Source organism: Triturus cristatus, chromosome 7, assembly GCF_964204655.1.
Source record: "Triturus cristatus chromosome 7, aTriCri1.1, whole genome shotgun sequence".
Lineage (NCBI taxonomy): Eukaryota > Metazoa > Chordata > Amphibia > Caudata > Salamandridae > Triturus > Triturus cristatus.
In genome coordinates this window covers 1,819,900,010-1,820,044,188 of record NC_140590.1, presented here as the reverse complement: position 1 = coordinate 1,820,044,188, position 144,179 = coordinate 1,819,900,010, and the positions used below count along the sequence as shown (strand labels likewise).

The following is a 144,179-nucleotide window of genomic DNA, read 5'->3' as shown; positions in this document are numbered from 1 at the left end:
ACCGGGTCAGGCGCTCACAGTCCCTTCAGTAGGCCGCAAAGAGGCCGCAACACACAGCAGCCAGGCGCCGCCAGCGCCGCCTCAATCGAATCGCCGTCCGATCCCCCACTGACCTCTGTGTAGAAGGCGAGTCCACCTCTGCTCTTCCTCGCGGCTGGTCGCCTCGCGGCGAGGGTCGCAGCCCAAGCCTCCCCAGGCACGCAGGTGGGCGGGCGGCGGGACACGGGGCCCCCACTCCAAGAAGCACTTCAGGTGGCTCCGCTTTCTCGATCGCTCCGTGGGGCCGTCCCGACCCCACCGCGGCCAGACCAGCGCTCCGCCTCCGCTCCGGTGCGAGTCAGCCGAGGGCCAGGCGAATCTCGTTTCAATCCGCTCCGGGGACCGGCCCGTCCCAGCAGAGCTCCACCGCACGCAAGGTGACGCAGCCACGCCTCTCGCCTACCACGCCTCGGGAACGCGAGGCCCAGCCATCCGCCAGCACCTCCGCCTCACAGCTCCGGAACGGGGGGCCCAGGGAGTCGAGAGTCCAGACCCGGGACGCCAAGGCCTCCGGACCCAGCGACAGCCGTCCAGAGGTCAGTTTCGCCTGAAGGGTAGTCGGATAAATACAGGATTATAGGCCGGTGTGGAGGAGCTCCGGGCTCAGGCGGCCATGTTCGTCGTGAGCCAAGCTCCGCCCCACCACCATGTCCCTCTTTTATGTTCATTTTTCAATACTTTATGAGTGACTAGTTTGTGTGCACTAATTTCACAGTAAGCCAAAACACATTGTGGGATTAAACACTGTTGTGGACTTGGGATTGTCGTGGAGTCGATTGTTCACTGAGAGCGCATGGTATTGTGACTGTTGTGTACTTTTTTGTATATATATAGCTAATTGTTGACTAGAATATTTAGTAAATCTGAAGCCATAGAAGTAGTCATTGAATGGGTGTATATTTAGTACTTTTTGGAATTCAAAAACATTGGCATTAACAGGTTTGGAAAGCTGCACCCCTCTCCGTTTTCCAGGCATATCACTGGCAATCAAACACCCAAAGGGTGATGTAATGAATGCTTGCAAATAGTCTGATCACTAGCAAATGCTCAGGGTAGCAGTCCAACCCATAGCCCAGTGAGCCACTCTAGAAGGAGGCCCGCCTAATGCAAATCAGCACCGACATTGTTCCTCATGGAAACAGGCCATCCCAAACTGTGGTCATGTCACCCATTCACAATGTAGCGTACTGCTGTATCAATAAGTAAAGTTGAGAGTCGCACCTCCTGAATCTGACTGACTAAGCTATGCACCTGTTGTTAGCATTTATTTTGATAAATCAGAAATTAGTAATAATGTTGTCCAATAAGATTTGCACTTGGTTGGGTCTTTCCTGTTTAAACAAATTGAAATAAAGGTTTGTGTTCATGAAAAAGAAGAATCTTCCAAAGAAATTGAGCAATTTCTTTCGTTTAGATATTTCAGCAGGGTTGCAATCAGGATTTGGGGCTTTATGAAAGGGTACATGAGAAATTATCTTCTAAATCCAATCTATTGTAACATCGACATTCACACTGAAGTTGTTGTTAAGTTATGAAGATACATAAATGTGTCATTAATTATATTCCGCAATATCATTATAGAGACTAGTATGGTATTGCATAAGTGTAGAAAGAATTTCTTGATGGCTATGAAATAGTTTGCTTTTTATCATATTGATCGTGTTAATAATATTGGAAACTTTGAGTTGCCCACACATGGAAGCAAGATGTTTCCCCAACTCTTCTCCTATGTCAAAAACGTTCTCTTTGTAAAGATATTTTTTTGGTTCCTCTGGTGACATGAGTTGACTTAAATCTTCCTTGAGTTGCAATGATTTGAGATTGGCGGCTTGTGCTTTGGAACACATGTCTGTTGCCAGTTGTTGCGAATTTAGCATAGTTAGTTGTTTGAGGCTTTCTCCAGGCTCAGTATGATTGAACAATGTTTTATGCATAAGCTTTCAGGCTGTCCTGCACAATACCAGGTGTTGCTGTAGCTAAGCTCAATTTGTGATATTCGATTGTTTGTACTCAGAGAATGATTTAAATATTCTTCCTGGTCAGCACATAATGTGGAAAAAACAATTAATAGTGTCTCTTCGGTTTTTAGGTTGCATCCAAATCCTAAATGTTGCATAGTTTTCAGCATATACATGGAGAGTGTTAATTGTACTCTGTGGTATCTCGCAGCATCGGAGAGCTAGCCTCTCTTTTGTCCACATTTCCCTCCCCTCTCTACTTTGTCTGGTTCCTGAGCAGAATTCTGTGTGATATGCCTGGCTCTGTCAAACAACGGTTCCTACGAGCTGTGACTGAGGCGTTTTATATCTCCAGCTTCTAATAAACATCTTCATGTTTAATTCTCATTCCTGCTTGGATGTCTTCAGATGTTACACTGTTGACAGTGCTCGGGATACGATCCTGCAGTGTCTCAACCTAACAAAGGTTAAAGAAACTGTCTCAACACACTGGTAAACAAAATTTCACATTCCTTTATTGAAATGAAGAATGTACCGTGAGTACTTCCCATGGGGAATTAAAGACGATATTATTGGAATGCGTTTGTTGCTGGTTTAGCATTTCACCTGCCTTGTGGAGCTGCATGAGTAAAATTTAACCCTCGCTCCCATGTGACTTTTAAATTCCCAGCTTGTCTCCGGGCTTTGTAAACCAAATGCTGTATTTGTTCTACTTAGACTCATCGGAACGTAAGTTGCCTAAATATTACTGCAAAACATGTGAATCCCTGCTGAACGCTTCGGCCTCAGCGTCGTCACTTGGTTTGTTCTCAGCAGTTCCTGACAGCCCTATGACAGCTCTGGCATCCCAGGAGGATCCGACCATTTTGTTTCACCTCGCACCAACTTTAAATGTTCCATTACCTCTTCCCTACCACGCCACATTCTACGATCAGTGCCCAAGTTAGGAAGTTTCTTGCCTGTCTCGGCTGACAGGCAAGATCAGCATCGCAAATCACTCTAGCCCCTCGCACTGATGCTTCTTTACGGGAGGCAAATTGTTTGCGAAGCTGACAGGCACACTGCAGATCTATTGAAGCCGTACAAGCCAAAGAGTTTTAAGCTCCTTTTAATTTGCATCATAAGAGTCGTGTTAGCATAACAAATGGGGAGCAGCTTGGAACAAGCATTTGCTAATTTGAGACCAAATTAGGTGCCAGAAGCTGGAAATGGAAGGACAGTTAAAAAGCATATGTTTTAAATCAGCTAGTAAACAAGGACAGGACCAACAAGCAGAGGAAGAGTCTGGAAAAATAGAGGCTAACTTTGCAGGAGTAAATAAAATACGTTTATAGATAAAGTACAAGGTTTGAGAAGTGTTAGCAGCTCTGGATGTCTTGTGAATCTTTAACCAAAGTTTATCCCAAAGGGGAATAGGCCAATTTTCATCCAAATCCTTCTCCCAAGCCAATTCAGCCTTCCCCTTGCTCCTAATAGAGGAGAAGCATAAGCATCTATATAAGGAAGAGGCCGTTGTTGAAGATTAGAGTAAAGGTAAGATAGTGGAACATTTGGAAGGAGGAGAAGAATAAGACGGTAAAGAATGACGATATTGAGAAAGAGAGGAACACAATAAACCATATTTAGCTTTACAGGAGGATGGTAAAGAAAATTTGGATTGTAAATCTAAAAAAGAAATAGGAATGCCATTAATCAATAATTGGGAAATCCAGAGCAATCCTTTATATCTCCACGACTTCCAATAAAAGGTGCGGTTGTCAATACGTAGTAAATTATTATGCCAAATGGGCTGCTGATCTAGTGAGGACGAAGAAGGATAAAAAGAAGGAAGAAGAGGAGCAAGGATTTTATGGGTATGAGAGATGACTGGAGAACAAAAAAGAGAGATGTGGTTCGAGAAGGCAAGAGATTCTTTGAATTCAAAAGGAGATAGAAAATGTTTTTCTATATTCAACCAAATAGGAGGATGAATCAATTGGTTATAAGAGAGCCAGTGAGAGGATTGCTTTAAAGAGAAAGCATGATGATATGATTTAAAGTCAGAAAATTTAAGGTCTCCCGAAGATTTATCTGCTTTTAGCGCCGATAGAGCAATTCGTGAGGGTTTATTTTTCCAATGAAATTTGATCAAAAGAGAGTCAATTTTCTTAAAATAAAATAAAGGAATGTGAACCGGAATCATAGAAAGGAGGTAAAGAATCAAAGAAGCAAGCATCATCTTGATGGAATCTAATCGTCCCCACCAAGAAAGAAAAAGTGGATGCCAGCGGTCAATAGAATCAGATAAAGTTTTAATCATATTATCAAAGTTTATTTTTGATATTTCAGGAATGTTAGAAGAAAACCACAAACCTAGATATTTAATCTTAGAGGTCTGCCAGGAAAATCCTGTTTGTATGAAATCTTGTTTAAGACAGAAGACATTTAAAGGTAATACTTTGCATTTATCTGAATTAAGACGATAACCAGATAATTGAGAGAAAGTGTCTACTTGAGATAAAAAGGAAGGAATGCATAAACTGATAGTTTGACATGGGAGCTATCAAGCTGAAAGCCAGTGATTTTTTCATCTAATCTAATTTTGGTTAGAAAGGGTTCTAAAGCTATTATGAACAAAAGAGGGGAAAGAGGGCAGCCTTGATGCACTCCTCTAGAGAGTGGAAAGTAATCTGAAATCTTGCCATTCACAAAAATAGACGCCTTAGGACCTGAGTATAAAATAGAGATAAGAGAAATTAATTTAGGAGGAAATCCTATCCATTTTAATGCCTGAAACATAAAGTCCCAACCTATTCTGTCAAAAGCCTTTTCTGCGTCCAATGCTATAGCAGCAATGGGATAACCAAGAGAGGAAGCCTTGCTGAGGATATTAAAAAATACTCTGGAATTATCAGAAGATAAACGACCTTTTACAAAACCTGATTGTTCCGGGCCTATAAGAGTGGGTAACACAGGATCTATGCGAAGCGCAAGAATTTTTGCAAAAATCTTATAGTCCAAATTAACTAAGGAAATTGGCCTGTAATTTTTACAGAGATAAGGATCTTTATTCTCTTTAGGAATTAAACATATCATGGCTTCCTGAAAGGTTCCAGACGAAGACCTGCTAGAGATAAAGGCATTGTAAAGGGATAAAAGGTGCGGGAGTAAAAGATTTGCAAAGTGAGCGTAAAATTCGATGGTAAAACCATCAGGGCCTGGAGCTTTCCCTCTTTTCAATATCAGAATCGTGCGAGTGATTTCAGATAAAGTGACATCTGCCTCTAAGGAAGAAAAGTCGATATCATGAGGTGAAGGAGTTTCAATGGATTGAAAATAAATAGACAGATCAGTATGGCTTGGTTGGTGTTCAGGGGTATATAATTTTTTATAAAAATAAACAAATTCATTCAAAATATCATTATCTTTAAAGAAAGATAAACCCGCATCATTCCGAATAGATTCTATTTTGGTCCGTTCACGTCTAATTTTCAAGTAATTTGCCAACAATTTCCCCATCTTATTTTGGCCTCCATAGTATCGTGCGCTGCTTTTTAAAAGATAAGAGGAAGCGGCTGCCGTGGATATTTTGTTAAAAGTCAGTTTTGCTTCAATGAGGATTTTAATGCGGATTCGGAATTCGAGTGATAATAAGTATATTCAAGTTTTTTTATGTTTTCAAGTAATTGGGAGTTTTTATGTTCAAAAGCTTTTTTCTTCTGCGAAACAAAATTAATAATAAAACCTCTAGCGACAGCTTTAAAAGAGTCCCAAATCATTACCTGAGAAAAATCCAAGGTAGAATTAAAAGAAAAGAATTCAGAAGCAAAAGAGGTGAATTGGCTTGTGAAATTAGGATCTGATAATAATACGTTATTAAAACGCCATCTTCCTGTATGAGGGGTGGGAGGAAGTAATTCAAAGTCAACCAGAACTGGAGCATGATCTGATATTAAAATAGAGACAATTTCAGAGTGGGAAACTTGTTGAGTTAAAGATTTACTAAAGAAAAGATAGCCTATACGAGATTGTGAATGATGTGGAGGAGAGTAGAAGCTATATTCGCGAATATCAGGATTGCAAAGCCTCCATATATCAACTAAGGATTTATGATGGATGGAGGAAGTAAACTGTAAGTGCATCTTTGTTTTGGAAAATTTAACAGAGGAATGTCTGTCTAATATGGGATCAAGAACTTGATTACAATCCCCGCCCAAAATAATATAATCCTCATCAAACAAAAGAAGTTTGTCAGAGACATGCAACCAAAAGGTATTATCGACATGTACAGGTGCATATACATTAAACAAAGTTAAAGGTATTTGGTTTATAAGAAGTTTAACAATTACCCAACGACCTTCTAAATCAGTCTCTTGATGTACAACAGTATTCTGGTATTTCTTGTGACATAAGATGGAGACTCCATTTTTCTTACCTAAAGCAGGGGAGGTATAGACATTACCTACCCAGCCACGTTTCAATTTACAAGCCTCGCTGTCCGATAAATGTGTTTCCTGAATTAATGCAATATCAGCATTCAATCTAGCTAAATGCGTTATTACCCGTATTCTTTTAATAGGATTATTTACTCCTTTAACATTCCAAGATACAACTCTAAAAATAAACCATCAAATAGAACATGAACAGTTGATGTAAACACAAAAGAAAAATTAGAAATTTCATAGCAGAGGAGATTGGAAGTGATGAAAATAGGATTAAGAAAGAAACTCAGGAGAGGATAGAAGAAGAAAAAATTGAGCATAAGGAGATTGAAGTAAAGTGTATCCAAGTAGGATGAGGAAAAAAGAGAATGGATAAAAACTATGAAAAGTAGTTGAGAGAAGGAAGAACACAAAACAAAAAAACAATACAAATTCAACACCTGACCATAGAAAAAAGTGTCAAAAAGACATACCACAAAAAAAAACCAATGAGACTGGGGATGGTGGAACCACATGAGGAATGCAGCACCCCAGACCGAGGGCTTCATCAGGACGCAGCAAGAGGGGAACAGCCTCCAGGCATACGTAACGAGAATATACAGCAAAGGAGCACAAAATTGCATCTAAAGGGAAACAAAAAAAAAAAAAGAAAGAACCATTAACCACATCACTCACAATAGAGTAAAATACAGTAGGTAGGATAGGGTAACAAATTTCATGACATAAAAGACGCGCATATTCACAAAATAATTATGCTCGAGGGATGTCCATAGAATCATCTCTACAAGAGTTCAGAAATTGTTGAAGCATTGCCGGATCTTCATAAGTCGTTGTATTATTGTTATAAGTCACTTTAAAGAGGCAAGGGTGGAATAAGCCATAGCGAGCATTCAAGGAGCGAAGAGCAGGCCTCATATCCAGGAACTTCTTCCGACGGTCAGCAGTAACTTTGGCATAGTCTTGTGCAAAGAAAAGATTAGAGCCATTCCAAGTAGTCTTTCCTTTCTGTTTGGCAGCTTGAAGACCCTTCAGTAGATCTGTATACTCTAGAAAGTATAAGATAACTCCTCTAGGTTTTGTTGAAGAAGAAGCAGCATTGGGAGAACGAAACATTGGACCTAAACGATGAGCTTGTTGAATGTTCAGAATTAGAGAACTTGGAAGACCAAGAAGTGTGGACAAAAAAGATTGAAAAAAAGATATAGAATTCGATCCCTCAAGGCCTTCCGCAAGTCCGTAAATGCGTAGGTTATTACGTCTATAACGATTTTCTAAATTTTCGACCTGTTGCTTAAGAGTTTGAATTTCCCTATTTAGACCAGGAACTTGTTCAGTAGCTATTTGAAATGATGTCACTTTTCTCTCCAGATCCTCAACTCTTTGATCAGTGTGCGACCAGTTATCTTCTAGATTTTGAATTCGAGAATTTGTTTCTGCCATATAGGGTTTGAGCGAGCGAATTTCCTCAAGTAAAAGTTCCATAGAAATAGAAGAGGGAGTATTAGTAGGAGATGGAGGATTTGTCTTCACTCGTTTTCCTGGCGTAGAAGTAGAAGTAGAGGATATTTTAGGAGAAGTTTTTGAGTTTGAGCGAGAAGTATGAGGAGAGGAAGTTTTAGCGGCAGAGGAGTCATTTGTTGTTTCTTCCATATTGTCTTGTAATACACTGAAAGGGTTAATATCTTCCACAGGTGTTGTGGTTACATTAATGTGCTGAGGAGCATTACGAGTGAGACGTGATGTCGCCATTAAAATATTTTGAGATGAGGAAAATTAGTACAACAAGTTCCAAAATACTAAAATGGCTGTGAAATGCAGAATTATAGTTCCTGGAAGTATAGGTCAAAGCTTCAGAGAGAGAGAACTGTCTCAAATTATCCTATATTACAAGGCAAGGATTAGCTGATAAGAACCAGAATCAGAGCTAAAAATAGAAAGCCATTTCTTTGCTATTCGGGCTCTGTAAAGGCAAAAAGTCCAAAAATAATCTTCCTCCAGTTAAACAATAGCTCATAAAACGTAATGGCGTCAGCAATTGTCAGCAATTGGAAGGCTGGGGTTATTTATCTTGCAGTGTGTGAGCAGAGATTGGCAATGCTTCTATGAGGTAGTATCATTACCCAAAATGGCGGCTGCTGCTACAGCTGTGAGAAGTAAAGAGGTTAATACCCTCGAGGAAATGAAAAATTCCTGTCACCTCAGTCACCCATATGAACAAATCCTGTCTTAAATGCTGTATGAGAGAAGCAGCGCTCCTCTCAAGGACTAAAACGCGAGGTAGACGAGGAAATGAGAGCACAGGGATCGTGGAAATACAAAATGGCGGTCGCGCTCCTTGCGCGAGTCGTGGGCATCGAAAATCGGGGAAAAGCAGCCTGCTCCGCTCACCTCGCCCGCCCACAGCATCAATTCCAACGGAACAGGCTTTCCGCTATGCCCAGACGCATTTTCGGCGGCTGGATGACGGCGCAAATTGCCTGGAGGCTCTCGTTTCAGCTACGCTCCGACGGAGCTTCTCGGGATGGCGGCCATCTTCACCGGCGCCTAGCCACGCCCCCCGGAACAAGCATTTGCAATGCAACAGGTCTCGCATTTGTAAAAGTTGGAGCTTTTGGCGTCAAAAATGACAATGTTATTTACTTTTGTCTGTTTATTTGCTTTGAGAGATTATATTTCGATAGCGCTATTGCCATTTGGATGACGTTGTGGCGTTGGAGAGCCTGGAAATAGCTTATAAGGGAGGGGAGAACAGTGATATGTTGCCGCTAAGAAAAACAAAAAAAAGTAACAAAATCCTTGAAAAAGCAAACACTTATAGGTAATGCAAGATTGGGTAAAGCATGTGACATGTAAACAAACAGCTCTTCACAAGGAACCAATTGAGCTCCTTAGATCGTTTCGGAGAAAAAAATAATGAGTCAAGCAATCAGGGCACCTTGTCTTCACGGCTGACATGCTGGTTGCAGAAGTGGGCTAGCTTTAAGGGAAATAAAAGGATTTTCAAACAGTCCAGTCACTCTGAAAGGCTAAAAGAACTAAGGAAGAGCCCACTCACAGCCTTGTTGAAGCGCAGAAGACCCACGTGAGCGAAGGAGGAGGTTGGGCAGAGCAGCGAATGCTTTGGGATGATGAATGAGGAAGCGTTGCTGCTTGATTAAGGGAAAGACTTTGTTTGTGCTCAGAGGGTAGGGGAGGGCTCCTAATCCAAAGCGGGGTGGGGGGCGTAAAAACCACTTCAAGGAAAACGCCGTGCCTTGCAAACCAAAAGAAAGACTGCACTGGCTTACAGAAAGTTTATTCACACACGCTACTTTTGAAAAAGGAAAAATGCCTACACACACTGTTGTTTTAAAATAGAAATGCCATTGGATACATGAAGCGTGGCGTCCTTGATGAGACCCCGGGAGCAAGAGAGGTAGGAAGACGGGTAGAGCAGTGAACAGAAGCAGGAGGAGGAATGAGGAACCGTTGCCACCTGTTTAAGGAAAAGGCTGTGATTGTGTGCTCATAATGCAAAGCGGGAGGGGGAGCAAAAAACAGCTTCAAGGAAAACATTGCGCTGTGCAAAACAAAAAAAAGGCAGCACCGCTTCAGAAAAGAGCAGAGACAGATATGATGGCAACAGCAGGGGCATATATGGGGCCACAGAGGGAGGAAACAAAAGCGAGGTATGGTGGCACATCAACAGAGAAGCAGATATGGGAGCACGACAGAAGAGAGACATTGGGGAACAAAGGAGAGGCAGGTATGAGGGCAACAGAGGAAAGGCTGCTACGGGGGACAAGAGGAAGGGTCAATAAGGGGGTAAAAGCATGGAGGCATGAGAGAAGTAGGCATGAGAACAGTAGAGGAAAAGCAGATCTAGGGGTAAAGGGTGCGCTTGCGGTACCCACGGTAAAGTTCTTATTTTTTGTATTGAAATTGTGTGGCCAGTGACGCTGTGTTGGGCCGCTGTGATCCGTTCCTCAATGGATTGTCCCGACATTGTGGCACAGATATCCTGGGAATCTGCGCCGCTTGGTCCAAGTAGCCTGGCGCAGGGAGGTTCTGCAGCATTACGGTGATAGTTAGTTCCCAACACAGGAAACGACCTAGCGACAACGCCTGCATCACATAAACGGTACATACCCACTGGACGTCGTGCATGCGCCTTGCCCCTTCTCTCAGCAGTGTTCCGGTCTATTACATACGCTTATGTGATTGGGCCAGGAGCTTAGCTTTTGGTGGATTGCCGTTGGTTTAGCTGGCAGCTGGAGAGCGCAAGAAAAGAAACAATAGAGAGGAACGGAGAAACTAGAACATCAGTTGCATGCAAGGCACTGAATGGCTCTGTTGAGCGTTGCCAGCGCCCACGCATGGTGCGCTTGAAGTACAACAGTATCATACTCACATTTCGAAGAACCAGTAGAACCCAACAGGAGCTGATAGAAAAACGCATATTTATCGGCTTTACGCCATGCAGACGAATGAGCCCCCAAAGCGGTTGCTTAATTAAACAAGCAGGATTAACTTGAATATGTATGATTAACAGCGCACACAGTGCTCATTATTGTATGCAAATAAGCATGCGCACTATTTTAAAAAATAACAATTACGCTGTGTAAGCGTAAGAAGACTGTAGTTAAGCGGTGCTGCTTCCGGTACTAATGGAAGTTACGTATCGGATCAAGAGCCGATACTAAGCCCGCTAACCAAAAAGATGCAAAAGTTAACCAATAGCAAGCAGTGAGAAATGAGCCAGCAATGGGCAGAGTTTCAACAAATATAGTGATTACTTCATGCCTCGTAGAGGAGGCGCATGCGCTGCCTATGCAAGACCTAAAAACACAAACTCGCTCACTCTGATGGGATCTGTAGGAGGAGTGGTGCGTTCACAGCTCATTTTAGGAGCGATTCAAATTTGACTTAATGTGTTTCCAGAGCAGGACGTGTCAGTTCATTCACTAGGTATCAGACCATCTGACCAGCGCTTTTGTCTATTTACATTTCGTCAAGTCAGGATCCATAGAACTGGAAAGCGGATAGAAAGAGAAATATATGAGAGATAAGTTTCCTAGGAAGGGCTATGTGAATTAGTTTCTAGACAACACCATCGGGAGGGCTACATTAACTATCCATAGTGACTGCCTTCAATTGTTTTTATAATCAGCCTTCATTTATTTCCATTATCTGTTCTCTCCCCTAAATTCTCATCTGCATTTGAAACAATTGACTTTATTGTCTTTGTTTTTTTCCCCTTTCCTCTATGAACTCCTAATTTGTATTAGGTTTAGAGTACATGCATAGGAACTTGTTTTAGATGATGAAGGGAGCTGTGCGCAAAAAGGAAAACAAGCATTTTAAAGAGTAACTTGATTTAAGGAGGAATTTCAGGTGGGGAATTTACTAGAAATTAAGAGGTGCAGTGGAGATTTCTAATATGCAAAACGTAACACCACCACAATTCGCTATGTCAACTCCAGGTGATCTGTCTTTGAAGTGGAAAAAGGTATTTCAAAACTATGCTATTGTATGTGGACCTAGCCTGGGGTTGGAAAGGAAGGTAGCTTTATTACAGCATTATGTGGGTGCGGAAGGGCAGGTGGTACTGGGACACTTACCAGAATTAGAATCCAACTAAGCTAGAGGGCTACATGATTATGAAGTTAGTTTGAAGAAACTGCATAATAACTTCTTACCTAAGATCAGCACCATTATTGAATGCTATCTTTTTTGCAAACAAGGTGGAAGAATTCATGCCAGACTTGAGAAAACTAACTGCTAGTTGCAATTTTGGGGGTGCGTGTGAGGAGAAGGGAAAACTGGAGTGAGTAAGATTACGGAAGAAATAAGTGAAGTCATGGTGCTCACAGGAGTAAAAAAAGACATAAAAGAAAATACGGGTGCAGGAGGTTTTAAAGGCCATTGCTATATTTGTGGTGAGGCAGAGTAGCTTGCCAACAGCAAAGAATGTCCAGCATTGAGAGCAGCTTGTAATAGGCGCGGGAAGAGAGGCCATTTCAGAGTATGTTGCAAGAGTGGAATGATTCACCGTATTAATGGGAATTACACCAGATATAACAAGAATGACACGCACACCACTTGTGATGAAATTGTTTTTAAGTTTTATGGATGGGTGTTGGAGAACCCAAGAGATGCCATTGATATTGAGGAACAGAATGTTGAAGCTATATTTGACTTGCGCTCCAAAATCACCATAATTTAAAAAAAGATATTTGACATGAAGTTTGGAAAAAGGCGAAAATTAGATAAAATGGATGTCAAACCTGGAGGTTATGGGGGACAACCCATACCCATGTCGGGTTACTTTTGGGGAATGGTCCCTAGAAGGGCAGGTACACTGTCACAACAGTTTATGTTTCTCTCAAGGGGGACAACATATTAGGATGGCCAGCACAAAAGGATCTACGAATTTAGCTCAACCCCAACACAGATCCTCAGATTTCAGAGTGTAGGTAAAACCCTAACCACTATTGAGAAAGAGTTTGCAGAAGTATTCACTGATGAGCTTGGATGCTTAAAGCGCTATGAGCACCGAATAATCTAAAAGAAAACCCGGCTTCTGTAGCAGCAAAGTAAGCAACTTACCTTAATCGTACAGGACGCAGTGCAAAAAGAACTAGAAAAACTTTGAAGCATAGATGTCATTGAACCGGTTGAAGCCACAGACTGGTTGGCTCCTATTGTTGCAGCTAAAAAGGGTGATGGAACAATTTGCTTGTGCATAGATCTTAGAGCATTCAATAAAGAGGTGGTGGTAGACAGGCATCCCTTGCCTAACAGAACCAACATGATGAGTATGGTGGCGGGTGCAAGAGATTTTTTAACTTTAGATCTAGCAGTTGCGTATTATCAAGTCAAGCTTCACCCAGATTTCCAGGATCTGACAGTGTTTATCACACCCATGGGGGCATATCGGCTTAAACGCATGCAGTTTGGACTTGTCTCCGTGGCTGCGGTATTCCAGAGGGTCATGCAAACATGCTGCAAGGAATAGCAGATGTGCTTTGCTACCAAGACGATGTTTTAATACTTGGTGAAGATCATCTCCAACACTATCTAAGGCTTAGACAGGTTTTGCAGCGATTCCATAGAGCAGGGTCTCACAGTGAAGGGTGAAATGGGCAGGTTAGGTTGTTCAGAAATAGAGTTCATAGGACATTGGATCACAGCGGATGGTATCTTGCCCAAGACTGGACTTCAGAACATCATAGTGAGCATGACACCACCTTCAAACAAGGATATACTTGCATACTACAGCAAATTTGTTGACAATCTTGCCAGGTGAACAATTCACATTTGCTCCTTACTAAAAAATGGAGTACCATTAATGTGGTCCGAAGACTGTCAAAAGGAATTGGATGATGCAAAATCAGCATTAGCAAAGGCACCCAATCTTAAGGCCTTCATACCAGGGAGAAATACTGTGATAACCACGGATGCTAGCTCAAAAGGCTTAGGCGCAGCTCTCACACAAGAGGGAGAAAGGGGTGCATAGACCATTGCTTTCACATCTCGCTCATTGGGTCAGGCAGAAATTAACTACTCGGTGATAGAGAAGAAGGCATTGGCTGCACACTGGGCAACTAACAAGTTCAGGACTTTTGTGTGGGGGATAAAATTCAGGTGAAGACAGATTTTAAACCACTTGTTGATATCTGCACTAAGAAATGGCTTGATTCCATACCTAGTAGGGTTAGGAGGTGGGTTGTAAGCCTGTAGGAGTATATGTTTGGGGTGGAGTACATGCCGGGAGTAAGAAACTATACAGTAGGTGGCCTTTCACGTATTGTGGGGGAGCCAAGGGAAGAAGAAAGTACTAGCAACTCACAGGTGAAAGTGGAGACAGAATTACCAGATGAGAGTGTCTGTGCCATAACACAGGGAGTAATTGAGGAAGCACAGTAGAAGGAAGAATTGAATAATGATTCTTTATTACAGAGAGTTTGTAGAAAGACACAGGAGGGGTGGGCAAGCCAAGAAACACACAAGGACATCCTCAATCCATTTTGGATGGTACGAGATGAATTGTCAGTAGCAGATGGTATCTTTTCCGTGGCACAAAACTTATCTCGCCGAAGGTCAAAAGAGACAGGTTTAATCAACTTGGCCCATGAGGGACATCTTGGGATCACAAAGACCAGAGACTATGCTTGGACTTTTGGTGGCCCAAGATAGACTTGGACATTGAGAGGATGATACAAGAGTGCATAGTTTGCTCTGCTAGTGACAAAACTCTCAAACTGCACACACTGCCCATGCACTGCAGACTGCCACTAAAGGGACCTTGGCTAGATATCACCTTAGATATTGGGTGCCCTCTAGCAGGAGAAAAGTAGTTGCCCTACCTAATTGTATTGGTTGATCTTTTCTCACGTTGGCCAGAACTAAAGTTTGTGTCTGACATCAGCACCAAAACTATAGTTGATTTCATGCTGGAGGTGTTTCTTAGAGAGAGGTTGCCCAACTCTATAAAGAATGTTGATGGAGTACAGTTACGCTCTCAAGAAATGAAGGAGTCCTTATGTTGAAGAACCAGAACCTTTTGAGCCTGGCGGCGCAGGGTACGCCTTAATCTCCTGGGTTCTCCTGCTCAGCTACACAGAGACACGGGACACTCTGTTAGGCATTAGAAGATTGGATTTATTAGCTGCAGCTAGTACAGTTATCCCAGAAGTACACAAGGTAGGTTCTTAGGAGACTGCCACTTCACTCCGTGGCGCACAATCTTTTATACCATATAGGTAACATATACATTAACCAAATACACACCCAGAATATATAAGAAAGAGCCAATAAGAAAAGTTGGAAAACAGGACAGAACCAATGGAAAAGGTTTGAAAACAAAGTGTCAGATGACTCGAAGAAACCTCTCCTTCAACCGTATTTGTCACCCCTCCCTCAAACTAATTCATTAACAGATTCGTAACTAACTTGCAGGTGGCGAGATACGTTTGTGTGTGTTGGAGGACAGTTGTGAAACGAGAGAATGCTAGCAGAGGACAGTGAAGGCCAGACGATAAGATAAAGTCAGAAAAGAATAGTGTGAACCAACAGATAGTTGAGACGGGGATTAGAAAAACAAGACAAGGATTAGTGTACTGGGCCAGTCCTAACACCAGCTTTGTAAATAGAGGCAGAAGGGTTATTTCGATACGAAGCTGCAGAAAAATCAGAATAGACTTTGTTCGCCGTGCTGCCTGAGTGATGGCAACACAAAATGGCGGTGGAGCACAAAATGGCGGGTCGATACGATCACGCTCAAAAATCGAAGTTCCTCAGACCCTCATTTTGCCAGAACTCAGGCAAGATAGACTCATGTTAATCTGAGTCAACGTCGATGGCCATGAGGTCATCGAGCTGTTGCTGTAACGTCATTCTTATGTTCTCTGTTCTTGGTGATTTGGGTTTATGGATGCACATAGTAGCACAAAGGTCACAGATGGCGGGACCACAGTGCATACAAAGGCAACAAGAGAAAATAATGGTCAAAATTATTCCAAGGAATGTCAATGCTTTCCAACCCCATTTGGACAGTAGTCCCCAAAACCACTCCGAAAAGGACCAATCTCCTTCGTCCTTATGAATCGACTCAGAGATTATATGCAACTTGGAGATAGCTTGGTATACTGTCGGAGCGTCATTAGGTATGAAAATACAGCAACTTGACCCGATCAATTTGCACACTCCACCACGATCTGCAAGAAGAAAATCTAAGGCAACTCGATTTTGTAAGGTCTGTAGTTCTGCCGTGATATTACTTAAGGCTCCTACAGTGATGTCTATTGTGGTCTCTACGACACGGACCAGTTGCCTTATATTTCTGCTGTTGGCCATTAGACGCCAAAAAGGAAGAAATCCTTTGAGGAAATCTCCTCCCTCTTGTCCTGCTGTGTCTTTTGAATCAATAATCCCTCTGCCATATCTGTTCCGATGATAGTTTGCAGAAGTGGTGTATGTAGGGGGAAGAAGGAAAGCTATATAGCAGGTACCAGAAAAACCCGTTGGTAACCACGTGTAAGCCCTATTGTGGCAGATAAAATACGTGCCTTGAGATGGCACTAGAGGAGGCGAGTTCTGAGAGGAATAAACGTATGTGTGGGAACAGTTATTTCTTTGTATGGTGTCAGAAGACCGATCATTTATTTGCAGACAGAAATTTCCCTGATGAGGAATAGTCCAAATTGGTGGAGATTTTCTTTGTTTGATCTTATCATTTAATCTAGTGACATAATGGGTGACATCCAGTTTGTATATGCTTTCTTTTCATCAATGGAAATTTTACTATTTTCCATGATTTTAGCCATAGCTACCATTCCCTTTATTAAGGAGCTATGACTAAAATCTGGACCACCAATATATGAATTAACGGATCGTTTGAATTTGCTTTGGTAGGCATTGGAGAAAATGACAAAATAAGCCCAAGCAGAACCCTCATAAGAAAACGGGAGTACTAAATATGGCATTCCTTTTTCTGTGGTATGTGGCATAAGTCCACACACCCAACAGTCAGTCGTATTGACCACTAACTGGTGTTGATGTAATAATTGGACAAAGGAATTGTTATAATATTCAGTTCTTCTAATGAGTTCATGTTGAGGAAGGGTATGAAATAGATGTGGAGAGACAGTAGAAGAAGACGAAGAGGAAGAAGGAGAGACAACTTTTTGCAGCAGAGCATAAATAATCCAACCTATAAACGCCAAAACAATACACAATATTATAATAACACATAAGGTTATATTAAAACGACTGTACATTAATTTACAGGATTCTTTCTTCATTTCATCCTTTCTCTCTCTTTTGCCTAGTGTAGTTTCCATCTTTCTAATGGATGCTCACGGCAATCTTCCTCGATCACTCAATTATGATTATCTGCCGTCCTATGACACTGCAAGTCCTGCAGGCCTATTGCCACTACTCAGGTCACAATCAAGACTTCTACCGTGACCCTGCAACCGGGACAGAATACTACATAAGAGAGAAAAAAAATCTTAAGTGTTCTTTGGTCTAGGTCTCAAATTATAATGTTCTTTATTTGGTACAGTCTGGTCTCGGAACAATGTTCGTGGATTTGTCGTATCCAAGCGACGATGCTGTGTTATCGCTTCCTGCAGAATGTCATTGTCCTCTTTCTCAGACAGTGTCCCATTCAGGCGTGCATCACTAAAGGGCACGAATCGTGGAACCTTCTCACTCTCAGAGTCACCAATGCCCCTACGCACCCATTAATCGTAAGGTAAAGGCAAAGGCACTTTCTTGCAATGCACGCCGTGAATCCAATTTTTCTTTCCTTCGACTTTGACTGCTGTTCTCGTTGTCAAAAGCACCAAACGAGTCTCCCTCCACCTGGGCTCCAAATTTCTCGTCCTTTGGAAATTCTTGGTGCAGACCCAGTCACCTGGTGGGATGGAATGACCTGGATCTGTGGAAGCCTCCGGTAAAGCACTCTGAACCTGTTGATGGAGAACACGCAATTTAGTCATAAGATCATGCAAGTAGTCAATCAACATTGGATATGGCAAGTCTGAGTATTTCTTAGGGCGAGGGACTCCCCATACATTAGTCGGGCGTCCAAAAACCACTTCGTAAGGGTTAAGTCCCAAACGAGTGTGTACTGCAGTTCTGGTGGACAGAAGGGCCAATGGTAAAGCATCGGGCCAATTGAGTCCTGTACTAGCCTGAACTTTTGCTAGTTTTAACTTTAGTGTACCGTTGTAACATTCTACTAAACCCGCTGACTGTGGATGATTTGCCGCATGGAACTTTTGCTTGATACCAAGACCCGCACAAACTTTTTGCATGACTTGGCCCACAAATTCGCTCCCATTGTCACTCCAGACAATGCGCGGCAAACCAAACCTGGGGAAAAATTCTTTTAGCAAAGCTTTAGCTGTGGATAAGGCTGTGTTGTCTTTTAGAGGGTATGCTTCTATCCATCTTGAAAAGGCGCATACTACCACCAGAACGTATTTAAGGTTGTTGCATCGCTCCGTATGAATATAATCGATCTGCAACACCTCAAATGGATATGTTGGAGGAGCAAAGTGACCCGCTGGAGTTGGGGTTCCCTTTCCCGGATTGTACATTAAACAAACAATACAATGTTTCACTACATTTTCTGCACATTTTGGGATTCCTTCATTTTGCCACACTGGAGCCAGAAGTTTGCATATACCTTTTGCACTTAAGTGGGCTGGACCATGCGCCATAGTAACCACTGGGAGTACATAGGCATCTGGTAACAGCCAACGTTGGTGTTCAGATAATTCCACCCAACAACCCATCTCATCTAACATTCCCGTACTTTCTTTCCACCTACTTAATTCCTTCTCTGTAGCCTCTTTCTGAATCGATTTTACACTTTCTACTGTATTCTCATACATTCTTCTCTCTCTGACCCAATTCGCAGGACCCGCCACATACATTCGACTTGTAACATCTCTCGCTGTCTTTTTTGCTGCTTCATCTGCAAATGCATTTCCTCGGCCAACATCGTCTGTAATCTTTTTGTGTGCACTACACTTCACAATCGCTATTTGGGTGGGTAAGGCAAGTGATTCAAGAAGATCAGTCACTAACTGACCATGTTTTATTTTAGTGCCATGTGAAGTGAGGAATCCCCTTTCCTTCCAAAGACGCCCAAAGTTGAACGCTGCACCAAAGGCATATTGACTGTCGGTGTACACGTTCACTCTTTTCCCTTTTGACAATATACATGCTCTAGTTAAAGCTATCAGTTCTGCTGCTTGAGCTGAATTGTGTCTGATACGTGCTGTTTCCACAACTGTATGTAAAGTAGTTACAGCATAGGCTGAAACTGTATCTCCATTAGGCATTTTAAAGCAAGAACCATCTACCCATAGAGTTCCATCCGGATTCTCTAGCGGTGTGACTTTCAAGTAAATTCTTCCTTTTGTCTCTTCCTCAGTACGGAAGAAACAATCATGTTGCTCCTCAACACTTTTCTCATCTGGAAGGGGCAACAGAGTAGCTGGATTTAGGGTATTACATCGTTTGATGTGTACGTGACTAGACAAAAGCGTCAGCTCGTATCCAGTTAGACGACCCCTCGTAAGATGCTGCGTTTTCGTTCTGTTTAGTAAGGTATCCACTGCATGTGGTACCATGACAATGAGAGTGTTATCCAACACCACTCCAGCAGACTGTCGAATAGAAATTGCTGCTGCTGCTGTTGCTTTGAGACAACTAGGCAGTGCTTTAGCTACTGGGTCTAACGTAGCCGAAAAATAGGCACATGGCCGCTGTTTGTCTCCAAATTGCTGTGTTAAAACTGACAACGCACAACCCTCTCTCTCATGAACATAGAGCGTGAAAGGCTTACTGTAATCAGGAGTACCCAATACAGGAGCAGAACACAGAGCAGTACGTAAGTCAGTAAAACTCCTTTGGCACTCGTCAGTCCAAGGAAGGGGCTGAGGTGTATCTTTCAAAGTGAGTGCCAACAGAGGCTTGGCCAACAGAGAGAAGTTAGGGATCCACTGCCTACAGTAGGAAGTAATACCCAGAAAGGCACGTACATCCCTTTGTGTGGATGGCACAGACATTTGCGTAATCGCCTGAATTCGTTCTGGTGTTAATCGTCGTCCCTCCTTTGATAGGAGATGTCCCAAGTAGGTAACCTCTCGACGGACATATTGTAGTTTGGAAGGTGAAACCTTATGATTCAGATTAAACAAATGGTGTAACAATGCAACTGTGACATTTTTGCAAATATCTTCTGAATCAGCAGCAATCAACAAGTCATCCATGTATTGTATAAGAGCAGCACCAGACGGCAAATGAAAAGTATCAAGATGACATTTTAAAGCTTGGCTGTAAATGGAGGGACTTTCACAATAGCCCTGAGGTGCGCGCTTAAACCGGAAGCTTCGGCCTCCAAGAGAGAAGCCAAAAATGTCCCTACTCTCTTCTGCAATAGGAATACTAAAGAAGGCATTCTTTAGATCGATAACAGAAAACCAAGTCGCTGTGGAAGGTATCATCGTCAACAAAGAAGTGATATCTGGAACATCAGGAAATTGTGGTACAACAATTTTGTTTACTTCCCGAAGATCAATTACGAAACGATATACAGGTGGCTGAGAAGGATCAGTGCGTTTAAGAACAGGAAGAATAGGACTGTTGCATATGTTACCTCTCGTTTCCTCAACCACACCCTTCTGAATCAAATCATGAATGATTTCCAAAAGTGCTTTTTCACCTTCCATAGAAATTCTATACTGCGGAATACGCGGCATTTCAAGACAGCCCACATCATTCGGACCCGTGGCCCAAAGCGTTGCCGGAAGAGAAAGCAATTCAGGTGGAAACTGATCTTTGGACAAATACATTGGAGAAATCAGTTTCTGTCCTAAAGTAAGATGTACACCAGAAAGAGAACAATATATCGTAGCATGCATTCTTTTCAATAGGTCCAAACCCAACAGATTCTCACCGCAACCATTCGTCAAAAGTAGTGGAGCTTCCAAATCATAAGGGCCAATTGAAATAGGCAAAGGGCAAGAAACCGGATTACGAACAGGGGCGCCAGAAAACCCTACAGAAACATTCGTTAAGCCAGACAAAGGTGCCCCAGGGAGTTTAGAATGAATAATAGAACTTCTCATCGCCCCAGTGTCTAGAAGAAATGCCTCTAAAACACCCATTGTACTGACGTTAACATAAGGACCACTCTGATCTACTGGAACCGACACAACTCCCTTACTTTGTCCATGGCTGTCCTAGTTGGCATGAAGACTTTCATTCTCGCTTCCAATAAAATGGTCTTCATTGTAGTACTGTGTAGACCTAACATTTTGCTGATCAAAGTAGTTCATGGAATTGTGAGAAGGAAGGGCACGCTGTTCTTGAGTCAACACACCTCGACCTCTACCTCTGTTTGCTGACTGGAGGCCAGCACGACCTCGTGGAGCAGATAATGCTCCATTGCGCTGCAATAAAACCGGACAACTATTCTTAAAATGACCTTCTTCTCTACAATAGGCACATTGATTAGGTCCCAACAAAGGTCGCGGAATGTATGGCTCAAGTTTTTGATACAACCTCTGAAACTGCGGAGGCTGTTGAAACTGAAGCTGAGCATTACGAGGAGGATAAGCTTGTTGCAAGAGAACCTTCGTTTTTAATTCTTTCGTCTTTTTCTCTTGCTTTTCTTTTTCTTTTTTATCTCTGTTTTCATAATATTGTGCAGTAGCCAATATCTGGGCAGAAGAAGAGACAGCCCATGAACTTTCAGAATCTTTCAATTTGTGTGACAGCTCAGGAAGCAAATTAAATACGATTTTGTCCACAAATAATCGTTGTCCACTCTCTGTAGCCATATCTTGACCACTGTGATCAATAAATGTCTCCTCGAAACAAGTGAAGAAATCAGAGACACTTTCATCCTTCTTTTGTTTGCATGCCGCTAGTTTATCCCAATTAACTCTTCATGCAGGCATCATCGTTTTCATCAATGTAATAATCCTACCAGGGAGTTCTGAAATCAAAGCATCAGGCTTTGCACCACCCACTTGGTCTCTATCTGTAGCAGTTATAACATCCCAATTAGCACCTAATTCCTGTGCGTGATTCTCCTTACGAATCTTAGCCCATATTGTCTGTGGGACTACATTTCCCATTAACATTTCGATATCAGCTAAATTCATCATGCATGCGTCAACTGTCTGTGATAATTCTCTATAATAACCCGCAGGGTTTTTACGAGGATCCGGTAGAGTCTGTTTAAGGGCCAAAACTTCAGATCTCTTCCAGGGGACATGTACCCATATACGCTGAAAATGAGCGGGAATGGCTGGATTATTACCTACTGCTGCAACCTCTTCCTTCCATACTGGAGGAACCTCTCTCATGGGATAATTATTCAGTGTCAGTTTAACCGACGGATCAGAATCAAGGGAAGTCTGAGAGGTTAATAAGTTTCTAAAGGAAATAAGTGTCAATACAGCATTTTCAACTTTAGGACCCACTATAAGTCCTTTATCAAAGTCAGCCTGAACATCTAACAGACCCTGAGGAACCAAATTTAAATTCACATCCTCCCATTCTTTAATGAGAGTATCACACATTATATCGAAAACATATCTTTGTGTGGGTGCATTCCATTGTGAGAAGGTAGGCATGATATCAAGTACACTGTATTGGGGACCCTTTTTGATCCATCTACGTGCAAGAGATTCCAACCTCTCTCGTTCTTCCGAATCTGGGAACTGACTACGAGACTGTCTTCGAGCAAAAGCCGGAGACACATTTAAAGCTTCAAAGAAAGGAGATAGAATACCAGTGACAGTGTCCGTAAGTCGCTTACGCATGGACGGAGAATTGGACATGAGAATAGGAGACAAAGTATTAGGCGAGCTAACAGAAGGAGAACCAATAATTGCAGGAGGTGCAGAGGGCAAAGGAGATCGAAGATCAGGAGATGAGGGTAAAGAAGTCGAAATTAATGGTAAAACTGGCAGAGGCGGTAATACTGGAGGAGGCAAATGCGGAAGAGCCGGAACAGGCGGAGGTACCACTGGCGGCTGAACAGGCTGTAACAATTGGGGTGCATTGGCACTTTGTGCATAGGGCGGAGGCAATCTCAATAAGTGAGACATTAGGGGATCTTCTTCTATATCTTTCTCGTTTTCGGAAGTGAAAACAGGCAACACCGGATAACATTTATCTATCGCCATACGATGCTGTCTCTCTGAAATTTCAGTCGCATTATCAATTTCATCATCCTTAAGTTGTTGGGCAGCCTGTATAATTGTCATACCCTTTGCTTTTCTATCTCGTTTTGCTTGCTTATTTTCTTTCTGTTTGGCTTCCTTACGCCAAAGGCGGAAAGAGTCAAACATTGCCGGCCAGGCATTTCTTTTGAATAGAACTGCTTCTAAATTATCTAGCACATCAGGCTCAAAGCTACCATTTTCTGGCCATTTTAGAACACCATCTTTCTTTGTGTATCGGGTCCATGCCTTGTTAAAGGCAATGGGGCCAATACCATGTTTCGAATAGAGCTCATATGTGGAAGTTGTAACCGAAGGAATCGGACAAGAGTCCTCAAGCCGGGAACCCCTATTACAACCAAAGCAACAAAATTTTCCAAACTTAGTCAGACCAGGCATCTCATGATTTCACCAGACTGTTCACAAACTTCAAGGGGGTAAAACTCAGTTTACGCAGCAAAAATGCACTTACCCCTCGGCTTCGGCTATTGAAATAGTCGAATCTAAGAACCAAGAGGAAACAACTAAGAAACAATATTGTGGGAGCGACCCACCAAATACTTAACTAAGGACGTCTTCTCACGCCAACAGAGGCCCGTCTATCGTCTCGCCTTACCATACATCACCAAAGGAAGGGCCAAGGCAGGGCGGCAGCCAGGGCAGCGGTCGTCAGTAGCTATCAGGAAGGAGTAACCGCGCTGCAAAAGACCTTCGGACCACTTTCGACATACAGGGGTCGCTTGACGTGACTCGCGAATCCTCTGGAATTTTCTTGCGGGGTTCCTCACGACCTTCAGGCAGAACCGGTACCACTGAAGCCGCCCCACATGGGCGCCAGTTGAAGAACCAGAACCTTTTGGCCCTGGCGGCGTAGGGTACGCCTTAATCTCCTGGGTTCTGCCACTAAAGGGACCTTGGCTAGATATCACCTTAGATATTGGGTGCCCTCTAGCAGGAGAAAAGCAGTTGCCCTACCTAATTGTATTGGTTGATCTTTTCTCACGTTGGCCAGAACTAAAGTTTGTGTCGGACATCAGCACCAAAACTATAGTTGATTTCATGCTGGAGGTGTTTCTTAGAGAGAGGTTGCCCAACTCTATACAGAAAGATGATGGAGTACAGTTACGCTCTCAAGAAATGAAGGAGTCCTTATGTTGAAGAACCAGAACCTTTTGAGCCTGGCGGCGCAGGGTACGCCTTAATCTCCTGGGTTCTCCTGCTCAGCTACACAGAGACACGGGACACTCTGTTAGGCATTAGAAGATTGGATTTATTAGCTGCAGCTAGTACAGTTATCCCAGAAGTACACAAGGTAGGTTCTTAGGAGACTGCCACTTCACTCCGTGGCGCACAATCTTTTATACCATATAGGTAACATATACATTAACCAAATACACACCCAGAATATATAAGAAAGAGCCAATAAGAAAAGTTGGAAAACAGGACAGAACCAATGGAAAAGGTTTGAAAACAAAGTGTCAGATGACTCGAAGAAACCTCTCCTCCAACCGTGTTTGTCACCCCTCCCTCAAACTAATTCATTAACAGATTCGTAACTAACTTGCAGGTGGCGAGATACGTTTGTGTGTGTTGGAGGACAGTTGTGAAACGAGAGAATGCTAGCAGAGGACAGTGAAGGCCAGACGATAAGATAAAGTCAGAAAAGAATAGTGTGAACCAACAGATAGTTGAGACGGGGATTAGAAAAACCAGACAGGGATCAGTGTACTCGGCCAGTCCTAACACCAGCTTTGCAAATAGAGGCAGAAGGGTTATTTCGATACGAAGCTGCAGAAAAAGCAGAATAGACTTTGTTCGCCGTGCTGCCTGAGTGATGGCAACACAAAATGGCGGTGGAGCACAAAATGGCGGGTCGATACGATCACAATCAAAAATCGAAGTTCCTCAATGTTGGAATGGTATCAGACACAGATAAAGTGCATTATATCATCCCAAAATTAATGGGATTGTGGAGAGGTTGAATAGGACCTCCAAGGAGGGAATTCAGTTGGCCAGAGTCAATGGTTTGTGTTGGAGAGAGGAAGTCATGAAACAGCTCGAGGCATATCGGCTCACACTGCACCAAACCACTAATGTCACACCGTTTGAACTCATTAAATCTAGGAAGTTAAACTCAAGGCTTGTACCAGGTTGGATGAAGTGGCATAAGGGGTGGTTGGATCTTACTAAGGTCGAACGACATGGAAAAAAGGAACAGAGGGTCCAAGCACAAAGGAAAACGTGTTATGACAAAAAACAGGGGGTCAAAGACATTTGATTTGAAATGGGGGACCCGGTTAAGGTCAAGACACCCACGGGCAGAGCGATGTGGTCAGGTTTCAAAGAACCCATGAGAATTGTGAATCTATTCAGAAATGCGTTGAAAACTCATGATGGCAGCATTTGGAACGTGGGAAGAGCAGCAAAATATTCTGATCCAAAAGTAGAGGGGGCTGTTCCTGAGGAGGAGGTAATAGTTACCAACTACTGAGACAGTCAGGGCCCCTATTAGGCCTAGGGGAAGGAGAATATGCCATCCATTTTTTCTCAAAGATTACATTGTGGACACATTTTGAATTTTTTCTAACTGTGTATTTATTCATATTTGTTCTCTGTTTTTACAATCTCTTTGCAGGTTCTGCGTTCTGTTTATTGTATGATTATCACCTAATTTTACCCTTTATGCTTCCTTTTCCCCCTCAAGCGCTTTTATTGTAAATGAGGGGGATGTGTGGTACCTCTGGCATGGGGGAACTAGCTTCTCCTTCATTCACTTTTCCCTTCCCTCTCTACTTTGTTTGGTTCCTCTCTCCTGCTTGCCTGGAGGCTTGTGCTTCCTTTGGAATATTGAGTGAGCAGTATTCTATGTGAAGTGGCTGAGTCTGTCAAACGAAGATTCCTACGAGCTGTGACTGAGGCATTTTATATCTCCAGTTTCTATAAACGTCTTCATGTTTAATTCTTGTTCCTGCTTCGATTTCTTCAGATGTTACATACTCCTATCACGGATCGATGTATTCATTAGAATCAAATTGTTTGCAAATATTTGATATGAGGTGTGGAATAGAATGTGTGTGTTTTTGTAATCTGATTTTAATATTTACATAGTACTTTTCTTTGCTGGCAGTACATATCATTAACCGGGGCAAAAGTGAGGCGCTTCCCATGTTCAGATTTATTACACCTGCATCCGTTATGCATCATAACTTTAAATGGAAGCAGGAGAAGCCTAATACTTGAATGTTGTAATAAATAGAGCCCTAGAATGAAAGACTGAGGATGGCCTGAGCCCACAACTGTTTGTGATGACAATAAATTATTATGCACGTTGGTCCCAACAATATCTGTGATCATTGAACAGGGTGCAGTTTATTAAGGCTTCATGGTGCTATGATTTAATAAAGACCTGGACATATTACTGCTGACAGTACCAGTGCTCTGTGACAGTGACCATGGTAGCAAATCCTTTATCTAGAAGAAACAAGGGGCCATATGTAAATACTTCTAATCTTTTACAGATAGATGCTCAGGAGGGAGGAGTCTACTACCTTTGGAATCCCAGTAGCAGACACTTACACCTCTCACTTATAGCATATTTGCTCCCCCAATCCAAGGAAATCCCAATGTGGTTGTCTCTGGAGAAGACAGCAATCAATGGCCTAAGAGGTCTTGCCTTACTGCCTGCCTCTAATGTACCATCCGTGCTATCCAGTAACCCAGTATTTCAAAAGCAATGTGGGTGTGAAAATCTGTCCATAAATCCTGATGATAGATCCTAATCTTCACACACATGTTCCTATCTGGCTCAATGCAGCCATTTACATAGGAATTTTACTATCTCCTGGGAATCTGGGGCCAATGCAGATCTCCACACACAAGATTATCTGAAGAACCAATGGGGAAATAAGACTGTTTCATTTACTGCAAAGTGGAATTGACTTGAGTAGATTCCAACAATGGCAACATATGCGACTCATACACTGCCTTTGGAGAAGACATGGAACTTCCTGATTCCCTGACACAGGATTTTCTGAGGAGATGGGGACAACACATAGTAAATAGATACTTCTCTAATTAAATAAGGAAGTATCTACATTGCACATGACAAGGAGTTCTTGATAATACATTTTACACAAAAGACTTGTCATAAAATCATGGAACCACATAACACATGCATCATTGAAGCTCACTTTTAACTCAGTCACTATAAAATACTTCCAAATTGACACTACTGGGCACCACTGAAGTTACACACAGCCTTATAAACGAGTTACTTTCTTCGTCAGAGATGTGCACACCCAAAAGTGACCAGCTACACACTCTGTTATCTGGTTCCACAATAGGAAACATGCTGATTAGATTCACTGAGTGTTCTCTGAAACCATCTAACAGATTACAGCATATCTCTCATGCTGGACACCTCCTTACGTCATCTTGGGTGGCTGCCAACATGTGCACACTGAGGCAGCGGCACTTCCTGACAAACCAACACACTGGAAAATGTTAACTGAAAAGAGCAGGATGGCAACCGGTTAGCAGATCATCAACACACTTTGGGTTCAGATGACATGTCCTAAACATGAACAGCACTGTTGGTCCTGACAATCGAGAATACCATACAAAGCAATGGCACTTTCCCTTTTTCACTCCTTTAGCTACAACCTCTGCCCCACACTTCAGCAGACTGAGAATCGCTGAATGCCATGGGTGCTTCGGGTAGTGAATCTTTTAAAAATATATTGCTAGTTATAGATGACATTATTACAGTAAACCGTGGTTGAGGGCATAGTGTGAGGTGTATGCTTGCAAGGGACGTGGGGAATATTTCCAAACCCACTCTTAGTGATGTTCCTGTGGCGATCTGTGCTTTGCCTTATTTACTTAACGTTGCCTTGTAACTAAGGCCCCCTTTCACACTGTATTCAGCATAAAAGATGAGGGCAATGGTTGTTGTGGTGGGCGTTCCACCGCAACACCCATTGATTTTGAGGCTGCCCCATATTTACAAGGGCAGCATTAGTAGGAGGCAGCGCCAAAATTAGGACCAGGAAAAACCTGGTCTTAAATAGGCGAAACAAGGAGAAATGCTTTATTTCTCATTGTTTTTGCTGTGTCCAAGTGTGCTCCGTTGCTCAGCACACATAGAAACAGCCACTGGCCATTTATTGTTTATGTGCAGGAGGGTCACCCTTCCTGCACATAAACAATCTTGGATACATTAAGCAGCACACATAAAAGTTAAAAAACACAATTTAAAGATTGTTTATATGCAGGAAAGGACACCTTCCTGCACATAAACAATCGTCCCCTCAACTCAGATACCCTTGCACTATGGTGCAAGGGTGCCTGCATTGGCGCTAGGCAGCTAAATTTTGCACCAACGTAGGGGGAAATACAGGGCTGCACCATATTGTTGTAAGTATGGTGCAGCCCTGCGTTTCAGAATTGGCGGAGCGTGGCGTTAAGACAAGGAGGCTAACGCAGTGCTCCGCCACTTCGTTGTACATATGCCCCATGGTGAATGAATACAGGGCACGTGCAGGGTGAGTGGAAGGGAATAGGGGTAGGGTGCTCAGCTTGTGAGTGTAGGGTGAAAAGTGAGTCATTGTAGAATGAGCGTAGTGTCTTTATAAGTGTAGGATGAGAGCTGTACCCTTGTGAAAGCAGAGTAAGTCATGTTTTCGTAAGTACAGCCTGCAGCACAATACAGCCAGACCTAATCGCATTACCAATGCTTGTTTTTATATTTTAGGGCCTTTTTGTTATCTTACGTGGTAAGCAGGAGGGGAGGCTGATGACGACACCAGGACAAGTTTGTAAGGACGCAAGACACAGAAGCTGGAGCGTTCCATGTCCCTTAATTATTAGAAGGTTTCCTTCACGTAGATTTTAACCTATAGAGAGTGAGATTCCCCATATTAATTAGCTATGTAGGAATTTTGAAGGGGTTCCATGTGTCATACATGTGTCAAGCCCCGCTCCCATCCCGCAAACCGTAAAAAACTGTGGCAAAGCCAAAAACGTCTCAGAGCCATACCTGTTGACTTTGTCAATGCTTGTTTATTGAGAGTTACTTCAGCACGACTGGCCCTACTGTGTCGCCTAGAACAAGAGTTAATTGATGCAGTAGATGTTAGTGTTTGCTGGGGATGCAAAACAAAAAATGTCAGCTGGAGACATTTGCCTGGGGGAAGGAAATGTTTCCTTTCCATTTCCGCTCCACAAGGTTTGTCTGCCTTTGGCTAACCTGGGATTTGACGACCAATGTCACCTGACTCTGTCCTGAGAAATAAACAGCCTTTCTCCCAGGAGCCTAAACATAAAACAAAAGCACTGACGCAATGTATAGGCCACGTGCCGCAGTTTCCTGATGAGCTGCCACGAACAGGAGGCTTTAAAAACAAAACTCACAGTAGATCTATCTCCCTGAAGACAGGAATGTCATTAGCGCTACGTCACAAAGGGTGTTTATTGTGTGCGCGCAGCAGATAAGGCACAGGCCTTGCCGTGAAACTCTCCGGAACCGGAAATGATGTTATGAATTAATCAAAAAGACCGCTGCGGAATGTCTGTTAATGTGAGTGGTAAGTTTAATAGAAATGCAGTTTGTTTTCGCTATTTCAGAACCTTTATTCCAAGTCTAAACTCGATTTCTGTACCATGCACTCACGCATTTACTAAACAAATGTGGTAATTCTTTCCTTGGGGAGAACACACTGTTTATGTGGGTGGAAGTTAGAGAACTTTCTGTCCAAACATTTCAAACTAGGAGTAGTAAATGTCAGCGATCCAAGAAAAATGCAAAAAAATAAAAAGAGAGAATATTTATTTCATTTCTGAGAAGTGATCTATTGTGTTTGCCACTTAAAACAAGCATTTGCAATGCAATAGGTCTCGCATTATTGAAGTTTGAGCTATTGGCATTGCTAATAATAATGCAACACCAATAGCTCACACATTCAGTAATGCGAGACCTATTGCATTGCAAATGCTTGTACTAAACTAGTCCTTAGCTAGTTGTGCATAGTGAGTAGACCGAACATTCCTTTTAAAAAATCTACACCATAAGCAGTAGCCAAACTTGCTTATCAATAAACATGTGCAAATGGCCACGCGAGTCCCTTTCTTTAAACTAGGATAAAGGTTCCTCGTTCACATTCATTTTTATTTCAGAGCAGGCGCCTTGCAAGGAAGGAATCTCTGATGTCATTTGCAAGTACGTTTAAAAAACGCCCTCATTACTGTATTAACAAGCACTGGCCAAGCCAGCAGGTTACGCCCTACAAAATCTATTGGCTCTGTCAATTATTTTACATATTACACAGCACTGGAAGGGCTGCGCAACAAAGCTCATGGTAAAAAAAAAAGCACTATGACACAGTCAATGGTGCGCGCATCATAGCACTTTTTTTATATTAAGGCATGTTTCACAGAAGCTCAACTGCTATGCAACATGTAAAAGAAAAATTAAAAAATTGCCAAACACAATAGATTTCATATAGGCGAAACCTATTGCCTTTTGCCGATGCAGGTTGTTCAAGTTGGCAGGTATGATGGCCTGAGTGGACTTGTTCTCCCTGTTCAGCAGGAAGTCACTATACCGGAGGAAGGGCTTTAAGTGGAATGAAAAAACACGTGGGGGCTCCCAGAGGGGCATGGTCGATGTAATGAAGGGCATAGCTTAAAAGCCCAAACTGAAAATCCATGCCCGGCATAGTGTGTCGCCCCACTGGCATTTTGCTGCTTCGTCATTCCATCCATATACAACAAGTAACATTACATCTACTACAATTAGACTATTGTCTTTGTCAATGGTTGTTCGTTGCATAAGATAAATATGCATCAGTGATGGCTTCGAAGCTTGAGAGGGGTGCTGCTAAGAGTGAGAGGGTGCTGCGAGGGGTGAGAGAACTGTAGCTTGTGTGAGAGCGGCACTGCGTGGGTGTGATGGGCGCTGTGAGGGTCTGATGGGCGCTGCGAGGGAGTGATGGGCGCTGCGAGGGTGTGAGGGGTGCTGCGGGGGTTGAGAGGACGCTGTGAGGGGTGCTGCTGGGGATGAGAGTGGCGCTACTAATGGTGCCAGGGGCTCTGCTAGAGGTGAGAAAGAGCTCCAGGTGGTGTGAAAGCTGCACTCCTCGAGCGAGAGAGGGCCTGGTGGGGGTAACAGATGTGCTGAAGAGGGAGCAAAAGGACACTGTAGTAGACAAGCGGTACTTCGGGGTGAGAAGGGTACTAAAGGGTTCGGGGACGGAGGCTGCAGGGGGCAAGGGATGCCCTGCAAGGGGGGAGAGGGGACATTGCTGGTGTGAGATGGGCACTGACATGTGCCTGGGAGCTGTGCACAAGAGGGGATCGCTGCAGACTTCATCGAGGGCATTGAAGAGGGTGAGGCGGGGGGCACTACCAGAGTGAGGAGTGCCATGGCAGAGGCTAACAACAAAAGGATGGAGCTGATAGTGTAATAAGTGTGTAAATGGGTGCTCCTCGGGTGTGAGATTGGATGCCCCACGGAGGGAGGCCAGGCAGCGTGCAACTGGTTGTAGGTGTAACTCGGGGAGTGATCATAGGTGCGTGTCTGGTAGTGAGCTGTCACAGTGAGATCTTGAAAGGAGTGAGTGTGTATGGGAGGAAATCCCGGTCTACCAGGACCGTGTGTGCACGCGTGTGGTTGAGTTGAGAATAGAGCGCACACTGCAAGAAGTCACTGTGGGGAGAATGGATGTGTGCACGGGTGATAGTGAGTGTATGGAATCACTGAGTGAAGGTTGCATCTGTGCAGATGGTGGGGAAGCAAGGAGAGGGTGAACCAATTTTGTAATGACTGTGTGCTGGCGGGCTGTGTGCAGCAATGGCAGGCTGCTTGGTGAATGTGTGTGCAGCGTGATTTTGAGGAGACAGTGAGTGCAGGTAGTGTCTGAGAGCAACTGTCTGCCAGCAGTGCGTGATAAGTCACCGGTGCCCTGAAAACGCGCTGGTGCAGTAACATAAGGAGCCATTGCCCGTCACTGATAAGCATGCAAAACATGACTGGGGAAAAAACAAAAGTTGCAAGCGCACCTTTGATGCTATCTACCTTACAATGAATAAGGGCTGACCAAGTTCACACATAACAACTGAAAAAGGAAAGCATGGTATCATTCTGAGAGAACAATTCAAGCTCACTGCAGTGAATATGCAACATTTGCAAAATACAGTCAGTATATACAAGAGCGCGCGCAAATACCGAATTACTCTGGATTCAAGATTCGTAAAAACATTGTGTCAGTTTAACAAAGTGCTACAATAAATGTGTACATCGAACACAAAATCATTCTGGTCATTTATTCAGCTCAAAGTTCAACCAGTGACACGATGGCTGGCCCTGTCCCATAACTACAACATGTAATAAATACAACCAGCACACAGGCTTGCGTGCACTTGCACACCCCATACAAACACAGAAGATACAACCATACAACACCCACACACGTTATAACGTACATCTCTTGTAAGTAAATGAAGAGGTTTGGGCATTTCATACGCTACTGCGCGCGTGCCTCACTCGTAACTTTAGGTGAAGAGAAACGTTTGAAAACGTCATTGAATGCGCTGCCCATTTCTCGCCATTGGACACCACAAGGCCAGGGTAACTTCCTTTCTTGCCACTGATATGAACATCGAGATGTATTCGATGAGCGCGAGACAGAAGAAGCGTTTAAACTGTCCGGAGACATCCTCTGGCTCGGAGCAGCACCGCGGATCGATAATCTGCCTAATTGACTGCTTCTTGCTCCCGGGGACAGCTTTTAGTTTAGTTGCATTAATTTAGTTGATATTTAAATAAACCAGTGGTGCACGTGCACCACAGAGGAGCAGGGCCGGGAATGGAAACTAGTAGTGCGCGCGCACCACAGAGGAGCGGGGGAGGGAGCACGGCAGCGGCACGGAGGTGAATGCGCCCTGCTGTGCATGCTAGCCACCGTCGGGAATGGTCGTTTCAAAGGCGGGACATTGTCCCACCTTTGCCCAATCGCGTACCATTTTTTAAAGAAAAAAGCACGCTCAATGCCAGACGGGGAAAGCAAAACCACATGCATGAGCGTGTGGGTAGCTTTCTAAACCCCATCCAAGAGGTCTCACGCTGCGCAAGCCGTGCTACTCACTGCAACTCTAGGCGCGAGACCTAAAATCACATGCAAACAAGTACCATGTTAAATTAAAGCAATATAATTCCTATGTTCTTTATTTTGTTTGCAGTCTATACATAAGGGGAACTCGAACCAAAGTTATTGCCGCGCTTTACATGACTATTACATTACACAGGGAAACCAGGGAAACCTTAATTTATTTGTAGGCATGTGAGATAATGGGCTAGATGTACGACCATTCCATTTTGCAAGTCACAAATTGCAACGTTTTGCAACTCACAATTTGTGAGCGCCAAATGGAATGTACAGCAGTGTCTCAGACACTGTTTGCGATTTCTAATGGGGTCGCAAATGACCTGCCTCATCAATATTCATGAGTCTTGTCGCTATTTGGGACCCATTAAGAATGGCTAGCAAACGTAGGGATGGTGGCCTGGGGTCAGGGGGAGCAAGGTTCATCTATCGAGCAGTCCCTTTATTTTCTAAAATGTTGGGAGGTAATTTAGTTGAAAATGCTTCTAACAATCATCAGTGACGAATACCCCCAAATATCCAATTGGATTCTGGGTTCTGACCTGTGAATGCCAAAGGACTAGGAGAGCATTGAAAAGAGAACTGAAAAGCAGAAGCTCAGTTTTTCTTAGATTAATCTTGTAAGCCCCATTATCTATAAAGCAATTGGATGTATCTAACACTTGCTAAATATGGCCCTTTTCCGGCTTTAGATACAAAAATATCATCTGCAAACATCTTAAGCTTGCTCATACCCAGGAGAGGGGCCTCAATAACCTGTGAAGCCCTAATCCGTATTGTAAGGGGCTCTATAAAAAATGTGAATACAATAGGCAAAAGGGGGCACCCCTGACAGATCCCCCTATTTATCACCACAGTGCCTGATAAATAGAAGTTAACAAAAATGTGAGCATTGGCCCGATGGTATGCATTTGAGAGAATTTGACATAGTGAAGAGGAAAACCAAATCTTTTCAGCCCCAAAACAACACTTCCCAGTTAACCAGATCAAATGCTTTTTCGACATCAACCACAACTTCTTCATTTGTCTGGTAAGTCAATTGCCTGAAGTAGAAAGCCCATATTCGCAGCCATCAGCAGCCTTGCCACAAAACCTGCCTGGTCACTATGAATTAAAACCTGGGCGAGCAGAGTGATAAGAGTTGCCCATAATTTCATAAAGAGCTCATAATCAGTATTGATCAAGCTAATGTGCCTGTAAAAATTAACATCTTCAGAATTCTTGCCCTTTTTTAAAAAGCTGACAATAGTTGATTCCTTGAAGTAAGGCAATTCTCCATCACCTTCTTTAGTGAAATTAAATAATTCAGGCAAGAAAGGTAGCAGTTCAGTGTCAAAGGTTTTACAAAATCCATCTGGGAAGCCGTCATTGTCATAAGCTTTCCCATTAGGCATTGTGGCTGGAACATCTTTGACATCCGTAACCGAGACAGTGGCCATAAATTGCTTAGCTTGAGAATCTACGAGGGACAGTATTCTAATAGCCTGAAAATATTGAGCTATACTTGACTGAGAAGTTAAAAAGCTTGTTTCAGATGCATCCTTATAGCGTTAAACAAAGATCTGTGAAATTCGATCCTTATCCGAGAGGGGATTCTTCAATTACCTAACAAATGCATTTTCCTGTCTCGCACAGGCTGAACAAACCAGATGCCTTCCTATCTGTTGGCTTTCTTAATATAGTTGCTGGTGAAAATCCTTAGAACTAGTAATTTCTTGTAAGACAAAGAAATTCCACAGGTTCAGGTTGGCTGTCTCATAGGCCGATGAGTATCTACCTAATCGTGATCTGTGGTCTACTGCTGATTTTCAACACTCCCTGTGTTGATTTGCCTGGTAGGCGATGCATTATCCCCTGGCTGTGGCCTTAAAAGCTTCCCATCTGGAAAACCAGGAAGCTATTTGCAATCTACTTGAAAACATTTCTGAAAAAATTGCCTCTTATCACTGAGCCATTCTTGATCTGATAATAACGAGCGTTCCAGCTGCCACCTGGGCCTATTCCTCTGAGTTTTCTGAGCCTCTATGAGAACTGAAACATGCGAGTAATCAGAAATGGAACTGAACCACAAATCAGAACCTGTCTTTTTTATTGAATGATAGAGCAAAAACAAATCGATAAGGGAAGCGGTGTGGTGCCGGCACGAAAAACAGGTGAATTGTTAATTATCCGGATGATCAGATCTCTAAGGGTCTACTAGGTGAAAATCGCCCTTGATGGTATCGATAACCTTTTTAGTTTGGAGTTTTTAGTTATTTTGGTAATATAGAGAAATCATAGGTGAGCTCCTGGATGTAATTAAAATCCCCACCCAAGATAATCAGCCCAGCTGCTCCTATAGCATTCTTATTTATCTGCAACAGAGGTTCAGTCTCATCCATCACTGGGGCATATTCATTTACTAAATTCAAGGGGAGCTCATTAGCCATGATCTTTACCCAAAGTCCTTAACCCTGTGGGTCTCTGATAATGTCGCTAAAGATCCAACCCAACCCTGGGCCAAAATAAATCAAAACACCTCTCACTGCATGACCAGCTGAGGCAAACAAAACATGGGACTAGTGCCTTGGTATAAGGACCTGCCAGATGTTGAGCTTAAGATGAGTCTCTTGTAATAACAAAACTTCAGGGGGGAAATAACCCAGTCATCTCATCAAAGCCCCATATTTGTGTCTATTAACCATCCCATTTGCATTGCAGGAAAATATTTTAACGTTGGGACCCATTTTCTGAAATAATTCATACCCCTCAGACTTATCCAGTGGGAACATATAAGAAATCTGCTCATTTTTTGATGTATGTGCCTTCTCCCCACCCCTATACCCCGCCCTGTGACCCACCAGTGTCCCCCCAAAATACATAAAGTAAATGAAACACACAGACAAAACCCACCCCCAGTGAGAGGGGAAGTGCCCACAGTACCACTCCCAGAGTGCACCTAACTATTGGGTGCCATGACACTGCACCCTTTTGCACCCACACCCGGCCTCCTCACACCCTCAACAAGCCTGTAATCTCATAGATAATAAGAAAAGTATTAGGAGGATATAACTCTCTGACTTACCTTGTAAGTGTAGGTAAGTAGCATAGGTAGCTGAGTAGATAGACACATGACTGAAATTGCAGAAGGAAACAGATGGCTTACAATGCTGGGTCAATGTGAGTGACTCAAATGCACAAGACGAAGTGCACTATTTTATAAACATGGCAGAGTTCAAGCCTAACCAGGGCCGAACAAGCCCAGTGGCCATAACTACGCCCCTTGGCACGTGAGTATTTGTCATGGTTCTCCAAAATCAGCTTATAATTATAATACAATTATATTGCAGGCTTTTGCTCTCCGTGCAGGGCCACTTTATGCTCTGCTGACAAGCTGGAGGATCAAAGGCCTCTCACGCAATAGATCTGTTTGCCATTGCTTAGGCTAGTTCCTGGTTCACCCTAAAGGGTGGATTGGATTCCGCATACAATAATGACTTTTGACAGTGCACCTGGCTTGGAATGGTCAACTTCACAGAGAAAGAGAAGGACAGCCAAACCTCAGGAGCCGATCACAGTAGAGGTTCCACATTGATAGTCTGAAAGAAAAGACATGTCAGTGGTGGCAGATAAAGACAGGGGTTAGGCTCTCAGGAAAGCCTTTTGAAAAACCATTTCAGGTCACCATTTTGAATTGTCCCTAAAAGCTGTGCAGGAGATTTGGGACAAGAGTGGAATGATGATGTGTCATGCTAGAATTAGAAAGAGAGGCATATCTTTGTAGACTGTTATGGGAATTGCAAAAAGTGTGCAACTGAAAACATCTGCTCTCCCCAGCATTTTTGATCAAAACTGAAATTGCAAGATTGAGCTTTAGTTATTAGATATTGACGTGTCCAAAAAAGGTGTCTAAAGCAGCAGGATTTTAATTTCTTGGAGAAATTCCAGTACAAAGCCTGAGGCCATACATTAGATCATTAGTGTTTGGACATCATTGCAACCCATTGGCATGTCCACAATGTTGTGTGAAAACCCAGTCACAACAGGTATTTGCATAATAAATACAAGGAGCTATTAGAACTGAGATACTGCCAAAAACACATTGTCACCTACAATTTATGAATGACTCTTTCCTAACATCAATGTGTGCATTGTCTCCGTGTTATCTTGCAATTGAACTGTAAATGACAAATTACACTGCTTGGTCCCCATCAACATGCATTACATACTTAGCCCTCTCTACTCTCCTGATAGATCTCTGTCTTAGTATTGTGAACAGCCAAGTTCAAGTTCATCACTGATTAAAAGAAATACCTCTGTGATACCTGTGTCCCTATTATTAAAATCCACATACCAGAATAGATGTACGACAGATGAGGGTGAATCCGCCCTCATTATTCCCGGCTGTGCACCAAGAAGAGACCCTTTCAATTTAAGTTCCTTCTCCATGCTGAAGTCCTGCCATTCACTGAAATTTCAGCTAATTGTTGATAAACATGAGTGGAATCTTGGATCACTGACCCCCAAAGTTACTTCTTGAAAGGCATCTTGATGCCCATCTCACAGAGGTTTGTGCCCTATCAATATGTGCATTATATGAACTAGCATCACCCACTCCAATACCCAATAATCCTTAGAAATTACTTGGAAACGTTGGGCTTTGGGCTGTGATTACCTGCTACCTGCTGGTACTCTTAAAGGTAGTCTTAGGGAATTATGCTCTAAACTCTGGTTCGGTCTTTGAGACTGAATGCAACAAAAGTAGAATTCACACTGACAGGAAGTGGTATCCAAAGTTACACCTTCAAGGTTTTCACCATGGACCACTAAGGTGTAGGGTAACTTGTCTCATTACAACATGCATCACAGTATGCAAACTGAATGAGAATGTAATGCAGATTCACAAACTTGCTAAATGGGTCTGGTCAGAAGAAGAAACCCTGGGGCATATTTATGTAGATTTCACTTAGGGCAACACAGTGCAGAAATCCACCGTGCTGCACTGCTTGAAAAGGAAATGGCAGGAATGTGCCATATTAACATAATCAAACACTTTCCTGTCCTTGTCTTGTGCTGCTGTCCATTTGGCACCATGTGGCAAAGGTGCCTGCATCGTAAGTAAGATAGTGTTTCTGCACAAAAACAAACCTCAGAGGTATTTACCTTTTTCAAGGTGTACTACAGAATGCAGCACACATAGAAAGAGGAAGAAACAAGGAGAAATAAAGACATTTCTCCTCGTTACACCTCCACTTGAAAGTCATAGCATTTTGACACATTCAAAGGTTTACCAGGGTTGGTAAATATGGGAATGTAACAAAATACATGGGTGGATGCATGCTACTACCCATGCTCCAGCCATGGAATGCCTCACAGGGGCAGAGTAACTTAAAGCAGTGATTTGCGCTGTGTTGCGTTACTCTAGATTTATCAAGCCACGAAGGGCCATGTGAGGTGGCCTTGTGTGGCTTGATAAATCTAACTAAAACATTGTGTCGCAGTTTTGTCCCATTGTATGGCGCAATATTGATGGAACTCTTTAATAAATATTCTCCACGGTCTATAGATACTGGTATGACACTTTATGATCTTTGAATTAGTTGTATTACTCATTACTATGACTTTGCACTTCATTTTTGTTTCTTCTAATCTGAGCAACAGGAAAATCAGGAAGTAGAAGTTCCAGAGGACTTTGGCAGCAGGACAGTGATCATTTTCTTATTACATTTTGCAACCTGTTTTTGGAGGCGTAACAGGACAAGAAGAATAAAAGCCACAAGCTGGTGATGTGACATAATCGAATAAAAGACTTGCCTTCAACTGCCCAACAGACGCTTGAAGTGGACCTTCGGTAAGTTTAAAGAAATGGAGTTTATTTTTGGTATTTATCACTTTTTCTTTGTCTTCATCTTTAGTCCATTGCTAGAGCTACTAAAAGGGTTGCACAGTGTGATTAGGGAATATGTGTATATATATAGATGAAGAGAAGAGAGGGAAAGTGAGGAGGACATATGTGTTGACCTATTGCTTTGAACAACTTACTCACAGAATCACAAATCCAAAGTCATGACGTGTAAACTATCAATGTGCTCTATGTAGCATCAATTTAAGTCATGTTGAAGTATACCACATAATGCTACAAAACAAGGAATTACTGTACCCACAAAATAGAGAACAAAATTGAGGTGAAAAGTGAATGTCAGGTGAAGTGAACCAATTTGAACTAGCAGATGCTCCTGAGTGCCACAAAAAGTATACAAAACAGTGATGGATGGAATGCTTAAATTAATCTCAGCCACTGGTCTGCACCCTAATCCACTGTGAGTTTGCACACTACGCCACCTTAGTTTGAACCCAGCTATATGCAAATCAGTCTTGACCCCTCTCCATTCGGAACTGTCCCACCCGAATTGCCAAGCCAGGTCCTCCCTGAAAAAGAAACACATGCAACCTAGGACCAGATTTGCCCTAGTTATGGGGTCATCTGCTCAGCCCCATCCTGGGCTAAGCCGATAGTTATACACAATGTGCGGTTGCCCAACCTTGAGGGTTTGGATGCACGACCAGACCAAAGGCTAGGCCGTTCTGCCGACCCCAAACCACACACTGCCTTCACCATGGGGTTGGCTATCTGCTGAGGTTGGATGCAGAGACTAGCAGCAGGCATTCAACTCGCTGGTTCCATGGTGGCTCCATGGAGGATCTGCATCTCTAGATATATTTAATATTATTTTCTTTAATAGCTCCAAAACTACTGAACAGATTTACACCAAATTACAAAAGGCACTCCTTCCGGACCAAGATCTTGCTTGCTGCCAAATTTGGTGTAATTCAGTTTAGAGGTTTAGGATGGTGTTGTGTTTGAAATTTCTATGGTAAATTGCATGGGTAAAAGCAGTTTGAGGCCCCACTTTTTGTCGGTCAAATGCTTTACAAATCACCCTGACACTTTCTGGACAACAGCTGGAGTGAGTGGAAACTAGTTTTGAAAAGTTTATGAAAATTCATCAAACTGCGTCAAAGTTATTCGCCACTATTCCAATAAAAACCTAGGGCCTGATTTAGATTTCGGCTAATGGGTTAACCTGTTACAACTGTGACACATATCCAGTCTGACAAAATATAAATCCCATCAGCTATAATGGGAATTGTATTTCGACGGATGGGATATCCGTTGTGATGTAGTAACCTGTCTGCCAAAATCTAAATCAGGTCCTAAGTCCTAACTATAGCTACCTTGCAATGACCAGTAGGTAGTTATAGTTAGGATGTAGTGTTCATAGGAAGAGAGTTTTTTGATCTACCTATAATTTGGCACCGTTTGTCGAATCTCCACGAAAGTTTCAGAACTATCGGGGCAGTCGATTCAGCTGCTGTCTTGAAAATGTTGGGGTGATCTGTCAAGTGGGGGCTGGGAAAAAAGGGGGTCCCAAAACACTTTTCCTCTAAGTTGAACTCCATGCAAAACTTTAGACATGGCTACAACCCAAACTCCTGAACTGAATTAGACCAAAATTGGCAGTAAGGTATCACTTGGTCCAGAAAGCAACCTTTTTGTTAAATGGTGCAAATCCGTTCAGTAGTTGCTGAGAAATATAAAGATTTCTCAGATATACAACTGGGGCCGCGGTGGATTCACAACACCTGCCGGTCTCGTTTCTAAGATGTGATTGGCTGGCAACACTTTAAACGAAGTCACACGAAAAACATTTAAAAAAAGAAAAGGGGGCAGGTTAGTAACACCCTGACCCCCTACGCCTCTTTAGGAGAGTCCCACAGGGACTCCCAGTTGTAAAAAAGGCATTTTTTAAAAGAAATTTAAGCAGGGTCGTGGTGGGTCTGCGAATCCCACCAAAAATTAATTAGGCCCCTAGGTAGGCTAAGTCGCATGGCCAAGTAAAAATAATGATGGGGGCTGTGCAGGCCCCCTCGCAGCAGCACCAGGGACCACCACATCCTCAGGGCTATACTAAATTATTATGTGTGGGAGACTGCCATCTCCCTAGGGGTAATTCACTCCAATGCAGGGGGCCATGCAGCACCCCGCTGCCCCATGGGACCGACACCTCCTGGGGCACACACTTTATCATAAAAAAAGTGAGTGGGGCCTATGCCATCCCCAGCAGCCTCTGGGACATCCAGTTCCCTGGTGCACAAATGGAATCACTAAGAGGGTCCATTGCGGACCTCTGGCCTGGGGACCTCCACCCCCTGGGGCAGATTTAGTCAAAAGAGCGGGGGCTGCATGGACCCCCTCCAGGAGCCCTAGATGGCCCTGGTGACCACCACCCCCAGGGCTGGCACCAGCAATGTCCCAGGGTGCCCACCCCCTGGACATTGCAGTTTGCGATGGCTTGGATGGAGCACTTTTTAACTATATCATTGGGAAGAGCACAGCCACACACCTTTCTGGTTCTTTCTCAGAAAGCACTTCAGTGAGAGAAGGTGTCTAGATTTTTCTGGTGAAATTTTAATGCCTCTCCAAACAACAGAAGAATAGAACAACAACTTCAACAGGGGAAAGCCAGTAACAGCAGGAAAAGTAGGATGTCTAGGAACTGTTACAGAGCTTCATCGAGAAACTTCATGGTGGGCTGAGGGAGTACCTCGGTGATCCTCGGAGCTGCTCCACAGCAAAGTGATGGAATTGGGTGAGTGCCTCCTGCAGTGATCACTGCACAATGGGATCAGGCAGCATGGAGGGTCCTGTTGGCACACCGAGGGATTGCCTTCATGACCCCTGACCCATGACCAGAGGAGTACGTAGAGCAGGTGAGTGCTTCCTCTCTCCCTACCCCATCTTGTCACAGAGGCCAGAACTGTCTCCTACGGGAGGCTTATCCCTTGTGAGAGCAGCTGGCGGGCTGATCAAGAGAAAGTGTCAGTGCCACTTCCTCTCACTTTGCCGATGCTCTCACGGCTTCTCTCTCTCTTCTTCACCGACTCACAACTCATTGCTTCCCCACCTCCTATAGGCATTCTGGCAATGGCCAACAGGGAGGTTGCAAGGTTTCACTTGGCAGAGGTGAGCCAGTGAAATTCCATCCAGGCTTCTACATAGGTTTGAGCATGGAGGTATAATTAGGCAAAAATTAAAAAAGGAGAAAGTCTTGGGTAATCAAGATGGGAAACCAAGAGATTGATCATCCCAATCGCATGAGTGTTATGAAGCTCAAAAATCAAACTACCATTTTAACTTGGTAACACATAGTTCAATCAGGCAATCCACACAAGATGGTGCCCTCCTGAGGTATGAACTGAAAAAACCGACACATTCTTCCCTAGAAACAAATAGAGGACTGCTACTAATATCAATCCAAAAAACCCTGCAAAACTAGCGTCCATCTTTAAAAGGCACATTAGTTATTGGCAGACCCTCATACTTAACCCACTATGACTGTCCTAGACAACTTGGAAAGAGCTCCTGACTAGAAGAATACTTTATTCCCCACAGCTCAAAATTACCACTAACAGAAGTCCTGACACAAATAATCTGGTCTATCCTAATCACTTATTCCTTCATTTTCCTGCAATTGTAGAAGGGGTTTCGGAAGCACCACCAATGAATTTTCACAACCCCAGGAGGCACCTACCTGCAATAAATAATTGGACAAGAAACTGGAACTGTCGGGCCACAATGCCTTTTCTATGAAATACCCCCCAACCTTTCCAAAAACTCATCAAAAAAACACAAATACCAGTTACTCAAATCCCATCCAGAAACTCTTATTTCAGACCATTATTTGTTTACCACTAAGGGAACTCAAACTTATGACCTTATATTTCATACAAATCGAAGGGCCCAATGGAGAATGAATTTTTTTCTCCATGTTAAGCATCACAGCCACCAGAAAAACACCTCAGAATATCGGTCTCTCCCTCTTCCTTCTGCAATGCAAATGCTACCATATCCATTTATAATAATGGGATTATAAAAATACAGGTCTCAAATTAAAATCTAACCCTAATCGACAAAATCTTCCCTATTCTAAAAAAGAGGGTTTACAACAAGTCCATTCTTCCCACCCAAAATCACCCTAACACTGATGAAACACCCACATCCTCTTCAACGCACATGTCTACTACTATCTCAGTCAACCCGCTTCTGGTCACAAGCATTACCTACCCACCCACTCTACCACCACTATCACTCCAGAACCATCTTCTCAATGAGAGATTGAGAACCCTACTAGGAATAGGTGAACACATTCTTCTACTCCCTCCCCCAATATCAAAACTAACATAGACCCGACTTCATGGAACTTCCTCCCCCCACTTACCCCCTCTTACCTCCCTAGGGCATACCAATGATGGCCCTACAATCACTCCCTCATTGATTACCCATTCGTGAAACAATAATGTACACAAACCCATATCTCCTGAACAAATCAACCTTAAATCACCCAGATCCTCTAACCATTTTATGACAACCCTTACTACACCACCTCCCATCACTTTCAATCTTCCTCATACATATCCACAACAAAACAGTCCAGCTAATAATTACCCCCCTCTCAACATGGCGTCCCTTATTGCATCACCCCTGTCCCGAACCTCCTAATGTAACCCACTACTACCCGTAAACCTGATTACTGAGTAATGTGATTCAATGAGATTGATCGTTGCCTTTAACATCTTAAGGAGGAATCTTCAGAGACGTACGTCCATCACATCTGATCTACGGCTCCCTCAGAGATCAAATAGCAACATGATAACCAGAACTGAATCCCTCACAGACACCACACAATGTCCCACATACAGCTAATCTGGGATCGGAAACTACACCTTACCCTAATGATGCTTCTTGCCCAAAGAGATCAAACCAAGATATATCAAGCAATGAGATCCAAGAACTCCTCCTCACTTATCAGTCCGAAAAGAATACTAACAATTCCGATCACAATCAAATTCAAACCATCCAAGCAAACCCTTTCAGAGAACTGAGCAGCAACCACAAAGGAATAAACAAAATTAACCTCAAGCGCATCATTTTGTCACAGATGCCTCTCATCATAATATTAAGCAGTTGAAATGCAGTCTCCTCAATTGCAGATCGGCAAATAAACACACGGCAGATATCTACAACCTCATTCTCTCACACAAGTTTAACATAGTTATCCTCATGGAAGCGTGGTTAAACAACTGATCTCATCCAATCATAGATCTACAAGTCCCACCTAGTCACAAGATCATTTGACTAGATAGACCCAAGAAAATGGGGGGTGGAACAGCATGCATCTACCACAATACTCTTTCAGTATGCCAATTGGAAACAATAGCTGTAACCACATCTTAGCATCAGCATCTCATCATACAACAAATCCGTTTGTAATATACATGCCTTCTATCACCCTCTGGGTGATAACTCTTTGATCATTGAATAAATCTTTGCAATCATCACAATGAATGACAATCTTCAAGGTCGACTTTAATCTACATTGGAATGACCTCAACTACCACTCAGTGAATAACCTAAAATCTTTCCTATAAACCATGAGCTGTCCCAAATTTGTGACAGGCCAACACACAACAAGGGTGAGACTCTGGACCTCATCATCTCAAAGATGGACACTAATTCCTTAGAGTCTATTAGCCCTGTGACTGAACAGACAATTATCGCCTCACATTCCCCCTCAATTTGAAAGGCGATCACAAAGGATGGCCAGCCGAAGAAAATAAAACATTGGATGAACTAACTACCCTATGCAATAACACCTTGATCCCACAGACCAACATGGATGATGTCAATGACCTCACAGATTTCAACTATACTTCCATATTGAAAATAATGGACTCCGTCGCGCCCCTTCAACAGAAAAATATTTCCAATAAAAACTCAAAGCTCTGGTACAAAGACTACTTGAACACAGAAAGACGTAATCTAAGAACAGCAGGAAGAGCTTGGAGATCCTCCCCACCCCTGGATTTGCTAAAAAGCTTAAGAACAATGAGGAACACATTCAATAGAAGAATAATACAAGTGAAAGCAAATTTTTTTAGAGCACAGCTTGATCAAGCCAGAAATAGGCCTAAAAAATATTCAAACTAGCCAAGCAGCAATCACGTAACATATCAAACTCGTTAGACTCTGGATTCAGCACCCCTCCAAATTGTAAAGAAATGGCAACCTTCTTCAAGGAAAAAAACACTAAGATAAAGAATACACATCAACTAAAAAAGGAACTACTACCGGCTACCTCCTTCAGTTTCTCATACACCTCCCGAATAATGGAAGGGGATAAACTATCATGGCCCCCTCCAAAAACAATGCCTCTCCCCAATCAGTGAACATGACATGTACAACATTCTTTCTTCCTTAAACTCATCTAACAACTTTATGGACCCTCTACCTCCTCGCATATTCAAAGAGATCAAAACTTGTGTTCTCTCCCTATGGACCAAGATTGTAAATGCCTCATTTTGTAAAGGCACTGTCCCTGACTGCCTAAAAGTAGGACAAGTAATACCAATGTTTAAAAAACTATTGCAGACTGCTCTGATTGTAACAACTTTTGACACATCTCCAACATCTCTACTCTGGCAAAGTTCTTAAAAAAATGTATCCAGTGTCAACTCTGCAATCACATAGACAAATATCAACTCCTCGATCAACAACAATCAGGCTTCCATCAAGATTGCAGCACTGAATCTGAACTTGCTCTTATAGTTGATGACATACTAAGATTGCTGGATCGAACTACATAATGCCTACTAATATTGCTTGGTTTATTGGCTACCTTCGATACCATCAAACACGATAATCTATTGAACTTACTGGAACAAAGAATGACCTTATCAGGGGTCGTATTACAATGGTTCTATTCATTCCTCCAAAACAGATCCCTAAGACTCAAAATGAATCAATCTCTGTCTAAGTCCCACGCGATCACTCTTGGCGTTCCTCAAGGATCAGCTCTCTCTCCCATTCTCTTTAACCTATTCCTGGAACCACTGTCTTACCTCCTAAAATCTTCTAACATCCAATACCATATCTACGAGGATGACACTCAGCTGTATCTCAAAATTGCCTCCTCAGAGGACATTATATCCCTCAATTCCATCTTACAAAATATGCACCTCTGGCTCACGGTTAACCATCTCAAACTCAACGCTGCAAAATCAAATTTCTTCTCATCTCTCCACCGAACTACACCCCCAAGATTGATCTATGGTTCAATTGAAACATCTCACTGCCCTCAAATGCACTCCCTACATCATAAACCCTGCCAGATCATTAGTTATTACATTAGAAAGACACCTAAATATACATCACCAACTGAACAAAGAGTGCCTTCTGAAGTTCAACAACAGTCTCAAGACCTCGCACCTGATTGCAGTCGGATGGCCACTTATTGTATGGACTGTGGTGTTGTGGTTAGTGCTGGTGAGCAGAGTATAACATCTTTCAGCAACAGTTGCAAGACTCACAAATCTTGATTTTGTCTTTGGGTCCTTGCAGAGACTTCTTCAAGTTTTTACAATGCCAATTGCAGTTAGTGTTTGCTTTAAAAAAAAGAAAATAAATAATAAGTTGAAAAATCACTCAATAAACAAAACCTCCCCCTCCAAAAAATGTTTTACAGTTATGGAAAAAAACTGGAATGAATGAACGTGTGTGTAAGTTTGTGCATAATGTGTGAAAAAGTGAATGACTTGATAAGTGGAGAATAAATGGATGCAAGCGTAGTACATGGATACTGGAATGAGTGTATGGGTAGTGCCTGAGTGAATAGATGAGTGCATGGGTAGTACCTGAATGAATGGATGACTACAGAAGTAGTACCTGAGTGAATGAATGAGTGCATGGGTAGTGTGTGGTGAGTGATTGGATATGTGCAGGGTTAGTGTCTGGGTGATTGCATAGTGCTTGGGTAGTGCCTGAGTGACTGGATGAGTGTAAAGGTAGCGTGTGGGTTATTGCATATGTGATGGTTAGTGCATGGGTGAATAGATGAGTGCATAGCTAGTGCGTGAGTAAATGGATGAGTGTAAGGGTAGTGTCTGGGTCATTGGATGAGTGCATGAGTAATGCCTGAGTGAATAAATGGCAATGTTAGTAGTGCCTGAGTGAATGGATGAGTGCAAGGATAGATAGTGCTTGGGTGATTGTATGAGTGTATTGATAGTGCCTGAGTGATTAGATGAGTGCATGGGCACTGTCTGAGTGACTGGATGTGTGCAAGAGAAGCACCTGGCTGATTGGATGAGTGCATGGGTACCGCCTCATGGAATGGATGAGTGAAAGGGTAGTGCATGAGTGATTGGATGAGTGCATGGATAGTCCCTGGATGATTGAGTGAGTACGTGGATAGTGCCTAGATGTTTGGATGAGTGCAAGAATACTGCCTGGGTGATTGGATGAAGGCATGAGTAGTGCCTGGGTAAGTGGACGAGTGCATGGATAGTGCCTCAGTAAATGAATGAGTGCAAGGGGTGTGCCTGGGTGATTGGATGAGTGCATAGGTACTACACTGGTGATTGGATGAGTGCATGGCAACTCTCTGATGCAATAGAGGAATGCATAGGTAGTGCCTGAGTCAATGGATGAGTGCAAGGTTAATCTCTGTGTGATTGTGTGAGTGAATGGGTAGTGCCTGAGTGATTGGATGAGTGTATGTGTATTGCCTGAGTAATTGGATGACTGCATGGGTACTGTCTGGGTGACTGGATGTGTGCAAGAGTAGTGCCTGGATGATTAAATGAGTACATGGTTACCGCCTTATTGAATGGATGAGAGTATGAGTAGTGTCTGGGTGAGTATATGACTGCATTGGTAGTGCCTCAGTGAATGGATGAGTTCATTGGTAGTGCCTGGGTGATTGGATGAGTGCATGGGTAGTCCCTGAGTGTTTGCATTAGTGCATGAGTAGTGTCTAAGTGAATGGATAAGTGCCAGGGTAGTGCCTGGGTAGTTGGATGAGTGAATGGGTACTGCCTTGGTGATTGAAGGAGTGAAGGTTAGTGGTAGAGTTTTTAGTTAAGACAGGAAAATGGTGCTCAGACTATTGCGTGTACTATTTATGGACCTGTGTCTGTATGGTGCTGCCAGGTCGGGGGAGTAACCCGATAACCCCCGGGAGTGTGTGAATCACAGGATCCACACTGTAAAGTAGGCACAGTCCTGGGTACTCGTGATGAGGATATTAAAGAGTTAAATTCAGTCTCAAAGTGTTATATAAATGCAGTGGTCTACACCAGTATAAGTTCGAAAAGTTTCTTTATATTGCAGCAACGACTATGTTGAACAAAACAAAACCAGCCAACACGTGTTTTGTCACTAGGAGAGGTCCTGTGACTCATCAGGGCTGGGAAGGATACAAAACATAGGGTGAGTAAAGAATAAGGGGGTAAACATAGGGTAACCTAGTCGTTGCCATACACAATAAATGGTGAGGAAGGGATCACCCTAGGTGTATCTGAAAAAAAGGGGAAAGAGAAATACACTGCGCGACACGTATGGTGAGAGGTGACTATTGTGGATGTGCCGCTTTCATGAGTCAGAGCTCATGATGAAGGCGTGGGAAGACATGTTAAAATAGTGACTGTTGTGAGTGTGCCGCTCTCATGGAATGGTAATCAAGATAAAAAACGCGAGAAACATGTTACATGAAGTGATGTGGCATAAACAACACATGCGAGCAGTAGTCGATACTTGGGTGCCAGACATAATCCCAGTACACAAACGGTAAAGGGTACATAATTGCGACAATGGAAACGGTATCCTACATAGTGGGCAATCTCTGCCAACATTCATCGGCTATAAAATCTTAACAAAAGGCCTTGAATAAAGAGGAGTGGTGAGGAAAGAGAGACCCTAAGAGGGAGAGTGTCGGAAACTACTCAGAGAGGGACACAGTGGCCTACTCAGAGAGCTAGGACAATAGTAAATGCAAGGTAGTGTGCCTGTTACCTGTATTGCGTGTGGATAAGAAGTTATGCAGGCCCCTGTGTGGAAAAATAAATTGGATGACAGGGGTCAGTCCAGTGGAGAGGGTACTACAAGCTGTGGTCTTCCTGACATGAAGTCAATGAGTATAAAGTGCTGCTCACCATGGAACCGGTGATAATTCCAACCCAGTTAGGAGCGTTTGGAAGACTAAAGGTATTGCGGATATCGACCTTTGAAAGTGTGCCGTGTTGGTAATGAGATGCGGATGGATGACGGTAGACGCTGTGGGAGAAGACAAGGGGTTAGGGTGTGAACAAAAACTACTGGTTTGGAAAGGGCTGCGAACAAAAGAACACCTACCGGGCTAGAATAAATCCTTGCGGCATGATCAGAACGAGAGGCCGAGGCGGATGCGCCGGGGATGAAAGATGATGCTCTAGGGAATTGAAATAAAGTTGGAGCTTGAAGCAATTGGAAAGCCGCCCGACACTATAATTGTAATATAAATAGCGTGGGCTCACCCTGGGGGTTCAAATAGGTCGAGATCCAGTGTCCAGCGGTGTGGTGAGGTTAAAGACACCGGGTTGGCGGTGGGCCGTGTGGAGCTGAAATGAGCGGCAGAGGCGCGAGGAGGCTGAACCAAACGGAGCCCAGGAGCTCTTAGGTACGGGTTAAGAAGAAAGGAGAACTTACCCCAGGTGCGGGAAAAGTTTTGGTGGCCAAGCACAGTGCATGTGCAGGATAGCGCAGGCGCCTGGAGGGTGACACGGAAGGAGAGGGAAATTAGGTAGACAAAGGCCATGCAAAGGGCAATAATGGACGGGGGAGTAGGAGGCAAGGCAGCGAGGCAGTTACCTGTGGTCTATAGCGAACGAAGCACGGAGGACACTGGAGCCGTGTAGATGAGCATGGTGCGACAACATAGTGATGGGGCGTGTTTTATCCTGTCTGTAAGTCAAGACACTAGACCGTGCTGAGAGGATAGAACTGATACAGAATAGGTCGCCATGTTGGAAGGTTGGGGGTGGGAGCGACTGGTGGTGCGCATGCGCGGAGGGAATGACGCAGCCGTTGCTGTAGTAACCGGGCAAGAAAGACGTGCTGAGGTTAAAGAGGAAATAGTAATGATATATAATATAAAGAAAAGAGGTATTAGTAGTTACAAAAAGAGCCATGCGGCTACAGCCACATGCAACGTGGAATGAGGGGAAATAAAAGGGGCAAGAACCATCCAGGTCTGCTTGAAACTGGTGCTCTGTCACAGGCATGATGTGTTTCAACTAGTATATCGTGAGAGGGAAGTATAGCCGTCAAATTGACGTGCAGAAAGGCTACGAGGCTGGAACACCGCACAGGAGTGCAGAGGTGGACTGAAAACGTTGGAATTGTGGTGTGTGCATGTCCATCACACATCAGTGGGTGCAGAGGGCGCCACCCAGACAAGAGAGGCGAGTGTATTAAAGATTGGCATGAGGAATTAGTTCATGACATTGGAGACAGTGAAATTAGAGACTGGCCAGGACTGAACAAGTTGGAATTGTGATGTGTGCATGTACATCACAAATCAGTGGGTGTGGCGGGCGCCACCCAGACAGGAGAGGCGAGTGCATGCAAGATTGGCATGAGGAATTAGTTCATGACATTGGAGACAGTAACAGTGGAGACTGGCAAGGTCAGATAGACGTGCAAGTGTGACATAGTTTACAGTAAGAGGACACATGCAGTGACATGAGGAATTAGTTCATAAAGAGTCCTGTGCATTTATGCTACTCAATTGGTCATTCATCCAGGAAGTAATGTAACTCGTGGTCAGTGTTAAGTTCATGTTGTACCATCCATAGACGCATAATCCATGTTGCTTCCAGGCGTCTGAGTTCTCTGTTGCCACCTCTGGCATTGGTGGCTGCAACGTCAAATCTGAAGAAGGAGATCCGTTTCCTTGGGCCTTGGTTGGGGCAACTAGCAGCATGGACTGCCATGGGATATCTGGTGTCCTGGTGTTGTAGGGCTCTGACATGCTCACCAATTCAATCCTTCAGTGGTCTGCTCGTGCTACCAATTTACCAGCGTTTGCAGGTGCATTCAAGAATATAGACCACGAATTTGGTGTTGAAGTTGGGAGCATGAGTAGTGCCTGGGTGAGTAGATGACTGCATCGGTAGTGCCTCGGTGAATGGATGAGTTCATTGGTAGTGCCTGGGTATTTGGATGAGTGCATGGGTAGTGCCTGAGTGTTTGCATTAGTGCATGAGTAGTGTCTAAGTGAATGGATGAGTGCCAGGGTAGTGCCTGGGTAATTCAATGAGTGCATGGTTACTGCCTCGGTGATTGAATGAGTGCATGGGTACTGTTTGTGTGACAAGATGAGTGCAAGAGTAGCAAATGGGTGAGTAGATGAGTGCATGGATAGCACCTCATTGAATGGATGAGTGCATGGGTAGTACCTGGTTGATAGCATGACTGCATGGGTAGTACCTAAGTGAATGGGTGAGTATATTGGTACTGATTGTATTTGAATTAGTGCATGGGTGATGTCTAGTTAATTCTATGAGTGCGTGGGTATCACCTGGGTGACTGGATAAGTCAAGAATAGCACCTGGGTGATTAGATGGATAGTGCATGGCTAATTAGGTGAGTCTATGGATATTACCTGGGTTCATTGCTGAGTCCATGGGTACTACCTGAGTGAATGGGTGAGTGCATGAGTAGAGCCTGGGTGAGTGGATGAGGGCATGGGTAGTACCTGGGTGATTGGATGAGTGCATATGTACTGCATTGGTGATTGGGTGAGTGCATGGGTAGTGCATAAGTGAATGGATGAGTGCATGGCAACTGCCTGAGTAAATGGATGATCATAGGTAGCGCCTGAGTTAATGGATGAGTAAAATGTTAGAATCTGAGTGATTGTGTAAGGGCATGGAAAGTGCCTGCTTGATTGGATTAGTGTATGGGTAGTGCATGAGTGACTGGATGAGTGCAGGGGTTGTGCCTGGGTGCTTGGATAAGTGCATAGGTATTGCATTGGTGATTGTATGAGTGCATGGCAAATCTCTGAGTGAATGGATGAGTGCATATGTAGTGCCTGAGTCAATAGGTGAGTGCAAGGTTAGTGTCTGGGTGATTGTGTGAGTGAATGGATAGTGCTCGTGTGATTGGATGACCACATAGGTACTGCCTGGGGGCTAGATGTGTACAAGAGTAGCACCTGAATGATTAGATGAGTGCATGGGCACCACCTCATTGAATGGATGAGAGCATGAGTAGTGCCTGGGTGAGTGAATGACTGCATGGGTAGTACCTCAGTGAATAGATGAGTGCATTGGTTGTGCCTGAATGATTGGATGAGTGCATGGGTAGAGCCGGAGTGTTTGCATTAGTGCATGAGTAGTGTCTAAGTGAATGGATGAGTTCCAGGGTAGTGCCTGGGTAATTGGATGAGTGCATCGGTAATGCCTGGGTGATTGTATGAGTGCATGGGTAGTGCCTGGTTGATTGCATGACTGCATGGGTAGTGCTTCAATGAATGGATGAGTGCAGGGGTACTGCATTTCTGATTAGATTAGTGCATGAGAACTGCTTGTTTGATTGTGCGAGTGTGTGGGTAGTGCCTGATTAAATGGATGAGTGGCAAGGTAGTGCCTTGGTGATTGGATGAGTGCATGGATACTGCCTAGGTGATTGGGTGAGTGCATAGATAGTGCCTGAGTGAAGGAGTGCATGAGTACTGCTTGGGTGATATGATTAGTGCATGGGTAGTGCCTGGTTGATTGCATGAGTGTGTGGGCAGCACCTGAGTGACTGGATGAGTACAAGAGTAGTGCCTGGGTGATTGGATGAGAGCCTACATAGCACCTCATTGAATGGATGAGCGCAAGAGTAGTGCCTGAGGGATTGTATGAGTACAAGGGTAGTTCCTGGTTGATTGCATGACTGCATGGGTAGTGCCTGCGTGAATGGTTCAGTGCATGGGTAATGCTTGGGTGATTCGATTAGTGCATGAGTAGTGCTTGTTTGATTAGATGTGTGCATGGGTAGTGTCTGTGATGATGGTTGACTGCATTGTCAGTGCTTAAGTGAATGGATGAGTGTAAGGATAATGCATGGGTGATTGGGTGAATGCATGGATAGTGCATGGGTGATTGGATGAGTGCATGGATACTGTCTGAGTGAATGGATGAGTGCAAGAGTAGTGCCTGGGTGATTCAATGAATGCATGGGTAGTGCCATTGTGATTGGATAAGAGTATGGGTAGTGTCTGAGTGATAGGATGAGTGCATGGGTAGTGCCATTGTGATTGGACAAGAGTATGGGTAGTGCTTGAGTGATAGGATGAGTGCATGAGTAGTGTCTAAGTAAATGTATGAGTGCAAGGGTAGTGCCTGGGTGATAGGATGAGTGCATAGGTACTGCATTGGTAATTGGATGACTGCATGGCAACTGCCTGAGTGAATAGATGAGTCATAGGTAGCACCTGAGTAAATGGATGAGTGCAAGTTTAATATCTGGTTGATTGTGTGAGTGTATAGAAAGTGCCTGATTGATTAGATGAGTGTATGGGTAGTGCATGAGTGACTCGATGAGTGCAAGGGTTGTGCCTGGGTGATTGGATGAGTGCATAGGTACTGCACTGGTGATAGGATGAGTGCATGGCAACTCTCTGAGTGAATAGAGGAGTGCATAGGTACTGCCTGAGTCAATGGATGCGTGCAAGGTTAGTGTCTGGGTGATTGTGTGAGTGAATGAATAGTGCCCGAGTGATTGGATGAGTATATGTGTACTGCCTGAGTGATTGGATGACTGCATGGGTGCTGCCTGGGTGACTGGATGTGTGCAAGAGTAGCACCTCAATGATTAGATGAGTACATGGTTACCACCTAATTGAATGGATGAGAGCACAAATAGTGCCTGGATGAGTAGATGACTGCATCAGTAGTGCCTCGGTGAATGGATGAGTGCATTGGTAGTGCCTGGGTATTTGGATGAGTGCATGGGTAGTGCCTGAGTGTTTGCATTAGTGCATGAGTAGTGTCTAAGTGAATGGATGATTGCCAGGGTAATTGGATGAGTGCATGGTTACTGCCTGGGTGATTGAATGAGTGCATGGGTACTGTTTGGTTGACCAGGATGAGTGCAAGAGTAGCAACTGGGTGATTGGATGAGTGCATGGATAGCACCTCATTGAATGGATGAGTGCATGGGTAGTGCCTGGTTGATAGCATGACTGCATGGGTAGTACCTGAGTGAATGGGTGAGTGTATTGGTACTGATTGTATTTGAATTAGTGCATGGGTGATGTCTAGTTAATTGTATGAGTATGTGGGTATCACCTGGGTGACTGGATAAGTCAAGAATAGCACCTGGGTGATTAGAAGGATAGTGCATGGCTAATTAGGTGAGTCTATGGATATTGCCTGGGTAAATTGCTGAGTCCATGGGTACTATCTGAGTGAATGGATGAGTGCATGAGTAGAGCCTGGGTGAGTGGATGAGTGCATGGATAGTGTCTCAGTAAATGAATGAGCGCAAAGGTTGTGCCTGGGTGATTGGATGAGTGCATGGGTAGTGCCAGCATGATTGGATATGAGTATGGGTAGTGCCTGAGTGATAGGATGAGTGCATGAGTAGTGTCTAAGTGAATGGACTTGTGCATGGGTAGTGCCTGGGTGACTGGATGAGTGCATAGGTACTGCTTTGGTGATTGGATGAGTGCATGGGTATTACCTTTGTGAACGGATGAGTGCATGCAACTGCCTGAGTGAATGGATGAGTGCAGAAGTAGCACCTGAGTAAATGGTTGAGTACAAGGTTAGTATCTGGGTGATTGTGTGAGTGCATAGAAAGTGCCTGCTTGATTGGATGAGTGTATGGGTAGTGCATGAGTGACTGGATGAGGGCAAGGGTTGTGCCTGGGTGATTGGATGACTGCATAGGAACTGCATTGATGAATGTATGAGTTCACGGCTACTCTCAGAGTTAATGGATGAGTGCATAGGTAGTGCCTGAGTCAATGGATGAGTGCAAGGTTAGTGTCTGGGTGATTGTGTGAGTGAATGGATAATGCCCAGCTGATTGGATACCTACATGAGTACTGCCTGGGTGACTAGATGTGTACAACAATTGCACCTGAATGATTAGATGAGTGCATAGGTACCACCTCATTGAATGGATGAGAGCATAAGTAGTGCCTGGGTGAGGGGATGACTCCATGGGTAAAGCCTCGGTGAATGGATGAGTGCATTGGTAGTGCCTGGGTGATTGGATGAGTGCAGGGATCGTGCCTGAGTGTTTGCATTAGTGCATAAGTAGTGTCTAAGTGAATGGATGAGTGCCAGGGTAGTGCCTGGGTAATTGGATGAGTGCATGGGTACTGCCTACGTGATTGTATGAGTACATGGGTAGTGCCTGGTCGATTGCATGAATGCATGGGTAGGTCTTGAATGAATGGACGAGTGCAGGGGTAATGCTTGGATGATTAGATTAGTGCATGGGAAGTGCTTGTTGATTGTATGAGTGCGTGGGTAGTGCCTGATTAAATGGATGAGTGGCAAGGTAGTGCCGGGGTGATTGGATGAGTGCATGGATAGTGTCTAGATGATTCGGTGAGTGCATAGATAGTGCCTGAGTGAATGAATGCATGAGTACTGCTTGGGTGATGTGATTAGAGCATGGGTAGTGCCTGGTTGATTGCATGAGTGTGTTGGACAGCACCCGAGTGACTTGATGAGTGCATGGGTACTGCTTGGGTGATTGGATTAGTACATGCGTTGTGCTTGGTTGATTGGATGTGTGCATGGGTAGTGCCTGGGTGGATGCTTGACTATGTGAATGGATGAGTAGAAGAATAGTGCCTGGGTGATTGGGTGAGTACATGGATTGTGCATGGGTGATTTAATGATTTAATGAGTGCATGGGTTCTGCCTGTGTGACAGGTTGAATGCAAAAGTAGCACCTGGGAGAGTGGATGAGTGCATGGATAGCACCTCATTGAATGGATGAGTTCATCGGTAGTGTCTAGTTGATAGCATGACTGCATGGCTAGTACCTGAGTGAATGGATGAGTGTATAGGTACTGATTCTTTAATTGAATTAATGCATGGGTAGTGTCTAGTTGATTGTCTGAGTTTGTGGGTACCACATGGGTGACTGGATGAGTAAAGAGTAGCACCTGGATGATTGGATGAGTGCATGGCTAGTGCATGGCTGATTGGGTGAGTACATGGATATTGACTGGTTAAATTGATGAGTGCATGGGTACTGCCTGTGTGACAGGATGAGTGCAAAAGTAACACCTGGTGAGTGGATGAGTGCATGGATAGGACCTCATTGAATGGATGAATGCATGGATATCACCTCATTGAATAGATGACTGCATGGCTAGTACCTGAGTGAAAGGATGAGTGTATTGGTACTGATTGGGTAATTGAATTAGTTCATGGGCAGTGCCTAGTTGATTGTCTGAGTTCGTGGGCTGCACCTGGGTGAATGGATGAGTGCATGGATAGTGCATGGCTGATTGGGTGAGTACATGGATATTGACTGGGTAAATTGATGAGTGCATGGGTACTGCCTGAGTGAATGAATGAGTGCATGAGTAGTGCCTGGGCGAGTTAATGAGTGCTTAGGTGGTGCCTCGGTGAATACATAATTGCATGGGTTGTGCCTGGGTGATTGGATGAGTGCATGGGTAGTGCATGGCTGATTGGGTGAGTACATGGATATTGACTGGGTAAATTGACGAGTGTATGTGTACTGCCTGAGTGAATGAATGAGTGCATGAGTAGTGCCTGGGCGAGTGAATGAGTGCTTAGGTGGTGCCTCGGTGAATACATAATTGCATGGGTTGTTCCTGGGTGATTGTATGAGTGCATGGGTAGTGCCAATGTGATTGGATAAGAGTATGAGTAGCGCCTGAGTGATAGGATGAGTACATGAGTAGTGTCTAAGTGAATGGATGAGTGCAAGGGTAGAGCCTGAGTTAATAGATGTGTACAAGGTTATTGTCTGGGTGATTGTGTGAGTGCATGGAAAGTTCCTGCTTGATTGGATGACTGTATGGGTAGTGCATGAGTGACTGGTTGACTACATGGGTACTGCCTGGGTGAATGGATGTGTGCAAGAGTAGCACCTGCATGATTGGATGAATGCATGGGCACCACCTCATTAAATGGATGAGTGCATGAGTAGTGCCTGGGTGAGTGGATGACTATATGGGTAGTTCCTTCAGTGAATAGATGAGTGCATTGGTAGTGCCTGGGTGATTGGATGAGTGCATGGGTAGTTCTTGTTTGATTGTATGTGTAGTGCCTGATTACATGCCTAGGTCATTGGGTGAGTGCATGGATAGTGCCTTAAGGATTGATGAATGCTTAGGTGATTTGATTAGTGCATGGGTAGTGCCTGGTTCATTGCATGAGTGTATGGATAGCACATGGGTGACTGGATGAGTGCAAGGGTAGTACCTGGGTGATTGGATGGGAGCCTAGGTAGCGCCTCATTGAATGGATCAGTGCAAGGGTAGTGCCTGAGTGATTGGATGCATGCAAGGGTAGTGCCTGTTTGATTGCATGACTGCATGGGTAGTGCCTGAATGAATGGATGAGTGCATGGGTACTGCTTGGGTGAATGGATTAGTGCATGGTGAATATATGATGTTATACAACACATACCATTAGAACTCATGATTTTACATCACAGTTTTTACAAGAAAATACCATTCTATTGCATGTTTTTACAACGCATACCATTATAACGCATGTACATTGAGATACATTAAAACCACCATTACAATGCACTCCATTACAATGAATACTGTTACTATGCATTCCAGTACAACGCATACTCTTTTTTTTAAATAAATTGGTATTTTTTTTTTAACCTTTCCCCTGGGACGGGATGCAAGGGAAATAGGGGCTTTGAGTGGGGGAGGTTATTAATACCCAGGTATTCATTTTAATACTTGTAGAATTTTTTAATTACTTTTCTATTAAAATACCTGCGTATTGATAAAACATTCTAAAAAAAGTTTCAAAAAGACCGGAAAAACGAAGCATACATTTTAAACATTTTACAAAAAATAAACACACTACTCTCAGAGCAACAACTACACAAAATGGCTGACATTCCGAGAAGGAACGTATAAATGAACATTTCCACACACCACAAAATAAATATACATTCTGTCAGGTTGTGAATCACATGAAAATACTGTTTCCACTACATATTATCTTTTAAATTATTGTTTATCCTCAAAAAACATAAAAAGTAGCCAACCACCTTTTTGTGCTCAGTGGTTAACTGACTTCCGAGATGACCACAGACAACAGGAGTAGCAGGAGAATTTTGCTGTTTGACAAATTGAGCACTGCCATCTACATACCGAAGTAAGTGCATGTATACTGTTGGAGGGAGGGCCACCGGGGAGTCAGGGGGTCCACTCCGGGGCACCTTCCTACCGCAAGGTTATAGCCGAGCGCCGCTGAGAAGCCTCCTCGGAGAGGTCTTTCTCCTATGATCGTACTAGGCCCAGTAACACCACCACACAGGACTCCGTATCAGTTGCTTATCTAGGTACTTTATCAATAGTAGCACATTCGAAATATTTACAGGGGGATCGAGAGATCCAGAAAGAGTCTCAATGTCTTTGTAGGGACAGGGTAGCGGGACAGTTCTTAGTACCAGCCTGGTACGGGGAAGCTCTGCGCCAGACCTTGCGTTAGGCCGAAGGTGGCTCCGGGGATCAGAGCGGCAGGTGCTGGTCTCAAAGCAGCTCGGACGTGGAGAGCCGCGACGGTGTCTGCTGGGCTCGGGTGGTAGTTTCGCTTGGGTCGAGCCGTGACACAGTCAGCAGGGCTCCGGTGGTAGGTCCGCTTCGGTCGAGCCGCGACGAGGTCAGCTGGGCTCTGATGGCAAGTTCAACAAGGTCGGGCCGCGACAGCGTCAGCAGGGCCCCAAAGGTTCGTGAAGGTCTTTAAGCACGGTGGAGCCGCGACGTAGTCAGCAGGGCTCAGAGGGTGGTTCCAGGATGAGTCTTTCTCCGTAGGGTCAGCCACGATCTGATCAGCAGGGCTCTTGACTCCGGGATACAACTGCTGTCCTGTTGCAGGGTCGCCCCAGATATAGGTCTGGAGCCCTTTGATGTCTGGACCCTTGCGCCCGGGGGGGGGCGGAGAGGCCGGGTCGGGAGCGGCCAGACACTCAGCAGGAGAGGCACCAGGCCCAGGAGAGCTGTGGGGCGATCGCACCTAGGTGTGGGAGGACGGTTGGGGGTCCCATCGATACTGCCCTCCGCCGGGAGTGGGGAAGTGTTCACGTGGTACCCCCTGGCCAGTTGTTGGTGCCTTGATTTCGGGGCTTGCTGGGGCCGAGGCCGGGTTGAGCGGGGTCACGTAGGCTGGTGCGCAGAGTCACGTACAATCCAAAATGGAGGAGCCCCGAGGTGCAGGGGACCTCGTGCGGCTTGGCGAGGGAGAACAGGACCACGCCACGAGGCCAGCTCCAACATTTACAATAAAACAGCATCAAAATATTGACACATAAATCACAAATACTCACAATATAATTTTACATTAATTTACAGGATTTACACTTTTGAAAAGCAGCCAGCAATCTAAAGCAGATATTCAACAAAATATTTTAATATTAAAAAGTAAGTGATTAAATGAAAACAAAATATGTAGATTTAAAAAAGCCATAAGGTAAAAAAATATTAAATTACATTTCACTTCTGATATTAACAGATTTTGGACATACAACAACTCCAGATACCTAGCAGGAAGACACAAACCTTCACCAAATCAAATGTAAGTAAAATGTTAAAAATAATCTGAACGTAAAAAAACTTAATTGATCCCAGAAATAAAACATTAGTAGACAAACATCAGACTTATTTTAAAAATATTACTAATTTAACTACTTCATGTTTTTAATTCAGGAAACAGGCTGAGGGACAGAGTTGGATAATGGTGGGAGCAAATTAACTATTCCTACTCTGACAGGTGCTTGCCTCTAGGAAAGTGCTGGATGGTGGTGGGGAGAAAATGTACTATTCCTACTCTGACCTGTGCTTGCTTCAAGGAAAGAGCTGGATGGTGGTGGGAGCAAATTTGCTATTCCTACTTTGCCAGTTGCTTGCCACAGGGAAAGTGTTGGATGGTGGTGGGGGTACATTTTGCTATTTCCTTCTCTGACCTGTGCTTGCCTCAGGGAAAGGGCTGGATGGTGGTGGGGAAAATTTACTATTCCTACTCTGACCTGTGCCTGCCGCAGGGAAAGTGTTGGATGGTGGTGGGGCAAATTTACTCTTCCTACTCTGACCTGTGCTGCCCACAGGTAAAGTGATGGATGGTGGTGGGGCAAATTTACTATTCATAGTCTGACCTGTGTATGCCTCAGGGAAAGTGTTGGATGGTGATGGAGGAAAATGTACTATTCCTACTCTGACATGTGTTGGCCACAGGAAAAGTGTTGGATGGTGGTGCAGGTAAGTCTTCTATTCCTACTCCAACAGGTGCTTGCCTCAGGGAAAGTGTTGGATGGTGGGAGGGGAAAATGTACTATTCCTACTCCGACAGGTGCTGGCCTCAGAGAAAGTGTTGAATAGTGGTGGGGCACATTTGCTATTCCTACTCCGACCTGTGCTGGCCATAGGTAAAGTGCTGGATGGTGGTTGGGGCAAATGCACTATGTTACTCCAACCTGTGCTTGCCTCAGGGAAAGTGCTGGATGATGGTGGGGCAAATTTACTATTCCTACTCCGACCTGTGCTGGACTCAGGGAAAGTGCTGGATGTTGTTGGGAGAAAATTGATTATACATAATGTAAAAAACGTACATTTTGTTACAGTAATTGTCCTATTTACATTTCAATTATTTGTCTAGCATACATTCAAACATTTGTATTGTCTTTTAACTTCTAAACAAATTAAACCATACAAACCATCAAGAATGAAGGAACACATGCCTCAATCACAGTAAATTTAAAAGCTCATCACCACTGGAGAAGCCAATCATACAAGGTAAAAAATATTCAAAAACAACATTAAGCTTTTTTTTGCAGGTTTCAAGTACAGGATCAATTTATTTTCAAAAGTATCTTTGCAATAAAAATGTCAGACTCATAAACAACAATAAAATGTTTTTTTAAACATCAAAAACACGAATCTATTTCTTTGCAGGCAAATTGCAAAAAAAAACAAATCCAAATAACAATACTACTAACGTTTCTCCACTTTTGGCAGCACCATAGAATCCAAGCCACCAAACAAAACATAGTAAAGAACTGCAACAAAAATGCCAAGTAAACCAGCAAATACACCAGACCTTTTCAACAAGACAACAGAAAAACCTTAAAGAGGTAACATTTACCATTCTGTAAAATCGAACCAAAATTAACCTTTTTTTTCATCCAAGGAACAAAAGCAGGAAACAATTGTTACAAAACATTTTCAAAGCAATGCGTACTAACTTTTCAATTGCAGGCAAATTCATTTTTAAAACAACCACACTTAAAATCAGTAGAAAAATCATTTTCTTCTTTCTACAGAGAATGGTAGCAAGAAAAGAAGCCAAATATATCCATTTGTGCCGTGGTAACAGACTCTTAAGTCACAGAGGCTAAATCTATTGTAAGGAGATATTAACTGAGCCCAGGTGTCATTGGTGGTATGTGCACTATTACTCATCCCATTGCACAGGCAGAGTGGTTACTCTTGGTGACACTGTTGAATGGACCACAGAGCATGACCCCTCTGCAATTGAGATAGAGGTAAGGGAGAATATAAATGAAATTAAAGCCCTAGAATCTACCTCCAATGAACCCTGTGGTTCAGGTTTGAGGGAGGTGTCTCAAAACATTCTAGCACATGTAGCAATTTGTATGCCCACAATCACCAACCTATGCAGAATTATTCAGCGTAATAAACAGGCAAGTAACACCCTACGTGTAACACCCTAAACCTTTTCTGACATTAACATTCCACCAGAACTTTCTGTAACCGTTACTAATGAACCCTTTCCTTTACATGACAACAAAAACTCTCTTAAAAGAATACTAATCTTTAGCACACCCCATAATCTTGTTAAATGGAGAGTAGTGATATTTGGATGATGAATGGGACATTTAAATCCACACCCCATCCCTTTACTCAAATATACACTATTCATGCCTGCATTAATCAAACCATAGTGCCCTTAGTGTACAGTTTACTCCCTGATACACAATCCTCAACATACACTGAATTTCTATCAGTGATAAAAGCTAAAACCATGAACAAAAGTCCTAGTAAAGTGTTATTGACTTTGAATTACCTATGATTAACACAATTACCAAAATGTACACAGATACCCACATTCAAGGATGTTTTTTCACTTTTCACAGGCATATTGGTGAAAAATTCAAAAAACCATCCTTAGTTGAGGATTATATATCAGACAGCAAACTACAATTTCATTTAAAAAAAACTGACCACTTTGTTTTGTTCCTCCTGACAGTGTAGATGAATACTACACATCTATCCCTGAATCTGACTACTTTACTGCTTTACTGCAAACAAAGACAAAGTGGCACACCTTCTAAATTACTTTGCAGATTTGCCATCTAAGCAGGTCAGACCTCAGGAGGAAAACACGTTTCCATGTAAAGTGGTGGAACTGCTACTCGACCTGCCTAGAGGGAGCTAAACAAATAATGCCATAGAGGGATGGCAGAATTCCTTTAAAAAATCTATCGCTAAACCACATTCTACCTTCTATCATTTCTTGGAAAATTTGAATAAGGAGCAAAGTTATTAAGAAATGAGAATTGCACAATCATTAACCGGTAGTCTGAGCCCACAAATCTCTAAATGAGCAAAAGAAATGTCTGAGAGACTATTGGGTGCAATTCAGTGATTTTTGTTGATGGTGGCTTCAGACTACCTAGATAATTTTGCACATATCCTACATTTCTAATCTTCACTAACTCCTAAACCACCTTACTTGCCTGTTTTGACAAACAATCACGCTAATTAAATTGGCATTTTTAAAAACAAAAATACATTTAAAAAAAAGTTGTGTTTCTTACCTTCAGTTGTCTTTTTTTCAGATCTTTGACTTATGTACAATCCAGCATTTCAACAAGAGCCTTGAGCAGTCCTTTAAACGATTGCAAATAATCCATAATCCAAGAAATAATCCATGACCCGAGTTAAACTAACCAAATAGGGCACACTTAGGCAAAGCCACATTTTTACAGCAAAATATTAAACTGTAAACTATACTGCACACCTACAAAAAACACACTCAAAAAAAATCCAGAGAAAGAGTTCTTGTTTGCAAAAAACACACAAGATTTCATTGATGCATTCCTATCTCGCTCAAATTCATGTTTAAAAAACATGAAAAGGTAGTTACGTTTCGAAAAAAATCACAACCCAAAAATCAATCGTTGCAATCCTCTGTCGACCAAAATCCAGCAGAAGTCCCAAAATCCATAAAGCAATGGTTTAAAAATGGCCCAAAATGTTTTTTCCCAACCCACAAAGTCTTTCTCCATGTTCCTTCATCCTATCTGGAAAACCAAGACGACACAATTACATATTTTTTAAAAACCTGTCGCAGCAAACAAATTACCAAAAATGATTACTTTTATGACACTTTTGTGTGATAGAATAAATAATCAGTCTTTTAAAATTAATTCTATTAAACAAAAAGTGTTACAAAAGCAACCAACCCTACGTGGGCCTACAATTGCTACCTGTTTTGGAAAAGATTTTTAAGTTAAAACACACGACACCATCAAATACATCTTTCCTAGCTCTGAGGTAGAGAGGATTTTCAGACAAAGGATCAACCTATTTGCTCTGTATTCCACATGTCACCTCTTGCCCGCCAGATGGCTATGGGAGAATTTGGCAACATGTGGCTACTGGGTAAGTAACAAGCACTCAAAATGAGGGATAAGTGTAAATGAAATCTATGAATGCACCTTACATTAACAACCATTGTACAATAAGAATCATCAAGTAACATACACGGTCTCAACAAACACTGCATGTACCAAAGTATAGATCATGTTCTGTGTAAATGAAATAGAGAAATGAAACCAATTGCCCTTTCTTCCCTCCTCAGCCGATGGCTGAGGTGGGCTATGTACTCTCCCCACAACTCCTCGCACCTTACAGATATCCAACCACTGTACCTCAGCGTAGGTATAGTAGGGCACACATATAAACTTAAGCCTTCATAGAGCAAACTTATGATCTGTTGAAGTCGCAATTCTGATGTCTTGACCGTACAGGGAGTGTGCTGATGTACTCCCCTGAAGTTGTGTGCAAAATCATATTAGCTTGTTTTGCTTTGCACAATATAGCTGTAATGCATGGCTTACACATAGCTCTTGTACCTTGGATAGCTCTGATTCCGGGAAACCAGGCCATTGCACATAACATAGGTCAGGGTATGCAAGTCGGTGATCAGCTAGTTGCCACTTTTTTCACATGAGCAACCTGTTGTGTCATGGACAAAATGTGGTTTGCAGTCTGTTGTCAATGATGAAAGTTGAATAATTATGACTTTGTCCAAAAATTCCATCCTTAGACTACTTTGCAAGCCACACTAACCGCATGTAAACCACAGCTGTTGACAGTAGTCAAAAGATTGACCTAGCATCAGGTCATGTGCCCATGTCAGCAATTAGTATAGTGAATGTCCCTAAGGAATCTATTGACACAAGGGAAAAGATATACATGTTCTGAGAGACCTTCCTAACCTTATGAGGATGGGTTTCTGAATCAAAAAATGGCCTAACTATTGCATTGTCAGAGTTTTTGCCCCCAACAGATTTGACTCCCCCACAAACGATGGGCGGACAACGTGAGTGACAATGTTATGGTGAATCTGGCACTATGTGTCTGGGATACACAGCACTGCTTCCCCCCAATTTTCTGGAACACAACAGATAACTCTTGTGCTGAGCACTAAATAAGGACTACATGTGCCATAATGCAAAGGAGGAGAAAACTGAACTGGGGTTCGATGTTGTGTCAGCCCCTCCTTGCCCAGACTAAATCTCATTAAATGGTCTGTTCTCCCTTTTATTTCATGTCTATGATTTTCTCTTACACTGTCATTTCAGGTTTCTCCGCTACAGAACAACAAGATGGCAGTGGATTTGATCTGTGATTGTGGATGAATCAGAATGAATAAAAAATGGCTGTCAAATACTTCCTGTGATGTATTTCCTGCCTCCCACTTCCTGTATATCATTTCCCATTCGAAATAATGGGGTCCGGTTCAATTTCAAAGGTTACGACCCAAAAACGAAATTTCCAGTTGCGGAGCATGTGCCTCACATGTGGACCCCATGCCCTGCAAACAGAAATTATGTTTTTAGGCCGTAACATCTAAAATTGAACTGGAACCCAGTATTTCATACAGGAAGTGGGAAACAGGAAATACATCACAGGAACTTGTATGTGAACAGCCATTTTGTGTTCATTCTGAGTAGTCCTCTCTCACAGATCAGATCCTCTACCATCCTGCTGCTCTTTTAAACATCTTTCCCCCAGAATGGCTGAGGGTTATGAGGAGAAAGCACCCCCTTTCACTGAAAGGGAATTAGACATTTTAGCTGGGAGGGTGCTTAACAAATATCCTCAGCTATATGGGGGGGCAGAGGACCAGCTGAGTAATGTAGTGCAGGCCACACTATGGGCCAACATTGGTGGGCACTGCAATCCAGTGTGCGTTTACACCAGAAAGGCCACGAGGACTTAAACGCTGGGCTTGGCACAAGGTAAAGGAGCTACTGGGCCAGTCTTCCCGGCACCATGTGCATCGTCTCCGTCTCTCGCCACTGTGCAGGAGGGTCCTGCGTGCAGCTTGGCCGACCCTCCATGCTAAGCTGGAGGAGCATGAGCAGCAGAGACCTGGTAAGTAAATTATATGCAATATGTGTCTGGAATTATGATGTGAGTGAAGACAGAACTGGACCATTGTGTGTCCCATACCTCCATTCACCTATTCTGTGTCTAATCAGCAGTCATCATGAAGCAAAAGGCTTACTGTAGCACACTGACTTACAGGGCAGAGTGCATTCTGGGAGTTGTAGTTTCATTATGATAACTGGAGAATTGAGCCACACGTGCATTTGTACAGAAATTTGCAGTGCCAGCACCACTAACAGTGAACCAAGAGAATCATAACTGATGTGTGCATTGGATGAGGCATGGTACAGACCCTGTCCAGTGTGTGTATGAGAGGCCAATGGCTATTGGATGCTGTGACTTACATTGCATTCGCTGAGTCTGGGTTCTGATTGAGACAGATCATCAAGTGCCATGGAGTCAAGACAGACTTTTAGATCCTTGTCTCACTCTTAAGTGTTTCCAGTTTTGCCAAGTGTGTCCACAGACACGCATCCTACCCTCAGTGGCTTGTATGCCAATGTTTCACGTGCAGGTAGCTGTAACATTACTGTTCAGCAGTGCACAGCACTACCTGATCAGTCTCTGAAGCCAATATGTGGCACTGGATTGCCAGTTTTTGTGAGGGAATATCAAAACGTTAGACTTACAACTTAGCAAACCTAATAGCCCGGACCCTATATGAATGTGTGACCCCTGATCGGCATTTGTGTTCTCTCACACAAAACTACACAGATAACATTTGTCCAGACTCCATATCACAGGCCCATTTCAATACCATCTGGCCTCTCTCTGATCTCCTTTTGTAGACTAGGTTTGGAACCTGCCCATGTAGCAGCGACAGGACACACAGATCACAAGAATGCCAAGTTGACCGTTGGCCAATACAGATGTGTAAGCCAACACAAATCTTGAGAGATGTCCATGTCAGACTCAAATCAGGAGATGACAGTGAACATACATGTTATTTAAGCTCATAAACACTGACAACTGTATAGTGTGATCAGAGGAGAACAAAGTCTGACCTTCGTTCATCTAGGTATGTGTCTTGTCCTAACGTGTACAACCACCACATCATGATTTGTCTTACATTTCAGTGGCTCAGCTGGCCAAAAGGATGGGGGCTACGACCTCTTTCCACAAGTAAAGAAGATGTTGAGGCCGGACCTTCGATATCAGCAGGCAGCGGGATTGCGCCCACCCGGGAGCAGGAAGATACCTCGGGTGGACGCTGAGGACATTGAAGAGAGGAAGAACTAGACACCTCTGGCCAGGGGGGGGGGGAATTTACTCTCCCACAGACCATTCACCAGTTACTTTTGGTGCGTTTCCCCGGGGCAGGCCACTACACAACCTGGGCCTGCCATCAGCCCCTCCCTAACCCTAAAGCCCCCCATTCTATCAGGGCCTCCAGCTGCATCCCCTGCATCCACTTTATCCATTCTCCCTCATCGTAGCTGCCAGGTCAATACCAACATTGGCCCCAAACCTGAGGCACCACAACCCTCATTTTCAGCTCAAACCCCTCCCTGTGTTTTTTCTCCTGAGGCTGTACCAGAGGACTTGATATGGGCATGTGAGGGTCAGCCAGACATGTCCTCACGCATCATGCTGCAGATGTGAGAGGAAACTGCCTGAGCTCTGGCCACCCTCACTGCCAGTTTCAAATCCGATGACTGCGGCCATGTTGTCTGTCTTATCCCAACATCCCTCCCACACCACCATCAATGTCTTCCCCTGTCCGTTGCACCAAACTGTTTCCCCCCGTACTCCCTGTGTGTCTCAACCCCATGTGGTGCCTGGTCCTGCATGACCAGCCAGGAGCCTGCATTGGATTCAGAGGATCTGAACATTGTGGTACTAGGGGAAGACCAGAAAGACACTTGACCTGCTGGACAGAATTTTATTTGTGGACAAATATTTACTTCTGTAAATAGACTGGTTCCCCTGACGGTCCCTGATGTGTTATATTTATGTTGCCCCAACCCAACCCAAGTTCCGTTCTCCTTCTGTAGTAAGAACATCATTTGTTTTCCGTTCTCACTTCCAAACAGGCTGTTGTTGTCTTGTCCCACACTTTTGTTTAATCTTATTTTGAATCATACTTTCTCCATCTTGTTTAACTTCATTGTGAATATCTTGTACAAAGATTTGAGAGTCATCTGCTCTGCACATTATGGCTTGTTGCAATGATGGGGTTACACTTGTACATATGTCACACACACACATACATTCTCACATCTCTAGGGCACCAAAATTGGTATACATTTACCTATTAGGACATGATATGCAACAGGCTTGACTTGTGAAGAGAATTGCTTTTTATTTACACATATTCACAGTGGTCAAAAATATTTTTGGATGTGATCAATGGGGATCGTGCTCGCGACTTCGCAATTTCGAAGGTGAGGATTGCTGTGAGGGATCATGTCTGAGTTGTCACTGAGATGCCGGTGGGTGTTGTGCATGTGTCTGTACAGGGTGAAGTTCATGTGCAGGAGCAGATGGTGAATGTGCAGTTGGTGTTTGTGCATGGACAGCTGGTTGTGCAGGTGTTGGTAGAGCCTGTTCAGGGCATGGTGGTGGGTGTGTACCCTTGCTGTGGTCCTGTGCAGTATGTGGTACAGGTGTGTGGGTATGATGTGCGGCAGGCAGATGTGATGGCTCCCCTCCCTGCTTTGACCATGAAGGGAGACTTTGTATCACTTTCATCATGCCCTTCATCATCTTCATGGCCAAGGCATGGTGTCTTAAACTTGCTTCCCTTTGGATGGATATCATGCCTTTGATATTCCTGGGCATGTCTTGCCAAGATCTATGCATCCTATCCAAAACATGGGTCAGTCTGTCCACCACCTGAGGGATTTGGCACATGTCCTGCAGGGCCTCAGACATGTCTGACAGGGTAGCCCCTATGTCACGAATGTGCTGCATCACATCTGCCTGCTGTTTGAAGAAGTCCTGCTCCCACTGGCCACCATGGCCAGGTGCAGGCCCTCTCTGCAGGGGTCGGACATGGATGAGACCGGCAGGCCCAACAGCAGGGGTGGCGATGGCAGGTTAAAGCTGTTGGACAGGAGACTTGTGCCCAGGGGGATACCTGCACCACAACAGCGTTAGTACTTCCCCCAGATGGTGGAGAGAATGCCTGGGATACACTGTATAGGGAGTAGTGTGTAGGGGAACCACCACATCTGTCCTGGATGTGAGGGCTGTGAGGGAGTGATGTCGGTGTTGGGGTGTGTGTGAGCTGTGACTGGTTAGCTCCATGCTGGGGAAATGCAATATTTTGTTTTGTAGGATGCTGAGGCACTTTGCTCGGCAGAGGGGGTGAGGCCTTGCTAAATGTGGGCTATGTTGAAAAATTTCTGTCCATGGCATCAGAATCTTCCTCCTCTGAGAGGATGAGCAGATAGTCGTCATTATGGTCCAATCCTTCAGCCTCCTCAGGTACTTCCTCCTCCTCCTCTTGTGCAGTACTTGCATTCGACATTACTGCCTGGAGGAGCAGTGGATTTTCCCCTTTGATTGCCCGTCGCCCAATACTGGTGGAAGGTCCATGCTCCTCATCATCATCATCATCACCTGGAACACAGAGGTTGCAACAGGATAAGTAATTGACTTACTATAAGATGTGGTGCAACACAATGGTTAGTTCTACTGTACTTTGCATCAGCAGATGACACACATGTGACCTGGTTTGGGTACCCCTACAAGTGACAGCTCACACCATAGCACTGAGGTGTTGAACGGAGATTTACATTGCACAAGCAAACTCACCAGCTCCAGCCACAAATTTGTGTCCCTTTGCGATCCGCCCTGATGTTAACCGCTGAACCATGCTCCTCATAGGTTTCGTTGACAAAGCCGTCCCCGATCCAGCAGCATAGAGGGAAAGTGACACCATTCTCAATCATCTGCATTACTGACTTACAAACAGGCACATGTGACACTTATGATATGTATGTAAATTTGTAAACACCGACTGCAGGTCTATACAGAAGGGGATTTTGATCTTTGTCATGGTTATGTGATCTATGATAGGAAAACACTTCATGCTACAATTACCTGATGGACAGGTGCGAGAGGGTTTCACTGCTGCAGCCAGGATGTCTTGCATTCCCCGGGATGGGGTTGTACGCTGCACTGGTGTCATCCTGTCAGCAGCTGTGATGAGAAATACATGTCCATATTTCAGTACACCAGATGGTAGCTATTAGCTAACATGTATATGTCATTCTCAATTACCATTGATAGGACATTCCTGGCTAATGTTTACCTCATGGACTTTACATGTGGGCCCCTGCTCACTTGCAGCAATTGCCAGCTGTTACCTCCGTACAGCACTGAAAACAGTGAGATGACACATCAACAGACAAATGTGTATGAGAAGGTTACAGATATTTGAAGGAAGGGGAAAAATAATCAGGATGCCACCGCATTACATTGATTACACCTTTACTGTTAAGACTAACATGTCTCATGAGTATAATGTTGTCTGTTGACAAGTCAAAAGGAGTGTACATCCACAGGCTGACCAGTTTCATATTTTAAATCAGTTTAAACATTGCTTTTCAGAGATCATATGTGAGATGTGCAATAGTCAGGTACATTTTGTATGTCATTTGTGCTTCCATACCCATGAAGTCACAACGCTCATTTTGGAATGAGAGATCACACATTTGTTATGTCCATCCTTTTAGTGTCCTCAGTTCCAATACTCCATTTCCAAGATCATAGTAGAACTAAGCTGACAACAGATGATGTCTTGTACAGCAGACATCCTAACCTCACATAATATACACTCACTTATATAGGTGAATACAGTATAAGAGGAGGCAAGCAGAATACAACACTTGACTTGGATCTAACATTGTGGGTAAGTTGAGAAGCTTTGATGGTTGACGCCTACACTGGATTTGCGTTGTGCTTTTCAGCCAAGATATTTGAAAATTTCACTGCCTGAAAATTCACCTTAGCAGCCCATCCATCCATCAGTGCGAGCCTTTTCCACACTATTTTCAATCTGATATTTCCATTGGAATTTTGCTAGGGAGTTTTCATATCATTGAATTACAATCTAGTTGTGACTAGTAGACTTCATATGACACTATATACTATTTTATGTCCATCCTGTACTCACTTGTCGTACATTTTGTGTCATCCTCTCACTTTCCACCATGGTGTGACATGGCATTTGGTTAAATGCCATATGTAGGCATATTGTGATGCAGGAAAACAGTGATGTAAAACACATGCAACATACAGCGGAGATTAAAGGCAAATTCCATGAGCATGAGCATTCAGGTACATTATTCTTGGGTTTACTTACCATGGCCACGCATCTGCCCAGTGTATGGTCCCTGATCAGATGTCACAGCCAACCTTGTATCAGAAGTCAATGTGGGTCTTGGAATCTGGGAGGACATCATTGGACCTACAATGATAAGTGTGTTTGCAACTTTACATTTCTGCTGCCACATGTGATGCGCTCAATTTCAGACACAAAGGATAAGCACAAGCAGTGTGGGCACTACAGTTTCAGAAGTATATAGCACTAATTATTATGAGTGATCACACATTCAACTTATAATGGCCTCACTGCCTAGAAGCAACGTCTATCAAATTGAGACAACAACAATTCCTGAAGTAAGGTCCACTATTGTGTTTTGTTAACGGCCAAAAAACATGCCATCCGATGATAACATTTATAACCAGCTGGGTTGACTGGACAATTTTATGTATAGAAAAAAGCATTCTAAGTTGGAGAGTGGATGCATTCTCAATAGTCCTGACAATTGTATCTCACTTCTTGTTCATCATTGTTATATTTGTTAACATTGGATTTCTTGATTTAGTCTACTAAAACAATTACAGTATAGTGGAGGCACGTTTTTGACTTGTTTTGGCACTCAATTCCAGGCTTGAGTTCACAGTTCTGGAACTGTTGATGGAATACATGTATTGTTCAGAAATCACAAAGGTATGATGAGCCTAGATATATTATATTTTGTCTTTCACTATTCACAAATGTCATTTGCTAAAGTTAAATATCCATTAGGAATTTCAATAGTTGTAAAGCTAGTTTTTCCTCTCCAGTTACCTTTGAGATTCGGATACTATATGTCCCTCTGTTGTCTGCTGAAAATATATGCATTTTTACCACCTCCTGACCAGTTTGACTTACCAGTTAGTGAGGATGGTATGCCTTGCTCTGGATGATGTTGTTTGCTCCCAGAAGATGCATGGACACCTGCTACTGTGGTTGTCTGTACTCTGGCTGAATGTGTCAATAGGTGAGAAGAGAGAAAAGTCACCAAATGGAAAATGCACATGTGAAACTTGTCAGACATTTCCTCATGTCTTCTGCATGCTAACAGTATTATAAAGTACTGCCACAGCCAGTGCAGGTAGGAGCAGTGGGGCGTTGGGGATGTAATGGCGTGGCAGGGTAGGAAACAGACCAAGGAATATGGTGATGAAATGTTTTAAAATAAGGATTCTCTCATCTTTTGCTTTGTGATTTTGGCAGGCACAAGGTGAGTTACTTTTAGGATGATTTGTATTTATTTTCCCTATTGTCTCTTCATTTTCTCTGCACTCCACCCTTCACTCCCTTAGGTTCTTGACTGAGCCAGCCACATCTAGATAAGTGGAACGGGCACTTTGACAATTGCAACTTAACAGTGTTGTGTATATTCGGCAGCACTACTGGGCCCATGTTTTAAATAGTGGGAAAGGGATTTGCCATTTCCAATACAAAGGATTCTGGGACTTGTGGTGCTACATACAGAGGGAAACACATGAGCCTCTGACTGACTATATTTTTATATAAACTTTTGACAACTTCCTTACTAACAATGGCAGTGCAATCATGGTGGTCTCCTCAGTTGTGAAGTTCTTCTTCCTCCTCGTTTTGTACATTTTCCAGAAGCGATGAACAGCAAATGAAAACAGGAACTCTCTGTGGCCAAACCTGGTCCTTGAATGTGTGCTGTTTTCATTTGGTTTGTGGTGCTGGTCTTGCAGTTAGTGTTAATTGACCTCAACTGCAGCATGGTGGGGGATGGTGGGCACCTGAAATGATTGCTCCCAAATGCGGATATTCCGTCCCGGATGCAGAGATTCCAGCCCGGGAGCGGAAATTCTGGCACACGTGTGGGATTTTCGCTCCTGGTTTGGAAATTCCGGTCCTGGTGCGGAAATTCTAGTCCTGGTGCGGAAATTCCACTCTGAGTGCGGACATTCCGGCCTGAATGAGGTCGTAAAGTTTAGAGTTGGAAGTGAATTCTGTGAATACCAAAAATCGTAAATGTCTTCTGTGAATACCAAAAGTAGTACGTTTAGGATTTTGTCTCAGATTAGTTATGTTAAGTGGTCCCTCAATTTTTATTAATTCTCAAATATTATTATTAATACCTGGATATTAATACATTCTCCCACCCAAAGCCCATGTTTCACATAATCTATCCCCAAATGAAAGAACTCTAAACAGTTTATTATATATAATTTAAAATTGTATTTCATTTTTTTCATTATAAATTAAAATTCTTTTAATATAAATGTAAAACAATATTAGCTAGGTATTAAAACGCTCCCTCAATCAAAACTCCTACTTCCCATACAACACATCCAAGAGGATATGTGCCAAAGATTTTTTTAATAATTAAAAAAAAAATTAAACAAAATATATGACTAAAACTATTTTTCATTAAATACTCAAGCATTACAAATAATATCTGAGTATTAATACCCTCCCCCACCCAAAACCCCTATTTCCCATACATCCCGTCCCAGGGAAAAATGCAAAGCATGTTTAATATATTTTAATGTATTAAATAATATTATAGATATTAATATTTTCTTTTTTTAAATTAACTCCTAATCTAAAACTCAATTATGTTTTTTTCAAAACAGAGTATTAATACAGTGCCCAACCCAAACCTATCCAAACTAAATACATTATATAATATATATATTTTTTAAACTAATTAAAAACATTTTTAAAACTATTTTAATATTTGTAAAATAATACTATCACTATTAAAATAATAAAAATTAACAACTTACCTCAAATACAACGATCACTTACCTTACACTGCGCTGTAATGGTATGCATTGTAATGGCATGCATTGTAACGGCACATGAATTGTAATGGCAAGTGATGTAATGTCACCTGCAATGTAAAAGTTGTGTTGCAAATGCATTGCGATGTAATGCCTGAGTTGTAATGGACATCTCCCGTGCATGGGTAGTGCTTGTTTGATTGGATGTGTGCATGGGTAGTGCCTGGGTGGATGGATGAGTGCATGGACAGTGCCTGTGTGATTGGGTGAGTGCATGGGTCATGCCTGTGTGACAGGATGAGTGCAAGAGTAGCACCTGGGTGATTGGAAGTGTGCATGGAATTCACCTCATTGAATGGATGAGTGCATGGGTAGTGCCTGGTTGATTGCTTGACTGCATTAGTAGTGCCTGAGTGAATGGATGAGGGTATCAGTACTGATTGGGTGATTGAATTAGTGCTTGGGTAGGGTCTAGTTGATTCTATGAGTGCATGGGTAGCACCTGGGTGACTCAATAAGTCAAGAGTAGCATATGGGTGATTGGATGAGTGCATGGATAGTGCATGGCTGATTGGGTGAGTGCATGGATATTGCCTGGGTAAATGGATGAGTGCAAGGTTACTGTCTTAGTGAATGAATACGTGCAAGGGTTGTGCCTGGGTAATTGTGTGAGTGCATGGAAAGTGCCTGCTTGATTGGATGAGTGTAGTGCATGAGTGACGGGATGACTACATGGGTACTGCCTGGGTGACTGCATGAGTGCATGGGTAGTTGCTCAGTGAATTAATTAATGCAAGGGTTGTGCCTGGGTGATTAGATGAGTGCATAGGTACTGCATTGGTGATTGGGTGAGTACATAGGTAGTGCCTGGTTGATTGCATGACTGCATGGGTAGTGCCTAAGTGAATGGATGAGTGCATGGTAACTGTTTGAGTGAATGCATGAGTGCATAGGTAGTGTGTGAGTCAATGGATGAGTGCAAGGTTAGTGTTTGGGTGATTGTGTGAGTGAATGGATAGTGCATGAGTGATTGGATGAGTGTATGTGTAGTACCTGAGTGATTGAATGACTACATAGGTACTGCCTGGGTGAATGGATGTGTGCAAGAGTAGCACCTGAAAGATTGGATGAATGCATGGGTACTGTCTCATTGAGTGGATGAGAGCATGGGTAGTACCTGGGTGAGTGAATGACTGCATGGGTAGTGCCTCAGTGAAAGGATGAGTGCATTGGTAGTACCTGGTTGATTGGATGAGTGTATGGGTAGTGCCTGAGTGTTTGCATTAGTGCATGAGTAGTGTCTAAGTGAATGGATGAATGCCAACATAGAGCCTGGGTAATTGGATGAGTGCATGGGTACTGCTTGGGAGATTGTATAAGTGCATGGGTAGTGCCTGGTTGAATGCATGACTGCATGGGTAGTGCCTGAATGAATGGAGAAGTGCAGGGATACTGCTTGGATGATTAGATTAGTGCATGAGAAATGCTTGATTCATTGTATGAGTGTGTAGGTAGTGCCTGATTTAATGGATGAGTGGAAGAGTAGTACCTGGGTGATTGGATGAGTGCATGGATAGTGCCTAGGTGATTGGGCGAGTGCATGGATAGTGGCTGAGTGAATGAGTGCATGGGTATTGCTTGGGTGATATGATTAGTGCATGGGTAGTACCTGGTTGATTGCATGAGTAGGTGGACAGCACCTGAGTGACTGGATGAGTGCAAGAGTAGCACCTGGGTGATTGGATGAGAGCCTATGTAGCGCCCCATTGAATGGATGAGTGCATGGGTAGTGCCTGCGTGACTGGATGAGTGCAATGGTAGTGCCTGTTTGATTGCATGACTGCATGTGTAGTGCCTGAGTGAATGGATGAGTTCATGGGTACTGCTTGGGTGAATGGATTACTTCATGGGTTGTGCCTGGGTAATTGTATGAGTTCATGGGTAGTGCCTGAGTGATCGGATGAGTGCATGATTAGTGTCTAAGTGAATGGATGAGTGCAAGCGTAGTGCCTGGGTGATTAGATGAGTGCATAGGTACTGAATTGGTGATTGAATGAGTGCATGGATAGTGCCTGAGTGAATGGATGAGTGCAGGGTAGTACCTGAGTTGATGGATGAGTGCATGAGTAGTGCCTGAGTGATTCTATGAGTGTAAGGGTAGTGCCTGGGTGATTGGATGAGAGCCTAGGTAGTGCCTCATTGAATGTATGAGTGCAAGGGTAGTGCCTGAGTGATCGGATGAGTACATGATTAGTGTCTAAGTGAATGGATGAGTGCAAGCGTAGTGCCTGGGTGATTAGATGAGTGCATAGGTACTGAATTGGTGATTGAATGAGTGCATGGATAGTGCCTGAGTGAATGGATGAGTGCAGGGTAGTGCCTGAGTTGATGGAAGAGTACATGGGTAGTACCTGAGTGATTCTTTGATTGTAAGGGTAGTGCCTGGGTGATTGGATGAGAGCCTAGGTAGTGCCTCGTTGAATGTATGAGTACAAGGGTAGTGTCTGGTTGATTGCATGACTGCATGAGTAGGGCCTGAGGGCATGGGTACTGCTTGGGTGAAGGGATTAGTGCATGGGTAGTGCTTGGTTGATTGGATGTGTGCATGGGTAGTGCCTGTCTGACAGGATGAGTGCAAGAGTAGTACCTGGTGATTGTATAAATGTATGGATTACACCGCATTGAGTGGGTGAGTGCATGGGTAGTGCCTGGTTGATTGCATGACTGCATGGGTAGTGCCTGAGTGAATGGATGAGTCTATTAGTACTGATTGGGTGATTGAATTAGTGCATGGGTAGTGTCTAGTTGATTGTATGAGTGCATGAGTGCATGAGTAGTGCCTGGGTGATTGGATGATTGCAGAGATAGTGCATGGGTGATTGGGTGAGTGCAAGGGTAGTGTCTGGTTGATTGGATGACTGCATGGGTTCGGCTTGCATGATTGGATGAGTGCATGAGTAGTGCCTGGGTGAGTAGATGAGTGCATGGGTAGTGCCTCAGTGCATGGATGAGTTCAAGTGTGTTGCCTGGTCAGTTGGATGAGTGCATGGGTAGTGTTGGGGTTATTGGATAAGTGCATGTGTAGTGCCTGAGTGATCGGATGAGTGCATGAGTAGTGTCTAAGTGAATGGATGAGTGCAAGGGTAGTGCCTGGTAATTGGATGAGTGCATAGGCACTGCAGGGGTGATTGTAGGTGTCAGACCCCCACACTGCTTACCGTTAGTTGCGTGGGGTGATTCCGCAGGGACAACCCCCTCCAGTACCCTTAGCCCCCCCAGATAGGGTGAATACTACCTAGGACCACCAGGGAACCGGGGGAGGCCGCCAGAGGAGCCAGAGGAGATGAGGACGGCTGGGGAAGATGCCTAGGGACCACGACTGGGTCTGCTGGTGGGCATGACCTACAAGAGGAAGCACATGGGTAGCAAACACGCCTCAAACATAGACAGTCCAGACAGACATGACTAACAGAAGGAAATGGTATAATCACCTGGGGTATAGTGATTCAGTAAGTCTCTGGCAATGAAGGTGACGGAAATAAAGGTCCAAGCAACACTGAAAGGAGGCACTCCTTATGCTGAGGGAGCACGCCTTCCAGGAATAGATGGAGATTACCCTTGTTGTGAAGTGGCCCAGAACACTTCCCAGCCAGGTCCCACTGGCGACTGAGAGGGGAAGAGGTGCGCCGCCGGGAAACCCCACGGGGCGCGAGGTGCAGAGGAACTGTGAAACAGTTTAGTTAGTGTTGTCGGAACGTGCTCTTTTCCTGGAATGACACTAGTCCTGCCAATATCCGAGGAGAGAGCCTGCGGTGCAAAGAAGGGCAGAGGAGGCGGCGAGCAAGGGACGGAACCCAAGGAAACTGAGGTAGCGCACCTGCGCCGAGGGACCCAGAAATGTGCCCGCCTCGCGCTAGAGCACGAGCGGTGCAGAGAGTTACAGCGACCCCGTGTGTTACACGGGTCGCGGGAATCTCCGAAGGCGCTCCTGCGCAACGGAGAAAGCAAAGGAGGATTACCTTGCCTTTAGCAGGATGTCGGAATTGTAGCTTCGAGTGATCCAGCGGTAGTTGGCGCCCTTGCGCGGTCCGGACGAGAGTCCGGTTGCAGATCGAGCCACGCTCCTGCGTAGGCTCGGGACGTTAATACAAAGCCCAGAGTTCTATGGCTTCGCAGGTGAAATAGACCCGCTCCCGGAAGTACTCGCTCATTGGTTCGAGGCGGGTCACGTCGAACAACTAGACCGCTGACCCTCCTCGATAGGTCCTTGGGTGCTCAGGCGCGCGCATGGGCAGTACATTCAGCACACCAGACACAACAGCAGGGGGAAGGACGTGACAGTACCCACCCCTAAAATAGACCCCCCTCCTGGCTAGACTGGGGTCGCAGGACGCGGCTTCTGGGGATGCCGGAGGTGGAAAGCACGGACTAAGCGAGGTGCGATACGGACATGGGACAAGGGTTCCCAGGATCGCTCTTCGGGGCCATAACCTTTCCAATCTACTAGGTAGAACAGCCTACCTCTGGTTCTACGGGAATCAAGTATGGCTTGGACCTCGTACTCTTCGTGGTTGTCTCTAAGAACTGGGGGTGGTGGTGTGGTATTCGGACAATCGGGGTGAGTGGGTCTCAGGAGGGAAACATGAAAGACGGGATGGATTCTCATTTGGGTAGGTAATGTTAGTTTCATGGCCACTCGGTTGATCACCTGTGCTATGGGGAAGGGACCTACATAACGGGGTAACAGCTTTTTGGGTCCATGGGTGTTGAGGTTTTTAATGGACACCCATACCCTATCTCCCACCTTGTAATCGGGTTCGAGTTGTCGGTGTTTGTCTGTGTTGTGTTTGTAGGTCTCTTTCGTTTTGGCTAGTTCAAAGCGGGCTTGTTGCCATATAGAACGGAGCAAGGAATGATACGCCTGTACAGTGGGTACGTCGCTGGTGCGATTATCTTCCCATGGTGTTGTTCTAGGGTGGTGGCCTTGAAGACAAAAGAACGGTGAGAGTCCAGTTGCTGTATGCTTGTTATTATTGTATGCATATTCCACCAACCACAGCACCTCGGACCATTCATTGTCAATGACGAGTAGCAGGCAACGGAGGTACTGTTCCATGGATTGGTTGGTCCTCTCCGCCTGCCCATCTGTTTGAGGATGGTAGGCAGAGGATAGGCGTACTTCCAGGTCTAGAAGGCTGCAGATCTCCTTCCAGAATCGGGATATAAATTGAGGCCCTCGGTCTGTGCTCAGAACCGAAGGAATGCCGTGTAGCCGGATCACGTTGTGCACAAAAATCACTGCTAGTTCAGCAGCGGATGGGAGTTTTTTGAGAGGCACAAAGTGCGCCATTTTGGTGAGGTGATCCACAATAGTGAGAATGGTGGTGTCACCTGACTTGGTTTCTGGAAGTTCCACGATGAAATCCATTGAAACCGTGTGCCATGGGTAGGGGGGAACCGGTATGGGATGTTACAATCCCACTGAAGGTTGGGAGGAACTTTTTCCTTGTGCGCACACGGTACAGCGGGCGATGTGTGCCTGTGTGTCACAGGCTAGAGTTGGCCACCAGAAATGTCTTTGTATCAGATCTTTGGTTTTGTGGTATCCGGGATGTCCAGATAAAGGATGATCGTGGCACAGGAACAACGGCTTCTTAATGGAAGGTAGTAGTTTTTTCCTTTGCACAGTAATCCGTCTTGTTCTTTTACCCCCTGGATGTTACGTGTCCAGTCTTCCGGTTTTTTCTGTTATAGGTCTCCTCGTAGCTGTGATAGAAAGGAGGAGGTGATCATTGCTCCTTGGAAGCGATTTTCTGGAATGATGGGTACTGGTTCTGAAGGGAGTAGGTTGTTGTCGATTTCATCTATCCTAGACAAGGCATCGGCCTTGGCGTTCTCTCTTCCTGGCCGGTAGGTAATCCTGAAGTCATATTCGTTAAAGAAGAGGGTCCACCGTAACTGTCTGGCGGTTAGAGCCCTGGCTGAACGGAGGAACTGTAGGTTTCTATGATCAGTGAATATGGTCACCGAGTGATTGGCGTCTTTCAGGTAATGGCGCCATTCTCCGAAGGCTGCCTTAATGGCCAACAGTTCTTTGTCTGAGATCGTATAGTTGCATTCCGCTGGCTGTAGCTTTCTGGAATAGTAGGCTACTGGATGGAGTAGGCCGGTTTCGGGGTCCCTTTGTGACAATACTCCTCCTAATGCGTTTTGTGAGGCATCGGCCTCCACGATGAAGGGCTGATTGGGATCCGGGTGCTTTAGTACTGGTGCTGAGGTAAAGCATGATTTCAAGACTTGAAATGCTTTTTCGGCTTCTTGGTTCCAGCAAAACCGTGTTCCTTTTCGTAATAGGCAAGTGATGGGGCTCACTATTTTGGAGAAACCAGCGATAAAGCGACGATAATAGTTTGCAAACCCCAGGAATCTCTGGACTTGTTTTACGGAGTCTGGAGACGGCCATTGTAATATAGTGTTCACCTTCCTGGAGTCCATCTCGACGCCGGTCGGGGTTAGGATGTGTCCTAAACATTCTACTGTGGTGGCGTGAAATACACTTTTCTCCAGCTTGACGTACAGGCCGTGTTGTTGTAGCTTCTGGAGAACAGCTCGTACGTGTGGTACATGGTCTGACATAGTTGCCGAATAGATCAGTATGTCGTCTATGTAGACTATACAAAAGCGGTCGATAAACTCCCGTAACACCTCATCAATAAAAAATTAGAAAGCAGCAGGGGCATTGCAGAGTCCGAAGGGAATTACGCGATATTCGAAGAGACCGTACCGCGTTCTGAAGGCGGTCTTCCACTCGTCCCCCTCTCGGACTCTAACCAGGTGGTAAGCCCAGCGCAAATCCAGTTTCGTGTAAACTGCTGCATCCTTCACTTGGTCCAACAAGTCTGGGATCAGAGGCAGCGGGTACCGATTTTTTATTGTTATGGCGTTTATCGCTCTGAAGTCAATGCACGTGCACAGATCCCCTTCTTTTTTTGCTACAAAGAAAAGAGGGGAAGATACGGGAGACCGCGAATGACAGATAAAGCCGTTCTGTAGATATTCGTTGAGGTATTTGCGGAGGTGGTCGTTCTCTTTTTCTGTGAGGGAATAAACCCGGCTGCAGGGAAGTGTGGAACCTGGAATGATGTCAATCCTACAGTCGAAGGTGCGATGAGGGGGTAATGTGTTTGCGCCTTTCTTGTCAAACACTTGGGCCAAATCCAGATATTCTACAGGGATGCCCCCTGGTGCTATGATCCCAATTTCGTGGAGTGGTAGGGTGCAGGCCTGCACCGTCCGGCGGATCTGGCGTTCCGTTGAGGGGTAACAAGACAACCTACAATGAGTGGATGTTAATTTGAGCTCCTTGGTCACCCAATTGATGTGAGGATTATGTTGTGTCAACCAGGGGATACCCAGAATTAATTTGAACTGCGGGGCATCAATCACGTCGAAGGCAATGAGCTCAGTATGGGTGTTCTTTAGTTTCATTTCTTGGTCTTCGGTCTGATAGCGGATTAGCCCCGAAGTGAGGTCCGTGCCATCCACCGCCTTAACGGTTTCTGGTTTTGTCTTCTCTCTACGGGACATACCCAGGCCGGCCAAGAACTGGGTGTCAATGAACTTGCCTGTTGCTCCTGAGTCGATTAGCGCCATGACGTGCCAGGATAGCCCCGAGGAGGAACGGAGGAGTACGGGTAGACCCATGTGTCGGGGGACATTGTGGACGATAGGGGCCTGTTTTTTCTCATCAGACAACCCCAGTAGACAGACCCTGTTAACTACTGGGTTGCCCCATTTCCCAACCCTTCTCCACGGGTTATTGGAAGAACAAAAGGCGTCTTTTCTTTGGGTTTGCGGGGTTTCACCGGACATTCCTTGACGAAATGCCCGCTCTTGCCGCAATACAGGCATTGGCTTTGGGTTCTCCTTTTCTCTTTTTCTTCTTTGGATAAAGGGGCCACGGATGCCGCCTATCTGCATGGGTTCCGTGGTGTCTTGGTTCTTTGGGGTTTCCTTATAGATGGGGAACCGGCTCTCCCCCCTCCTAGTTCTGTCAGTCTGACGTTCTTGGAGTCTGTAATTTTGTTTGACTACCATGTCAATGAAGGGGCCTATTTCCTCCGGTGGTTCGCTTATTTGCGAGATAAGGTCTTTCAGTTCATCCCGCAAGCCCGGGTAAAAAACTGACACCTGTTTTGTTTCGGGCCATCGGGCTTCCACCACTAAGCGATTGACAGTGGTTATGTAATGAAGTAGGTCAGCGTTACCTTGCTTCAAATTAAGCAGCTCATTATCTGCCGCTTGAACAAACGTATGCCGAGCAAACATACGCCGCATGGTTTCCTTGAACACAGGGAAATTGTAGAGCAGAGGTTCATCATTTTCAACGAAAGGTATCGACCATTGAGCGGCATCGCCTCCCAGATAGGAAAGGACAAAGGCTACCTTGGAGGCATCGTCAGGGAATGCGGATGCACGGGCCATGAAGTGAAGATGACATTGGTTAAGGAAGATACTATACTTCGAGCTGTCGCCATAATAGCGTTCTGGTGTGGCTAATTGTGCAAGATGCGGGGCTATGACCTGTATGGGGGAAGCTGTCACAGAGGAAGAAGTCCCAGGGCTCCCAGGGTTAAATAAAGGGGGCCTCAGTACCTCTCCCTGCCTGGTCCTGACCGTCGGGCCCGGTACCCAGGATGTCGGAATTGTAGCTTCGAGTGATCCAGCGGTAGTTGGCGCCCTTGCGCGGTCCGGACGAGAGTCCAGTAGCAGATCGAGCCACGCTCCTGCGTAGGCTCGGGACGTTAATACGAAGCCCAGAGTTCTGTGGCTTCGCGGGTGAAATAGACCCGCTCCCGGAAGTACTCGCTCATTGGTTCGAGGCGGGTCACGTCGAACAACTAGACCGATGACCCTCCTCGATAGGTCCTTGGGTGCTCAGGCGCGCGCATGGGCAGTACATTCAGCACACCAGACACAACAGCAGGGGGAAGGACGTGACAGTAGGAGTGCATGGGTAGTGCCTGGTTGATTGCATTGCTGTATGGTAGTGCCTGAGTGAATGGGTGAGGACATGGGTACTGCTTGGGTGATTGAATTAGTGCATGGGTAGTGTCTGGTTGATTATATGAGTGTGTGGATAGCCCCTGAGTGAATGGATGAGGGCATGGGTACTGCTTGGGTGATTGTATTACTTCATGGGTAGTGCCTGGTTAATTGTGTGAGTGCATGAGTAGTGATGAGTGCAAGGGTAGTGCTTAGGTTATTTTATGAGTGCATGAGTGCATAGGAACTGCATTGGTGATTGGATGAGTGCATGGGTAGTGTCTGGTTGATTGCAATGTTACATGGGTAGTCCTTGGGTGATTGGATGTGTGCATAGGTAGTGCATGTGTGAATGGATGAGAGCATGGATAGTCCCTGAGTGAATGGATGAGTGCAGGGTAGTGCCTGAGTTGATAGATGAGTGTATGGATAGTGCCTGAGTAGTTCTGTGAGTGTAAGGGTAGTGCCTGGGTGATTGGATGAGAGCCTAGGTAGCACCTCATTCAATGTATGAGTGCATGGGTAGGGCCTGAGTGAATGGATGAGGGCATGGGTACTGCTTGGGTGAAGGGATTAGTGCATGGGTAGTGATTGGATGTGTGCAATGGTAGTGTCTGTGTGACAGGATGAGTAGAACCTGGGTGATTGGATCAGTGCATGGATTGCACCTCATTGAGTGAATGAGTGCATGGGTAGTGCCTGGTTGATTGCATGACTGCATCGGTAGTGCCTTAACGAATGTATGAGTCTATCAGTACTGATTGGGTGATTGAATTAGTGCATGGGTAGTGTCTAGTTGATTGTATGAGTGCATGAGTAGCACCTGGTTGACTAGATGAGTGCAAGTGTAGAGCCTAGGTGATTGGATGATTTCATAGATAGTTCCTGGGTGATTGGGTGAGTGCATGGATTGTACCTGGGTGATTGGATGAGTGCATGGGTTCTGCTTGGGTGATTGGATGAGTGCATGAGTAGTGCCTGGGTGAGTGGATGAGTGCATGGGTAGTGCCTCAGTGATTAGATGAGTACAAGTGTTGTGCCTGGGTGATTTGATGAGTGCATGGGTAGTGCCTGAGTGATCGGATGAGTGCATCAATAGTGTCTAATTGAAATCGATGAGTGCAAGGGTAGTGAATTGGTGTGTGGATGAGTGCATAGGTACTGCAAAGGTGATTGGATAACAGCATGGGTAGTGTCTGGTCGATTGCATTGTTTCATGGGTAGTGCCTGAGTGAACGGATGAGTGCATGCGTACTGCTTGGGTATTTGGATTAGTGCATGGGTAGTGCCTGGTTGGTTGTATGTGTGCAGGGATAGTGGCTGAGTGAATGGATGTTTGCCTAGCTACTGCTTGGGTGATTGAATTAATTCATGGGTAGTGCTTGGTTAATTGTATGAGTGCGTGGGTAGGGACTGGGTGACTTGAGAAGTGCAAGAGTAGCGCCTGGGTGATTGGATGAATACAAAGGTAGTGCCACGGTCATTGAATGAGTGCACGGGCTGTGCCTCAGTGAATGGATGAGTGCAAGGTTAGTCCCTAGGTGATTGGATGTATGCATATGTAGTGCATGGGTAAATGGATGAGCGAATGGATAGTGCCTGAGTGAATGGATGAGTGCATGGATAATACCTGAGTGATTCTATGAGTACAATGTGGTGCCCGGTGATTGGATGTGTGCATGGGTTGTCCTTGGTTGAATGGATGAGTGCATGGGCTGTGCCTGAGCGGATAGATGAGTGCATGGGTAGTGCCTGACTGAATGGATGAGTGCAAGGGTAGTGTCTGTGTGATTGTGTGAGCACATGGATAGTGCCTGGGTGATTGGATGAGTGCATGAGTACTGCATCATTGAATGGATGAGTGTAAGGGTAGTGCTTGGGTGATTGGATGATTGCATAGATAATGTGTGGGTGAGTGCATAGATAGTGCTGAACTTTGATTGCTCAGAGAACTCCCTCTTGCTATCTCAGCAGCAAGTGTTTCTTTGTGTTCAATCTCTCCTCTCAACATTTGAACATACACTGGAAACACACAGCACTCAATGCTGTCTTTCATAGCATTGAATGAGTCATTATAAAAGTCATATTATCCAACTAGCTCGCTTTCCGTTTGCCATGGCTTCAACAACTGTAACAAATCTAAATGAAAAAAACTCTCTTTTGTCTGGAATTTGGCAACTTAGCTTTCGATGGTTATTAAAATTTCCTTTGTTATGTTTCACCAAACATCCTTCACATCCAGCCACAGCACATTTACCTTCAACTGTTTTTTCACTGACATTACTTCTGAAAGTATAATGTTGAAGTATTTCATGGAGACACATCCTTTCCAGATGAGGGATTTTTCTTGGAAAGTATGTATCAAGCATGCTACTTTTCAGAATATCTGTACTGGATCACTGACACAATATCAACATACATAATATCGACATACAAAATTATCGAAACACAAATATCGATAACATAAATATCGATATGCTATACTTAGTTAAAAAAATGCACAAATATAGACCACACAAAAATCGTAGAAACTAAAACATCTATTTATTATTATACATTAAAAAAAACTATAATAAATATGGGCCCCATTAGGATGGCGGGCGGATCGCCCCAGCTTGGCCGGCGGTAGCCACCACTGGCCCGGTGGGGGCGATCCGCCCACCATCCATGCCTGATTGACCCTCCATCATATTAGTATGGCTGGGGGGTCCGCGGCAGACGGAAAGACCATCCGCCACTTTTCCGCCGGTCGACTCGTCGACCGGGCAGAAAAGGGGCATGTTATGGTGGCGGTGTCTGCAAGACACCACCATCCATATTATGATGCAGATGGAGATTAGCCATTCCATGGCAGCAATGCCGCCATGGAAAGGCATGCGGTTCCTGCTTTTGGGGGCCTGTTGCGGACCCCCAGAGTGTTGGGGGGGTGGGGGCTGCACATGGGGGGTACCTATGGTACCCCCCCTCATTGCAATGTACTACGTGGCAAGACCACGTGGTGCCTACCATGTAGTGCATGGCAATGCTGTGCACAGTCCTTTTACATTGCGATTGGGTCTGCAGCCAGCAAATGCACCCGCAATGTAAAAGGCCCAGGATGCGCCCGCCAGTGGGGCGGGCGCATCCTAATATACATGGCGGGACCGCCGCAACTTTAGCGGTCGGTCCCTGGCTCCCTTGCGATGGCACCGTAATGGACCCCTTATTATTGTAATAAAAAAAAAATGTACTGCTTGCTTAAAATTTGAAAAATTGTTTTAATGTTAAAAATATGTTTCTTGTGCAAAATGCTTGCTTAGCTGTATAATGTTAATTTTTGAGGCAAATTAAATAATATTATTCAAAATATAATATTATTTTGTATCAATTATGCAAATAAATAAAAAAATAATACAATGAAAAAATGGTAACAAAATGTACATTACCAATAATAAAAACTGTATATAATTATCTAATCGATATAAAACTTATGACTGTAAAATAAAAATATATATTAAAAATTGTATTCAAAACAGTGGATAACTGCATCTTTTGTTTGTAAAAATGTTACCTATTTGCCAAGTTCTACATTATATAAAACATAAAATAGTTTCATACTTACTATGCTGAAAAAGTGTATATTTATGTTTAAATATGTACTAAATATGTGAATATCAAAAATTGCAAAATGTATAATTTTTTGGGTTTATCACAAAATATTTAAAACATTGTAAAACATTGTAAATAAAATAAAATGCACTATATTTCTTTGCTTGAGTCTTTGAATGAAAATAAAGAAAAATAATATAAATATTGTTATGTACTTAATTCCTATATTACTTTTCTTATACTATATTTGCATTAAAATAATAATTTTACATTTATTTGCTATTATGAATAAATATTTGAATAAACATATATTACATACTATTACCACTTAAACATTTATTATTTTCATTAATATAGCTCCAAAATAAACAACTATGTTTTATTATACTCATTCCAAACTAGATTAACTCACAAAAGGCACTGGTCACTAAACATTTACAAAATTGTATTCCAACTTCAAACTACATTAACTCAAGGAAAGTGCTGAACAATAAACATATAAAATATACTATTCTCACTCCAAATTATATTAACTCAGGGAAGGTGCTGGACACTTAACATAAATAAATTACTATTCTCACTTCAAACTATATTAACTCAGGCAAGGGGCTGGATAATAAACATATATAATTTACTATTCTCACTCCAAACTATATTAACTCAGGGAAGGTGCTGGACACTTAACATAAATAAATTACTATTCTCACTTCAAACTATATTAACTCAGGCAAGGGGCTGGATAATAAACATATATAATTTACTATTCTCACTCCAAACTATATTAACTCAGGGAAGGTGCTGGACAGCTAAGCATATAGTCAAGTCAAGTCAAGTCAAAAAGTGCTTTATTCGAGAATTACTCATAAAAGCAGACATACAAACATATAATAAAAAACAATTAAATCTTAAATGTCATATTGACATACGCACAGTGTAAAAAGAATACAAATTATTTTCAAAGAAGAAATAAACTTAGTCACAAAAATAAAATTCATTATTATAGATAATGCTATTAAGTACAGTTTATAAAATCTTTGTACTAATAAAAGAGCCATTTAGACTTACATTTCACAGGTGTAAAGTTCATTAATGTTGATGATACAGTTAAGTATAATTTATAAAATCTTTGTACTAAAAAAGAATCATTTAAAATTGTTTTTTTTTTTTCCAGATGACACGATAAATTACACTAAACAGAGAATAGACAATACTCTAGCAGTCTCTGTTCATCTAGGCAGAGAGTAGTCACCGGGCTAGCAATCTCTGCCTGATTGTCCATGCCCACCCCAGATACTTAGCGGTGGCAATTATAATCCAAGTTAAAGTAGTCGATCTAACTATGCGCAAAGCCACCATACTACTTTTAGTACCCAGGTTCCTACACATAGGTGCCAACCAAACACGCCTTGGAGTAGAGTATGGTTTGCAGGAGAACAAAAAGTGACCAAGTGTTTCATTACCTTCCCCACAAGCTGGGCATATAGCAGGGCCTCCTTCCCTCCACTTAGATGTTAGGTAACGAAGAGGAAGAGAGCCCGCCCTTAATTGAAAAAGCAATTTCCTATCCAAAGGTTTGGATATATAATCCCAATACAGTTCATACATGGGGTACAGTTTAAACTCGAGAAAACTAGCAGTCATGGACCCACAATTGATACTGAGGAGACTTTTGTTAGCAACATTATCCCCAAAAATATTTTTTAGGGTAGTCTTATTAGGAAATGATGCCCCAGCTGGGTCGGACCATAGTGCATTCAGGCCTAATTCAGATAGTGCTAATTTTAATAATTTGAACCATCTGATTCTGTTAAAGCAATCTGCTTTAATAACATCAGTGAACCCGGCAGCATAGTGAGTGAGCTCAGGTGTGATCCATAACCTACGCCAGTATAAAATTGGTCGTAGTTTGCCCATTTCCGAGATTTCTTTCCTTCCAAGCTCGTATCTCAGAGGCAATAATGGACTACTCTGTGGAGTACCCGTTAGTTTCCTAAGAAATTTGTTCTCTGAGGTTTGTAACTCCTGTAGGTTATCATGCCCCCATAACTCAGCCCCGTATAATGCCGACCCAATTGCTTTTGCCTCATATATGATCAGGGGTGGTTTGATCGGTTTAGTCAATGATTTCTTATGCTCCTTGATAATGGTTCCAGCTAATTGCTTATGCCTTAAAATTGCAATATTTAGATGCTGGTTCCACCTATTATCATTAGAAATAAGGATTCCCAGGTATGTGAATGATGATACGACCTCAAGAGTGCGTCCACTCATGGTAATGTTAGGTTTAAAATTTCGATACGGATTAAAAACCATGAGTTTTGTTTTAGACGCGTTCACCTCCAGTCCGTGATCCCCGCAAAACTTATTGAAAATATCCAATGCTTTTTGCAATCCACTTGGAGTTTTAGATAAAATTAACGTGTCATCGGCGATCATTAAAATCGGAACTTTTACACCTGCAAGAGAAGGAGCATCGACTGCCTGTGATTGAATGCAGGGGACTATGCCATTAATAAAAAGGGTGAACAAAGTAGGTGCCATTGAGCACCCCTGCCGAACCCCACGCTCAACAGGAAATTCGGCAGTGTCTTTACCGTATCCACCCCATTGGATTTTAGCATAGGTGCCTTCATGTAATCTCATGATCATAGTCAACAAAACTCCTGGGACCCCCAAGGCCACAAGTACTTCCCACAGTTTCGCCCTTGGTACCAGGTCGAAGGCAGCCCGCAAATCGACAAAAGCCGCATAAAGACTGCCCCCGCCTAGCACCACAGTCCTCCACTGAATCAGCTGGAACCGAAAAACTTGGTCCACAGTACTAGTGGCCTTACGAAACCCAGCCTGAAATGGAGATAGAATATTTAATTCTTCCGCCCAATCGAGCAATCGATTAACAATTACTCGCCCAACGATTTTTTGCACTGTGTCGATTAGGCTAATCGGGCAGTAATTACAAGGCTGGGAACGATCACCCTTTTTGTACACAGGGATGATGACAGCACCCCGCCATGATGCCGGGATAGCTGCACCCCTCGCTATGTGGTTTATTAATAAGTGAATATATTTACACCACCTATCAGTGTCGTTTAAGAAAACGTCCGCTGGGACTCCATCAATACCAGGAGCACGTCCACTATGTACAGTTTTGAGGGCCGACAGAATTTCACCCTTCGTGAAGACATTGTCCTCAGAAGTTGTATAGATAGGGCTGATGTTATTTACAATCTGGACCCTGTTAGTATATTGATCACTAAAAAAGTTTACCCAGGCTTCCTGCGGGACATAATTATTGCAAGCCTCTTCAGACCTTTCTTGCCCCCATTTGACAATATGCCAAAATAATCTAGAATCTTTTCGATCACTAGCACACTTCAACTTATCCCAATGGGCTTCGTCCCAATCTTTTTTTGCTTTGGCAATGCAAGTTTTATATGACTTTCTGGCAGAGCGGATAGCCCCCAGGTTTTTGCTCTTAATTGCAACTCCCAAAGAAGTTCGTGCCACCTTGCAAGCGTGGTTATACCATTTAGCTACTCTATGAACACGGGTCACCTTAGGGTTTACTGGTTTCAGAAAGTAGCTTTTAATTTCTTGGAAAAGAGACTCATGTACTTCAATAGTATTAACTTGACTTGAAGTGATCCCTGCTTCGCCGTCTAGGGCCATGATGGCCTTGTCGGTCGCAGCTCCTATATTTTCTATAGCTTGCTGGTCCGTCCTAACACTTGTCCATCTTAGCCTACGCATATCATTTGTTGGAACAATGAGCGGGGGTAGGCGATCATCCAGAGAAATAGAGGCATTGGATTCAGACAGCCACCATTTATGGGTAACACATAACGGATTATGGTCACTCTCTGGCATTTCTGTTACAACCATGTCTCTAACAGTTGGCCAAAGGGAAAAGCTACAAATAATATAGTCGATACGACTTTTGCTTCTCCCATTGTCAAAGGTCATAGCTGGTACTCTGTCTGACTTTGTCCTTCCATTCAAAGCTCTTAACCCTTGTTCAAGGCACATTGCATTCAAACCCAGAATATCCTCTGTCCAACGAGTTACTGGGATAGTATCTAGTGAGGGGATATCCCATTGTTTGTCTTCCTCTGCACCTAAAAAGGCTTTGCCTGTATATAGAGGTTCAAACGTACGGTTTAAATCCCCAGCAATTATTATGTTTTTACCACCAGAATGTGTCTCAAGGAGATTATACAGGGCAAGAAGAACCTCAGATTTTCCTACATTTCCACCTCTGGCATAAATGTTGTAAATATCGATGGATAAGGATAAATCACTCATAAGTCTAATGAGCTGAATATCTTTTTGACCAGTCTCCACGTTTTTTACAACGACCTTTAAAGATTGTTTGACCCATATAGTAAGGCCCCCCATCGGACGCCCTTTAGGGCCCTTAGAAGCTGGAACAAAAAAATGTAGGTACCCCAAGGCAAAAGCGGGATCACAAGCCCATGTTTCCTGAAAAATACAAACGTCAAAATTGCTAACAAAATTAGACCAATCACCACAACCCAGCTTTGAGCCTAGCCCGGCCACATTCCAGGATAATAAGTTCCCAATATCATGTGCCATTACAGGTTTGAGGCTAAAAGCAAGTCCACTCATCACGGTATCATTTAAACCAATGTATTTTACATTTTCTGTTATTAAACCAGCTATGGCCTCCGAGTTAACAGTCTCAGGACGAGTACCTGCTCGTTGGCCTAGCTCATCAATACAGGGTGACTCAGATGAATGGAGGGATGGTTGTCAATCACAAGCATCCAGGTTTGAGAGGGCAGAAAACCTATTTTCCACACATAGACCCCATTCACGAAATCCAGCATCATTACTACTCCTATTGGTCACAACATTCCATTTAGTTCTTAGAATACTAGGGTTCATACCTCTTCCTTTCCGAGAATAGAAAAAGTCCAGGGTCAGTGGTACAATTGAGGTTGACCTTCGCTGTGGAGGCAAGATGTTAGGCAAGATGTTTGATAAAACCTCAGGGTCAGTGAAGGTAAGAATAACACAATCCCCTCTGAACCTCTTAACGCTGTTACCAATCCACTCAACCCTTCTAGCATTAGCAAGTTCTACAGATAATTGTTGCTTCCCCCAAGATGTTATTATCATGTTGTTAGTAAGCCATGATAAAGATTTATTTAATAGAGAAGGGGCAGATTCGACCTCCCCAGAAGCCAAAGGGGGGACATTTGCAAGGACAAGAACTAATGGAGAGGCTTCAACTACAAGCTCGAAAGACCCTTTCCCCATATTAGAATTATTAGTAGCAGCGACAGGGGGTGTATCTACAAAGGCACCACTAGATACATTAGGCAGTGGTACAGGATTGGAGACAGATCCACTGTTCTCAGCAATTGTTGTTTTACTCAATACTGGCTCTACCCTAGATACAACAACATCAGTAATATTTCCTTCCTTCACCAAAGTTTTCTCTAATAAACCACCTAGTCTGTTGACCTCGGTGGTTAATTTATCAATTTTACTAACCAGGGGTTTGACTATACCTTTAATTTTTGTATCCATCATACTCCATAGTTTAGTAAATTGAGCGTTAGAAAGGGTAACGTGAGCTTCACTGAGCAGATCAACCTCCTCCTCCTCGTCCTCTGATATTTTCCTCGAAGGGGTTGCAATTTTGTTTCTGCCAGATCTTAAACCCCCTCGTTTTGGGATAACCTTGCTTTTACCCCGGGTAACCCTCGGAGCTGGAACAGGGATAGTAGAAAGAGGGGACTCGATGTTGGTGGATGTCACTGACACCCCTTCACTATCGCTGTTGGCTTCAGTAAGAGCAACTACGCCACTGGGCAAGATGGAATCTGTATCGAAGAGAGGAACATGAGCCACACAGGATGCACTACTATTGTGTAAAGCCGAAGAATCCCCATACTCTTTATCGGCCATATGGGATTGGTTAGATGAATCTAATCCCAATGAGCATCTCCTGTCGCTGTTAATTTTAGCCACAACTTGGATCAGGTAATTATCTAAAGTATTATTGGCTGGGGTTTGTTTTTTCCCAGGCATGAGTAAGATCAATAAGGTGGCTAAAATAATCAATTCGCTTGGAGCACAGGATACAGATAGATGTTATAATTACCCTGTTTAGACCACACTGCTCATAAGTACATGAATAGTACAAATGGAATTTCAGGCAGGGTCCCTGGCCCAACCCAACCTAGTCCAACCTCGGACGGCCTCAGACGGTCCCGCCCTTGTCCCGGGCTTCTCCCGGCGTCGCCCGCGCGCGTCCCGCGTCGCGGGGGAAGTGCGTGAATATATGTGCCTCCAGGCGCTGGCGGTGATGGTGTTGGCGGGCTTCCGCCGTGGAGGAGCTTGGGGATTGTAGTTTGTTGTTCCCCTGCACACTGCGGCCACTCGAATGATTAGCCGATGCGGCGTCGGCAGGGAGGAGTCGCGTTCCCCCGGGTCTCCCGGTTCTGCACTGATGCTGGGCTCAGGTAGGCTCCCTGGATACACTGCTGCTGCTACTGACACGAACACCCGCTCTGCCGGGGAAGTCCGTGAATATATGCGCCTCCAGGCGCTGGCGGTGATGGCGTTGGCGGGCTTCCGCCGTGGAGGAGCTTGGGGATTGTAGTTTGTTGTTCCCCTGCACACTGCGGCCACTCGAATGATTAGCCGATGCGGCGTCGGCAGGGAGGAGTCGCGTTCCCCCGGGTCTCCCGGTTCTGCACTGATGCTGGGCTCAGGTAGGCTCCCTGGATACACTGCTGCTGCTACTGACACGAACACCCGCTCTGCCGGGGAAGTCCGTGAATATATGCGCCTCCAGGCGCTGGCGGTGATGGCGTTGGCGGGCTTCCGCCGTGGAGGAGCTTGGGGATTGTAGTTTGTTGTTCCCCTGCACACTGCGGCCACTCGAATGATTAGCCGATGCAGCGTCGGCAGGGAGGAGTCGCGTTCCCCCGGGTCTCCCGGTTCTGCACTGATGCTGGGCTCAGGTAGGCTCCCTGGATACACTGCTGCTGCTACTGACACGAACACCCGCTCTGCCGGGGAAGTCCATGAATATATGCGCCTCCAGGCGCTGGCGGTGATGGCGTTGGCGGGCTTCCGCCGTGGAGGAGCTTGGGGATTGTAGTTTGTTGTTCCCCTGCACACTGCGGCCACTCGAATGATTAGCCGATGCGGCGTCGGCAGGGAGGAGTCGCATTCCCCCGGGTCTCCCGGTTCTGCACTGATGCTGGGCTCAGGTAGGCTCCCTGGATACACTGCTGCTGCTACTGACACGAACACCAGCTAAGCATATATAATTTAATATTCCCTCTCCAAACTATAATAACTCGGGGAAGGATTTGGACACTAAACATATATAATTTACTATTCTCACTACAAACTATATTAACTCAGGGAAGGTGCTGGACAAAAAACATATAAAATATACTCTTCCCACTCCAAACTATATTTACTCATTGACAGTGATGTACAATTAACATATATAATTCAATATTCTGACTCGAAACTACAAAAACTCAGGTACGGTGCTGGACACTAAACATATATAATTTACTATTCTCACTCCAAGCTATATTAACTCAGGGAAGGTGCTGGATAATAAACATATAATATATACTATTCCTACTCCAAACTATATTAACCCAGGGAAGGTGCTGGAGAATAAACATATAGGGGCCGATTCTAATCTTGTAAAGGAGGCCTCCAAATGAGATTCCTAACGATCAAATCAGATTCGGAGCCAATCTTTCAGTCCGAATCATCCCCCTTTACAAACACCCAAGAATAATGCGAAGATCGCGTCCGTGTTAGGCCTTGATCGGTAAATTCCACTCCTCTCACGGAATTTGTGGAATTTTTGTCAATTCCGTGTCCTGCGGAGAACGCGGAATTGCTGAAAATTCCATGATCCGCGGCGTCGCAGAATTTTTTCCTTGTTCGCGCTTGCAAAATGCATGTTCGCCCGCGTGGTAGTGACTTATCAGGATCCCTGCATTCGCCAGCGAGTTTTCCTATTCATTCGTGTGCGCCACGAGATTTTGGTAGCCGGCCGCGCGATCCCGTGAGAGTGTGCGATCGCGAACATGTCATTCGGACACGACATCTGACATCCGCGTTCGCGAACAGGAAACATGCATCGCGAACAGATGGGACAAGTGAAACAAGATGGCCGCACCAATTGGCTACTCCATGGGCAAGTTCGCGAGATATTTCCCCCCGAGCATGCAAACAGTGTCCCCGAACAGGGAAAACGCATCGTGAACGGGCAGAACAATCATGTCTGCGTGCTTGCAGAATTCTGTGTGGCTTGCAGAGATTTTTTACCATTTTGTGGATCTTTGCGTAACACGACTACGCAAATTCCGCCCACCCCAAGTCCTCGCCAACTGAATCGTTTACAAACCAGAATATATCGTGCTGTGCAATGGAGCCTGATTCCGAATGGGCAAGTATGATGCATGATTCAGATAGCTGTATCGAGTCAGTCTCAGCGAGTGTAAGCGGCCGTCGGAATAGGGCTTTGAGGGACCAGACCAGGCCCCCCTTCACACGGAGCACTCCGGATCGTTCATTGGGGGGTGAGCATGGGTCCCCCAATCCAAGCATGCACAGTGTGGTGGGCAAAATGGGGTGCCCGCCACGGTGTGTACGCTTTTCCCCACCCACCCTTTTTTTACTATGCAAGCCTGTGCACGTGTCCATACACAAGCTCCCATAGAGTGTCATGGGAGTCCGGTCTAACCAAGTCCATAACCACGTTGTTGCATCGTACTCCCTCGGTTGGACTCTCACATCGCGTCTCGCTTAGAAAGCCCTCCAGGTCCAGCTTGTACAGAGGGCTTACCAGAGGGAGATCGGAATCGGCCCCATCAAATATACTATTCCCACTTTAAACTACATTAACTGAGGGAAAGTGCTGTACAGTAAACATATATAATTTAAAATTCTCAATCCAAACTACAAAAACTCAGGGAAGGTGCTGGACACTAAACATATATAATTTACTATTGTCACTCCAAACTATATTAACTCAGGGAAAGTGCTGGACACTAAACTTATATAATTTACTATTTTCACTCCAAACTATATTAGATCGGGGAAGGGGCTGTACACTAAACCTAAATAATTTACTATTTTCACTCCAAACTATATTAACTAAGGGAAGGTGCTAGACAGCTAAACATATATAATTTACTATTCTCACTCCAAAATATATTAACTCAGGAAAGGTGCTGGATAATGAACATATATAATTTACTATTCTCACTCGAAACTATATTAGCTTGGGGAAGGGGCTGTTCACTAATCATATATAATTTACTATTCTCACTCCAAACTATATTAACTCAGGGAAGGTGCTGGACAGCTAAGCATATATAATGTAATATTCCCTCTCCAAACTATATTAACACATGGAAGGTGCTGGATAATAATGATATAAAATATACTATTCCCACTCCAAACTATATTAACTCAGGGAAAGTGCTATACAGTAAACCTATATAATGTGACATTCCCAATCCAAACTACAAAAATTCAGGCTAGATGCTGAACACTAAACATATATAATTTACTATTCTCACTCCAAACTATATTAACTCTAGGAAGGTGCTGGACACTAAACTTATAAAATATAATATTCACACTCCAAACTACAATAAAACAGGGAAAGTGCTGGTCACTGAATATATATAATGTAGTATTCCTACTCCAAACAACATTAACACATGGAACCTTCTGGACAATAAACTCATAAACTGCAATATTCTCATTCACAAAAACATTAACACAAAGAAATGCTACACATTACACATATATATTATCTTATTCCCACTTCTAAGAAAATTTCAAGAACAGATTTATGCCTTTTATTTTTAATTATTCAACAAAAAAATATTTAAAATATAAATTGGATTCTAATACACATTTTCAAATTTATTTAGTTTTTTAAATAACATTTTTATTTACAAAATTGTTTATAAAATAATAACCATCACAACAAATTTTTACTTTTGTTTTTCTGCTGAGATCTCCTCCCACATCGCCTTCATTTAAGTTTTCTCTGACTTGGGAATACCAAATAGGTACTCACAAATTGCCAAAAGGACACCCTGATGCACCCCTGAAATTGCAATTTAAAAACGTGTTACACACACACATGCCCCAAGGGCATGTGCAACATAGAACTTTGAAAAATGCACAACTTTGAGTTGATGGTAATTTGCGTTTCTTAAATGCGAAATTGCAATTTTTTTTTTTATTGCATTGCATATAGGGAATCGCAATTTGCGATTCGCTAAATGCTATTGCAATTTAAGTAATCACAAATTTAAAGATTACTGAAATAGCGATTTTTACATTTGGGATGATACATCCCAAATGCAAAAATTGCAGTCGCAAAGGGCTAGATTCTGCAAATCTGCCTCTTTGTGACCCCAAAAGTTTTTATTGTTATGTATCTATGTAGATACTACTGTTGCAGCCCAAATTCTAGCCGGACCTGTACTGGTGAGGAGTTGCGGGGTAGTAAGAATACTGTTTTGTATACCCGTGTTTGAAGGCTATCTAAGATCGCCGCATCTTTTCCATGAAGGATTTTGATTGTGTAAGCTACCGTTGGTAGAGGTTTCGCTTTAATTGCTGCTAAGAGTGGAGTAAACAATGGGCCTTTTAAAATTCTTTGATATTGAACAAAAAGAAAATATTAGGACATTTACCTTTTTCATTAAGGTCTTATTCTGCTTTTGAAAGGTCAAACGATAGTTCAAGTGTACAACTAAGTATTTGTAACTGCTAACCACTGTTTTTGTTGCTGATTTTGAATGATGACTGTTTGTGGACTCAGCCCCATATAATCATAGCTTTAGCTTTTGTGGTGTTTATTTCTAATAAGTTGAACTTGACGAAGTATTCCAGTTCGTTGATCGACCTTTGCGGGCCAATTCTTTGGCGACTTAGGAGCACTATGTCATCACCATAAGATAGATGCATAATAGGCAGTGTGCCTAAGCGTGGAGGATGTGAGTTGGTCTCATCTAGCCTTGGCGATAGGTAGGATATGTAAAGGTTGAACAAGCATGGTGCTAGGATGCAGCCTTGTTTTAGGCTCTCAATCATGTACATTTTCCTGGTAAGCCTATTTCCATCAGGTATTTTAACTTGCATTAACGTGTTGGTGTATAGTTGCATTATAGGTCTCAATATTGCTTCCGGCAGGCTCCACTGCTTCAACTTGGGCCATAAGATGCCTCTTTTGGCTTGATCAAATGGTGCTTTAAAATCTATGAAACATTAATACAGATTTGTTCACTGCCAAAAGCTCTTGTCTGCCATTAGGCCTAGGGCAAGAATGTTTGTAGTGGTACCAGTGCCCTTGCGGAATCCAGATTGGTTGATAGGGATTTAGTTGTTACTCTCGGACCAGCTTATTAAGTCTGCCAGGATCAATGAGATGTAATATTTTGCTTCAGCGTCTATTAGGGTGATCAGTCGATAATTAGCTGGATCTGTTTGTTCCCCACCCTTATAAACTGGATTGATTATTGAGCCTTTCCAGCACTCTGGAAGACTGTTTGTGGTACCCACCTCTTGGAACAGTCGGAGCAATGGGACCGCCCAAAATTAAGTGCATTCTACTGGATTTGTTGGCCTCGACTGTGATGTTGTGTATTGGCCCTTGACAAGCAAGTAGTTTGATGTTTTCTGCACCTCAGTCCATTTCTCAGCTACTATAGAGAAAGTGTTGATGAAGTGATGTGCCCAGGCTGACTTTTGACGCAGGTGACATTTATTACCTTTTAAAATCATACAAGGGAGTTTACTTGTTCCCAAAAGGCTGTAGCGTTTGATCGTTTCGGCATTAAATGGAAAATTGGACCAAAAGTTGTCCAGTTGGGTTCTTTTGCCCTTCCAGATTAGTTTTTTTATACTGCTTCTTAATTTTTGTATTAGTTCCCATGTAATATTAGGTACGTTGGCGCCCCTTGTTGATCCGATCGCACCTCTTAACTTTTTCTTACGCTTCTGCCAATTCTACTCAGGAATCTGTGTTGGCTGCCCTTCGTGCTTCGGTGCGAGTTTGTTGTTGTAGCTTCCTGTAATAGGTTTATTAGAAATGTGGCCCAGGTTTCTATCACAGAGCCTTTCTGTAAATCATGAGTTGCTATCAGTTCCTTTGCCCCCAAGGCTGTTTGAGTAAGTGTATTGCTTGTCCATCTTAAACGTTTGAGGTTAATCATTGTTTTTGACCCTACCTCAGTTGGTGCTTTCATATGCCTTGAGAAGGAGGTTATCAGTTTGAGATGTTGACACGAATGGTCACTTTCAGTGGTATATATGATTGAAAATACCTTTGTTGGGGAAAGCAGCGACAGAGTGAAAATGATGTAGTCTGTTATCGAACTGGCATTGGGGCCGTGGTAAGTGCAGATTGGAGGTCATTCCTATTCAGTTCTACCGTTTAATACTCTCATCCCTAGATGTTCAAGGTCTGTCACTACTTTCTGCCCACCTAATTCAGATTGTTTGAGAATTGATTGGGCTTGAGATTGAACTGCCCAAGTTGCATAAGCTGCTGTCATGTTGTGATCATTCTCTAAGGTGTATATTAGTGATAGTGTGGTGGTGCATGGTCTAGTGCCCGCCCCACCCTCTGTCGCTTGGCCCCCAAGGTTGTCTTGCACACGACGCCAGAACCAGAATATACCGTGTGGTAAGGTTCATTCCTTTTTCCCTCAGCCCTGTTGGTAGTGGTGCTGTAAACAGTAAAGCATTAAATATTGCTTATGGATGCTTGTTGACCTTTCTGTATTTGCTGACATGTAAGGCTGTCCCTTATTTCATGGTTACAAGTTGTTCTGTGCTTTTATTTTGTAGCTTTGTATGTGTTTTCCCCTTTTTCTTACAAGGGGACTACAAGTCCCAGAAGCCCTGGGTGGCTGCCAAATTGGGCTCTAACTTCCTGATGAGTCAGCATGAGTACGTAATTCTGGGCTCACTATTCGTGACTCCAGCTGGTGATAGGATGTGTTGCGGTGTTCTCTCCCATTTGGTGGCGCAGTACTCCTGAAGTTGATCTTCGCCACAGGCCGAGTTCTGCAACTCAATCCTGCACAGTGAGGCGAGGCAAGACTGGCACGGTCTTGGACGGTAATCCCTTTCCAGTATTCCTCCCGGCCGGCAAGATCCTTTCACTTGTGGCGCGGTAGAGGATTACTTGTTTGGCAGTTGTCTCATTCTTTGAGCGTCTTGGGCAAACTTGTTTCTTCTAAGTGAGTGCTATTGCCTTAAAAGAACTCGCTTGTGATTCTACAATAAACGCTCAGTTTTCTCAGACAAAGGATTAGACACTCGTATCCATATTAAGGCGTGATGAATAAGTGTACATTAAGTTGCACTTGTGATGTTAACAAGTGAGGGCATACATTAGGATCGACGGAGGTGACGGTGGTACAATCACTTACATTGCTTGAGGTCAAAACTTTTGAGGCGCACTTGTGACTTAACAAGCATGCGTGTGGAGTGAAGAACGATTGTGATACTACATTTATGTGAAGGTGTGTGTGCCTTGTGTCTCGTGATTCATTCCTGAGCAGCTGGGTGCTGCTTAGGATAGTTTATTAGCATTTTGGGCTATGAACTTTATGTATGATCATTTCTTTTATAACAACAGAGCAACACACAAGCTCCTCAAAGTGGATGGTTGCTAAGCAACTACACTTAGGTTATTATTCAGTAATTATTGCACTTTATTTATATATATATATATATATATATATATATATATATATATATATATATATATATATATATATATATATATTATCTACTGGCGGTCGCCAGTAGATAGTTATAGTTAAGACCGTGTTTCCATAGGAAATCTGAAAATTCTATTTTGAATAACTTTGGCGCCGGTTGACGAATCCTCGCGAAATTTTCAAACCTAATGGGGCGCTCCGCTCAGCTCCTACCCTGAAAGTCTCGGGGTAATTTGTCAAGCAGGGGCTGAGAAAAAAGGGGGGTCCCAAAACGCGTTTTCCCCATGCATTTTCCCATAGGACCTTTAGTCGAAGGTACAGCCCGAACGGCTGAACAGAATTACTTGAAATTTGGCAAAGAGGTAGTCCTCAGGTCAGGCATGTGCCTTTTGCATATATGGTGTCAATCTGTTCAGTAGTTCCTGAGAAAATTGCAGTTAAAAGCACATAAATATCTATAGCCACGCACCGTGCACGCACCGTGCGCGAGCGTAATTCTGATTGGTGGATTCATGTCAGTCAACATTTGAATCGGTCGAAATCAGGAAGTGTCGACCGCCATTTTGTGTGTGACAGTGAAAAAGAAAGGTGGAGAACTTGAAAAGGGGGCAGGGTAGAGAGTTCCTGACCCCCTAGCTTTTGTGAGGGGGTCCCTGAAGGACCATGAAGGGTGAAAAAAACATTTTTTTTTTTTTAAATCGCGAGGTGCGCGCACGGTGCGCGCACGGCGGAATCATAAAAAAAATAGAATTAGAAATCAAATTTAAGTGTTTAGATGTTAGGTGGCTCTAAAAAGAGCCGTTGTGTTAATTGAGGGACAGAGGAAAAAAAAAACATGGCAAAAATTATAGGGTGCCGCACGTGTGCTGCTGTATCTTGCTCTCTATTAGGGGAATGCTGGTCTTCTCATACGAGAGAAGAGCATTGCACGCATTGCACCGTATATGCACCCTCTTAAACAGAGGGTGTATATCCAGAGGAACCGAAGCAGGTGAAGCTGCCGCCACAGATGAAGTGCTCGGCTGAGCTGCCGATGATGTGCTCGGCTGAGCTGCTGCGGATGTGCTCGGCTGAGCTGCTGGAGGGTTTTCTCTAGCAGCTCGAGCATAAGCCACAGTGTGTATATCTCTAACGTGCCTGATCATAGTGAAGATACTAAAAGAGTATTTCTTTTTAGGCTCTCCTCTTGTTAAGACACAATCACAAAGAGTGCAGGTGACTTTTGGAGCATTCACCTTCTTCTGCCCCTGTGGAAATGTAAAAAATTGCCATATAAAAGAGTCTTTCTGTTTCCTCTGTCTCTGTCTCACAAGGGTCTCCTGCTCACTCCCAGAAGATGACTGCTGCTCTGCCATTCTCAAGTACTGGAGTACTGGAAAAGCTGCTCAGCTCCTTCTCCCTGGGAATCAGAAGTAATAATGAGGGGAGTGGGTGTGGTGTTGGAAGTTTCTGGAACTGAAACTACTATAAACCAATGAAAAGTGTTGTTTCTTAATCACATGACCTGAAACTACTATAAACCAATGAAAAGTGTTGTTTCTAAATCACATCGTGTACGGAGCGCGCACGGTGCGCGTACGGAGCACGCACGCATGCGCGTACGGAGCACGCGCGCATGCGCGTACGGAGCACGCGCGCATGCACGTACGGAGCACACGCGCATGCGCATACGGAGCACGCACGACGTACGCATGCGCACGTGGAGCACGTATGCATGCGCACACGGAGTACGTACGCATGCGTGCACCGTGCGCGCACCGTGCGCATACGGACAAAAACCCTTTTTAAAGTGTTTATAAGTTTATAGAAGATATTAACTATGCTGTTCAACTCTATCCAAATAAAATTTTTAAAAAAACTGAGCCATTCTATATTACAGGATAAAGTTAATCTATAACTATATATATAGGTAGCTTATTGTAAAATAAATATTTAAAAAATATAATAATACATTCATAAATCAGCATTTAAAAAACACGTTATAGTTAGGAATTAGTATTTAAAAAACCTTACAAATTCACTAAAAAAACCTTAGGTTTCACACACGTTATAGTTAGGAATTAGCATTTAAAAAACCTTGCAAATTCACTGAAAAAAACATAGGTTTCACACATGTTATAGTTAGCTGGACATTTCACTCGTAAAAAACCAATGAAATTCCCCCGTTATAGTTAGTTCAGCTAACTATAACTCGCGCGCCCGCAATCCACTGCTGATGATGTCACATATTACATCACTCATGACATGGTCAGTGACATCACTCATGACATCACTGATGACATCTCAAATGACATCACTGATGACATCACTGATGACATCATCCAAGTGATAAATTACCACATCTTCTCACACCCTATTATAACCTTTGATACACCGACTCAAAATTTAAGAGTTCCATTCTCAAAACCATACATACTGCAATACCAATAACTACATACCCACTTATTAACTCTTAGGTCTACATACACCTCCACTCATTCACCTGTACAGTCACTCATACTTACAGTCACAACATACAAAACTATCATATGCATTTATACACCTATATAGACACTCACACACTACCAATCATCCATAGAGGTACTCTCACACCTACTCAGTCATGCAAATAATCACACTCCCATTTACTCACCTATGTGATTATACACACTCAAGTTCACTTACTCATAAAAATAGTATCACATTCTTACGCTCTTATAGAATCATTGATACAAGCACACACTCATCCATACAGTCACTCTCACAATCACACACTCTCACATCTACCCACTTATATACTCTTACACGCACATATACTGCCTTTCACATATGTAGTTAGTCACAAATGTACCACTGAGATATACATTCAATCCCTAACACACCCATACATGCACTCACTCAACCATACAGTCCATCACAGATGCACTCTTAAAACCATGCACCCATAGAATCACCCACTCACACATCTATGCATAGAGTCACACACACACCCTACCCACACAAACACTCAGGAACCCATACAGATACTGAGACAAGCAATCAATAACTCATATAGACACTCATATAGGTATTCACAAAACCATGCAGCGACTTATACACCAACATACAGAAACATACAGACATTTACACAGTTTAGTCACTAGTCTGCAGTAAGATACATTTAATGACTCACTTATAGAGTTAGTTACGCACCACAGAAAATCATCCATTTACACACTTGTACACCCACTCATTCTTCAACAGGCCTTTCCCTATATATATTAAACATATTAAAATTGTTCAGAAACACATACTCAATGGATGATGTCATCAGTGATGTCATTTGAGATGTCATCAGTGATGTCATGAGTGATGTCACTAAGCATGTCATGAGTGATGTAATATGTGACGTTATCAGCAGTGGATTGCGGGCGCGCGAGTTATAGTTAGCTGAACTAACTATAACGGGGGAATTTCATTGGTTTTTTACGAGTGAAATGTCCAGCTAACTATAACATGTGTGAAACCTATGGTTTTTTCAGTGAATATATATATATATATATATATATATATATTTTCTTAAAATACCATTGGTTTCACACATGTTATAGTTAGGTGGATATTTCACTCGTAAAAAACCAATGAAATTCCCCCGTTATAGTTAGTTCAGATAACTATAACTCGCGAGCCCGCAATCCTGCTCATGACGTCACATATTACATCACTCATGACATGGTCAGTGGCATCACTGATGACATCACTGATGACATCATCCTTGTGACAGAGTGGCGGTCGCGCGAGTTATAGTTATCTGAACTAACTATAACGGGGGAATTTCATTGTTTTTTTACGAGTGAAATATCCACCTAACTATAACATGTGTGAAACCTATGGTTTTTTAAGTGAATTTGCAAGGTTTTTTAAATGCTAATTCCTAACTTTAACGTGTGTGAAACCTATGTTTTTTTCAGTGAATTTGTACGGTTTTTTAAATGCTAAGTTATGTATGTATTATTATTTTTTTTCTTTTGGTTTTTCACCGGCGGCCGACACTTCCTGATTTCGACCGATTCGAACGTTGACTAACATGTAACCATCAATCAGAATTACGCTCGCGCACGTTAGGGTGCTCGCACGGTGCGCGCACGGTGCGCTCACGGTGCGCGGCTATAGATATGTATGTGCTTTTAACTGCAATTTTCTCAGGAACTACTGAACAGATTGACTCCATATATGCAAAAGGCACATCCCTGACCTGAGGACTACCTCGCTGCCAAATTTCAAGTAATTATGTTCAGCCGTTCGGGCTGTACCTTCGACTAAAGGTCCTATGGGAAAATGCATGGGGAAAACGTGTTTTGGGACCCCCCTTTTTTCTCGGCCCCCGCTTGACGAATCCCCCCGAGACTTTCAGGGTAGGAGCTGAGCGGAGCGCCCCATTAGTTTTGAAAATTTCGCGTATATTCGTCAACCTGATGCCAAAGTTATTCAAAATAGAATTTTCAGATTTCCTATGGAAACACGGTCCTAACTATAACTATCTACTGGCGGTCTTTAAGGTTTTTAAGGTTATACTTGATTTTCTATGTGGGTATTGTGAATTTCTTTTACAGATCTCCCTCCCCGCAGTTCCCATCCTACCCTTCCCTCACATGGGCACTCCAATATTCTGTTCTATTATAGCTTTCTGAGTTGGAGCTGCCTGGAGGTGGAATAAACAATCTTCACGCAGATCCCGAAGAAGGCGCTATGTTGACAATCAGATTTGAATTGAAATCGCCCGTTAATATTATTTCCCATGCAGGGTGTTCTAACCAGAGTTCGGCTATGGTAGCTATCAATGTTTCAAATAACGCTTTTTTGATCGCTTGTTTCGCATGTGCATAGACATTGATGGGGATGATAGTGCTTGCAACTTTAGTAGGATGCAAGTCCGTTTTTATTATTTGTATATCCATTGTTGTAGTGGGGATTTGGACAGATGTGATGTTTAGTGTTTAGGAGATATAAAGCAAAGGCCATCCTTTTGTCTTCCGTACCGCTGGTTTCTTGTTGCTTTCACATGGTGAAGAATGCACCCTGGGACCTGAACTAGGGCAATTACCTACATTTCTTGAAGGGCTACTATTTCATCGTTTTCCCAGTATTCGGGGTGTGAATTGACCTGCAGGTCGTACTTTGCACCTGCTATATTCCATGACATGATGTTTAGTGACAGGAGCTTGGATGTAGTGTGTATCTTTGTAGGTCATTCTCTTCATGTACCTGGTATTGATCTACAGTGTTCTATATGGATTGCATCTTGCATCTTTGATGTTGGTTTCTTATCACCCTCTTTACCTCTTTCACTTAGTAGCACCGAATGTATTGGCTGTTTGCTAAGATGATTGAGCTTAGTGTTATGCAGGTGTAGCATGGGTAAAGAGTAGCGTTGCTTTGTAGGTTTAGACAGTGATATGCCTCAGGCCTCAAACTGTGGGGCAGCATTTAATATTGATGAAACCATTTCTTTGGTCTTCCAGGTTTACAGAGTTTTTTCCGTTCCATTGTTGTCCTCCTGATCAATGAACTCTTTTGCTAATATGTCTGATTTAGAGAGGTGCTTAAATGTTGGGATGGCTGCCATTAGGCTCTGGACATTTTCTCTGTTCGAATAGTCTTGTGGCCCTTGTGATATATAGTGTAGATTTAATAATATCTGGTAATTTGGATATTTTGTTGAGTTGTTAGTTTGTGACTGAGATGTGGGTGGTAGACTGCGGGCTTGATTTTTAAGTTATCGGTTAAACTCTTGACATCTTATGTTGGTGTGATGTAGATTTACTTTTTTCAGTACCCTCTTGCTCTGTTCTCTCTCAGGTTGGAGGCATCTCTGTAAAACGACTTCTCGTTCTCCTCTACAGGGGTTGATGGTTTCATTGGTAGACAGTGGGTCAGCCACTGGGTTTTTGTGAGTAGATTGTGCCTCTTTTGTATTTATGGCAGTTTGTGGGTGGGTGTTTGTTGATACCTTGCAGTTTTTGTTCATTTTGTCCTCAGTTATAATTGCATTGCTAGTGGTGGTCAATGCTGTGCAATCTGAGGGCTTCATTGTTGCCGTTTGAGTTAGGTTTGGCCTGGGCCCTCTGCTCTAGCGCCTTTCATTTACTTTATGTGGACCATTTAATCCTGTTGATTCTGCAGATAAAGAGTCTGACAGCTTCAATGTCTTAACGTGCTCGTTGGGGTGTTCATCCCTTTTCTCTTTGTAGCCTTGATTTGTTGCAGGAGTGGTTACGTTCTGTTTTTAATTCTCCTTAACGCTAAATATTGGCTGAAATCTATTCACCTGTTGAACTGTTTCTTTATTACTCTGATGGTACTTTCTGTCCTTCCGTGCACGCTTCTTCTGTCTTTTTGTTAGAGAGGGGGCCGGTGTATTCACATGATCAGTCAGGGAATTTGTTGACCTCTCGGTTGAGCTCCGAAAATGTTTGGTGGTGGTAATAATGATTCTGTGATGGATACTTTGTCATTTATTTCTGGCAAATGTACCCATTTATCAGTTGCCAGGGGTTGTCGATTTGAATTTTTGTATGGACTGAAAGTTTTGTTGTTTTCTCTTTTGATGATCACTCATTACTGTGCTATGTTGCACGGATGTCTGGGTTGACTGTTTGCACTCCTTCAGTAGGTTCTTTGGGATGGTTAGTAATTCACTTAGTTTATTGACTATTGGGCAACACGCACAATTAGTTGCCAAAACAGAATAAGGTGTATTCATTAGGTCTCGCCTAGCGATGCAGCGCCATGCGCTGCACGCCTAGGCGAGATCTATTGTTGCCGACTTGCTTAGCGATGGGGGACAGGATAGGTGCACGCGCTTAAAAGACATCAGCTTTCCCCCGGGCAGCCCATGTGCATGCTCATACCGTCTGTTCTCTGGCAATGCGCGCTCCCACCACACAAGCCTACACAGCCCGACGGACATGCTCGCACCATTCGCGGGACGCTGCATTTGGTTTCCTTTAACATTTTCACACCATTGTAGCGGTACAGACATTACTGCTCAACAATCGTTCAAATGGCCTCACACACACTCTCAACCACGTCACCAATGTTAATGCACCTCATTTAATGGGCTCAAACGCCAACTCCTTCCTTCGACGTCTTCACTACCCACTTTGACCCCTGGCCCTTTACCACCGTACAGCTTTCCCAGAGCGCGTATAGGTGGTTAAAAAAGGATTGTTCCAATACTCAACCATTTTATTTCTCCCCCACACGATACTCACTACGTTGTTCCAAAGCCTACCAGGGGGAGTCGCATAGGAAGGAAAGAACACATGGCAGTGATTGAGGATAGCTACATAGGTCACAACAGCGTATTCATCAGAAGAGTACCCCCGCCCCCATACCAACTAGCCAGCCACCATTACCGTGCTCGGCCAATCTTCACATCTGCCCGGTACTCGCACACAGAATCACTCACCTGCCGGTCTCACCCAACTGCTCCAGCTGTATCTGGGTGAAATTTCGCGCAAGCTGGTCACTGCCCGGATAAAAGCATTTAACTTTCAGTTATCACGCATGCTTAGTGATAGACGTCACGTACGTAAGTAAATTCTACAGAAAACATTGAGAAAGTGAAACTGCATGAGGTTTAAAACGGCTGACACGCGTGCACAGTGCAGGGAACAAAGTCTTACTCTGCACGTCTGGCGCATAGCAGTTTCTCTGGTAGGTCTGTATGCGGCTTGTTTTAGTTTTGATTCAACAAACGTGATAGGATGTCCTCAAAAGCACCCTACTTTGCCTTGGGACAAAAAGTTAGCGGACATACGCGCCCATTTTTTTTTGGTTTGCAGTTTTATATAGCGTGACCCGAAGGTAGTGGAGCGCTTTACATGATGACCACCAGTTACATCACACATGGACACGTTCATTGTTTGAAGGCACATGGAGAAAAAGTGATCTGCCCAGAATCACAGGAAGAGCCGACGCCGAGATACGAAGCTGCTCAACATCTTGTCAGGTCAGACTTCTTCAGCCAATATCGGATTCCTAGTCAATTGCTCATTCGTTGCATGCGGGGACTTACAGACCCATACAAAACACGGGGAAGCTAAAATACAAAATAATCGCCATCTAAAGCCCAGATCTGGACTGACGGAAGGCGTGGTGTCTCCTGACAGCACTTTCCCAATCTCTAGATGGCTCTTCCCACCCGCGGGATCCCGATTAGAGCGCCGATGACCTGCCCTCAGCAGGGGACCCCTGTTTACACTTCACTGCTGCCCCGTACTGGTCTCCTCGCAGTCTTTCCCTACTCCTTCACAGTCTTTTTTAGGAACTCCCTGGCCCCGGGAATGTTCCCTCTCTCAGGCCAGGTGTCTCTGGACCTCCACCACAGGGATAGCTCTCCTCCACTTTTGGTCCTCTTCCATCAGATGCCACTCCGGATTTTACACCTCTCCCCCGGTGCAAATAGGTTTATTCTGTTGTGGCACGAGGTAACCCCACTATCTCCCTAAATCTCACCCTCTTATCCCAGGTATGCCCCCTCCACCCTCCATTTCTATCCTGTAAACATCACGTCTTCATATAGGGCTCCTCGGGACTGCCTGTCTCCTTACCTTTCAGCCCTACAAGCCCCTGCCCCAGCACCCCGCCCCCAAGTACTAGTGGGTCCCCTTTCTTACCTTAGGTCTGTACAACCAATTCCTCACCAGTGCGGGCAGCATGTCTTGGCATTCAGAGTCTAGCTTCAGGAAGGCACAGCGCCCCTCTGCCCCTCGACTGTCTCCTAACTCCTCTCTGCTCAGCCTGTCCTCGGTAAGTGGCTTCCACCGTGCCCCTCCCCCTTCCCTGAAACTTTTTTCTCTCTGTTTGTTTTCTATCAACACTCTACTCTTCATACGTTTTCTTTTCTACATTCTGCCCCTTCTTTACCCCGCTCACTTTTCGCCCCACTCGCCTACTACAGCCTGTGTTTTCTTCTCCTGCAGCTACTGAAAGTTGTTCCTGGTTTCCTCTTTTTCTCCGCCCTGAATTTTTTTTGCCTGCCTCGCATGTACAGCCCAGCCCGCGAGACGCCCTGGGCGCTCCTGCTGCACACGTCAGGTGTGAATGCCTCACCAGCACAGCGATCTCATGTCCGTGCAGGTCAGGGTAACTCGCCGCCGCCCTTGGGGCAGGAAATAGCCCTGTGCACCAAAATAAAAGCGGGCCCCATTAGTGAATCACATAGTAAGAAAAGTGGCCCATATTTGCAAATAGATTCAAACAAGCATTTGCAATGCAATACGGCTCGTAGTTGTGAGAGTTTGAGCTATTTGCATTGTAAATGGCACTGCCTTTTATGTATGTTTTGGTTTTTAAAACATAAATAAAAGGCATTGTCATTTACAATGCCAATAGCTTAAACTCTTGCGAATGCGAGACCTATTGCCCTACAAATGCTTGTTTTTTATGGTTATTAGGCCCATCAATGAGTTGAGTTTTGAGTTCATACCAGAAATGTACTCTGCTATGGTCTTCATCAAATTGATTCGAATATCGAGTTTGTCTGACTGCACGATAAGGATTCTAATTGATGTTTGCAGGGTATTTATTAAAGTGGTATGCACATTTAAATGGTCATCTACTTTGCGTCAGATTTATTATTTTTCCCATTGACTGTTGACTAATGTTCGAATGCCTTGAATCATTTTGCTCCTTTATGGGCCCGCCATTGAAGGACGTGTGGTCTATGTTATATTTGTGGTCCGGTTTGCACCGCTAATCGTTATTTATTGTTTTTTAATTTTTGTTTGTTGGTCTAGTGTCATTATTTTTTGACCACTCAAGCGAACCTAATATTTCTATTATTGATCGTTGTCGAATTTCCGGTTGGAATGTCAGTTGAGTGCTAGTTTGTGCATTATCTGAGTTCTTACTGATAGTTCCCATTGCCTTCATTAAATCTGTGTTGCTTGTTATTGAAAGTGACTCCAACCACGGATTGTTAGATATTTCCGTGTTATAGGCGACTTACTGGGTGTTGTCTTTTGCTGATTCTAGACTGGGGGTAGAGTGGTCATTAGGTTTTTCCGCATTGTAGGTGACTTCCTGGGTGTTGTCTCTCAATAATTCTTGCCTGGGATTAGAGTGGGGTGAATTACTAATGTGCACTTGAGCGTAAATGACTTGCCTTTTACTGCCACTGCAACTTAGTTTTGCAGCCTCTGGCTGCATATCGGCTGCCATTAAATTTGGATTTCTGGTGTGGTTAAGGTCCATTCCAATTGCTGTTTGACTCTGCCCTGGACTAAGCATTAAGTCCTCATACTGTATGGTATCACATTTTTGTGGTGTCAAGCGTTTAGGAAGTCCTGATATTTTATCGAGTGTTGAGTAAATGGCAGCAGATGGATCCTTTAAAAACGTGAACTTTCCAGTGGGGTTCATTGATCCAAAGATGTAATATATTTGTGATATTAATGATGCACCCCAAGTTTGTGTTGGATTTGACAGGCTTGCCAGGGGGATCTTGGCGCTGTTTGACTTTTGCTCTAGTTTTGGATTTTTTTGCGCCGGTTGCTTCCTTACCTTGTCTGATCTCATTTTCCTGCTGTCATATTTAGTAGCAAAGTGGACAGTCTGTTTGAGTCATGGGCCTGTGGTTGTTCTTCTGGCTTACCTTTGTTGATGCCTCTGCTTTGCACTTATGTGTTTTTGTTTATTTGTATTTTTGTCAATTTGACTGATGTTGATTTGACCAGGCTATTCTTTTTACCCCTCCTTGTAGCTGTTGATATTACTTGTCCGCCTGTGTGAGTTATACGGCAAAGTCCTTGAAGAGTTCACCAGGCCTAACTGCAAGCCGCACCTGGTCCCGGTGGCACTGCTTTTGCAGAGGCCTGAGTTCACTCTTAGTGGGCAGTAACTGCTACTACTGCCACTACTGCCACTCACGAGCTTGTGACTTTTGGGCCTGCTGATTGCACTCCAATGCTCCAGTATTCTTCACCTGATGATTTCACTGGTTAGCCTGATGGAGTTGGGGGACAGATTTCCCTGCTGCTACTGCTACAGTTGAGGAATGTACTGTATTCTAGTTGGTCGTCTCGGTGCTCAAGTGTCTTGACAGTAGTCCCGGGGTAGGGGTCCTGCTTGCCCTGTTTATTTTTTTTGTGTATCTTACTTTCACAGCAGTATGAGTCCTGAGGGGTCCTACTTACACTGTTTATTTGTTGCTGTCTTACTTCCACAGCAATATGAGTCAATGGACGAGGTGCCCCTCGCCATACACTGCAGCCTGAAGAGTCTGGCGCTCACTGCTCACTGGGTGCTGGTTGGAAATTGCCCCCAGGGAACCCCAAGCTACCTCACACTGCTCCCGCCAGTGGGGAGGCAGGGAGCCTGGAGGACCGAGCAAGCAGGGCGCTATGAGCAAGGTCGCAAGCTGCGCCCAACCTAGTTGGGCCACTTCCACTGCTTCGCCCGGGCTCAAACTCAGTGGCCGCCCGCTAATGGCAGCCGCACTCTTCGCCTCCCATCCACACCTTGCTGTCTTATCGCTGTGTTGTGCTCGTAGCTCCAGCTACGGGTTCTGCTGTGGCAGGAACACAGAAGGATGCCACAGGTTGTGGGAACTGCAAGATGCAGGTCAGAAAAGTTTGCTGGGATCCCCTGGTTAGCGTTGGTAATCCATGGGTCAAAGCATGGAGCATCGGCATCCTCCTCCCTTGCTGCCTCATTGCCTCACTGCCTGCTATGTCAATCATCAACAGCAAAGGTGTCCCTTCATGCACAAAAACAATCATACCTACTACATAAGCACCCTTGCACCATGGTGTACGGGTGTCTCCATTGACGCATGGTAGGCAGTTGTGCACCAGCACAGGGGAGAGCCTAGGGATCTATCATATTGTTGTAAATATGACGTATCCCTGTGCTTTGAAAGTAATGCAGCATAGCACAGCCAAATGGCATGCGGCTCCGCACTGTATTACTTTTTTGTGAATTTATTCCCAAGTTTAAAAGTACATACAGTGTCTCAACTCTGTAGATATGAAAAAGAGCTATTGTATGCCTCTCTACCACTGTGTTAGTTGTGTTTTTAGTATCTCAGTACTGTTCTACTTAAATGTATCAGATTTAGATTTTGGAAAACTGGGCATATAATAATCTGCACAATAATCTCTATCAAAGGCTATAGCTCACACATTTTTCTAAGTACATGCAGAGTGTGTCACAGCTTGCATATATATAATTCACCAGATGGTTCTAAAAGACTACATATTCCACAGTAAATCTTGTAAAACCTGTGTTTGTGGTTAAATACATGAATACTCTCTTGTGCACAGGTAGTACCTATGTGATTCTTTGAGGAGAAAGTTAGTGCCTATATGATTCCCTGAGTATATCAGAACTCCATGGGTCATTCCATATCTGCATAGTTACTGCCTGCATGTTTGCATGATTATATCACTACTATCTGGGTGTTTGAATGAGTGCATGAGCAGAACCTGAATGATTAGATAAGTGCATGCCTAATGGCTCAATAATTCAATACATGCATAGATAGATGTTGAATGATTAAATGCGTACACCTTTAGTGCCTGGGTAATTGCAGGAGTACATACAGGGTATATAGTTGATTTATAGAGTGCATGGAAAGTGCATACATGATTGTTGAACTCCATGCATAGCACCTAGCAGATTGAATGAGTGCATGAGTAGTGCTTCAGTGATTGCATGACTATATGGCTGCTGTCCATGTGTTTTGGGTTCAGTGAACAGGTATTGCCTTGGTGTTTAGATAACTACATGGGGAGTGTCTGATTAATTGAAAAAGTGCATAAGTAGCACCTGGCTGATTAGATGTGAGCATAAATAGTGTACAAATGATTACATGTGTCCATTGTTAAAGCTGGAGAGATTGGATGAAAGTAAGTGTACTGCTGGTTTGATTGTATTAGTGCAAGAGTATTCCCCCAGTAATTAAATGAGTGCATAGATGCTGAATGGATAACGTTTTTGCTACAACGGTACTCTCTACATAATTTGATGAGTTCTTGCGTGTGCCTCAGTATTCCAATGACTGCCTGGGTTGTAAGTGGGTGTTTAGATGACTGCATAGCTTCTGCGCAACTGTTGAAATGACTGCATAGTTACAGTCTTGTTAAATGCATAGGTAAATGTTTAGAGTCTGGGTGATTAGATGAATGTATAGGGAGTGGCTTCATAGTTCAATGACTACTTAATTTCTGTCTGCCTGATTGGAAGAGTACATGTGTAGTGTCTAGGTAATTGAAGAACTTCATGGATACTGAATCACTGATTTGATGACTGCCTCACTAGTGGTATAGTGATTGCATGAGTGCCTGATTACTGACTGACTGACTGTGAAAGAGCCTTCATTGCTGTTAGATACATAACAGTTGTGACTATAGCTCTGACTCATTGATTATGCCCTTCTATCAGTATCAAACTACCTGTCTTACTGTATATATGCTTTTCTACTGAGCTATGTGTGAGTGAAGTCTAAATATTACACCTGGTAAAGAATTGCATATGTGGCTCTCTAGGAGCATACAATGCTTTGTTTCTCAGCCTGTACATTCATCAGTAAGTTTCTAAAATGGAAAACAACATTTTAAAATGTTTCAAAGCACAAAACGTTTTGTGAATGGTATAAATACATCTTTTCTCAAATACTTCTTCTGCTTCTAAAATTTATATTTAGCATTTCTTAAACAAAATATACACTCCAAATGAGGTAGCACAATAACTCTTGAGGCGTTCTGCGCTATTAATCCTCTTCAATGTTAAATAAACCATGTTTAAAGAAAAATCACCACCCGCCACATATGCATGAAATCTTCATCAGCCTTACTGAACATAGGTCACCCTGTAAAACATATATGCTTCTTCTTAATAAATGTACACCTTCAAGCAGTCTTTCCAAAAACATATACCACTGCATCTTTACGTAAACTCAAAAGTCCCACCATATATATAGCCACGTGTAACCACAAGAACCATCTCTCATCATCTATGCATATGCAAAGCAGGCAAATAAGTTAAAAAACACATTGAGAAACACTTCCCAATACATACCTAACAAGTATTACTTCTTTCTAATTCATATAAAGGCAGACAACATGTGTTCATCTTTTGTTTGTGACTACACTACTTCTATTTAATAATGTTACTAAAAGTACTACAGCTCCCAGAATGCAAATAACAGATGTATCTGTTCTGCACTTGATGTTTAGATATTTGAAACATTCTTAGTTCGTCATTGCAACTTTTCACAATACTTTACTATTATGTTTCGATAAACTACATGATCTGATAACGAAGCACTAATTTACTAATTTGTGTTTCTCCTACTTCCCAAAACATTCACCAGTAACCTCGTAAACACATTCCCTATAATAGATACAGTTCCTCTGATATCTTTCGTTATATCACTGTGATTCACCTATTTGTTTATCAAATTCCCTATACATCCTCTTTTCAAGTTTTATGTTTATAAAGGATTAAAACGTTATGTACATATCAATGAATTCAGTTTGTAGATTATATTGTTATTTTAGCTCTTTATGGATAGTTTTCACACTATTAGGATTTGTAAAAACTAAGCACAAGAATGGTACACACATCTCATACAAAGAAACCATAAAATGGTAACCTCTTCAACTTTGTACTAAGTGATCATGAGAAAGGTAGCAAATGAAATCATGTCTTTCATTTTATACTACACTATCTCCAATTGTGAAGTGTTAGTATCTGTTAACCCTTTGCCTGCCTTTCAAAATGAGATTCCAATCTATGTGTGTTTGCCATCTATTAGCGATGGTCGCGGTGAAATCGCAAAAAAATGTGAATTCAAAGCTATATCTAGATTCATTTAAAAAAAAATTGAAATACTACACCACAGTTTTTTACATAGTCCTAAGTTGGAAATGAAAGCTTGCCATTACTTAAATTGTTTATTCACTCGTCAACTTTAAAAAGAAATTCTGTCTATTTAACACCCTACCCTCAATTCACTTGTAGCTCAGTGTACCTAGAAGCCCAGTTCAACCAGTAAGTCACAATTCCATAACAAAGTCCAGAAGGAACAAGCTACTTCCAAATAAGATACAGCAGGTGTGCTTTACTCCACAGATTCAAAAGCATATCCATGTCTATCTTGCATTTATTTTCTTAAACAACAGTCAATAATAAGACTTCTTGCTAAGGCAACCACCACACTACCTATTTTTTTCACTTTCATGCTGACAGCATCCAATGAAATATATCTTTAAAAAAAAAACAATTTTTACTGCTATTCCTTTGGAAAACTACCTCGTTCAGCTCCAGACTTCTCCTGACCACTATTTCTCCTTCACTTCAAAATGCTTAGAATATGGATTGTGGGCCACAGTTATGTCTATTGGGCTAAAGAGGCTGTAAAAAAGAGAGTTATTGACAGGGACTAGGGTTTGCAAATGTGCGGATTCCTTGGTTTGGCCAGAAAGGTTTAAAGTTTCTTCGTTGTTGGCTTTGGTTAAATCCTTTGTGGATTCCCAAACGACTCACCTCATGATTGTACACGGTGGTGGCAATGGGGAGAGGATGTATCTTTACAGCTAAAGCGGTCGACTTTGAAGGTGGTGAACCCGGTTCGAGTCTCGGCTGCGATGCTCTACATCCTGTGATTCTGGGCAAATCACTTAATCTCCCCGTGCCTAACAAAAATGAATGTGTCCATCTGTAAGGCAACTGGTGCTCATGTAAAGCGCTCTGTAACCCAATATCTTCAGGTATAGTTTGAGCTAAATAAAACTCTAGAATTTTTTGTTTTTAAATGACCTAGGCACATTGGGCCCGATTCACAAAAATAATCTGAGACAAAAGTCTACATTTACGACTTTTGGTATTCACAGAAGGCACTTACGATATTTGGTATTCACAGAAATCACTTACAACTCCTATCTTTACGTCCGCACTCGGGCTGGAACTTCCACACTCGGGCTGGAATTTCCACATGTGGGGCAAAATGTCCACTCCTGTGCCAGAAATGCTGCACCTGGGCCGGAAATTCTGCATCAGTTGCGGAATTTTCGTTTCCGGGACAAAATAACTGCATTTGGGCCAGATGATCATTTACCTCAATGATACACACCTGTCCAAGAGCTTCTCATCCCCCCACCTGCATCAGAGGAAATCAATTAACACCAACAGCAGGACCAGCACCACAAACCACATAAAAGCAGCACACATTCAAGGAACGGGTTTGGCCATTGAGAGTTCCTGTTTTTGTTCTTTGTGCATACTACTGGAAAATGTACCAACTGATGAGGAAGAAAAATGTCACACATGAGGAGACCACCATGATTATTGAGTTCATTGTGAGGCACCACAAACGGCTACATGGTCTACCCCCTCGCCGCACCTGTGACACTCAGACGTTAGCTCTATGGCAGCAATTAGTCACTGCTGTCACAGCACTGGGGGTGGATGTGCGTTCAGCCAGTGACATCAAGAAGAAGTGGCAGGACAAAAAAAGGTGGGTAAAGGAGAAGTATGCCAGGATTGAGTTGGCAAGAATTCTCCCTGGCCCACAATCCGGACCCCATCCATCTCACCACACTTGAGGAGGATTTCCTCACTACAATCCACCCCCACATGCTCCATGGGCTTCCTGTGAGTGATGTCCGCAATGTGGTACCAGGTAAATGTGATGACAAGAACAAGTATATAAAGTGACTGTCTGTGTTGCACCCCCATTGTGATTAAGGAAGTTGTCCAAAGTTTACATTAATATATAGTCAGTCAGAGGCTCATGTGTTTCCCTCTGTATGTTGCACCACAAGTCCCAGAATCCCTTGTATTAGAAATGGCAAATCCCTTTCCCACTATTTAAAACATGGGCCCAGTACTGCTGCCGTATATACCTAACACTGTTAAGTAGCAATAGACAAAGTGCCCCTTCACTTATCCAGACCCGGCCAGATCAGTCAAGAACATTAGGGGGGCTGGTGTGGTACAGAGGAAGATCTACAGACAAGGGAAATTTAAAAAACAATTATCAAATAAATAACTCACCTTGTGCTTGCTGCATCACCGAGCACAAGGTGAAAGAATCCTTATTCTAAGACATTTCTTTCCACTATTCCGTTGTCTATTTCCCACACTGCCCTGTCATTACACCCCCAATGCCCCACTGCTCCTACCTGCACCAGCCATGGCAGTACTTCACAATACTGTTGGCATGCAAAAGATATGAAGAAATGTCAGGCAAGTTGCACATGTACATTTTCAATTTGGTTACTTTCCTCTCTTCTCACCTATTGGCACATTCAGCCAGAGTACAGATGACCACAGTAGCAGAGGTCCCTACATTTTCTGGGAGGAAACAACACTCATCTAGAGCAAGGCATACCACCCTCACTAAGTGGTATGTCAAACTGGTTGAGACATGGTCGAAATGCATACATTGTCAGCAGACAACAGAGGGACATATAGGGCCCGATACTCAAAGGTAACCGGAGATGAAAACCTATCTTTAAAAATATTGCAATACTTAAAGGACATTTACCTTAAGCAAATGACATTTGTGAATAGCGAAACACAAAAATAAAAGATATCTAGGCCAGTGTTTCCCAAACTGTGGTCCGCCGACCCCCAGGGGTCCGTGACACATTCCCAGGGGGTCCACAGGAGGCAGTTTTAAAAGCACTGCAAAGTTCCTTGTCCAATTAGCAGTTTTCGAGCAACAATAAAAGTGTCAAAATAAAGCCAGTGATTAATGCACCTGCTGGAGAGATGAGAGTTTTGTCCAGTGGCAGCTTTGAGTTATCTAATGTAGCGACAGAGGGTTAATATGCCTACTGCAAAGAACAAGTACCATTCATTTAAAAAAACAGTATTTTATGTGCATAGGTGAGTGCGTTACTGCTTTTCTCACGGAGATTCTGTTGTTACTGTGCAGTTCATAAGTGACATGCGAAATCTAGCACAGTGACCTATAAACTGTGATTAAAGAGCTGCTTGCAAACTGCATGGTACAAGTTAGTAACTTATGTTTTTTCCCAGTCTTTCATTATCCTGATGCTGCTAAAAAGGTTTATTTGGGCAGAAATACATTTTTATTGTTAAAGTCAATGCTAACCACTGGGTGATGTTCTGAATTCCAAGTTTGTGCTTCTCCAGACCAATCACTCTTTAAAAATGCCTACCGGTATGAATGACATGTGAATCCTACACCTTGTAGTACCCTTTGCCTTATGTAACATTTTCTATACACTGATTTACACATATGATTCACTGTCTCTATATGTGTGTGATGTAAAGTGCTCTGACATCCTACAATGGTATGAGAGATGCTGTAAAACATATGAAGTACATGTGACGGAGAGGCTATGGAGAGAGGAGAGGTACTGTTGAAGGGAGATAATAAGGGAATCATTAAAGAACCCCAACAAAGACTCTTGTATCCTAGTGCATAGCAAGGTCTTCATTTACTATTCGTTAAAAGCTAATACAATTTAATATATAATGATAAATGTGTTTTAGAATGCACCACTGTTTCCCGAATTTCTTGGGGGGAGAGCCTCCCAAAGCCCCCTTTGTAGTAGTAAGGCTCACTCACTGCACTTGGTGTGCACCGTATGGCGACTGGTTTGAAAACATTTGCCAGGGCTGCTTTGGGTTTCCAGTCTGGCCCTGGCAGGAGCAGGAGCCTCGTACTGCGAAATAAACCAACCAATTAAAAGTTAGTCACGGAGTTGCAGCACCAACCTTCCCATTACATTGTTTTGTTTTTTGCAAATTCTTTGAATATAAAATACTAAGGGAGATATTTATAACAGAAGTGGCGGAGCGTGTCGTTAGCCTCCTTGGTTTAACGAAAGGCTCCGCCCCTTCAGAAACGCAGGGCTGCACCATATTTACAAGAATATGGTGCAGCCCTGCGTTTCCCCCAGTGCTGGCACTACACTTAGCAGTGAGCTCCGTCCATCATTCCCTTTGGGATCGCTTTGCTTGCCCTAAGTTGGCAGGGTATGCCCAGACATGGGTCCCTTGCTCACTTTGCCACTGGATTCAAGATAGCCTGGCTGATGAGGGTTATGAACCCGAAACCGGTCCCAGGATGCTTGTTTCCGGTCCAGGGAAGACATGGCTTGACAGTTTGGGCTGGACTGTTCCAATGAGGCACAGGGTCAGACTGATTTGCATATGGCCATGTCTGAACTGGGGTGGTGGAGTAAGCTAAAGAATGATGATGGATTAAACCCACATCAGTTGACTGGGGGTGAGTGTTTGTTTTGCTCAAACGCTCCATCCATCATTCCCTTTGGTATTGTTTTGTTCGCCCTAAGTTGGCAGGGTATGCCCAGACATGGGTCCCTTGCTCACTTTGCCACTGGATTCAAGATAGCCTGGCTGATGAGGGTTATGAACCCGAAACCGGTCCCAGGATGCTTGTTTCCGGTCCAGGGAAGACATGGCTTGGCAGTTCGGACTGGACTGTTCCCATGAGGCAACAGGGTCAGACTGATTTGCATATGGCCATGTCTGAACTGGGGTGGTGGAGTGAGCTAAAGAATGATGATGGATTAAACCCAGATCAGTTGACTGGGGGTGAGTAGTTGATTTGCTCAAACGCTGCGTCCATCATTCCCTTTGGTAACACTTAGCACTGTATCGCCAACGCAAGCACACTTGCACCATAGAATAATGTTACTGCATGCTCATGATCTTGAAATGTGCCTTTAATCTCGGCTGTATGTTGTAGTTGTTGTACATCACTGTTGTCCTGCATAACAACACACATGCATATGGAATTTCACCACATACTAGATCACACCATGGTGGCTAGTGAAAGGATGATACAAAATGTATGCCAAGTGAGTGCCGAATGGACATACAATTGTATATAGTGTCATATAAAGTGTACTAGACATAACTGGATTGTAATTCAATGGTATGAAAACTCACTTGCAAAATATCAATGGACAAATCCGATTGAAATTGGTGTGGATGAGGGTTGCACTGATGCCAGTTGTGTACTTTTGTGATGGATATATGGGCTGCTTAGGTGAATATTGAGGAAGTGAAATTTTCAAATCTCTTGGCTGAAAAGCACAACACAAATCCAGTATAAACGGCAACCATCAAAGCTTCTCAACTTACCCACAATGTATGATCTTAGTCAAATGTTGCTTTCTGCCTGCCTCCTCTTCTACTGTATTCATTGTGAGAAGGTGGCCTGATATATGCTGTCCACTAGTTCTAGTGGGCACCTTGTATCAGTCCAAACAACCCCTTATGGTGATAGGTTAAAGACAACCTTATGTAAAGCTATCCTAGTGGTAGCTATGGAGAGCAGCCTTCAGGCTAAGTCTTGAAGGAATGTAAAGCAGCTTATTTTACCAGTCTATAATCTCTTGAATGATCAAATGAAAAGACAACCACACCAGGTATATATTCAAAATATATGTATTTAAGCTAAATCACACCCCTCTAGTCTCTTTATGAGACTGGAGTTCGAAGTACTTCAGTTACAAGTGTTTAAGCATCAGTAAAAGCACAAATACATGTTTGGGCTCTAGGGGCGTACCAAACCATATACTAAAATAGTGGTATAAGAACCACGACTGAGATAGACAAGGTGCCTATCACCTCTAGAATCGCTGGCACCCCAAGGAACCACCCAAGGTAGGGATGTCGGGGAACCACTGGAGCTGTATGCAGTGTGGAAACACAACCGCGGGTTCCTATTACTTTCTATGGGGAATGTCGCGGTTGGAATTTTAAAGATTAGGGACACTTCAAATTGAACTAGGACCAAATCCTTGAGTTACCTCACCCAGGGAAGCCAGGTGCATAGGTATCTTTTGGTGTCGGGTCGCGCCGTCGATTCCAATGGAAGCCTGCAAAGAACTGCTGCTGCCGAGAAGAGGAGAAGTGTCCGGAGAGATCCAAGCCTGGATCTAGGATGTAAGGAACCTGAAAGCAGAGGGGACAGAGTCTGGGTCACTTGCCAGTGACCTAGGGCAGGATGGACCAATGCCCACCGATGTCGGGTGCTTCAGGTGAGTTGTCAAGTGTCTTGACTCTTCAGCTACGAGGTCCAGGAGGCGACGACGAAGTCCACGAGCCGGATTCGAGCTGTCCCATGAAGTCTGTCGAGTGCTGCGGTGTTGGTGACCAGGAAGGACCCAACAAGCCTTGGCAACGGCAAGTCTCAGGAAATCAGAGAAAGGACTGCGGTGCAGACCAGCAAGGTCTGATGGACTCACCCAGCAAGTAAGCACAAGTCTGGAGCAACCAGAAAAGCACAAGTAGAACTGGAGCTGCCTTGGGGGGGACCTGCTAGCCAATGGGCTAGTGATCGCGAAGGAGCCTCGAGCAGTTGCACTTGGAGCTGGTCCATGGGTCACTCGTGGAGTGGAGGCCAACAATCTTCAGTGCAGGAGGTGCTCAAGGCTGGGGCTACTCGTAACCCAAAGCCCAACTTCGAGGATGACCAGGAAGGTGTTGTTGCTGCAAAAGTTCACGGTGTCCAGGGGTCACGGTTCCACGATACCCACAATAGCCATGGGCTTTGTTGTGGACTCAGGGTAGCCTCAGAGAAGTCTGGAAATCCACCTCTAGTGATATAGAGACATTTGGCGTCTGGCGGGAGCTTCAGCAATGCAGACCGGTCAGTTGCTTCTTTGGTGCCTGCCAAGCAGGGAAGTCACTCCTTGACCCCAAGGGAGATTTATTCTGTCTTCTAGTCGTGATAGAAAGTCAAAGGTCCAGGATGTATGTTTCAGAAGTTCATCCAGGGTAATCTAAAGTCTTAGGGACTGTGTTCCTATACTTATACTAAGTTTAGGGGATGGACTACCTCTAAGGCTCCACCTATGGGTGGGCCTGGGGTGGGGGTGGTTACACCCCTTCCCGTTTGTCCAGTTTTGCGCCAGAGCAGGGGCTGAGTGCCCCTGCAACCAGTTTGAACCGGGCTATGCACAGGGACACTTTGTGTGCCCCAGGCAGTGTCTCAAAAGCATTCTGTGAATGCACCCATCCTGCTCCAATATACATCTGCCTGTCTGGGGAGGTGGTTACACCTCCCTGTGACAGGAAACCTATTGTTCAGGCCTCCCCTGCCGGAGATTCCCCCAGCAGCAGGAGGCCAGACCCGTGTCTGTGGCATCCATTTTGTGATGCCAGGGCTTTGAAAGGATTTAACCGGGTTTAGCCAGGGTGAACATGTCTCTCCCTCTAAAAGGGTGGAATGCTACCCCCGCTGCCAGAACTGGCGGGGGGGGGGTAGTATTCCAAAGCGTTTGACACCAAACACGACATGTTTTGATGCAGCCATTCCAAAGTTGGCATTTGCCGCGAGCACACCCTTACCCAGGTTGCAGTAGCAGACCTGTGGTGTCATTTTGGAGTGCTTCCCAGGGGTGGCATAATACATGCTGCAGCACCTGATTGGCCTCTGAGGTACCTATGCCCTAGGTACATAGTATACCATATACTAGGGGCTTATAAGGCACTCCAGAATCCAATAGGATATGTACCTAATGTACATGGAAACCATTTTAGAGAGGAAGCAGCTAGGCTGTGGTCGTGATTAGCAGGGCCACAGCCAGACTAAAGTCGAAAAACAGTGAAACACCAGCAAAAAGTGGGGGTACCCATGTGAAGCAGATCCTACTCTCCTACATTCACCTTTATAAGTGAGTGTATAACATATGAGGGGGAGGAGATAGACTCTCTCCCGGACCATCCACTACTTACTTTTGGCAAGGTGTCCCCGGGCAGACACCCAGTGCTTCCCCCTTTCAATGTCCTCAGCCTCCACCCAGTCTGTAGCAACAGAGGTGTCTTCCTGGTCAGTCCAGGTAGGCGCAATCCTTCTGCCTCCTAATGTAGAAGATCCCGCCTCATCCTCATCTTCCTCACTTATGGATAGCGGTTGTGGCCGACGGCACACCAAAGATGTCCGGCTTAGAACCATGTGCTGCTGTTGGTCCTTTTGGACAGCTGAACCCACTGAAATGTAAGGCAAATCATGATGTAGTGGTTATACTCGTTAGAACAAGACACATACCTAGATGAGCCAAGGGCAAACTTTGTTCTGCTCTGATCACACTGTACAGTTGTCAACGATTAGGAGCCTAAATTACGTGTATGTTCACTGCATTCTGATTTGAGTCAGACATGGGCATCTCACTTGAATTTTGGTTGCTTAAATATCCGTTTTGACCAACCCTCAACTTTGACATTCTTATGATCTGTGTGTCCTGTCACTGATACATAGGCAGCTTCTAAACCCAGTCTCCAAAAGGAGATCAGAAAGAGTCCATATGGTATTGGAATGGGCCTGTGATATGGAGCCTCTGTACTTTTACTTTCGGACAATTGCTATCTGCTGTTAGCATTGTATGAGACAACACAAATGGCAATTTGGGGTCACGCAATTATATAGGATCTGGGCTATTAGACTTGCTAAGTTGTGAGTCTGACCTTTTGATATTCCCTCACAAAAGCTGACAATCCAGTGCCACACATTGGGATGGAAGACTGATCAGGCAGTGCTGTACACTGGTGAAAACCAGTGGCTACTAGTTGTTACAGCTACCTGGACTTTAAAAATGGAATACAGGCTACTGAGGGTAAGATGTGTATCTGTGAGACTTGGAGAAATTGTAAACAATTAAGAGTGAGGCAAGGATCTCAGAGTCTGTCTTGACTCCATGGCATATAATGTTCTGTCTTAATCAGAACCCAATCTCACTGAATGCAATGCAAGCCACAGCAGTCAATACCCATTGGCCTCGTATATACACACTGGACAGTGGCTGTATCATTCCTCATACAATGCACATATCAGTTATGATGCCCATGGTTCACTGTTAGTGGTGCTGGTAGTGCAAATTGATGTACAAATGCATGTGTGTGCCTCAATTCCCTAGTTGTCAAAATAAAACTATCACTCCCAGAATGCACTCTGCCCTGTACATTGTGCTACAGTGAGCCTTTTGCTCCATGATGATGGATGCATAGACGCAGAATAGGTGAATGGATGCATGGGAGACATGATGGTACAGCTCTGTCTTCAGTCACATCATACTTCACAGGTCTCTTCTGCTCATGATCCTCCAGCTGAGCATGGAGGGTCGGCCAAGATACATGCAGGATCCTCCTGTACAGTGGCGAGAGGTGGGGATGATGCACATGGTGCTGGGAATACTGGCCCTATAGCTCCTTGGCCTTGTGACTGACCCAGCGTTTTAGGTCCTCCAAGTGCTTGCGGCATACCCTGGCCTTCCTGGTGTATACACCCACTGCACTGCAGCGCTCCCCAATGTTGGCCCATAGTGTCGCCCACTCTACATTACTCAGCTGGTCCTCTGGACCCCATATAGCTGAGGATATTTGTAAAGCACCCCCTCAGCTAATATGTCTAATTCACTTTCACTGAAAGGGGGTGCTTTCTCCCCATAACCCTCAGCCATTTTGGGGGTAATTAGGTTGAACCGAGCAGCAGGATGGCAGAGGATCTGGTCTGTGAGAGAGGATGACTCAAGATGGCTGTCAACAACTTCCTGTGATATATTTCCTATCTACCACTTCCTATGTATCATTTCCTGTATGAAAGAATGGTTTCCAGTTCATTTTTGGAGTTTCCAACCCAAATAAATACTTTCCGGTTGCGTAGCGTAGGGTCCGCATACAAGGCATACGCACCGCAGACGAAGAGCATGCATTTGTGCTGGAAGTTGTGAAAACAAAACGGAACCCATACTTTCATACAGGAAATGACATGCAGATAGTGGTAGACAGGAAGTACATCACAAGGTTAGTTGACAGCCATTTTGTGTTCATTCTGAGTCATCCACCATCACAGATCAAATCCACTGCCATCCTGTTGTTCTTTTGCCGAGAAATCTGAGGAAATCGTAGACATGATACAGAAGGTAGGAAAGACCATTTTATGAGATTTGGGCTGGAACGGGCGGCAGGGGGCCTGGCACAACTTCACACCCCAGGATAGTTTTCTCCTCCTTTGCATCATGGTACATGTAGTCCATATTTAGTGCTCACCACTAGAGTTGTCTATTGTGTTACATTAAATTTGGTGGAAGCAGTGCTGTGTATCCCAGACACATGATGCCAGATTCACTCAAAACATCAACATTCTCGTTGGAGGCCTATCACAGGAGAGTCAAATCTGTTGGGGGCTAAAACTCTAACAATGCAATAGTTAGGCCCTTTCATGATTCAAACACCCATTCTCAAAATGTCCGGGAAGGTATCTCAGAACATATACATCTTATCCTCTGAGTCAATAGATTCCTTAGTGACTTCCACTACACTGATTGCTGACATCGGCACGTGACCTGATGCATGTTCATTCTTTTGACTCCTGTCAACAGCTGTGGTTGACATACAGTTAGAGTGGCTTGCAAAGTAGTTACAGGACTTAATTTTTGGACAAAGTCGTAATTATCCAACTTTCATCATAGACAACAGACTGCAAACCACATTTTGTCCATGGCCCAACAGATTGCTCATGTGAAAAAAGTGGTAACTAACTGATCACGGACTTGAATACACTGACCTCTGTTATGTGCAATGGCCCAGTTGTCCGGATTCCGAGCTTGCCGAGGTACAAGAGGAATGTGTAAGCCATGACTTAAAACTATGTTGTGCAAAACACAATAGGCTAATATGATCTTGCACACAACTTCAGGGGAGTACAACAGCAAACCCTCTGTACGGTCAAGACATCTGAAATGCGACTTCAACATACCAAAAGTGTGCTTAATGATGGCTCAAATTTATATGTGTGCCCTATTGTATGCTAAGGTACAGCAGTTGGATGTCTGTCAGCTGTGAGGGAAGTTAGGGCACTAGGTTACGTTTCCCTTTTAAATTTAAACAGAACATGATCTATACGTTGGTACATGCAGTGTCTGTTGAGACCTTGTATGTGGCTTGATGATTCTTATAGTACAATTGTTGTTAATGTAAGGTGGCATTCATACATTTCATGTACACATATCCCTCATTTTTAGTGCTTGGTACTTACCCTGTAGCCACATGTTTCCAAATTATCCTGCAGTCATCTGCCAGGCAAGAGGTGACATGTGGAATACAAAGCTGTCATGGATACTGCCTGGAAACACTGCATGCACATCAATGAATCTCCCACTGGCATCACAGACACCCTGCACCAAAATAAACCATTTTATCAAAATTAATATTTTTAAAAAGTCAGGGGGGTATATTCTCAAGGACTCATCTTTGAATTATTGGCTCTTCATCGCAGCCAGAGTGGTGATAAATTTATAGCACCATTCACAAGCTGGTGCTAACAGCCGATATCACCGGGTTCCCTGCGATAGCAGCCACAAGAAACATCACCACGGATGACACCAGCAACTTACGCTAATGAGATGCAGAGTAGGCATTCCTGTGCAAACAGCTGCAAAAACACCACTCTGCAACATTCTCAACAACCAGCCAGATCGGCAATAAGATCCCAAAATAGGCGATAGGAACGTTGCAGCAGGGATTTAACACCTGCTCTGACCTGGTGTAAAGTGGGATGACAACCTGCACCATAAAAGGGAGCCCAGCCCACAGCCACACCTGAAGATAAACTGATGCCATGGTGCTACTGATCATGTAGCTCAGAGCCCCAAGAGGGCCACAACACCCACCGCCACCACCCCCAGGGCTGCCACCTCCCCGAACTACCACAGGGGCAGCGCAGACAAAGACAGCGGAACTACAAAAAACGCACCAGCCTCACAGGTTTAACACCAGAGAATGTCATTGCCCACTACATGCTCAAAAGGACAACCATCCTCCGCATCCTGACCATCATTGCCCACAGGCTGATGGTACCAACACAGCAGACAACCAACATCCCTCCGCAGACAAAGCTGCTGGCTGTGCTGCACCTGTTGGCTTCTGGGACCTTCCAACCAACAACTGCCAGAGTCAGAGGAGTCTCACAGCCAGCCCTATCCAAGTTCCTCACACCTGTCTTGGATGCCATCATCAGCTTGGTACCCAGCATCTTTACTTCCCACATACTGCACAGGAACAGCTGGAGACTTCTATGCCAAAGCTGGCTTCCTGCACTTGTTGGGGGCAATTAACTGCACACATGTGCCCCTTGCCACCACTGCACACAATTACTGCAACAGGAAGCACATGCATTCCATCATTGTGCAGGCAATAGTGAACCACCAGGGACTTTTCACCAATGTCGTCCCCAACTACCCAGGCAATGTACATGATTCCTTCATCTTCCGACAGTCCATCATTAACCAGCGCTTTGAGGGTGACTCCTGTGCAAATGCATTACTCGTTGGTAAGTACCAAATGAACACACCACACACCTCAACTTCACAATCATGCAACTCACTACTCTGGGAATGCACACGTTACAAACTCATATACAACATGCCAAACAACATGTCCACCTACCAGACACGACAGCACCACTTACTGTGGTAACCTTGGTTAGCCAAGTACACAAGCCATCAACGGCATGGCACCTCAGCCACACATTAGCAGAATGTTGGGAGAGGTGGGATCCAGGCATGTGCGAAGGAGGCAAGTGACCCATGAATGAGAATGTACACAATGCCAAGCGTGGCGTGGATGTGCTCGCCAGACTGCAGTATACAGACCACAGACATGTCCATGTCGACATATACTGCTGGGTTCCGGAGTGTAGTGAACAGTGGACGCAACCATGTTACCCCAGGCAGTGGGGAAGATCGTGAAAATGTAGCTTGTTATGTCCCCCCCTGTAAGTGTGAGTGGAGTGGGTTGGCCGGGCGTACGCCAGGCCAGCATAGGGGTGTGAATAAAAAGCCTGTTTCTCTGGGCGTGGTTCTCTTCTGCAATGGCCAATGTATCAGCCAGGGTGGCGCCTCACTGCCCACCACAAGGCCGACACTGTGAGTGGCGGTGCCTGCGATCATGTGCACCTGCTGCACCCCAGGCCCCCAGACCCATCTTGGCCACCCCTGCGCAACCAGGCTACACCACTCACCTGCAGACAATGGCGTGTGTTGAAGAGGGCCCACCATGTGCCTGTACAAGCTCCAAGCCCCAGGCACACAACCTTGGCAGCCTCCTCAGACTATCAAGGCCTCCACAACACAGTCCCCAAGCACTCCTTTCTCATTGACCTACTCCACCAGCCTAACCTGTGTTCAAGTAGGTCACACATGTGGAACTGGGTCTTGATTACACAATGGCAGAGTACATATTTCATGGCAGATTTGATTTCACTGTACTCCCTTCGATCTGGTGCTAGCAACTCTGGGCATAGCATTCAAACTACACCTGTCTGTGGTCCCTTGCTGACTACTGCCTTCGGCCTACAATGCGGTGGAGTAGGTCACACATTTGGAACTGAGTCTTGATTTCTTCATGTCAGAGTTCATATAATTGTACGCAAGGAGAGGAGTAAGAGGAAGACGCGATTCAATCCGGAGGGAAAATAGGATCATCGTTACAGAGGTGATCGAACACTACCAACAACTGTTCTGGTGCCACTAACTCTGTGCATCGCAAGCCAACAACACGTGGCTGTGTGCCCCTGCTGAGCGATGCCTCCGGCCTACAATTTGGTCAAGTAGGTCGCACATTTGGAACTGAGTCTTGATTATTCAATAGCAGAGTATACATGTTTTTTGCAGTATTCAAATCACTGTACTCCCTTCGATGTGGTGTCACCAACTCTGTGCACAGCATTCCAATGACACGTGGCTGTGGACCCTTGTTGACCGCTGCCTCTGGCCCACACTGCAGTCCAGTAGGTCAAACATCTGGAACTGAGTCTTGATACATTCATGGCAGAGTTCATCTCAGTGCACAGGCCTCATCGCAGACTGCATCCCCTTCCAGCTCTGGTGCCACTGACTCTGTGAGTCATGGACCCTTGGGGTTTGAACTTTGAACTTCTGATTGTCTGGTCGCTGTTGTAGTTCTTGCCAGCACCAACCACTCCCTGAGGGCTGGCTGACACTCACCCCACACCCATCCAGCACAGGCGTCACTGGACATGTGACCCTGGCAATAAAAGGGGCCGGGCGCACATGCCCGTAGCCAATTCCACAATCTATATAAGTGTGTTCGTGTGGTCATTATGTATGCATGAGGGCCCCAGTTCCTACCACATGACATTGTGCTGTGTACAGCGGACGCAATCATGCCACCTCAAGCAGTGGGGTAGACCTGGGAAATGTAGCTGCATCGTAGCCCCCTGTAAGCGTAAGCAGAGTGGACTGGCTTACTACATTACTGCGTAGGGGCGTGTTTCTTCCACCCGGGGCCCTGGGCATGGTTACGGTTTGGCCTTGCTAAGGAAGCAACTAATGTGTTTGTCTCTGTTGTAGTGTTGACGCCACCCGCCCCGCAATGGCCAATGTTGCAAGTAGCATGCCCCCGGAGTGCGGGTGCAGATGAAGGTGTAAATAATGGATCGCAAGCCCGCTTGGGGTCAGGGATCATACATGCCAACTGCTGTGTGTGTTGCTATTACCTCAGCATGAGCCAAAGGTCTACCCTCAACCGCATTGCGAGTTCAGCCAGCCAAGAACTCTACCTCTGTGTCTGCCTTATCCTTACCATGGGCCTACACATACGTGACCGCCCGCCTTCAATGTCGTTGTCAGGCTTGTGGACATGCGCAGACAGGCAGGGCAATGGTGTGTCGTAGGAGTGCAATTGATGCAATCTGCTTAGCGCACACAAGTAAATAGGCTCGGTCGGAGGGAGGAGCAGCAGTGAGGCTATGTAGTACGCATTGATGCTTCTCATTTGCTACAAGCAGTACATGGCAAAGAGGAATCACTCAGTCACACATATCACACACCTATGAAGCAGTGAGACTGCCTACACATCATGCAGAACCTACTATTGATTCATGTCTCTCTGCACTGTCACAGGTGATCAAGGATATGAACTCTGCCCTTGGATGATTACCCCCCTCGGAGCCCCGAACACACAAGCCCAGAGGCAGTACAATTGGGCCCACAAATGCACCAGGGGCATTGTGGAACGCACATTTGGCATGTTGAAGTCATGTTGAAGTCATGTTTCAAGGGCCTGGACATCACAGATGGAAGGCTCCTGCACAGCCCAGACATTGTGTGTAAGATGATTGTTGCATGTTGTGTGTTGCACAACATATGTGTACACACCAATGCCCCATGGATACGAGTGCCAGATTCACCCGACGATGATGAGGAAGATGAGGCAGGTGGACCACACCCCACTGCAGCTGCCGCAGGAATCGCCCGTAGGAATACCATCATTGCCAATTTCTTCTAATGAGCACGTCACATTGTCAGAGTCCTTAGCAATCATGGGACTGTCCAAAATGACCACAGGCACAGCATGTGCAAATAAAATCATTCCAACACATATTCCCTGTGTGCATGTCACTCCTCTGTACATGCATGTCACTCTGACAGGTGTAAGTGCAACATGTAGTGCTAACAGTCTCATTATTTGAAAATTGATGGTGGGTGTGTCACCTCTGTACAGAGAAGCTGTTTGGGGTGTCACGTTTTCGAAATGCCATATTTGTGTTTGTCTAAGATAGTGCGAAATCCCACTCATCAGCGTTTCACATGTGTCCAACATGACTACACATGGGCTGTCATTTGTGACCTACAATTACCAACAGGCCTTCCTTTGGGGTCATATATGTACCACCATGATGCAGGGATGCGCCCTGTGACTCAGGTACCACGACATGAGCAACATGGACTTGAGGGGGAATCACTGCCCCTACATTCGTCCAGGCTTTCATACTTGATTAATCATAGACATGACACATTTGTTTGTATTAGTTTGTATTATTCACGTTCAGTGTAGTGTTGAAGCTGTCTTAGTCTTGGGCCATGCAGACTACACTTTAGAAAGTTGCCCCGTGGAGGGCCAGCCAGAGTCCTTTGGGATTGTCAAGTTACTCGGAAAGGGAAGGGTCCATTCCGCAGTGTAATTGCTGTGTCATTGTTTAGCTAAGAACATATGTCAGTCCATGTCGAGGTGCAAGGTTAGTGCTGCAGACTGTATCAGGGGACAGTGGAAGGTATTAATCTAGGGCATGATGCAGAGGGCAGAACCAAGCAGAAACCAGTCATGTGGCAGAGATGAGTGCTACTGCCTCCTTCTTACCACTAAGGCAGATTCATACTCCTCTTCATCCTCTGAGGTTTCATGTGCCTCACATGTGGGTGGTGCTGTATGGTCTGCAGCGGTGTGTGACACTGACACGTCAGGGGCCGGAGATGTGGATGTAGTAGTCACAGCAGCATTCATCTGCGCACTGTCTTGTGGCAGCACTCCCATGATGAGGATCTGAAGGGCATGGTAGTTCCCATCCACAGCTTTCTCGTGTGCAGCCGTGGTAGCCATTCTTTGCGCCTGCATCCACTCCAGGTTCTCCATGACCCTCCTTATATTTCGGATGACATCGCTGTAGCCACCCTGACTGGACAGTTGTTGTTGTCTCCGAGTCATGACTCCAGCAACGACAGCCATGGATTTTTGGAGGGCATGGGTCGGACTGTGGGTGTCCATTAGGGAGTTTTAGTGGTCCCTAATGGGACTTAAAAACCCAGGCATGGCATCCAGTTTGGCTGCCATGAGGCTGATCCCCACCCGCACCGGTTCAGCCAGCTCCTTCCGGCGGTCTAACACACCACTTACTCCATGTGTTCTTCGGTGAGGTGCTGGGATCCAGACGTGGTGGTGGGTGCTTCCTGCTGTGGGGTCTCTGCAGGGGGTGGGCTCACCTCAATGGTGCTTGGGTGCCCTGTTCCTGGATGTGGGGTTTTGAGGCTGTCCATGAACCGCTGGAGTTCGTCGTAGTCGATGTCCAGGGGGTCGTCTACAACCTCACTGACGTGATGTAGGGTCTGATCTGCAGGAGGTATTAATTGTCCCTCTGCGATATTATGAGGAGATGCAGTTTCACTGTGTGTTCCATGTATGTTTACGCATTGGCGAAGTTTACATACTGGCTGCATGACAATGTACATTGTTGCTGCTTGTGAGGAGATGCCATTTTGATGAGTGACAGTGGACATTTGTACTACATCATGGATGTGAGGTTGTACTTGTACATTGTCATATCACGTTTATTTTCTTTGCTTTTCTGGTGCATTTTCCCGCATGACGCGTGGGGATTCCACTGGTTATTTTGTATCGCCGCTTTTTTCGCGTTGGTGTTTCACATTTTTTTGGCGGCACATTAATTTTAACGCGGTCATTTGTCACGTTATCATGAGACTATCCCGTGGTGCCACTGGGTTAAGAATACAACGTTACCACGGTGTTAGTTTTTCGCGATAGACTGCAATGTGAGAATTTGCGTTAAGCTAATTTTGCAATATTTAACACACGTTCTTGAGTATATGCCCTGGTATTTTTAACACTACATTCCTGCCCAAGTGGCGTCATTGAGATATTAATGAGTGAGATAATGCATAAACTTGAAGGTGAATAATACTAGTAAAACTTAATTATGTTTTTAAATCAATAGATCAAATACTGGCTAATGGATCATTCAATGATTTGATGCATATAGACCAATGTATGCATGACAAATTTTGTCTCACAATGCGCTTGGGGTAAACTGGATTTTTGTGCAATATAATGGCCACTTGGGCAGGAATGTAGTGTTAAAAATGCCGACTTTATTAATATTAATTTTGATATAAAATTGTATTCAGGTATTATTTAAATATATCACACTTGATCACTTGTGCAATATGACAGAAGACATTATGCACTGGTTCTTTTTATTGTGTTTCTTATATTGCAAAATTTCTGCTGAACATTCAAAGATGGTGGAAGCTGTGGTGATCTGTTTACGGACTATGTACTGAGCTAGTTCACTTTCACTGTTGAGGGTTGTACGTGTATGAAATGGGAAGAGGCAGTCCTCAAGCCATACTGTGATCAAGCCGAGAGGTGAAATAAATAAAGGAAGCATCCCGGAGAGTCTTGGTATTTTCTTCAATGTTGGAAATCGTTGTACGATATATATTTACATTTATACAAATAAGAGAATGTCACCAGAGCCAATATCAGAATATCTCAGATAATGGCCATGGAGTCTACTGCAGCAGGACACCCCAGGGTAACCGTTGTGCTTTACAAATAAATGTAACAAAATTTTACAACATGGAAATTCACAGTTGCAGTCTGAAAATTGTCACAGAATAAGGACACCCAAGGTAATTTTTTAACCTGATTACTCAGATGGATAATCACTCAGTGCTGCCACCGATCCATAAGTCAAAAGTTTAAGGACCAGATAGAAAACCCAAAATTGGGGTCACAAATGGGCAACCGGCCAGTTTGTGGCAATTTAGGCCATGGCCATGTACAAACCTCATTTTACGAATCAGTAAATTCTACTGATTCGCAAAATGAGGTTTGTGACTCGCTATTTGGAAGGGGCGTGCCAAGGGCAGGCAGTTGTCCCAGTTTAATTTTTCTTTTTCTTAAAGGCCTCCTGTTTTCCTTTAAGGAAAACAGGCTGTGTTTAAAAAAATGCTTTATTTAGAAGCAGTCACAGACATGGTGGTCTGCTGACCCCAGCAGGCCACCATCTGTGTGAGTGCTAGCCATTCCTAATGGGGTCGCAAATTACGCCTATCTCATTAATATTAATGAGGCATGCAATTTGCAACCCCATTAGGAATTGCAAACAGTGCCTGAGATTTGCGAGTTGCAAATTGTGAGTTGCAAATGCGACGCAATATGCGTTTCGCAAATTTGTGGATCATACATCTAGCCCTAAATCCCACCAAAGTGGCTTGAAGTTCCAAAATACATTCATTGAATATCTGTAAAACTGACCCTTTTCATGGTGGGAAATGGAAAGATGAGGCTTTGTCAATGTCCTTCAAAGTACCAGTTTGTCAATTATCATTTTCATACAGACAAAAATAGAAGTTTGTAAACTTTCCAGGCATGGTTAGCTCTTAATTTCCTAAATCACAAATCACAATCAGGCCTTCTCTGTTTAACACAAACTCTCTTAAACACAGAAAAGAAGAAATGAGAAATGAGAAGCATGCCACTAGTCAGAGAAAGCATATTGTAATGACACGTTTCCCAGCTAAATACACAAGCTGCATACTGTTTACTTGAAGTTTGATGTAAATAAGTATTTAAACAATCTAGAATACTTGGCATCTAACTTGTTAAATAAGTATAATATATTATAAATAATATAATAAATTGGACAGCGCATGCTCACATTAGGTTTATAGACATTTGTTATCGCACAGACTTCTCTTCAAAGTGACTTCTGTGTTGTTAAAAAAGTCCCTTCACTCTCCAGGAAGCTGTGGACTTCACCCATTGCAAAGTAAGCAGTTTCCAGGAGGCATAACGATACACCTAATAGCCAATAGCATGATGGTTACATATTAATACTTCTATGGCCTAATGGAAGATGTGATTGACAATGTGTAAAGGGGGGTCATTCAGACAAGCCAATGGCTGATGGGGCTGACTCCAAACCTACTAGAAAGTGCACTCAAGAATATAAGGCCTAGGAAGAAAGATGGCTAAGATTATATCATGGAATACAAATGGTTTGAAAGGAGGTAAGAAAAAGGCTAAGTTTATTTCAAAACCCTGCTGTATGAAAACGTATATCTTAGTCTTTCAAGAATCGCATCCTGCAAAAAAGATGCCGGCATGCATTATGTATCAAAATGCTGTCAAGGCGAAACCATTCCTTGAAATATGACCTAATAAATGCTGCATATTGTTCTGGTCAACAGGGAGTTTACTTTATCATCTTCAATTAGAATCTTCAGGACCTACGAACTGAAATGGACGGGGGGGCAGAGGGGCAGGAGTTGAGACAGTAGATCAACTACGCAAAACTGCAAAAGTCACGTTGTTTTGGTAAACGTGTATGCACCGGACAACCAAGACCCCCACTTTTTTACTAATATGGTGATTGAACTGAGTGATGTCCATCTATCCATCATAATAATTGTGAGTTTTTAACTGTATTCAGAACCCAGCGCTTGATACGACTACCTACCACCTCACATATAGCACCACCTGGGCAGGACCAGAACAAGTATTTGAGATATGAAGGCCAGTCTCAACTTGTTTGGTATATGGATGTAACAAAATCCTGATATTCAGAATTACACATTTCTCTCTAGACCGCACAGGCAATACTCATGTATTGATTTTTGTTTGATCAGCCCCTCAATATATCTGATTTTCAAGGCTGGGCTAGTACATCTGCGTCATTCGGACCACACTGTAATTGAAAAAAAATGTGTAGGGAACCTTTGTTCTAATTCTAACCCACATCGCTCATAGGAACACATTGATTGACTATATTAGGGGGATCTCTAAATCATTTATTATACACATTTCTGAAGTAGATAGTGAAGAGGAGACAGTCCTTAGGGGCAGCTGAATATTCTAGTTCAAAATCATATGATACAGGTCTCAGCCTGAACAGCAGCTGCCCAAGCAACAGACCTGCAATGTATGGGCCTGCGAGGCTGTATCTCTGCCCTCATTATGGCTTGTATAAATAAAAAAGCCTTTTCAACCTCAAGCTAGGATTTGTAAAATGGGAGAGAAATCAGGAAAATTGTTGGCCTGCTTGTGTTGGATTGACAAGAAATGTGATTAAGCAAATTCAGGATAATAGAGATAGGTCTGCAGCCATCCCTCAGAGATCTCCTCTAGCATTATGGCATGGGTTTCAAAGTTGTATCAGGAGGAGCTTGACGGCAGCATTACTGATATAAAGGCCTACATGGCTCCTTTAGATCTACCCAAACTAGAAATTCGCGATAAAGATATGCTCGATATGGAAATCTCAGGGAAGGAGCTTAGACAGGTGATTGCAAGCCTTCTCCCAGGAAAAGTGCCAGGGCACGACTGCATTCCCTTAGAAGTGTAAAAAATCTTACTTTCTGTAATCCTTTCATGCCATTTGGAAGTACTAAAGGGAATTTGGATCTTTGATGAAGACCCTTTTTCCTGGAATGAAGCTGTGATTACAAATTTCTGAAAAAGGATAAGGACTCTACTGATTGCAGTTTGTATCGACCGATTTCACTTCTTAACGTGGATTCAAAAATATTCACCAAGCTTCTGGCTAATCAGGGTAATAAGATTATATTCCAACATGTATCTCCCGAGCAACACGGCTTCATCGCAGGCAAGGTTACAACTTTTCATACTAACTTAATTACAGGTCTAATGGAATGTGCTAAGTGCTTCCGGGTACCCCTGAATAATATATGACTCGATGCTGAGAAAGCATTTGGTCGGGTTTCTTGGAACTTGTCTGTGAATTACTTGTTCGATGTAATTTTAGCTTCAATTTTATTAATATGATCCAGGCTATTTACAAGGTTCCAAAAGCCTAAATTTGTATAAACCAGGAGTGAACATCCTCTATTTCTATCGTGTGTGGCACTCTCCAAGGTTGCCCGCTTTCCCCTGCTCTCTATGCATTTGATATGGAGCCGTAGATTCGGCTTTTGTGTAGAAACATTCCCAGCAATCCATATCCGATGCCTGCTTCCCCCGTGGCAGTCCATGCAGAAGATATTTTATTTTTTTGCTAACTCATTCTTGCAGGTGGCGCATGCAGCCACGATCGGTCTATACCTAAATGCTGTCAAGGCTCAATCATTCCTAGAAATATGACCCAATAAATGCTGCATATTGTTCTGGTGCAGGTACTTGGTAATATTCTGGCACCTGCCATCAAGCAATGTTATGAGTTTAATTAAACTGATGTGTGAGACTCACCATGGAGACAGCCCTGCAGGCGAATGTGGGCATCCCTGGATAAGTACCTAGACCCATATGAGCCGCCCTGAGTAGGTCGAGAAGAACGTCTCGAAAAGCACAACCTCACTAGAGAGGAAAATAAAAAACTTTTGGCATGCTATCTCTTTCTCTCTCTACCCTAATTCCTAACTTGCCCCTTCCACTCTTTCTTTTTCCCATACCATGACAGTGGATGGGGGGCAGTCAAGCTACCGAAAATGTACTACAGCTAACTCAGCCAGTTTTGGCTGCCCTGTAACAACAAAGCGTTGATGATTACATGTTATATGTTATATGTTATATGTCATATGTTGTAAAAAAACAAACAATAAGAAGTATATTGAAATTCAAAAAAAAATATATATATATATAAAAGATTAGGCTTCTGCTGGAGCAATGGATGTATTTACCGATCCCCTTAATAGGTCATATTAACGTGATTAAAATGAATATTCTGCCCAGAATACTCTATTTTTTCCTGCACTACTTCATTATGTTCTGTATAAGTATTTTAAAATGTTAGACTCTGCAGTGTCCAAGTTGATATCAAAAGGGCAAAAAGAGCGAAGACCTTTAAAAAGCTTGAAACTCCCGATAAGTGAAGGTGGATGGGCTCTTCCCGACTCTCCTTTCTATTACTAGGCGAGTGTGACCCATCACATTCAATGATCCTTACACAGAGAACTGGCTTTACACCAATTCATATGTGAAGGTTTATATTTCTGCTGTTTTAAATGTCAAAGCAGAGAATTCTTCAAAGCAGTGAGACCGAACAATACTTCTGCTTTCGATAAAATCGGGAGCAATATGAGGTCCATTCCCTCCATGCTTTGACTCCTCTGCTGCATAAGCCAGACCTACCCAAGTGCTCCAGTTCTGCCTATCTTGGTACTTGGAGAAACTCGAGTATTAAGGGGTTGGGGGATCTGACGGATGAGTTCGGGGTAACATGTTTTGGGGATTTACAGGCTGAATTTCCTTTACCTTAGGGTGAATTTTTCACATACTTACAGATCCAAACATTTCAATTGAGCAGGGACATTGTCATCAAATTTCTACTAATGAAACTTGATATTGCAAGGATGATGTTTGGGAAACATGTATATATCATTTTGGATAAATATTGTTGTCTTATGCGGTCTTTCTCAAATGACCTTGGAACATGGGTCGATAGGTAAACTTGCAATCTTGGAGAGGAGGTTATGAAAGAAGAGCTTCCCTATATTTTAGGGTCTTTCCATAAGTCATCACTCCCACTAGACTGAGAGGCCAGATTGATCGCACATTGTTAAATGTTTTGCATGTTTGCTCCCACTGCTCAGTGGAAGTGGCTGATACTGTCCATGTGTTTCTTTCCTGTCCTAAACTTTCATCATTTTGGTCCTAGGTAGAGCAGCAAATGTTGTTCATTCAAACTTCTTGAGGGATAAACTCTCCGAAGATGACGCTGTTGGGTATAGATGCTACCGATTGGGTCCTCTGTGTTCTCTCTGGCTAGGCTAATTATTGCCAGAAATTGTAAATCTGCTCTCCTGCCAAAATTTGATGAGGGGTAAAAAGAGGTTATGACAGCAGATGAATTAGAACATCAGATAGTTGATGTTAGAGGTTCTATGGTTAAATATATATATATTTTTTTTAGATAGCCCGAACTTGACCCGAATCGGTATTCAGAGCGCTTTACATAGCACCAGTTGCATTACATGAGGACACATTCATTTTTTGTTTGGCACGGGGAGATTAAGGGGCATATCATCAAGGAGGCGATACAAAATTATCGCCGCTTTTGCGTCCGTTTACGGACGAAAAGCGGCAATAATTTTATCGCCTAATCAGCAAGGTCACGCTAGTGCGTGAATCCTTGCATTATCGCCTGTCTACTGAATACCCAGCTTTGATGCAAAGTGTGCGTTCCTGCCCTGACATAACTGGAGAAATGTCTCTAAGCGACATTTCTCCAATTATCAGTGGGCACGCTAACCTGCAGAATGACAAGCAAAGTAGCGATAACCTCCGTTAACGCTACTTTCCTTACGCCTGCTTCTAACTGACTTAGCCATGATATCCTATGTAAGGTAAATATAATGGCTAAGTATGCCTTGCTCTATCAGCAAGCTATTGCCAAACTTTGTGAGATTATCGCTGGATTTCTAGCGATTATCTCACATTTGGCAGTTAGCGCTTGGAATTTTATCGCTTTTGAGATAAGCGTTGCTAATAGCACGCTATCTCAGCGATAAAATTCCACGTTACCCGGTGATAATTATCCTCGTGCTAAGTGCGCTTAGCGATAATTATCGCTGGTCCTTGGTGATTTGCCCCGAGCGATTTGCCCAGAATCACAGGATGTTCAGCGTCGTTGTCAGACTCGAACCCAGTTCCCCAGATTCGAGTCGTTAGGCCAGCTCCTCTCCCCAATCACAATTGTGCCTGGGGAAATTTACGAGAATATATTGGGTAACTGCAGAGACTGTTGCATACTCTGCTTATGTGGACACTTAGCTGCTTCATGATTAATGCTATGTGCCTTTTTTTTTATATCAATAACGAATGAGCTTAATGATAAATCTGAATGCTTTTACTAGTTTTTTATGTTCATAATGATTTCATGTCCTCCAGGCTTATGCAATATTTAATACTGTATATGTAATTTTTCTATACTTCCAAACATGATATTTTACATGCTGTAAATGTACTGTTTGCACTCTTAATTAAGAAAAAAAGAAAGAGCAGTGCACTCAATCAATCAAATTGTCTTTATTCTATCTTCCGAGGACAGATCATAAAAGATACACAAAGTAATAGAGAAAAAAGACAAACAGCATTATAAACAACATGTGTCAGTTTAAAAATGTAAGAACAGATATTTTGGTATACAATAAATAAAATAGCAGGGCAAGAAGGCTGGTTTGTCCGCAGCTAAAGTGACAGTGCAACAGTACTGGATCCAAAAATAGCAGCAAAGAGGTGAATGAGAATAAAAGTATCCATCGGTAATGAGCATACAAAAATCATTTTGAGAGGAGTAACTGGTAAAAAGAGCACTAAAATACCTTATGTAACAACAGATAATGGGAATTAACAGCAGCAATAAAGATTTAAATCAATACTACAAATACAATGATCACTGGGGCTACTAAAGGGCTTTTGTATCAAAACAGCATACTACTCTTTGCTAAAGTGCACTCTAAAGCTCTTTGGCTTCATTAGACATGCAAAGGTGTATCTACAAATTGTTAAACAAATGTCCTCAACCTTTAAAAAAACAATGATCTGCTTATGATTTGGTAATAATGAGCAAAGGGTTTCAACAGTAGCCATATGTGTGTCTTCAAAGCTTACTTTAGTTGTGTTTACGCATTTCATACTTTACAGAAAGCACTCATTCATGGAGCTATGAGGAAAATGAGTTTCTTACTTATTTCAAGTCTCCCATTTTCTCCTTAGCTTCTCAGAATTATGGAAACACCTCCACCTGTGCCTTCAGACGGAGGTAGACAAGGTCATGATTGGAAATGAACGGAGGCGTCTTTAGCTCTTGAATATAGATCTAGGCAGTGCTTAATTTTTGTTGGTAGTTACCGGTGGGGACCTCTGGCACTCATTTTTGGGAATCAACACTTATTTTTCCTCATCAGAGATTAACAGTGAGCAAGTGAAGGAAAAACAGACACAGGGGAAAGAAGGAGGAATGAAAAACTGTTGCAAAGATAGAAAGCGGGGACTGACAAGAGCGAAATAATGGGGCAGGACCTGTCTGATAGTGGATGGAAGATTCAGGATGTCAATTCAATTCTAAGCAGTCTTGGTAATAAATGTGCTGGCTCTTAAAAGTACCGGCTGAGGATTTGTGAGCAGATCTTTGGGCACCAGCATTCTTTATTTTAGAAATTAAGCACTGGGTAGGTAAGAAGGACAATATAGGTATTAGAGTGGATATGAGAATTTTACTACCGAGGAAGGTATTGCCGTTATTGATTACAATATAGGAATAGGGAGGGGAGGGTTGAAATAGTAGTTACCACCCTCCTCTTCCTCCATTGAACTAGACCTTAGTATATAACGGATTGCCATGCCCTTTGTTGTTTCTTTCACAAGTACACACTGAGTCACCTTAGGAACCACAGCAAGCTTACAATCTTGTGCTTTAATTCCTGGACATTTTATCTGAATAAACTTGAGTTATTGGATTTACCTGATATTTTATACTGGGGAGCCACACATTCTTAATGAAGAAGTTTGATTGACACACGTAACAAGAACTTCCCTTTCTTTTTCAGGTGATAGAACATCATTGGATTACATTTGTCACAAATACATATCTCCTATTTAGTTTTCCTTGTGAGCCTCCTTTCACAGCCTGAAGTGATATTGTTTTTACCGTCAGTGTATACCATCTTGCTCTGCACGAGGACACACTGCATTATATTTTCCTGGCACTTACCCATAACACTCCTGGTTGGCACAGTCTGAAGGTACCAGGGGCAGATGTATCACTGGCGCCATTTCTATCAAGATATTGGTCCTCCTGTGCTCTACCTGTGCTGGCGCACAGTCAGCAGCCTAACACCATTGAGCAAGGATGCCTGTGTTACGAGTAGGATTGTTTTGTGCAGGAAGGTATACCTTCCTACACCGAACAATCCTTGGAGGCATATTTGTATATGCAGAGCAGCACACTTAGGAAACAATGAGAAGAAAAATATATATTTCCCCAAGTTAAGCCTTTTCTGGAATGGTATACAATTGTGATGCATTTCCAGGTCTACCAGTGTTCGTTAAAGCAAAAGGAGGTGCATGAAACATTATGAAAAGAGTCTTAAATATTTTCTTTCTTTTAGTCTTTTATTTCATATTCAATACTGTTGCACAAAGATAGCCAACGCGTTTTGTTCCTCAAAACACAAATGTTCTTGGAACTTCATCAGGGCTGTAGGAAACACAGAAAAACATATATAAGGCACTGTAAAATGACAGACAAAACACAAATCAATATACAAAAATTCACAAACACAAGGGAAGCAACAATTTACAGTACATGCCTGATACAAATCATGAACACGACAAATCGCCACATAACATATAAATGCACATACATTAATAGTTATTAGCAAAATATTATTTTTTAAAGTCATACAAAAGTCTTCTCTTTAAAAAAAAGTTAAATATTGTCTGCGGTAGAGTGAAAGAAAAGGACAAACACTGAAAAGAGAAAGTGCATTAGAAGAGAGATGATCAAATGAGACTTGTAAAAAGGTCTACACACCCAGAATAAATGGCTACACAAAATGAACGACCACACATAAACTTAGTAGGGGGAATCCAAGTTCCCATTACAAGCCACAAAGAAAGAAAATATGTTGGACTCTTTTCATTATGTTTGGTGCACCTCCATTTGCTTAAATCATTGGGAGAATCTTTTATCAAAGGCTCAAAAAGGGGACAGGTGCCAGAGTATTGTGTACAACCAGCCTGATAAGGCAGCAGAGAAAAAGTGAAGTGCAAACCAATTGGTCTCTCACCTTGTACCTATTTGGTCTAACGGTATTGGTTAATCTGGAAATGCCTCAGAATACATGAGTGGATGCATGGTAACACCCGTGCTCACCCATATAATGTTCCCACCATGTAGAGTAATGCAAGGCAGTAACTTACACTAGGGTGCGTTACTCCAGATTTACCAAGCCAAACAGGACCACACAAGGTGGCATTGCGTGGCTTGGTAAATCTCATCTAGGCAATCTTTGTTGGTAGATGCTGAAATCATTTGTAGCATGGCAATATTGCAATATAAGATATTTTATCCTAACATTAGATAATGTGTATGTGTACACCATGAAACACAGGCCAGTGCTGTGAATACCATCATCCACTGAGCCGCCCACCCACACGATGAAAAACTGGTGAAAATAGAGACTTTGAGGTGACCCCGGCTCCTTACGATTGACTTGCATTGGGAAAGGATCATCATTTCTTATCCTATGCCTTCAGAATAAGGGAATAGTTTGCAAGTTAAGCATGGGGTCAACAGCCAGAGGTCTGCATTTAGGGAAGTGACAAAATAACTAAAGCAATGACAAGCAATGTGATCAAAATTCAATAGATGAAGACAGTGTGTCCACTCTTTTTAAGAAAGATCAATTGTTTTGATTTGCGTCAATGAAAATGCAAAAAGTATTTTGGACTGGCTCATGCACTTGTGCTGACATTTGACCATGTTAGCAAACTGAATGTTAGTACTTTTGAAAAAATTTGAAATTATGAAATGCCTTTTTTGATAAGTGGTGTGCATCACATGTCTAATGTTGCTTCTTCCCTTTTTTAGTGTTAGATCCAAGTGATCAATCGCTGACATGCCAGTGCTACCACCGGTCCTGCTGCTGATGGTGGCTTCTGTCACTTGCGCCTACCAGTACTGCAAACCGATTGCAGGAGAGAATGGTTATGACCGATTCCTCAGACAACATCATGACCAATCGGAGAGCACTGGCGATGAGAAATATTGTGACCAAAAGATGCGCGAAAACTGTATGACAAACCAGGATCCTCCAGAGCCGAAATGCAAAGAAGCCAACTCCTTCATCCATGCCTCCAAGAACCAAATCCAAGCCATCTGCAAAGAAGCAGGGAGCCGTTATAAAAAGAATCCAAACCTGAGAGTAAGCAATCAGCTCTTTAGCGTCACGACCTGCAAGAACCAAGGCGATGCATCAGTGTATCCCTGTGAATACAAGGGCAGCGCCACCACCAGATACATTGTCATCGGCTGCGAGGATGGGGTCCCCACTTACTTTGAAGAGGGAATAGTTGTGCCACAGTAAGCATCACCATCC

The 144,179-nt window shown here is 43.7% G+C and overlaps 1 protein-coding gene across 1 annotated transcript; it reads left to right on the top strand.

The window, feature by feature from the left end:
* Window positions 1-143,699: 143,699 nt before the first annotated feature.
* LOC146813266 (angiogenin-4-like) lies at window positions 143,700-144,167 on the top strand. The gene has a single exon (XM_085615347.1). It carries the CDS (start codon window positions 143,700-143,702, stop codon window positions 144,165-144,167), a length of 468 nt encoding a protein of 155 aa, XP_085471473.1.
* The last annotated feature ends 12 nt before the right edge of the window (window positions 144,168-144,179 follow it).

Excerpts from the sequence above, each read along its gene's own strand:
- LOC146813266 (XM_085615347.1), top strand. The coding sequence starts at position 143,700 with ATGCCAGTGCTACCACCGGTCCTGCTGCTGATGGTGGCTTCTGTCACT.